General features: G+C 40.9%; 10 protein-coding genes across 17 annotated transcripts; 4 read left to right on the plus strand and 6 right to left on the minus strand.

The window, feature by feature from the left end:
- Positions 1-10,121: 10,121 nt before the first annotated feature.
- On the minus strand, positions 10,122-29,208 carry nudt14 (nudix (nucleoside diphosphate linked moiety X)-type motif 14). The gene is made up of 5 exons (XM_028397322.1): positions 29,072-29,208; positions 20,739-20,782; positions 14,931-14,995; positions 14,121-14,415; positions 10,122-12,729 (listed from the first exon to the last, which is right to left on the minus strand). The coding sequence occupies exons 1-5, from the start codon at positions 29,150-29,152 to the stop codon at positions 12,480-12,482; spliced, it is 735 nt and encodes a 244-aa protein (XP_028253123.1). The 5' UTR covers positions 29,153-29,208; the 3' UTR covers positions 10,122-12,479.
- A 4,434-nt stretch (positions 29,209-33,642) lies between these two features.
- Positions 33,643-47,014, minus strand: knl1 (kinetochore scaffold 1). 3 transcript variants are annotated; one of them, XM_028398012.1, is made up of 32 exons: positions 46,875-47,014; positions 46,419-46,453; positions 45,906-45,942; positions 45,755-45,814; positions 45,576-45,658; positions 45,440-45,495; positions 45,342-45,360; positions 45,222-45,262; positions 44,353-44,405; positions 43,525-44,245; positions 43,130-43,161; positions 42,637-43,027; positions 41,402-41,454; positions 40,852-41,293; positions 40,638-40,690; positions 37,940-39,478; positions 37,604-37,730; positions 37,154-37,212; positions 36,931-37,026; positions 36,738-36,853; positions 36,500-36,590; positions 36,290-36,406; positions 36,121-36,208; positions 35,981-36,043; positions 35,854-35,893; positions 35,496-35,600; positions 35,302-35,402; positions 34,933-34,998; positions 34,713-34,822; positions 34,263-34,384; positions 34,011-34,136; positions 33,643-33,930 (listed from the first exon to the last, which is right to left on the minus strand). In XM_028398012.1, the coding sequence occupies exons 2-32, from the start codon at positions 46,445-46,447 to the stop codon at positions 33,834-33,836; spliced, it is 5,133 nt and encodes a 1,710-aa protein (XP_028253813.1). In that variant the 5' UTR covers positions 46,448-46,453; positions 46,875-47,014; the 3' UTR covers positions 33,643-33,833. The 3 variants fall into 3 exon arrangements, with proteins under 3 accessions (XP_028253813.1, XP_028253811.1, XP_028253814.1); XM_028398010.1 differs by having other exon boundaries at positions 42,514-43,027; XM_028398013.1 differs by lacking the exons at positions 46,419-46,453; positions 46,875-47,014 and having other exon boundaries at positions 42,514-43,027; positions 45,744-45,814.
- Positions 47,015-47,242: 228 nt separating this feature from the next.
- Positions 47,243-48,982, plus strand: knstrn (kinetochore localized astrin (SPAG5) binding protein). 2 transcript variants are annotated; one of them, XM_028398134.1, is made up of 9 exons: positions 47,243-47,320; positions 47,510-47,567; positions 47,650-47,764; positions 47,883-47,912; positions 47,996-48,095; positions 48,201-48,315; positions 48,408-48,469; positions 48,645-48,719; positions 48,821-48,982. In XM_028398134.1, the coding sequence occupies exons 2-9, from the start codon at positions 47,546-47,548 to the stop codon at positions 48,947-48,949; spliced, it is 648 nt and encodes a 215-aa protein (XP_028253935.1). In that variant the 5' UTR covers positions 47,243-47,320; positions 47,510-47,545; the 3' UTR covers positions 48,950-48,982. The 2 variants fall into 2 exon arrangements, with proteins under 2 accessions (XP_028253935.1, XP_028253936.1); XM_028398135.1 differs by having other exon boundaries at positions 47,274-47,406.
- An 88-nt stretch (positions 48,983-49,070) lies between these two features.
- Positions 49,071-55,067, minus strand: LOC114429219 (adhesion G-protein coupled receptor G2-like). The gene is made up of 17 exons (XM_028398133.1): positions 54,863-55,067; positions 54,619-54,741; positions 54,400-54,444; positions 54,155-54,301; positions 54,033-54,056; positions 53,871-53,951; positions 53,415-53,571; positions 53,146-53,308; positions 52,580-52,714; positions 52,376-52,486; positions 52,245-52,281; positions 51,141-51,241; positions 50,938-51,059; positions 50,007-50,275; positions 49,826-49,919; positions 49,459-49,742; positions 49,071-49,363 (listed from the first exon to the last, which is right to left on the minus strand). The coding sequence occupies exons 1-17, from the start codon at positions 54,924-54,926 to the stop codon at positions 49,218-49,220; spliced, it is 2,103 nt and encodes a 700-aa protein (XP_028253934.1). The 5' UTR covers positions 54,927-55,067; the 3' UTR covers positions 49,071-49,217.
- A 1,625-nt stretch (positions 55,068-56,692) lies between these two features.
- mtif3 (mitochondrial translational initiation factor 3) lies at positions 56,693-58,525 on the plus strand. The gene is made up of 4 exons (XM_028397992.1): positions 56,693-56,789; positions 57,391-57,838; positions 57,929-58,080; positions 58,253-58,525. Exons 2-4 carry the CDS (start codon positions 57,394-57,396, stop codon positions 58,490-58,492), a joined length of 837 nt encoding a protein of 278 aa, XP_028253793.1. The 5' UTR covers positions 56,693-56,789; positions 57,391-57,393; the 3' UTR covers positions 58,493-58,525.
- A 388-nt stretch (positions 58,526-58,913) lies between these two features.
- On the minus strand, positions 58,914-64,902 carry heca (hdc homolog, cell cycle regulator). The gene is made up of 5 exons (XM_028397991.1): positions 64,581-64,902; positions 61,389-62,439; positions 60,970-61,136; positions 59,515-59,669; positions 58,914-59,376 (listed from the first exon to the last, which is right to left on the minus strand). The coding sequence occupies exons 1-5, from the start codon at positions 64,741-64,743 to the stop codon at positions 59,212-59,214; spliced, it is 1,701 nt and encodes a 566-aa protein (XP_028253792.1). The 5' UTR covers positions 64,744-64,902; the 3' UTR covers positions 58,914-59,211.
- A 1,092-nt stretch (positions 64,903-65,994) lies between these two features.
- abracl (ABRA C-terminal like) lies at positions 65,995-69,417 on the minus strand. Its single transcript, XM_028397990.1, has 3 exons — positions 69,325-69,417; positions 68,680-68,745; positions 65,995-68,046 (listed from the first exon to the last, which is right to left on the minus strand). Exons 2-3 carry the CDS (start codon positions 68,738-68,740, stop codon positions 67,862-67,864), a joined length of 246 nt encoding a protein of 81 aa, XP_028253791.1. The 5' UTR covers positions 68,741-68,745; positions 69,325-69,417; the 3' UTR covers positions 65,995-67,861.
- A 1,494-nt stretch (positions 69,418-70,911) lies between these two features.
- reps1 (RALBP1 associated Eps domain containing 1) lies at positions 70,912-85,801 on the plus strand. Of its 2 annotated transcripts, XM_028397412.1 has the most exons (19): positions 70,912-71,679; positions 72,973-73,096; positions 74,765-74,994; positions 75,562-75,724; positions 76,493-76,623; positions 76,986-77,148; positions 77,228-77,291; positions 77,389-77,543; positions 79,889-80,010; positions 80,391-80,471; positions 81,061-81,148; positions 81,565-81,666; positions 81,800-81,860; positions 81,990-82,188; positions 82,283-82,477; positions 82,718-82,807; positions 82,934-83,088; positions 83,165-83,270; positions 83,350-85,801. In XM_028397412.1, the coding sequence occupies exons 1-19, from the start codon at positions 71,527-71,529 to the stop codon at positions 83,416-83,418; spliced, it is 2,451 nt and encodes an 816-aa protein (XP_028253213.1). In that variant the 5' UTR covers positions 70,912-71,526; the 3' UTR covers positions 83,419-85,801. The 2 variants fall into 2 exon arrangements, with proteins under 2 accessions (XP_028253213.1, XP_028253214.1); XM_028397413.1 differs by lacking the exon at positions 80,391-80,471.
- A 1,848-nt stretch (positions 85,802-87,649) lies between these two features.
- clu (clusterin) lies at positions 87,650-94,485 on the minus strand. Of its 3 annotated transcripts, none has more exons than XM_028398034.1 (10): positions 94,350-94,485; positions 91,218-91,388; positions 90,978-91,126; positions 90,728-90,898; positions 90,467-90,637; positions 89,617-89,794; positions 89,347-89,484; positions 88,751-88,971; positions 88,468-88,655; positions 87,650-88,113 (listed from the first exon to the last, which is right to left on the minus strand). In XM_028398034.1, the coding sequence occupies exons 2-10, from the start codon at positions 91,333-91,335 to the stop codon at positions 88,101-88,103; spliced, it is 1,347 nt and encodes a 448-aa protein (XP_028253835.1). In that variant the 5' UTR covers positions 91,336-91,388; positions 94,350-94,485; the 3' UTR covers positions 87,650-88,100. The 3 variants fall into 3 exon arrangements, with proteins under 3 accessions (XP_028253835.1, XP_028253833.1, XP_028253834.1); XM_028398032.1 differs by having other exon boundaries at positions 89,347-89,487; XM_028398033.1 differs by lacking the exon at positions 94,350-94,485 and adding an exon at positions 91,680-91,780 and having other exon boundaries at positions 89,347-89,487.
- A 5,542-nt stretch (positions 94,486-100,027) lies between these two features.
- Positions 100,028-114,462, plus strand: scara3 (scavenger receptor class A, member 3). 2 transcript variants are annotated; one of them, XM_028397914.1, is made up of 12 exons: positions 100,028-100,303; positions 107,054-107,092; positions 107,331-107,375; positions 108,547-108,666; positions 110,085-110,165; positions 110,362-110,480; positions 110,563-110,807; positions 111,098-111,317; positions 111,408-111,496; positions 111,581-111,773; positions 111,866-112,043; positions 112,128-114,462. In XM_028397914.1, exons 1-12 carry the CDS (start codon positions 100,297-100,299, stop codon positions 112,607-112,609), a joined length of 1,818 nt encoding a protein of 605 aa, XP_028253715.1. In that variant the 5' UTR covers positions 100,028-100,296; the 3' UTR covers positions 112,610-114,462. The 2 variants fall into 2 exon arrangements, with proteins under 2 accessions (XP_028253715.1, XP_028253716.1); XM_028397915.1 differs by having other exon boundaries at positions 107,057-107,092.
- The last annotated feature ends 2,457 nt before the right edge of the window (positions 114,463-116,919 follow it).

The raw sequence follows: 116,919 nt of genomic DNA on the forward strand, positions 1-116,919 counted from the left end.
GGGGGATAAGCCTCCATATTAGTTTAATCAGTGGTTTTATGGCAGTTTTGGTCCAGAATTAAATATTAACTTCTTTCTTAAAAGAATAAATGAATAAATAAATCTGGCACCAACAAAATGTGTGGTTCTAAAATGTTTTGCTTACTTAAACAAGAACAACGTAACAAACTGGTTCATTAATTAACTGATGAATTTGTCGATGCCTTGCTTAAAGTTCCATCACTAAGGCATCTCCTCTTGTGCTACCTACAGCTAGGCTACTAGTGTTAGCTGTTAGCTGCTTATGTTCAGGTTCGCCATGTTGCCCTGTACCACCAACTACTACAAATAATACCAAAACCTAATTAGCCTTGCATCTTATTTTCATATTCACATATGGAGACAAGGATATTTGCATCAAAACTAATATTAGCTAATATTAGAGACCTGTGAAACTAACACCTGTGCCTGCTAAACGTTGTGTTAGCATGCTAGTGCTACAATGCTAGCATCTCTCCAGACTTAAATAATTTAGTCTAAGCAACATTTTCAGTGACAAAGGGGTTTTATATAGTAATACCAGTAATGCCAGTACTGATACGTGATAAGCTAATATTATCTCTCTAATATATCTTAAACAGAAATAACTTTCAGCAGTAAAGTCAAATTGCACCTGTTTAACACATTCAGGCTAGCATGCTGGTGTTTCATCATCTATGCTACTGCAATTAAAATATTGTAATGCCTACTTTATTATTCAACACTTCAGCACAAAAACCAGTGTTTCATGCTAAGGTGGAAATGTCTCTGAGCATTTAGCCCTTAATCATTCCCTAATATGAGACCCTCCATTGTGAGTGTGACTAATGACATTTGTTAGGCACCTCTGTGAGCCTAAGTGATCCACCAGAGGAAGCTGAATACATTTTACCTCATATGAACAACGAAATATGTCCAATGATTCTGGGCTGTGTGCTTTATTACATTGGTCACAGATAATATCAATAATGTCATAAAACACCAAACTGCATCCTAACACCTACCAGAGGGCCTCAGGCGGCGTGTGTGTCTGTCTTGTCTTTCTGTTTGCATACACCACCAGAGAGAGAAAGAGAGAGAGAGGAGTGTGTGTGCAGGAGGAGAAAGGATTATGAGTAGGAGCGCTGTGGGGGGTGTGCCAGCCTCCGGGGGGGTGGTGAAGTGGATTTCTTCTTCTCATCCATTTTTCATGGCTTTTCTCCTTTCAGATCTGCGGTCTCTGTACATACGGCTGACGGGTCGATTCTCTTTTATCTTTAAGCATCTTTTGGGGACACTGTGTGTGTGTGTGTGTGTCTGGTGGTGTCCGGGACGGAGTTTGATGGAGACGGCATGGGTCAAGGTTGAGACATGCTGTTTTTCATCAAGCTCTAATGACCGTCTCACCACACCGGCTGCTAAGAAACTCATCTGCTGATGTCGTTGGTTTTTTTTTTTAATTGAAGTGGGCAGCTTTAGTATCTTTCTCAGATGGAGACTGAAATCCAAATATAGGCGGGGTCTAATGATTACTATAGGTTTCATCTCAGAGAGTGGAGCATATGTAAACATTAATAGCAGTTTATGTCTCTTGTGTTTGGCCATTTAATAATAAACGAGCTCATGCATACAGTCAGATCTGTGCAAACTAAAAATCTTTGAAACAGCATTAAAATTTAGAACCAGACCATTGGTTAGCTTACTGGCTAATTTCAGGTAGCCTGGCAAACTAGCTTTAGCAATGTAACCCTGTTAAACCGCCCATAAAGACAATCAATAGCCAAGGAAGTTAGATGCTATAAACCCAAGATGCCGTGTTTCCATGACAACAGTCAGTAATACCTGCTCACCAGTGGTACATTGGGACAGTTCCAATGTACCACTGGCATATTATGCTGACCGGGGTATCAATGGCTGATCAACATAGCATCAATCAGTAACACAGTCCTCACCATTGTTTCCATGGAAACAATCAATGACATCTGCTCACTGTCGTTTCCATAGTAACGCCACATGACATCTGCTGACCAGTGTTTCTAGGACGACTATCACTGACACCTAGCAGTCCAGTGTGCCCTTGGTAACAATGTGTGACATCGGCTGACTCGTATTTCCATGGCAACCGTCAACACCAGAGGTTTAAGGAGGTGAAAAGAGAGGTTACTTGCTTCTATGTCTTTGTTCAGACTGGTATTTAAGTACAAATGAAATACTACAAAAATCCTCTGCCATCAAAATGGCTTAGAGCTTAGAGTCTGGTTCTTTGTGCCCTTAAGCAAGGCATTTAGCCCTCAGTGGCTAGCTGGAGCTGCTACTTTCTCAACAGCAGAAGATGTGAAAGAGTCAGCTAGCGCTGTTGCCTAGCAACATTTACATGACCTGACCAAGTTTCTTCAAGTTGCTTTTCAACAACATATATATATGAAGGCCACATTTTCATTCAGATTCTGATTTGAATTGAACATCCTTAGGTCAGAAGACTGACTAAAACCCCCCCCCGTGTGTGTGTGGAAAGGGCATTTCCTCTGTGATAAAAAGTGATACACAGCCCCCATTGACACCACGCTGCACCTCTCCACCCGTATGTTCTGCTCTGCTGACATCACAGCATGCGGGTCAGATTTCAGCATCAGACTTTTAACTGGAAATGTGGGATTCAGTACACACTGGGTTAAAGGGGAAACAATCCACCCCACCACACAAACACACACTTTATGTGAATGTTAACTAGTTGATCAAGTCTTGCTGTTCCTGTTCATGCCCGCCAGTCCTCATTTAACCTTTCGTTTGTTAAGATGTGGCTTTCATTCTGTCTGTTTTCTGTGATGTTCTGCCCACTTTAAGCCATGTTTATACCGAGCATGTTTCAGGAGGAAAAGCTGAGAGAGCTGGCGTGAACCTAAACGATCATCTCTTCTGCTTCCTCTCCTACTATCACCCATCTGTAATAAAGGAGATGTGACGCTCAGATTGTCTAAATACTTCTGTAAATCGCAGTTTAAAGAGAATATGTGGTATGTTGCTCAGATTTCTTTTCCTTGGAGATATGGAAAGCAGCAAGGTCTTGAAGCCTCCCATCCATCCCAGCATGCACCCCATAAATCCACCTCACTGATAAGGCCACAAGGACTCACGAGGTTGCAAAAAAAACAAAGCGGCAAACCTTTTATTGTCAGCTGGATGTAAGCCCTTTAAAAGAGAAACAGGTTGAGGGTTTCCTATCTAAGCCTGTTTATCAGTTTAGACCATGCCGTCCCTCCTCCGCTCCTTCTCAAAGGTCGTGACCTCACGCCTCGATAGCTGAGGGCAGAAGAGACACACAACTTGGAGTGGTTTTATGTGCATTTAATGGCAAGAAAAAGTAAATACTATGGATTACCGGATATGATTGGCTAATGTAATTTTAAAAGGTCAGATTCTTCGGCTTAATTTTTGCTCTAATCTTTGATTATTTATTATGAAGCATGAACATCACTCTTTGGTTGGACCTGTCAAGAATCATTACAACATGCAACATGTGACAAGGAACAGGGAGTAGTTAAACATGTGTGACATCAGTATAACTAGAGCCCAGATACTGGCAACAAGCAGCACTCTTTGCAACAGCAGTTCCTTAAATGACCACTTGAGGGCTGCTTCCGAAAGTGAGTCACTCCTCATTGACCTCCATGTTAAAATGTTCACCTTTACAGCTTCTTCCATCTTTATTTAACATCCACAGCTGTGTCTGAAATCACCCTCCCACTCCTACACATGACCATTTTCACTGTGGCATTAATTACACTACTAATAAATAAAGTAAATCTTAATCTTAATCTTAAATTAGGTGTGAATATAATATGGTATTTGTAAATATAAGCAATCTAAAGCGTATAATCTCCCACTCTGTTCTTTCTGTTTTGTTGTGAACACCACCAACCAACCAATGTGTTTTATTTTTATTTTTTTTATCACATTATCACATTTTTATGGACACACCAGTGGAAATGTTCTGAAAATGTTAAACAGTTCCACGCTTTAATTCAGTGTGGTAAAACTGCTGCAGATTCAGACCATATCATGAGGATTTAGATGATAACTTTGTTTGTCTGGTTCCTGTGTCAAAATAAAAAGTTCAAACAAAATTAAAGCTGCAAGCAGCGATGACGGGCCCTCGCACCTGTACTGGCACGAGCAGTGTTCTGCAGGGCAAAAGACTACAGCAAAACACACATACAAACGATAGGTCCTCCGGCCAGTAGGCGCAGTAACTGTAGCATATCAACATATGTGTGCAGAGTCAGATGTTCAGCATGACTGTAAAGTTTCATCCACATAGGATGAAGTATGAGGGAGGTAGAGCCACAAAAACATCCATTTCCCGTGCGTTGGTGAAGGGTCAAATTCGTGGTGGCGCCAAAGCCAGACCGTGTGTCGAAGTGCTGTGTTTTGGATAACTTTTGGTCTCTAATGCCTTAAGAGTAGCCAGACCAATTTTCAGCCCAATTGGACAAATCCCCTAGGAGGAGTTCGTAAATGTGTGGAGAAAAATGCAAAATGGCGCAGTTTTTTCAAAATGGCGCAGTTTTTTCAAAATGGCGGACTTTGCGTTTTAGAGGATGCCTCCAAGAGACTTTTTTTCCTCGTCTAGAGGTGATACATTTGCGTACTGATTTTCATATCTGTAGGTCAAACGGGGACTCAGATCTCATTCTAGGGGGCGCTGCTGAGCTATGTGGCCACGCCCACACTGTGTAACATCGAGCTGCATTTTTTAACTTTTGCTCAGCTATGTCTTCAGAACCATGTAACAAAATCTCAGGTCTATCAGAGTATTTCCCTAGGAGGAATTTGTTCAAATGCGAGGTGTGGACAACATGGAAAATCAGCCTGAACACAATTGATACTGGCAGTAGGTGGCACTATGAGAGTATCAGCTCATTAGCATATCAATCTGTTCCGAATGACAGGCTCAGCATGCCTGACTTTTGTCATCCAAATAGGATGAAGTATGTGGGAGATACAGCCACAAATACATCCATTTCCTGTGTGTTAGCGAAGGGTCAACTTTGTGGCGGCACCGCAACCTAACCTAACCCTAACCCGATGCCCTGTAGGGGGTGGAATCTTTTTCCAAAGGCATGATTCCTGGTATGAGGCGATATATCAGCGTACCAATTTTCATTGCTGTAGCAATCAGCACGCTGAATATTTTCAAATTCTAGGAGGTGCTGCAGAGCCATTTTGCAAGTCGCATTTGTCGCGACAGTTTCAGATCGCCATTTTTCGTGAACCTGGCCAGTCTGCCAAATCTGCCAATTTTGGTGAGTTTTTGAGCACGTTCAGGGGGTCAAAATTGCGCCCAATGATGCGGAAGAAAAAAAGAGAACAATAATAAGAAACGCTTGCATTTCAATAGGGCTCTCGCACATTTCATGCTCAAGCCCTAATTATGTGTGAAAGAAATTTGCCAGTGCTGACCTTTGTCACTCTTCATCTGACTTTATGATAATGTTTTTATACAGGGAACTAAAAACATGAAAGTCACATGTCAAACACACATGGTGGGATGACTGTCCACATACGTATGCCCACATCAGTTTATCCATTACAAGGAAGGAGGCTGACAAAGATGACAGAAAGTCATATATTTCAAAGCATTCGTCATCAATATACAGTGAGATAATGGACAGAATGAAGAATGAAGGTTAAAAAACAAACTTCCCTCCACATGTGTTAGATGTCGTTTGCATACAGATAGAGAGTCTGCTGGAATCATCCTGGCTGTGTGTGTGTCTCCTCTGACTGCAGAGCTACTTATTGGATCTCTACTTTTCCTTCAAAGGATAGCTTGTTCAGACCTGTGAATAGAGAGCTTTTAGAATGACAGTGGTGGCAATCCCTCTGCTGTGGAAACACACACACACATCCAGATGGCCTCTGGAGACCATCCCATGTGTCCAGTTACAACATGAAAGCAGAAGCCAGTCCACCCATCATCAGCTCACACGTGTCAGAAGTGTTAGATACATTAACTGTAGATGTAGATGTAGATACATTAACTGTAGATGCTTCCTCAGGTTACTTCCTGAATGTTATAATGGTTAAAAGCTTTCATCTACAGCAGCCTGCTATTTGTGTGCTTCTTTGCAAAAGTGAATTGACCAGAGAAGCAAGTTTTAAAGATAAACTGGAAGGGAGTGTACGGCACAGTGCTTTCTCATGAGCAAAACCTTTTTAAGAAAGTGAAACTGGATATGAAATGACTATTCTATCTACCACTATCTGTGGGGCTGACAATGATCTTCCTGTTCCTCCCTCAGATACATCTCACTTCATCTCCACACTACAATAGCTTTAACCCTCCATTTCTGGGAAGGCCCCTCTGCAGCAGTTACAGTGGCTTTGGCTTATCTACACTGAGGGGAACTTGCATAAATGTGTCCTCCAGTTTCCTGATCTACATATTTAATGTATAACTATAACAGGGCAGATAGCACCATGTATTCACTCATTCAATGTTAGAGCCCAAGTGGATGCCATTACCATGGTCACAGAGATATAAATATGTAATGTTCTTTCCTAACCTAACCAAATAGTCTTTATCCCTTAAAAAAGTGCTTGTAGAAAAAAAAGAAATTTAATTTTACAAAAAGAAAGAAAGGTTAACATGTTGTTATGATTCTTTATGAATGGAGTAAATAATCACAAAACACAATGAGACATTTTGGGCATCCAACCCATTTTATTTCAACTTAATGCAGTTTAATCCAACACAGTTAGTGCACATGCAAATGATCATATTTAAATATATATACTGTATGTTTGTACCAAGTGTCAATATTCTGAAAGTTAAATAGTTCAACATTTAGGTAATAAATTAACAAAACATTGCTAAAAACACTGCCCACGATGAGTATACACTTTGAATAAAGCAGAAAATACATGTTCAATTCAGAAATCAACGCAATGTTCATATTGTTTTTTTCTTCAGAAAATATTGATTTTTTAAAAACACAAATTTAGCATAAGACACACGAAAAGAAAAAATGGACACATTTCATGTTTGTCTTCACAGCTTTAAAGGTGTTATGTGTAGGATTTTCACAGATGTGCTACAATGTGTATTTACTGTATGTATAGTCACTATGAGCTGCTTCTAAATATTCAATATGAAACAAACGCATCTTTAAAAAAAATCAAACCGGGCCTTCGTCCAATTTAACAGTAACAATGAGAGAACGCTACACATAGCACCTTTAAAAAATTGTCTTCACGTTGGAGAAAACTGGTGCACGAAGCGTTAATGACAGAAAAGTCACAGTTGAAGAAGCAACAACAGTACAGTAGAACCATGGGGGGGGGGCATCTATAAAACACTGATGTGTTGGATGTAGTGTGTCGACGTTTTCCGATGTGTCGCTAAGAATTTGATATGTCAACGCTGGACACTAAGTATCTCTCGTGGGCCTGAGTGATGGAGGTAGAAATGCTGGGTTAATGGTGAAAAATCCAGCATAGGTAAGAATCAGTCGATCAACCATGTATTAACCTCAAATATTAGACTGTATGTTTTATAGAAGCAGCGTATGGCTTACCTGTGGCACAGTCTGCAACCTCGCTCTAAGCTGTCAAAAGTGCATTTTACTCTTGTTGCAGAGGGGAAGGTCAGGCTTGTTGCAATGGTACGTGGACCAAAAGGGACATTTTAGGAAATATGTTTGTTTGCCAAGAGTTAGATGAGATAGATTAGAAAGTTGAAGCAATCTGAAGCTAGCACTAAGCAGCTACCTAAAGCTAACAGAGGCAGCAAGGGCTCCCATCTCCAAATGAAACATTAAGGTACCGTCGTGAGAGCAGGTCATGTGAGCTTTCAAGGTAGCTATAGTAAAGTGGCTGCTTGCGGAATTGCAGTTTTTGGCATTTCTAAGTTTCTCAGTCTCAAAGGTTGTGGCTTGGAACAGAAAAACAGAAGCCCTGAATATTTCACGGGCCGTAGCACGTTTAGTACACATGGCACCTGAGCTGTGAAGATAGAAACAACTTGTCATGCACATTTTTACTCTCACAAAGACGATAAACAATGAGATCCTCAATGATTTGTTGCATTTCAGTTTTGTGGCTCTGAATGGTTGAAGTTACCTTATAGTGACTGACAGGTGGTTCATCCATTTACCTGCTAGGTACCGTGACAACGCTAATGCTTCTATTTAGCAAACCATCCAGTGCATCAGCTTGCTGACTAAAGAGCTGACTAAAGAGCTGCTGTTGGTGAGATTTTACATTTGAACACAGGAAAGCTAAGTCCTGTTTCCTGACTTTACGCTAAGCTAAGCGCTAAGGCTGCTGTAGCTTCTTACTTCACACATAAAATGTATATCTTCTCCTCTAACTCTTGGCAAAAAAACATAAATCTGCACATACCCCACAATGTCAGAGTTTTCCTTTAGGTTCCTTAAGAACAACAGCAGAGTTCCAGTGTTACTGACTTTTTTCTATTAAAAAGATTACACTCAGATTTAACACATAACATAACAAACAGACATTTGAATCTAATGAAAACAGAAACAGTCACAACTGATTAGCTTCTAAAACCAATATAAAATGACAGAGTATAAAATAAACAGGATTTCTGACAGTATGGATCAACATGTGAGTGTTCACACTATGGGCCTAAGATAACTTAAAAGTTTCCTTCCTAGGTTTAACTGCCGATGTATCCACTAGCTGGCTGAACAGGCTGAACCTGAAGTGCTGTCACGCTGCCTGAGTTTCTTTTGGCAACCTGATTCTCTGCAACAATCCAGTCATATCAGAGGACGTTCCACTCCTCTGCACCTTCTATTTACTCACATGGATGATGATGATGCTAACGTACAACGCATTTGAAGTTTACTAAATGCTGCTGACATCCGGACAATACTTGAAGGGAAAGCTGTGCTTGCTCAAGCACAATAAAAGACAAAGAAAAAGTCAGGCTGAAGTTCTTGATGTCTGACAGGCACATAAAGTTACAGACTGGCCTTAGACTTTAACATGGCTTTGTTAATTTGTTGTCACATTTTAGCCAAATCCGAGCTATAATGGAGAAAACACACAGATCGATTTTCTTCTTCTACCCTTTCTAAATAAATACAAATGACTTCGAGTATTTTCCACACTGCTCGATGAGAAGACAATGGAAAACTGTGAGCACCATTGGAAATCTTTCAGTGAGGTTCTCCAATAAACTACACCTACTCAGACCTTATTGAAATAAACATACAGTATATTCCTGTGTCATATGGCTTAAGGTGAAGAAAACAACAGGACGAGGGACTGAATACGAGGAGCTGATGTAGTGGCTATTCAACACGTCAGGGTTTTCCAAAGGTGCTTCCTACAATTTTTCCAAAGTGTCCAGATATGAACTATAAGATAAGCAAAAATTACAATCCTACATCAAGGGGATGATCTTTGATTGACAGGTGGACAGAGGAGCTGGATGATTGGGTGATGGAGTAGATAAATATGGCTTACGGGTTTTGCATATATTTCTAATATGCAGTTTGGGTTCAGTTTTTGTTGATTTGTGCAGACAAAAAATAACAAAACTAAGAGGCCTGAAAGTGATACAGCAAAGACAAAACTTACACCTAAAAGAGACCAATGAAAAAAAAAGGTTTTATGGGAAGCAACTAAAACGAATGTTGATTGTCTACTCAGAGAGCATACGACCAAACAAACCAAACAAACTGAATCCAGCTATAAACTCTTAGTAGAGGAATGCAGAATTTTATTAGTAGAGGAATAAAATTCATCCTGATCGCCACCACCACCAACTTTTCAATGCTAAAGGAGCAGCAGGTCGGAAATCTCCGTTCACACTGGAGAAAGGTAATCCAGCTAGAGTAGGATTGTATCCGGATAGCCATTTAGGCCCTGTTCACACTGGAGAAAGCCATTCCAGCTAGAGTAGGATTGAGCCCAGACAGCCTTTAAGCTGGATATGTTATATATGTATAATGTATATTTTCAAATCTGGCTATCACACATGTGTGTCCGTACTCAATCCAGCTTAATCCGGCTTGTTTGTTGTCCTCCAAACCGCTAGGTGGCGCCTCGTAATATACATATGTGTGTGTTTTTTGTTGTCCTGTGTCGCTCGTTCCTTCGTTTTTTTTTTTCAGTTTAAAAAGCAGTTTATTCCTTTGTAGTCCTGTCGAAAATAAACTCGGGGCATAGCTGTTGTAGTTCAACAATTGTTTACATGTGACCCGGACACTGTCCCTGTGAATGGGAAGTATCACATCGCTAGACCTGAGCCACATTTGAGCCAATCCGGCTAGTTCAATCTCCTAGGGGTTGATTGAAATCAAGCTGATATATCCGGATTAGCGTTGTTCAGACTCAAAAAAAAAACTACCCAGATATATCCAGATATGGCCCGAATCCCGCTCTAGTCGGATTGATTTCCCCAATGTGAACGGGGCCTAATTCAAGCCACTCAGAATTTGCGCTCAGAGCCACAGGGGAGGACTTATCCTCAGCCTAACCCAACAGGTAGACTCTACTGTTGTATAAGCCTGTATTACCTTCAGCCTAATGTCTCCTGTATTTTGTATTATGGGCAATTTGTTTAATTACACTGGTAGCTTAAGAGTTAAATTTGACATATTTTCCTAGCAGTTGTGCCAAAAGGACTTGAGAGCATGAAATCACTGGCCACTGCAGTAATGTTATTATAATGGTGAGCATTCTTTTTCTAAAAACAGTATAGGCTTGCATATCTTTTCACAAAACTACAAGGAGGGGGGGTTGTGTTTCTTTCTTCCTGTATTAAATAATAAATGAAAGACCAGCCCTTTTTTGGAATAAAGTAAAATATTATAATACATATAATAGGAATAGTAAGAAGGTTCATATCTTATAGATACTCAAAGAGGCAAGTGATTCTGCAAACATGCTGGTCATTGTCACATCCAGAGATCCACTCTGAATATGTCCAAAAAGTTTGACTGTTTGGACCTGAGATTGTGTGTTTAATGACTGATGCCAATATTTTAGATGGGTTATGTTATTTTGAAGAGTTGGATTTTAAAAACCAGCAGCTGAATAATCATAAAAATGAATGATTTTTCCTGTCTTCCCTCAGTTCCTGCAAAACGAACATCAGGCCACTCTTTTAATATGCCTGGCTAAACACAAAGATGCTATTAGATGTGTCTTTAAGTGTCTTCGACTACCTAAGTAGGCTGCTTTTGTGCTTTGAAACAGAAATGAGACCCTCGCTGCAGAGGTAGGCGTAGTGACTTTATGAGTGAGCTAATTTCAGTGAGAGTGAGTGATTGTTTAGCCCGGGGTTACGATACCATATGTATTGCTTAAAGGCTGTGGATCAGAGAACTTTAAATGAGGCATGCCTCATCAATCGATCAATACAAGGCCCCACAATTTACTAACAAAGTTTTTGCAATTCTGGATCATGGATTGAAGGAATGCTCCACTGTTTTTCTCTTCAATGCTGGGCTAATGATCGCAGATAGAAAATAACACTTAGCATGCTAATTATGCTGGAATGCTGTATTCATGTTTGGTAGGGTAAATGGGAAGCTGGGTCAACATAACACCACAGACTTTTTTTAAACAGGATTTAGTCACATTAAAGCCACAGTATAAAATGTTTGTCTCCCCCTTCAGGCAGTGAGAATAATTACACTGTAATTAAACACTGTCACACGTAATATGTATATTGTAATTCCAGGACCAAGAGACCTGTATGCACCACAGCAGATGATGATAATGAATGTTAGCTAGCTTGCTAACAGGGACCACCAAAGGTGTGGCTTTGGAGAGTGCTAAAAAAAGAAACAGAGGGCTGACTTTATATAATTATTATAATATTTGTCTGAAACTAAAGATGCTTCTCGTTGTATTTTTCTGAATGTGTAGGAACTACATTGACGGAAAATAAAGTCTTCGCAATTTGTCATGGTGGAAATTTCACCAAAAACAGTCTCAGTTTCACACTTTAAATGATGTTGGCTGACATGAAGACTCCATATTTGTTTGGTTTTTAAACATTTCCTCATAAACCACCCCAATATAATAATATCATAGTATTATTGGGTGTTAAGTTGGATATAGTGGCGCTTCATGATTGTCCTGCTGATTGACATTAAAAGCAGTGGAGCATTCCATTAATTAAGGGCAGGTAAATGAAATCAGTGATATGCAGCCATTTTAACAGATGGCACAGTAAATGAAATTTAAAAAAAAAAGTGTTTTAGGAAAAACATATTAAGACCACAAAAAAGTAAACAAACAATAAACAGGACAAAACTTAAAAAGATACCAGCTGGCAACAAGACAAGGGGCCCACCCTTCATCATGTACCAATAAGCAAAAAAAAGGCAATACAGGATGAAGAGCCATAAAAGAGGGAGGAGGTGGATGTGCTGGGCCGGTATTTGATTTAATTTTGGAATAGATAGTAAAAGGAGGCGTTGCTTTATTAATGCTAGTTACACGTTGGTGGAGATCTTGTACTTGGGAGACATGTTATTATGGAACCAGATGAAACTAAAAATGACGCCCATGGTTTTGGGTATACGCTCGTCATAGGCAAACGTCATGGCCTCGTGCAGCGGGACTTTGACCACCTCAATGAGCTCTCCCTCGCAGGGCTCTCCTCCACCCGTACTGACGCAGTTGTCGTCTGACACCTCGGCGTAGAACATGGTCTGCTTGGCGCCTGTTACTCCTACACCAGACCTAAAAAGTGGGAGCACAGAATAAATGGCAGCGGACTGTATAGTTGTAATCATTAATATGCTGTAAATCTGTGTCTTTGAGCAACATAACTTTCTTCACCATTTCAACTAAATGTAACCTCTGCTGCGGGTGCCCTCGGGCAGCCTGCTATTAGCGCTGCACTTGGCTACATTGAGTGCTTCTGTGGAAAAACACCCCCATACGTCTGATGAGGGTTAAGATGATACCCACCTATATAATGGATGCAGCCCACACATAACAATGGTCATAGACGAAACCAACAAAAGTGGAGGAGGCATCCGTCAAATCAAAAGCATGCTTATATGAGTGCCTTCACTCAGAGCTGTCCAGCTGCTGCTGTCTAATGTGGGACTGTGTGTCTTAAGGCTCTTCATCTGCTGTGTGGAGCTCCAGGCAGCTAATGATAATAATAACAATAATATGTCACTTAAGATACATGGGCTGTCTGATGCTTCTTTAGCTGACTTACATAACCTGTGACTGACCATGATAAAGTTTATTATGTACATAATTTTGTTTCTCTTTCTTTTCTTTCTCCTTCCAAGACAAATGTTTAGCTTAGCTTTAGCTATGCAGCTTCACCAGATCACGACTACAGCTGGCTCAATGCTCTGAATTCCTATTGAACACTACACAGATATTTAATGTTTTAGACAAGAAAACACACATATTATTTTAGTCTTGCAAATAGCAAGGAGGCTGATCTTTAGAAATCAGGATCAGATGGATGCTGATTGATCGGTTGATTGCAGCCGGTTAGAGCTTGAGATCCTTGCTCAATGGCACCTGGAGTCCTCAGGCTGCTCCAAGAGAATGTAATACAATCGACAACTGAAAGATTGTTCGGACCCCTTTTAACATTACTAATTTGGACTACTGCTCCATGACCCCATTCATTCTGATCTCATATGACCCTCCTAAGATAGAGGAAGTTCAGAGTGTGGGAGAGTTCTTCCCAGGAAAAAATGATAGCGTAAAATACTTTCTTTAATGTTACCTAGAAAAAACAAAGCTGCAAATGTGGGTTATTTCTGAGGGAACACAACTGGAGAAAGTTCAGAAATTATTATTAGATATAGTACAAAATAGGACAATAGGAAATTAATTGTTAAGGGACAAGTAGTCCAGTGGGAGTGACTATAGTGAGACCGCTCTTTGATAAGAGCTGACAGGTGGAAGCACCTTATGAAATGCACTCTGATAAGTCTGTGGCCTAAAATAGGAGGAGACAGTTTCAGAAAACCAGACATATAGCCCAAAGTGTATATTCTTAGTTCATGACTGCACGACAGCTGTCTATTTTTCATACAGCTGTATCTGCTTCTATTCTAGGTCACAAAGTCGCCTCTTTACAGGTGTGGAACACTAACCTGTAAGAAGTAATCCTCTTCAGCTTGGAAGCTGGCACATCGTAGCCGCACTCCTCCAGCACTTCCTGCCGGGCGATCTCCTCCAGGGAGAGATCGGGTTTGTCCACCAGGCCGGCGCAGAGCTCGTAGGTGATGCCCTCCGAGGCGGGGGGCCACTGAGAGGAGCTCTCCCCCTCCGAAGGCGACTGGCCCTCCTTAGATTCGGAAGACGCGGCTTCAGCGGCACCCTCTTCGGTTTTTTCAGTGGTCTGCTTCGGCTGCGTCTTCGCCTTTTCCCACTCACACATGTATACAGCTTGAGGTGGAAAAGAGAAAGAAGAAAACACTGATAAATCAGAATTTAATCATTTTTTGTACGCGGCCAAATGTTAAAAAAATAAATCTATAATCCTGAATACTATCGTGGGCACGTACGACAAACATATTTTTAAACATTTATTGTCTGATATTGTGTACACTGAATCTTATTCTAAGTTGAAGACAAACTGCTTTCTTTCAGATAAGGAACAAGAGCAATAAGAGAAGGGAGGGAAAAATATATCAATGCCCAGACTTCCTTGAATTTAGCACACTGCAGTGTGAAACAGTCCCTGGCGACTTGTAACAAAGGAGGTTAGGCTGCTTTGTAATGGGGCCTCTTGCAGTCTATTTATGAGTCTGCATTGTTGCTACGATCCAGTTGAATAAACAGGGTTTGCTTTTTCAGTGAAAGTGCCCACAGGATGTATAACAATCTAGATCTACTGTAGATTGGTCACAAGAAGAAAATGAATAAAATGTTTGTGGGAAAAAAAAAAAAAAAAAAGGTACCTGGACGGAACTGCTTGACGAGGACAAAACAGTGTGAGGTGGTGTTAAAGATCAGCACCGATACGCTGAGGAAAAGAACAAGAAAAGTCACAGTTAACTCAAACCCATATTAAAAAAAATGTATTTAGATGATACAGTAAATCCCCTGCCAAAATGATATATAACTGCTGAGAGATAATCTCCTTCAACATATCTGAGAGCAGTGAGTAACGGTCGGATCAGTTTGTAGATGTTGGAGTCACTGCTTATCAGAAAGGTGGGAGCGGGAGTGAAGGGTTTATGGCTCTTCCAGTGTATTCGCTGATGTAAAACTGAAAAACAAAAAAAAGGCCCCTGGCCTACAGTCAAGCAAGTTTTTGCCTCAAGTGCTTTGGCCCAACAGGTTCCAATTCTGGAAAACCAAAGGGCATCAACCCATTTTTTGAAAAAGTGGCACCTCTTTCTGTTTTTCCAGCTTTAGCTAAGGGAACTGAATGGCCTTTATTATCTTTCCTTTCCTTTTGAACCATTTGATTGATCACAAAATATAGATACTCAGCAGCGTCATGTGTCTGCATCAGCAAAGCTATAAGCTAAGAAATAAAGCCAGTGCACAAGCAGTTCTGAAATTGGCCACTTGAGGCTGGGTCCAAAGGTGAGTCAATTCCCATGGACCTCCATGTTAAAATGTCCAACTATGAATAGTGTATATACAGTATACACCTCTTGATATTGTATATTATGTTGCTAACAGCCTGCTAAGCAGACTATCCGCCAACCTATGTTACACTTACCCTCCTGAAAAAATAACATTTTAAACTATAACACAATACCATGGCACAACAAATTTATCTTTGTGTGTGATGTTTCCTGTTGCAAAGCGCTAAATATAAAATGCAACTATAATAAAGCATGCTTTCTCTAAAATAAGAGCACCACATCACTGCATGGCAACGTCTCAACGAGCAGGATATGGAGATAAGCTAACAAGGACGGTCAGTGTGATAGGCTGCACTGCTGGCACCCAGTGAACCCTTCACAAACACACGCACAGGTGGGTCACTGCTGTTTGAGTGTGTGTGGAGACTTGAGGTCTGTGTTGGGAAAGCGGATGCGTCTGAGGCGGCAGGAAGCCCTGCCCTGCCTTTCCCATGGAAGGAGTGAAGCAGGAGATTTCTGCTACAATGACTAGCTGCCTGCAGCCCCGGGGATGGCACTGCTTTAACAAGGATATGTAAAAATACTCCAGTTTCTATAGGTTTATATTTGCTGAAGGGTTACTTTTGTTTTTATCACAGTTAACACAGTTATTTTGTAACTAACTTTTTAAAAACATTTCTTTTTTAGAGTCAGAATTCTAACTTTTTGCTCTGCTATAACTCTCACATCATGCATCATGGTCTTTAGGTCAGAATTTTGCAATTACTTCTAGTTTCTTCTTTTTTTAACTTTGTATAAATTCTTAATTTAACCCTAGAGTTCTGCCATAATGTGCAATTAGATCCAAAAGTTTAACTTTTTTGTTGGGGTTTTAATCTTAGAATTTTGACCATTTTTTCTGAAATCATCATTTAATCTCATGTTCTAAGATAAAGTCAAAATTTTGGGACTAAAGTCAGAATGAATTCTCTTTAAGTCAATAGGTAAACAGCACTCCACTGTGAAATGTGACTCACTGGACTCAAATCTTATATATTAATATATTAATTAATATACACTGCTCAAAAAATAGGGGAACATTTAAAGAACACAATGTAACTACAAGTCAGTCACACTGTGAAATCAGCCTGTCCAGTTAGGATCAACATTAATTGTAAATCAGTTTCAGCTGCTGTTGTGCAAATGGAACAGACAACAGGTTGAAATGAGAGGCAATTATCAAGACAAGCCCTATAAAGGAGAGGTTCTGCAGGTGCTGACCACAGACCATTTCTCTGCTCTCATCCTTTCTGCCTGATGTTTGATCACTTTTGCATTTTGTCAGTGCTCTAAACCCTAGAGGTAGCATGAGGCGGTGTCTACAACCCACACAAGTTGCTCAGGTAGTGCAGCTCATCCAGGATGGCACATCAATGAGAGCTGTGGTGAGAAGGTTTGCTGTGTCTGTCAGCACAGTGTCCAGAGCATGGAGGAGATACCAGGAGACAGGCCAGTACACCAGGAGACGTGGAGGGGGCTGTAGGAGGGCAACAACCCAGCAGCAGGACCACTACCTGGAGGAGCACTGCCAGAGCCCTGCAACGCCAGCAGGCCACTAATATGCATGTTTCTGCTCAAACTGTCAGAAACAGACTCCATGACGGTGGTATCACCATTGGCGCCCTGTTCTCTTCATGGATGAAAGCAGGTTCACATTGAGCACATGTGACAGAGTCTGGAGACGCCGTGGGGAACGGTCGGCTGCCTGCAACATCCTCCAGCATGACCGGTTTGGTGGTGGGTCAGTAATGGTGTGGGCCGCACAGCCCTCCATGTGCCAGCCAGAGGTACCCTGACTGCCATTAGGTACCAGGATGAGATCCTCAGACCCATTGTGAGACGATATGCTGGTGCAGTGGGCCCTGGGTTCCTTCTGATGCATGACAATGGTAGACCTCATGTGGCTAAAGATTATATTGGAAAAAATATTGCTGTTTGGCCAGTGAACAGCTTCTCATATTGTGCAGGAGGATAAGGTCAACTGAGTCTGCTGCTAAGTGAAAAGCCTCTGATCTGTTTAAAGATACATACAGTATCTCAGTGTAGCCAGTTATAGAAACTGCTACTTCCCTTTTACATACTCTTTGAAATATTTTTACTTCCCTTTTGTTTGAAAACCTTAAATAAAATACACTTTTTACCCCCCACCATTCATCAGGAGAGCATCTGTAATAATTAGCATGCAACAATACATGCACATTACATGTGACATTCCAGCGAGGAAACCTCGCCACCGTTGAAGCCTAGTATGTATATATGATAATGTGGATGATTTAGTGTAAAAGTGGGACACACAGGTCTGAGGCGTGGGAACTGTCCCTTGTGGCAGGTCTGAGTCTTGTAGTGCTGTTACACAACATTACTGCTGTTCTACTGCTTCCCTCTGGAAAAAAAAAAAAACACTGATGGTTTAACCAAGAAGCGGGGTAAACGGACGCTCAGGACTTTTTTATGCACGGTTAAGCTTACTCTGCGGGGCTTCTGGCTGAACAGCAGGAAAACTGGGTTAAAGAGGACACAGGAGGATCAGGACTAAGGTGACAACTGGTAGAAAGCTTATGGTATCAAGTTATTACCATTGGGTCCTAGCTTTATGGTGAATAAAGAATCACTGACCTTGGATGCAACAAATAGCACTCAAACACTGTTTTATTCTCATTTTACTCAGATTTGTGTGAGCTGCTACCTACTACCTTGTTGCTATCTATTACATTTATTAAAATACACCTTTGGTTAGAAACAAAAACTTCCATAAACACATACAGTAGGTTAGGGTTAGGGTTAGCAACAACAGAGCAATGGGACTTCAGGCTACATGTGTTTTTGTAGTGTTTGACTGCACTGCAGAAATATTATTGCATCAAGACAAAGTCAGCCCTGACTTGTATAAACAGCATACAAGCTGTGTCCAGATAAGTGGTAGGTAATGGAGCATGTTCTCTGTCAGCATGTGAGGGGTCACAGCCTCCCAGTCAAAGGTTATAGTACATTAGGAAGTGGTTTGTCACAGTGGAGGGTGTCACTCAGGCCTGGATGCCCACACATTATTAAATAGTGTTATTCAGTGTGTTATCAATTCTTGATTGCAAGAACTGACACAATCACAATTAGAAAGTGAGGCCCTGACCAGATCTGGCATTACGGTGCATCTCAGTTAATGAGCACCATTTTAGCGATGCCTTCAAACACACTTTATTGTAATTAGGCCACAGCAAATATCCTGCTGTGAGACTGAAACTGAAATATCTCCAGAATAATAAAATCCTTAGCAGGACAGAGGGATATTTTCACTTTAGCAAACACATCAGACATTTACCAACAATATAATAAAACCGTGGTGAGAGCTGAGTTCCTAACTTATGAGGACTGCTGTGTAAAAACTTCAGCTGACAAACCGTGTCTGCGACAGCTCACCCGATAAAAGGGTTTGTCATTAGACCTGGATCCCTCCATGTCAGGGTTTATATATTAACCCTTACACAATGATGAAATAAGTGATGAACTTACTGATGAAAGTGGCAGCATCTGTAGATTCAACAATAAAAAAATCAAACTCCTACATCCCTATTGTTGCAAAAATGTGTATTCAATAACACTAGTGTTAACATGTGTTAATAATGTTAAGAATGTTCCTCACCCTACATCCATCATCAGAACTTTGGGCTGTGGGAAAGTAATTGTAATTGATGCATGACTATTCAGACAAAGTCAGACCAAAAAAAGATTTAACTGTCATGAGCCGATTTAGCCAATGTGTTCAGATGCTGTAATGGGTTAATGATGAGCAGGATGCTGCTATTAAGACTTCACACCAAATGAAATATTTCATACTAGTTTGTCTGCAGCCTCTTTGCTGCCTTTAATAAAATCTGTATTTCACATCTTTTGCCTGTTCTCCTGAAAAATAGTGCAAGGAAAATGTCATGCACACTTACACAAAAATGCAAAACAATCCCAGGTACATTCAATAAAACCACCTGGGAAAGAGCTTCCATGTTCCCATGGGCTCATCTTCTCATGGAAATACAGGTCTGAGCTTTAGTGCTCTTCTCTCAGTGGTCCTATTTTTCACAATGACCTCTCTTTGGGATCAGGAGTGGAGGAAAGAGGGTTGAAATGACCTGAGACCTACCTCAGGGCATTATGGTACACTGACAGTAGGAACCAAAGGCTTTGGCACAAATGTGTGATGTTTCTCTTACAGTGGATCCCCATGAAGCTCAGACATTTACAGCCATTCCCATGTAGCATAAAAGGGCGCCACTTCCCATAAAACAAGGTCTGTTTGGGCTGACCGTCCTCTGATTAGAGGGTGTTTTTCAACCCTTTTACACCACAATTAACACATATAAGAAGGTTATTTTAAAGTTACCTACTAAACAAGACAAGTGACTCAGTTCCCACTGGCCTTTCTGTTTATTTACCCTGCTGAAGCACATTCAGCATCATGGTTATTAAAATGGGTTAGTAAGCAGCAGAAAGCAGCATAAAGCTCAGTGACTATGTTATAACAGTTGCTAAATTATCTTTAGACTTTTTTTAGGAACTAATCTATGCATGATGCATTGAGGATAATCCACACAGCCCGATCTGTAACAAACTTCGCCGCCATTTTTTTTGGCTACCACCGCATGGACTCTGGTGGATTGTACATGCGCTGTTTGGCTACAGTAGAGGGGCCGATGCTTCCATCACTACCAATTAGACCTACAGTAAATACTTATGACTACTGCAGAGTCATTTGACCCAAGAATGAACAGCAATTTTCCCTTTGAGGAAGCTACAGATGCTAATAATTCTATCTAATAACACAAACAAAGCCAAATCTTATTGTCTACAGACATGTTAGCATGCTGCTGGAAAGATATCCTTCATGTAAAAAGGCAGAGGATGAAGATGCAGAGCAGATTGAGCAGTATGGATCTGGACTGACACCAAATTAAGACCACCAATTCCTCCTGATCCCTCAGAGCTACACAGGATTTAAGCCCTTCAGATTGCAAAATGTCTTCAACACGCATGTTTCAGAGATTTTTCATCTGTGGTGGGGGTGTGTTAGCCAAGGAGAGCACATAAACACAACTACACACACTCTTTGAATACGTGAAAATATAACAGCAGTGCATTTACCTGTCGTGGGTTCGCATGAAGTCCCAGGATTTCTTTGTGCCATTCTGTAAAGACATAACAAAATAAAGAGTGAATAAAAATATTACAACAAAAAGTACAGTTACAGTCTGAACCTTGTTTTGTTATATGTCGTTTCGATGTCAGTGAGCGGTTTCACCATGACTACAGTCACATGTACTACTTTGGTAAATTTCCAGCAGCATAATTATAATCTATAAACTGCCAAGGTGTGTTGTGTGACCTGCACAAAATGCTGTGACAAGAGAGTGACTTGTGGCACACTCATTGTCAGGTTCTTGGCTCATGTGTCTAACAGAAATCATAATGGAACCTTGAGGTATGCATCCTGACAGTCTGGTTTATTTTCATTCACAGGAACTAGAAAGAAAATGATTTTGCCAAAAGTACATATTTGTAAGCTACGCTTAAAGTCTCAGGTCGCAGTCATAGGAAGCAGTGTGATTAGAGCCGACTTCATCAGATGGAAGTCAGAGATGAAAATGCTGTTGACAGTAAGGAAAACAAAGGAGACCTTAAGACATATCCTTTAAATATTTGATTTGTGTAACTACAAACAAACCCCATGTGTTTATTAACCACACTAACTTGCTCTCTCCACATTACATGCTGTATAAATATGGTAAAGTTGGCCTACATTTTCTATGCCTGAGGAAACATGGCCTTGATTCAAATTTAGGCTACACCTCCTCTCCACCCACAAGACTCTTTGAGACACAGGCACGGCAGCTTTACAACTATAATAGATCTGCTGTGTGCAGCTTTAGTACCACCCAAGAAAAGGGAGGAGGTGAAATGGCAAGTTAATTGTACTGATTGAATCAAGAGATAACAAAGCTCCTGTTGTAGCAACAAGATTCAAGTTTGAGATGTGCCAACGATGCAGTCAAAGCTGCAATGTGGAAATTTTAAGATTTCTATCTAAGAGGGAACAATTCTCACACACAAGATTAATTACAACTGGCTGACGTTTGATTGTTTACATCCGGATGGAAGGTTAATCAAAAAATCTCACCATGTTCTCAAAAATGAAGGGAGAAGCAACCAGTGTGTTACTGTTAATATAACAACACAAACGCACAAAAACTGCAGTTCCTCAAGTGGCCTCTTGAAGCTGGCTATGAAAGTGAGTCAATACCTGCTCATATTAGCGAAAAATTCAAATTTAAAAAGCAATTATCATGTTGTCTTAAGTTTTTGTAAAATATCACTATTGTGTGAAGGTGGCTGTAATATAACAGGTCCAAGATGGGGATGGTTTGGTCTCTTGGCTGATTCCCGATACCAATACGACACCATGTTGCAGGTACTGTGCATGTAGCTGTTAAAGTTGTTGGTGCAGCAAGCTCGAAATACCCCATACAACTGAGTCACTCCATGTGTTTGTTGTGAGTCAGTTCTATCAGCATGCTGCAAACATGGAACTGAAGTCCATTTTCGCATACCTGAAGACGAGCTGCGGTCTGTGACTTCGGCCATTATGCACGTACCTCTCTGGTGCGCGCATAATGGAAGAGAGTGACAAACAGCCAATACTCTGTGCAGGGTCCACCTGGATGATTGGCTGATGTTTTTAGCGTTTTATAGCTTCCACAGATGATTAATATTCTTCGTTTTAATGCAAAACTGCCGAACTAATTGGTTGCTATTGAATTGTAAAGAGAAGTTACACTAATTTAACAAAAAGTACGTCAGAATTAGGGGTGGGAATTGATGTTTTTATCAATATCAATGGCATTGTCAATTCTGCTTATCAATCCAATTCCTTATCAATTCTCTTATCAATTCCTGAGTAGTTCCCTGAATGGCAAAAAAAAGGATCTACACCAGCGGGGCCCACACTTTTTGGCTCGGAGGTCAAAAAAAGTCAAAATGATCTACCTACTCTAATCCAAAGAAATATGTGTATTTTAATGATTTCCATTTTAGGATATATGAATAGGATATGTAAACAGGTTAAAATACAGTAATTTAAGAAAGAAATCTTAAAATTACACATCTTAAAATAAAAAATAACAATATGTACAATGATTGAAGGACAATATAAAAGCAGCGTGCAGCATCCAGTCTGAACTGGCATCAGTCTACAGTCCTGTCTGCCCGTAGCATTTAGCCATCGTGACGGTTTGTTGACAGGGCCCAAAAACTCGTCCCAAAGATCTTGTATTAAAGCTAAGAGCTCTGACTTCTTCGATCCTTCACGCTACTACATACACACACAAACATGCAACGACGCAGGTGATCAGGACAGAGTGAGACATCTGTGCTATAACAGATCTTTGAGGCACCATGAGGATAGATTGCAGACTAACATTAAAATATTTTCTAAATGATATGCGATCCACCCGCACAAGAAGAAGAAGAGCCAGTTAATCAGCCTGTGTGTGTGTGTGTCATCATCACTTTCATCTAAAATGCAGGGAAAACCGGGAGATGTTTATATGTAGCTTGGCTTTAAAGTAAAAAAAAACTGCGTATGCTGCTTGCAGTTGCAAGGTGACAGTATGCTAATGCAGGATATTATGTGAAGATCAGAGTGGAGATTTGACCAGCATGAATTGGGACACAGCTTGAGTTGGTGCAGAGAGTGTGACGCAAAGGAACTGTGGCGCAAAATTTCAGGAAAACTGGAAAACAGGGAAATGATAGAATCGTTAAAAAGAATAACGTTGCAGGTGCACAATTCTGATGGAATCGGTCAGTTGGAACCAGGTCTTGATTCCCACCCCTAATCAGAATGGAATCTCCTACCCTACCTTTATTATGTAAAACGGCTAAAGACAGTAGCTTTATTAATGGAGAGGGTCTAGTGGAGCCCTGAGTTTAGCTGTGTGCTCTAAGTCTCCATTGACTGCACCTGAATAGGTCACTCCCAAAGCAGTGCTAAAGAGGTTTCCTGGCATATAATGTGCATTCCTGTGCTACTGAACGACAGTAAAACCTAACCAGATATAAGTGACATCATGACATTATATGATCTGACAACAGACTGTGTAATCACTTTCATGAAATCCTCTCATGTCAACAAAGTGTCTGACATTAAAAACATGATGCCAAGCAAGCCACCCCTTTCACTTTCACTGTGTGAAGTAGAAACTAGTGTGTATGATAAATCATTTGTCGTGACAGGCAGGGATGCACTTCTCAGGGCTTACTGAATAATGTATGGGGCAGAGCATTTTATCTATCGCTGCAACTTGAACAGGTAAACTGCAGGATATTGAATATGGATAACTGGAAGCAGCACTGAAGGCTGGAGGTAAGCCCACACACACTCCAGTCTGACGGCAGGACAGTGTTGATGTCCTTGTCCACACGGGAACATGTGGCTGGCACTTGGTGATTTATCCTCTCTGTATATCATCTTTATTTTTTAGTGAAAGATAACAGATTTATTGGCTGCATTAGTAGGTGTACAGCACATATTAGACTCCAACAAGTTGCAGGATTTAAATCTCAATTCAATCTCAATTTTGTCTGCAATTCTGATACAAAGGCAGACCAGCAGCCATCTTAATTGTACTCTGAACTGTTTACAGTAACCATTTTAAAATATAACCATTCATTTGGTATGATTCATGTTAAATTCATGACAGGAAGGACACTTCTCTTTTCCAGAAAGCACATACTGTATGAGCTAAAACTACTCAGCATGTATGTGTCACCACACACAGTTTCTGTCTACTATCCTGTCACCACTCACAGATGGTGGGGTTCCCCTCATTACTCGGGCCACTTGCTGAGAAAGGGGGTGGGGACAGTTTGAATGGCCCAGGGGAGAGAGAGAATCATGGCTGTCATGGATTACGACAGAGAGATTAGCCCGTGGGGAGGGAGAGAGAAAGAGAGAGAGAGAAGGGCTACGGAGGACCTTGAAATTAATGTGGTCCCTCTGGCTTTTGGGCACCAGAGATGACGGACCCCTGTGTGACTGGCTATTGTAGGGAGGGATGTATGGTCTTGATCTTTTAGGTGCTTAAAGTCTAATAACCATTGCGCACGCACACACCTCCATAAAGCTGACAGCTGCAGCAGAAAGAAAAAAAAAATCAACTACCATCCTCAAATACAATAGCTCTCCAGTTTTTTTTAGCTTCAGTCTCTCTCTTCTCACCAGACTCAACAAAGGGCTATCACACACACATTACAATCATTGTCAAAAATGACAATGGCAAAAGCTTTTGCACCTGCATAAACTCCACTAACCATAAAAATACAGTATGTTGTGAAGCACTGAAAGGGCCTGAGTGGCTCCATTTTCAAGGACGCGCTGTTCAAGTACACACTGGGTGAGTGTGACCTCCAGTAAAATCCACAGAAAGCATATAAACCTCACAGCAAATCATGTCAGTGTCCCTCCCATTTTAAATCTACATACATCTTCAAGGTTATGGGCATTAGACAATGAATTGTGTAAGCATCTACACACATGCTATCATTAACATCTAAGTCTGTCATCGGGGATTATACGTTCACAGGAAAATGACAGCAGTGGTTGTATATTAAGGAAGCTGGAATGTAACTGTTTGAGTGGCTTTTTCTGACAACTGTATAGAGGGTACATTTTGATTTAACTATGTTTATGATAATTAAGGACGTGACTGCTTTGAGAGATGGGCAAGTGTCGACTCACGTCGCAGGCTTCCGTGCACCAACTCAACTTGTTTGCCTGTATTTGGATTAACTGTGACTTAAGGTGAACTGGATGATGTCAACATGGCAGCAGTCAGAACGTCTCGCAGAGACTAACAACAGCTCTTTATAAACATGTGATTCTTTCTAACAAACCATCCACCAGGATGCCTTTGTTTAAATATCTTAACTTTTCGTAAAGATCCTGTTCAAGTAATCAGTCATATATGGGGACTTGTCACCATGTTAACCTAAAAAAAAAGAAGTTTGTTCTTGTCATATCTGGACAGAAATGACAACAACAAAGACAAAAGGTCTACACTGGCCAACATTGCTGAGGAGTGATGTCACAATATCTGTGTCATAGAATGCCCTGTCCAGCAGAATTGGCAGTTTTTGAGAACTGAATTCTGATCCCTTCATCCTCGACTCAAAGTGATTGTTGTTCACAGTTGCACAGTTGCTCCCACTGAAATATTTGTCTTATATTGACCTATAACGTGGTAAACAATGTTGTAAAATTGATGTTTGATGTGGTTAAAGCCATAATGTTTTGCTTAAATTTGAAATAATTTTCTTTGATTAAGTCAAACATTTTCTGGTCTAATTAGATGAAGTTCCAATCAATCAATCTGCCCTAAAATACATCTATACAACCATTTTCTGACCTCTACAGAATACAAATCCTTGAAGTGCAAGCTTAAGCTTAACCACTGATGTGAGAAAATGTGTATCTGAAGATCTTAATAGATCTCATATTCATTGAAGGAGTAAGGCCATTAGCTGAAAGCAACACATGTTAAATAATTTCAGATGAATAATTCAGTCATTATAATGAATAAATTGAAGGTAATTATCCTGCTCTAAGTAGCAACTCGTGATTCAACATCAGGACGGGGAAACAGACATAAGAGGGGTTTCCCAGAGTCAATGAGGGAAAATCAACTGCTTTGTAGAGGGAGGCGAGGGAGGCCAGACAAAACACCAGCAAACACTAATGATGCAGAGAGCCTCTCACGCATGACATTATCCACTTTTAGAGAGTGTGAGTACGTTAGTGACCAGTGGCTGAGCTGCAGATGTACACATAAACACAAAAGGATTGAAGAAGAGATGCTCCCTCAGTGTGATTGAAAAGCCTTTGTGGGGAGTCCCTGCACAGACCCTCCTGAGCTGGAGAGATGACGAGGATGAAAGGCAGGACAGGACGGAGAGAGAGTCCACTATCGTCTCTTTTGTTGTCCATCTGCTGTCTTTAGCCGTTCCGCCATTGCCCTGACAAGCTTAGCCTTCCCCCCTCTGCTGTCACAGGTGTGAACCTGAATGGGACAAAATCCTGACTGGGCTCCCTTTAGCTTGGTACTTGTGTGTTTTCTGATTACATTGAAAGCATCACTACAAAAGAAAACCTTCCATTCAGATCAAAGCTAAACTAAAAGTTTAAAGCTTGATTTATTTTGTAATTTTTATTATTATTATTGTAAAAAGAAAGACCTACAACTCCTAGTTTCTGTATTCAAAACACACCTGACTGCATGCATTTCCACCACGAGCTGAGAAAGAATTGCCTATAAGATACAATTACTTCCGTTGATAGGGTAAACTCTGAGCTAAACAACAACAACAACAAAACAATAAGTTTATAATAAGTTAATATCAAGTCAGTAGCTCTTTCACTGCCATGGACACACACACATCAAACAGGCTAATTAATCTGACTTTATGTAAAGCATCCTTCTGCTATCAGCCACAGTGTGAGTAATGTAGCAGTGTCTGAGTCTGATCACAGCACTTCTTCTTCCGTACCTAAGTCGGCATCCAGATTTTTACACAACAGAAGCCATCTCTAAAAGCTCAGAACAGGGAATCTGCACAAATATTTGCAGACCTAAAAATAAATTCTTCCTGGACTTCAGCCCGTGTTTGGGTAAGGAAGCATTTCTCACTTTGCTGGAGACCATCAGGGCGCACACTCTTCACACTGTGCTCAATTTCAGTGGGATGACTATTAATATAGCATTCATAAAAAAATCAAATCGAATAAAAATCATACAAACCATTTGCATAAGGGTTATTATTTCAAATGTATATTCTGTATTTACCAATCAAATATTCCTGTATTAGGCTTTCACGTACCTTAATTCAGGGGCTACATTTAAAGGCCATTTTAAATGAGGAAGAAAGAGGCAGCCTTCCTCTTCCTAGCAATTTTAATCCATACATCTCAAGATTCAGTGTGAGTCAGTCACGGCGTGTCATTTAACAATGTTCGTTTCCACCTTTGCGGTCAACAAAGGTCACATCTTCGTAGGCCTTGTCCTTTGAAAGATGCAGCCTCCAAACTCAGACACAGACTAGATGCGCAATGATACTGACACGTCAACAGCATCAGGAAATATAAGATTCAAAATAAAACATCAGCATCTTCCTAAGACATGATGCTGTTGATGCTTGTCTGTATGCTCAGCTCAAGGCTGCATGTGCAACAAAAATGCCTTAATCACCCCGGTGAATGTAAAAGAGGCATATCTAAGGAGTGGACATGTCATTGAAGCATTAGCTATGGCAGAAGGAGTCAAACTATATTTCTTCAACACCACATATTAAGTCAAAATATGCATTTCAATATGTTAATAGCACTATAATCTTCTAAGATTGGTCTGTATGAGCAATTCACTGTTTTTTCTTAAGATTAACATCGTAAAGAGTGCATTAAATTAAAATTAAGAAACCTTTATTAGTCCCACAATGGGGAAATTGCTGAAGGCAGCCCAGTAAAGAGCACCATACAGCACACTGGAGGCTATGTGGGTAAAGTGCCTTGCCCAAGGACACACAACAGTGACTAGGGAGGAGTTGGGATCGAACCACCAACCTTCCGGTTATTGGACAACCCTGCTATACCACTGCTGAGCCACTGCTGCCCACATCAAATACTAAATAAATAACAACCCCGTTTGCTCCCAGCAAAGGTCGAAATCTGTGCAAAACTAATTCACAAATCTGTTTAGATTTGCTTGGCTGATGTTTAAAGCCGGAGCCTGATGTTCTGTAAAGATATTATAGCATAGAAAAGCTACAAATGGATGGTCCAAGTCAGTGAATAGAGCAGACTAGATGATGGACATGTTTACATAACTGATGTACAAACTAAAACTCTGTTTATGTTCAGGATCTGTATCTCTTTATACGCAGAAACATGTACAGGATTTGCTCATAATGAAATTTAATCCTGAACAGTAAAGACCTCTGCCCTCACCTCAGTAACCAGACTGAGTCAGTCTGACTGTTGAACTCAACAAGTCTCACCTGTCTCTACTATTCACACAACAAACATCCTCCTCAGTCACTGCTAAACCATGTCATGTACACCTCCTTACACTAATGTAAAGCATGTGCATCCGTTAACACAGAACCTCTGCAGCTACCGTTAGCATGTCAGCTCTTAGCTGCTTGTTAGCTTAGCGGTCTCAGGTTCACGTAATACAAACAGTGTTAAAAACACCGTGTGTGACAATAAATACAGTAGGTATTGTTTGTCAAAGCAGTGCCAATTGTTGCTATCTGTGTTTAAGGTCAGTCTAGCCTTCATGTTGTGCTAGCATGCTAGCTGCAAAAATGAATGGAGGGGGTTGGGCTAGCCTACAGCATCCAGTAGCGGTTATCACACAGAAACAACTCACCTGGTTATAATGCACCCTGAACGGTTTCAGGTAGTCGGACTCTGTGCACGGAACCACTTCAATATTATTAATCTCTTCCATAGTTTACACTTGGGGCTGGATTGGAGGATCACCGATGTTTGTCTGTCACCGCACACTGACAGTGAAGGAATGTCTACGGAAGCCGAGAGAGGACATGAGACTAAGCTGTGAGAATGCTGATGCGAGTTATTGTAGTAAAGTAAAACTTAAAAAAGGGGGGATGAGGTGTAATATCTTAATACCACTGACCACCACTGCAGCTGAAGACAAACTAAAAAAATATATAAAAATAAAAAAATGTAATAATATATAAATTTATACTTAGTACCACGGTTTTAGTGCAACAAATAAAACAGGAAGTGCATGCATACCACATGATTATACAACAATAAAAGAGAGCTATATGCTGACAAAACAAACAGAACACAGGGCAAATATGAAGTAATGAAAAGGAAAAGGAGTCTCGATAAAAACCTTTTAGTTAGTTTAGTTAAGTGTTGAAGTGACCTTTTTCTGGTGCACCTTCAAATCTCTAAATGAAACACTCGGTCTGGCCTCCTCCTCACCGTGCTGAGTAATGAATAAGAGAATATGGGTGTGGGACTACTTTCTCACCAACCCTGCCTTAAAGGGTGAGGCTGCATGATGTCACCCCCCCTTCACATCAATAGCAGCCTCATAATGGAAAACAATCTGCAGAGCTCCAATCTTGATGTGGCTGACTTCCTCCAACAAATGAGCCCCCCCACACCCCCAACCCAGAGTCCACCGCCCACTACACAAGGACAGGACGTAACACTTTCGTGAACTGATTTACATCTAAATAAATACAGGCCTAGACGAAACAATGTGCAGACCCAAAAGAGGAACCGGCGTCTCTCCGCTGGGCAAGTTCAATTTATATTGCCCCGATCCGTCCAAGCTGCAGGGCACGATAAGACGGGAGGGACTACTGAGTTACAGCATTGTGCAGGAGTCACCCTCTGCTCTGTGTTTGCTGCCATACAAAGCAGGGCAGCATTGCCAGTACTTCATTCCTGCTGGTTAACAAGTTGTCATCTGCTGCTGCAGCTTTGTGTGCATCAGAGGAAACCTCTTGCATGTTTTCCTCTGGGGCCTCACTCGAGCACATCACCTAAAAAGAGGCTTCCAAAATCCTTATCAGCTATAGGACCTGGAGGCACCCATAAAGTGTTAATCCCATTCTTCCAAGAACATGTGGGCACTGGGCCCTCACAGTCATGACCAATTATTGTCTGCAGGCAGCTGATGCAGGCCAGACTTCCCTGGACTTAGAGCCAAAACCTGGAGCCTCCTGAGGCCACCAAACCCGTTCTTCCTATCTATCCACAAGGTTTTCTTTATTTATTTCATAAAATCAGAGTTACACCCCAATGTAGCCACAACACAATGGACAAAACGACTACCAGAGAAGTCATTCATTTATTTGTAAAATGGCAGTTGGTTCTAAAAGAGGCCACAATATCTTGTAAAAGGTTTCCTTCATTTTGAAGGAAAAATCTCCCCTGTGGTCTATCCATAGCAGAGTTTATCAGCTGGGGTCAAGCAGGGATTTGGGCCGGGGCCTCGGAGAATGCACTTAGCAAAAGGTGGCTGCTGTGCTTCTGTTAGCAGGCTCGGGGTGTGGGGCAAGATGGCCGGTTCCCACCCGTCCAGGAGTCTGGACGCTCAGCCGCCATCGGCCTTGTTCAGGAGACGCTCCTAAATCCTCCCACGAGAGCCGGGATTTCAAAATAGCGCCATGTGTCAAAAGGGCAGTCGATAACATGGTAAAGAAATGTGGAATTTGCATAGCAGAGGTGGGTGAGAAACTGGTGGAGGAAAAGGGTGAAGACAGAAAGACGTGATGGTGACAGGTTCTCCACTGACTGATCATGGTTACTGTGTAATTGTTGTGGTAACTAGAGACCACACAGTTGCTTAAAAAGTAATCCACAATGTACAATCCACAGGCCTGAGACCCTTAAGTTGACAAAATATCAGACAAAATTCAGTTTTTAAATGGACATCGATCAGGATCAAAGATCAGTAAAGCACTGCAGCCCTGTGTGTATCATGTGGCTGGATAAAAATGGCTGCCATAGATGCAAAAGTTCTTCCAGACAGTGCTTTAAATAAGTAAATCTAAGTCAAAGACACCGCCCCCCGACCCCCCACCCAAGGCCATTGTAATGGAAAACCTCCTCTGCCAGGCCCTTATATTTTTAGGAAAAGCTATTATTGTTGTGTTCCCTTGTCACTTGCGTGCCCCAGGATGTGTTCCCTCAAACAAGGTCAGAATTCCTGTTTTGTCATCATTATTCTACCAGAGAATAGGCACCTCACCCACAATGCTCTGGGTTCGCCAGGGTTCCTGGTACTTGTTTGTCTTCCATGGATACAAATAGACCTAAAATGGCATTCGTCTGGAGCAGAGCGGAGCTATTGTGGCAGAGAATAGTTTGAAATTCAGTGGAATCCAGCTGGAAGTTTTACTGAAGTCTTTAGCTATGCACCAGGAGACAGAAAATGAATGGATGGATGAAAAATAATATTTTAACTAATATCAAATTTATCAGAAAACATTCTGAGATGGACTGGATGGTTTGTAAGGCTTGATACTACGGGACAGCTGCTGCAGCTCCTCCGTCCCCCTGCTGAGAGGCAGCCTATTTTAACAAGCCAGACCTATTGTCTTTTCCCCAAGAATGACCAGAGAATGTGGCAACTCCGTGGGTCACATGAGTCTTTATTTGTGTGTCTGTGATTAGACACACCCCCCCCCCCCCCATATGGTTGTGTATGTCAAACATATTCTTAACTGTGCATTGTGTGTGGTGTGTTACATGGTTTGACTCATCTGAAAGTGTATTTCTGGCATGAACAATGGAGGGAAATGAATCAAGTAGGTATTGTGGTATTGTAGTCCCTCCACATCTGTGTGATGATCTCACATGGTTGGAGCTCCACATAACCAGGTTCATCAATGTGTGACAAAACATAAAAAAAAAAAAAAATTCTGAGATCACAAATTTAGAAGAAAAATTCTTGATAAATTGAAACAGATGATTGTTATCATCCATAACATAGTTATAGGCGACATAGAATACATTTCATTTATATGTCTCTCTTTTTCAGGAGAAAAAAACTCCAGTGCGTATGACAGATGGGCGCATTTAAACCCAAATGAAATCGCAGTGCAGGCTTCCGTCATCCAAAGCCAATTGTATTTGCCCAAACCTTCCTTCTTTGTGATGTCAGTGGAGGACACTGATGAGGTTACTAAGGTGAAATACTGCTCCTGGATGTGAGGATAAACAGATTTTGGAGCAGGTCGCTGCAGGCTAAATGTTCCACTTTACAGAATTAAGCCCTTTGTTGTAGGGACAATGTGTTGCATCTAATTTCATCTAAATCACAATAATAATAATACAATACAAGACAAATGTACAATAATTGTACATTTGTCTCTCAGAAATCATTACATGTCTGTGATGATGCACTTTGTATCAAACAGAAATGTTTGTGTATGTTATTTGTTCCTATATTAATATTCTTCTGGATGTTTATAGTCATTTGTTGTAAACATATGTTTGAGTTTGTTTGGGTTCAGCCTTCCAATCCAGTGGTATAATTTCATGCACAGGGTTTGTAGGTTTCTAGTTGTATAGCCTGCTGAAAGATCTCACCTACTAATTCTCATTTAATCAAAATGGATTTTAGAAATGTGCCTATTTGAACTGTTGTGTGATAATCTAATGAATGAACCACTTTCACACTCGCATAATGAAAAATCCTTCAACTGATCGATTAAAATCCCATTGAGTGGAGGTCAGGACACCTCCCCAAAAAATACCACTGTCCTCTATTTGGTTTGACAGCAGCCGTTGTTCCTGGGGATGGGGGCGGGAGGAAATTGTCTCCCCTGACGACTCACTCGAGGGTGACGGTTTGGAAAGTGCACTTTGACCCTTGAAGTTTGGGGCTCGGGGAGTGGACTGTCATTGCTCCATCCCCTCCCCACCCATCCTTCATCCTCCAAGAGGCTCGTCTCAGGCTGTTTGACCTTTCAGATGAACTCTGGAAACTGTCCATGTCAATCAAATCTTGGTTGAGAACAGCAAGATCGAGGAAAGACTCGGTAGTATTTGCTTGATATATTGACCTTCTTCGGTCACCTCTTGTGTGCTGGATCAAACTTTAGTTAAGTGGCTGCTTAAGCATAGATTACTATGAGAAAAAACAGCCTTAAAACAGATCACTAAAAGCTAGTGGCCTTCAACCCAATGTGCTTGAAGGTAATTTGCTGAGATATTACTTAATCGACTACACATGTTCATAACTTAATAAAATCACAATTTAAAAATCTTGCATCTCAAGAAAAGATGTAACTGTTGGAAAATGTTGTTTTAAAAGGTCCAGAGCGCCCTCTGAAGCCTAAACAAGATATAGCAAGTGAAGCAGATGACACTAAAAGAATTCTGTTGCTTAATTTTGAGTTTAAGTACACAAAAACACACATTTATTAATTAGCTTTAATTAGTCTCCATAAACTTTTTGACTCATATGGTATTCCAACAAAAACAGAAACAGATGAAAAGTTTGTTTTCGTCGCTTGGAGTAATCAACAGAACCTGAACCAGAATTTTACAACCACTGAAAAGGGCAATAAACCATTAAATAACCATTACTGTTAAAGACAAATAAAACACACACCATTGATAGGGATAGATTCCTAGATTCAACTGAGTAATGTATCATGAATCTTTCTGACAATCTTTGTCAAGAGCTTCTTGCCTGGAGTGAACAACACCACGATCTCTTCGATCTGATGGCTCCTGCACATGAAAATGAAGACAATAAAAACATATGTTGCACTGCCACTTTATTATGTGACACATGTTGCAGTCATACTTACGTTGTGTTTCCGAACATGTTTTTAAAGCCCTCTAGTTGAAAGACGCAGAGACGGTCGGTCAAACGAACGCCAAAGATCACCTCAAACTTGGAAAGTTTCTCCAGGCTGCTGAAGACTATGTGCAGTCTGAAAGAAGATTACAAGACACTAGAAAATACAGCTTTGTTTTTGTTTGAATGTCACATTACTGTTGTTTATACCACAGCATCCACATGTGCATGATATTGTGATCAAGCAGAGAAGAGTTCTTACTGAGTGTCGACACAGCTGATATCCAGAACATCGAGCCGCAGGCCTCCCCACATTTTAAGTAGACGGATCTCCTCTCCCATGAGACGACAGCGACTCACCACCAGGCTAACATCTTGGAGCAGCTGAATACATCAGCAGACAAAAGAATGTAAATGAGTCAAAAAGTATTTCAGATGCATTTTTTTAGTCATCCGTCTCATTTATCTGCAACAGAACAGACACAATCCCATTTTAGTCTGACTGGCTACACTGGAATGTTTTTTTTTAGCCTTTCATCCACATGCAAACAGTTTCTGTGATGTTTGGGAATACAGTGTACCAGTGTATGGTGACTGTATTGGCTCTTAAAACACATTTTCTGCAGAAAACAACCTATAGGTGTATCATTTCCTTACAATATCTCTGTCTGACAAGACAGAGGTTGTTGCATTTGACTAAACACGCACGTACCTTTGGAACATATCTACTGGTTGGGTATTTCTCCACCCAAGCAGGTTCTCCTTCAACGTAATGGGAAAGCAGTTTGTGAACAAGGCGAGCATGACACCATGACTTCTCAGCTGGTTAGGGGGAAAAAAAGAAAAAAGAAACAAAACCCTTACTTACAGTGACAAGAAAGTACAGATTTAAAAGACTCAAAACAAAAGAATAACTGTCTGAATTTTCTTACCATCAAGTTCAAATTTGAAAGCGATGTTTGCAATTTTCTGCTCAGACACACCGTCACAACCATTTCCTTCAAAAACAGATTAAGGACAAGTTAATGTGCTGCTTAAAATGAGTGTCCACCTCTCCCTTAGAGTGACAAAGCACAATAATTTTTGTCAATATTTTTTAAACCTAAATCCAGAGGACATCAAGCCTTTCCTATAGTAAAATTAATTGTCTTGAACACAGAAGTAATTTTTGGGACTTCCACTGAGGACACAGTAAGATAATATGATGCCTTCTTTTAAAAGATTGTTAAATAATTTGGTCAGAGTACTGTCTGGATAAAGTGCCATACAACAGAACAGACGTATACTGTACAAAGCCTTACCATTGGAATTTTCATAGTCTAATTGCAGATAGATGGTCTCATTGAGAAAAGTGACAACTGTGCAGTTGTCATTTCTTTCTTTCAACGTCCATTCATTCAGCCTGAGGTAAAAGAATGCATGAAAAGGGTTTCACTTGAATGTCTTTGCGTAAAGAAATGGCCTTATACTGTGAAACACAGAAACAGGAACTGACGATTTGAGGATGTCAAGGTGAATCTCCAGGTCATTTGTCTCAGCTTTCAACCTCTTCAGTTCACTTGAATTCTGTTTCATCTGCATCTCCAGCTCAGTCGTTTGCCTGCACCACAAAGAAAACAAATTAAAAAAAAATATATGTAACATATCACCTATAGTACAAAATAAACATCTTCTGTAAAATGAGGACAGAATCGTCAGTCTTTCTAATGGTCCTTGAAGCCACCATGTGTGACGTTTGATTCAGTTCAGAAAGTGTAACTAAATCTACCGGTAAGCTTACAATTTGCTTTAAAACCATTTGTACTTTATGGTTTTATAACTGTATAACATTGGTAGTGTATATGTTAACTCACCTGTCACATTCAGCCTTGCTCTCAGTGACTTTATCCATTTCTGTTCAAAAAACATAAAACACAATGATTACTAGATTTAGCCAGATCTAAATACAGACTTAAATATTCAAGCAGAATCTCACATTACCTTCCTGCAGGGATTTCAGGCTTGGTTTGTCTTCAAACCCTTTCTCCTCAACTGCAGCAAGCTCTAAATAAAGGGACACATAGGTAAGGCTGGAGCAACATAAAAATGCAGAAAAAGGGACATCTCCACTGCAGTCATACCCGTTTCTAATTCATGAATACAGTCATCAAGACTGTTTATCATCTCGTCTGCTTGCTTAATCGTCCCTCTTAGTTTCTGCTGCTCCTCCTAAAAAAAGGGCCAGTTCACATCTCAGATTAAAAATCTCAAATCTGCACTGTATGAGTATTTTAGTGTGAATACTCTTACCAGATTAACTTGTACAAGGTTTGCATACAGGACCTCCTTCATTTCATGGGACTTAACTTTGCCCATTTTTCTAAAGAAGTTGTTTCTCTCTTTTAGTTTGGATCCAAAAGATTTGAGCTGTCAAGTTAAATAAATACAGTGCCGGTTAGGGGTCATAATGGAAAATTCATACCACATTCAACATGTAACAAATGAAAAATTTAACAATACCTCTTTCTCAGAAGAACACCTCATCTCTTCCCACAACGGTTTATTCACACTCTTAAGAGGTTTGTCAAGATCTTGCATTCGGACCTTCAACCTACAAAGGCAAAACACACATTTTCTGTTTTATTTTATTCTCAATTTCAAGTTTTGAAGACATCTTCAAGCCATGCCATGGTGGAAAGAATAACGCTATTTGTTAAACAACTAAATAAAGGGTTTTAATCAGAAGTCCTGTACGTACCCTTCCACCTTTTCTGTGAGCGCCTGCACATCTGCCTCGTAGACCATTTGTTTAGGATAGCCGATATGCTTATTCTTCAATAAATCCATTGGTGTCACATCTGTGTCTGACAAAACCTGCAAAAGGATCAATTAAGTGTCACAAATTGGCAGTTTCACTAAATCTGTGGAACATTAATAAAACACGAACGTACTCTTGGAAGGACACTTTGTCGAGGGTTGTGGATGACAAAGTCTATGTTGAAGAGTTTGAAGAACTCCAGAACTGTAATGGTGCCCTCCTCAAGCTTCTGTGATTAACGCAACAAAGGCGGGTCAATAGGCATAACATTATTAGTTTTAAACACATTTTAAAAAACTTTGATAAGACGTTTTGATCCACTTCAACTGTTGACTACTGTATATCAAACAACATACCTTCTGTACATCACTGGCATAGTCTTCAAGCTGAGATTCAAGAAGGCTGGGTTTAAAAGCTGAAATGATCAAGAAATAAATACAAACAATGTGTTGAAGAGTCATGACACCAAATCAATGGCCACTGGCTGCAGACCAATTGTTGGAATCAAATGTAGTAAATATGGCTCTTTTTGTGTCTGTGCTGCTGTTTTGAGTTTCTGTTTCTTTAATTTGCAACTAAAACGGATATAAATAAATTAATGTTTGTATTCTCTTATAAGCTACAAATACAACCTCCACTTACCCACTCACTCATTCGCTGTAGTGCAGCAAAGTGTGGTTAGAATTCTGAGGGATTCAGGCTACACCTTAAAACTAACAATACTGATTGGAAGCACAGCTATGTCAGTGAGCATAAAACATAAGTCAGTAACAATCCTAATGATATATATCCAAGAGATAACTTACATGACTCAAATGTAGCCTCACACCTGCTGCTGGTTGTGTGTATACTGCTGGAGGAATCCATGGTCTGTGAAGCTGAATGCGCCACAGTGATGTTGCTGTCATACGCTCTGACATCAAACTGCAATGCCTGGAAACACAGAGGGAAGACAAGATGTAATTTGAAATCAGTTCTCAAATAGAAGCCATATTATATACATTGTACTTTTCTCATTCACTGATATAATGCAAAGTCATACAGACAATTACTTTGAGGCTTTTTAGTGTGAAACATCAGATTAATTGGTGATGTGCTAAAATGACTCTAGTAATAGAAATTAGTAGTAAAATCAGACCTACACTTTCAACAATGTCAGTAGTTTTGTTCATTCTCTTCATATCCTCCATATTGTTTTCATTATCAGGCAGAGGTCTCTTCTGGACAGGACTAATAAAGTCTTCTTTAAATACATCGTTTGCTACAACCATGTTCAACTCAGTGGAAGGACCTTCTTTGTCTGAAATTTTCTGAAGATTAATGCGGTCCAGTGTCTCCGATACATCCTCATAGCTGTCCAGCTCTTCATCACAAATACCTCTCTCATCCGCGTCAAAGTTGTTTAGCTGGCTGGTGAAGTCGAGAGCAATTGTTTTTGTATGATCTGCACAATTCAGCTTCTTGGAATCATCAGGCTTTCTCTTCTGTGGGAGTTTGGGCTTGAAGCCTCCCATCGAGAGTCGTGACATAAGTTGGTTAGTCTTCATGTTGAAAGGAGTTGTAGCAGAGGGTGCTGCTGCTTGTGTATCTTCACGGATTTCAGGTTCTGGTTCCACTTCAGGTGCAGATGTGATTTTATCTTGTGAGTTCAGGTTATGGTCCATTTTAGGCAAAGGAGCTGTGCAGCTATCCATGGCAGTAGCATCGGGAGCTGTAGATACCATGTGGCTCAAACGCCTTATTTTAGTCTGGAGATCAGCCAAAGTCATTCGCCTAGACTTACGGGAATATATCCTGTCAGCATCTTGATCAACAGCGCTGGGTGAACTAGGCTCTTGCCTGGCCTCTCTTTCAGTGGAGTAAAGGGAAGGAGAGATTTCCACACTGTCAGGTTTGGATGATGTTTCTTCACTCCTCTGTGCTGATGTCACCTCCACTTTCTTCAAATTGGGGTTTTGAGCTAAAGAGTCACATGGAGGTGGTTCATCTGTGTGCATTTGTCCATAGATGTTGCCCGTTTGTGCTTCAGTCATGTCCATGCTTGCATTGAGATCCTCACTGTCTGTCATGACAGACTTTTCCATGGCAGCTGATACCAAACCAGGAGCTTTGTTTGCAGGGTTCATCTGGTCTGCAGTTTCTTGACTGAAAGGTGTATCAGTACCCTCTGGTTTTGGATTAGCCAATGTGCCATGTGTCTTAGAAGGCAAGTTTGTAAATAAACCACATGCTGATAGAGACCTGCTTCTACGTAGACCACAGATCTCATTGTCTCTCTTCTTAGGAAATTCCACGTTTTCGTGACCGGGTAAGACATTATGGTGAGGTAAATCTGAGTCTGGTATGGAACTTTTGGGGATATTTACAGTGTGGCTCTGGATCATGTCCATGGCAGCATCGCTTGCAGAGAACCTCACTGTTTTTTCTCCACTTGCAGGCAGGAAGTCCACACTCTGCTGTGTCTTCGGTTGGAATGCCATTGTGGTGTTAACAGTGTGAGTTTGTGTCGCATTCCTTGCAGTTCTCCCTACGCTGGCAAGTAAGAAGTCCACATTTCGGTGTGGCTGCTCTGAATGACTGGCAATCTGTACAGTGTGACTTTGGGTCACATTCATGCAGGCATCATCAGCAGTAAATCTCACAGTTCTCTCTCTACCATCATCCACAGCATCAGATTTGACCTGCAGAGGACAGCAGAAAGAGAGCTATAGTTATTGTTGTTAGGGTTTCCACACTGTCACAAATGTAAAACCTTTGCAAGGACATATAATACTACATTTCAAGATGTTTTCAACAATAACTTTTCCAGGAAACATCATCTTTTTTGCTAGCAGTTAGTTAATCCTGCATGCTAGCTTTAACAGCTTTCTTGCAGTTCTCAACATTGCCAGACTTGTTTTGGTTTACAGCCTTTTTAATACTCTTCACCCTCACTTCAGAATCTCCTAACCTCACTAAAGTCAAGGCATTGTAAATGCATAACTTAATATTAATGTTTCAAAGAATAAAGCAATTAAAATTATTTAGCACATTCAAACAATGCACAATACAAAATAAAAGCTTGACCCCACTCATGTGTACATTTTATTCCAGTGCATAAATAAACCTTTTGTCAAATTAAAGGAATGTTCAGCAGATAAATAAATCTGATGTCACATCTGAACAGAATAGCCTGTCTATGATTTTTTGAGGCACTCTACTGCAGGATCTGACTGAACATATCAGACAGCGAGGGTGTGCTGTGCGCTTCTTGCCTCTAAGCGGTTCTACGCATCCATGCGGCCCGGATAATTTCCTGCGTGTGCTGCTTTATTCCCAAAAGTATGATCTTTATAACGTGGATCAATACCGTTGCGATGAAGTGCAGAGAGTAGATCTCAGTGAAACACGTGCTGACGAATTAAGAGTGTACTTTTCAATGTGTTCACTCCGCGGCCCATCTCAACCTCTTTGCTTATAAGATGCTTTAGTGCTGTGTTTAAAGGAATAACGTCAGCTGCAGATGCATCAGAGGAGCTGATCTCTTTAGTTAGCTGCTCAAATGGAGCAAGAAAAGACACCGCAGACATGCTGGAAAGTCCAGACAAGTTTGTTCTGGCCGCGTCATCACCACTTCCTGGCCCGAGTTGTTTCGGTGAAAAAAGTGTTTCGGCCGAAAACCGAAAATGCATTTTTGGGCCATTTTTTGCCAAAAATTCGGTGCATCCCTACAAAAAATTTAGTTTTCCATGAACAACCAGTCATATTTTACCCAAAATCAACATTATTAACTGAAAAGGACAGGATATTACAAACATCTTTATAGTTATAGGAGTGATCAAAGTGAATATGTAAGCTTACCTGATGCCCTTGTATTTTTCCCTTTAAAGACATCTTCAACAAGGATTCCAATCCTAAATGTAGAGATAGAGAAATAAGACGCAGATCTGACAATTAGTCAGCAGTCAGGAAATTTAAGATTTTGACATCATAGTCATTTTATGGCTTGTCCCATAACATTTGTAGTTTTGTCTCCAGTGAATTAAAAAACTTGAAATGATTTGTGATTTCATACCTCTACAATCTGAAGGTCCTGCTGTGTCACAGCTCACTTGATATGAAGTCACCTGATTACACTGAAGAGGATCACCTGTAGCAGGCAAGTTTATAATACGGCCAGTCTGAGCTTCAGTCATATCCATGCTTGCATCATCTGCATTGAACCTCACTGTTTTCTCTCCGCAGGAGGGTAAAAAGTCTTGATTCTGGAGCGACTGCAGTTTTAGATTATCTGCGATGTTTACAGTGTGACACCGTGTCACATCCATACAGGCATCATCTGCAGAAAACCTCATGGTTTTCTCCCCGCAGGAGGATAAAAAGTCTAGATTCTGGAGCGACTGCAGCTTGAGGTTATCTGCGATGTTTACAGTGTAGCTCCGTGTTACATCCATACAGGCATCATCTGCGGAAAACCTCACTGTTTTGAAGTGATCATCCTCAGGGTCAGGTTTGTCCTGTGGAGGTTTAAAGATTAAGCACTATTAAAAAAGCCTTTACAATAGATTCTATTTTAACTACTGTGTGTTATGTTAGAAAGGAAAAAGGTGGATGTTTAAGCTCACCTGCTGTCTTTGCTTTGTTGTCCGTAAAGAGGTCTTTAATGAGGTTTCAAGTCCTGAAAGTGGAGAAGGGACAAGTAAAGGATTATTACAGGACAAATTTCAGCATTTAAAAATGATTGCACTGAGGCACAAGTCAATGTTTATATATCAATGTTTGTTGTGCATTTCCTTTTCTTATGTGAGGATTAATAGGGGTATTTCAAAAGTTTTTGAAGGCATAGCAAATTATATTATCAATAACAACTTTAAAGGTCGATTTTAAGGAAAAAAAAAAGGAATGATAACTCGTCCTATTCTCTGTATATACAATCTTTAGCTGGCTGGCCCAGCAAATATGACAGCTGTCAGAGGGGGTGTAATGCTGAAAAGTCTCTAGCAACACTGTTCACTAACCAGTAAGGACAAAGGAAAGACTGATGACTTTCACAGACCCAGCAAATTTCTGCCACACTGTGCTATGGCTGCAGCTGACAGTACTGTAAACAATGCATTTGGTGCAGAGTCTGATGGACAACAATGTGATTAACAATTTCTAGACTGAACCAATGGTGGTGAAGCACAAGAAGCACATTAAACACCGGGAGACGGGATGTATTATTCCAGACAGTCATCCACACGTTCACAGAATTAAACTCACACAGACCAGAGGCCTGCTCTACAGTCAGCTACACTAATCTTCTATCTATTGTCAGCTAAAGGAGAGACAGCGGTCTGACTGTCTGTGTGGCAGTTCACTCCGTATTGAACAAAGATCTTTAACAGTAAAAGGTCTCACTCCTGTGACCATGCACATTCCAACAAACAAACTCGCGATGAGTGGGACGTTGGCATTACAGAAGATCTTTGCAGCTCCAAAGCAGTCAAGCGGAGTAATTACTGAACGTGAGTTTTTAAGCACCTCTGCTTAAAAAAAATACCGAGGTCTGGACACTATGGCCTTGCCTTCGCTTCAACATCACCCCCCCCATTTTTTTTCTCATCGGATCTACACAATTCACGAAAGTCACCTATTTTGGTTTCAAAACAGCGAATTTCGCCACAAGGTGAGGGATTTTCATGTCTGAGATGGTTTTAATTAATAGGGACAGGAGTTTTCACATTGATCAACATACCTCTGCAGGTTGGCAGTGCAGTTGTTTCACTGCTCAGCTGATATGAAGTCACATCTGCTTGCTTCAGAATACCACTTTGGGGGAACATGTCTTGTGAGGGAAAAAGACACTGAAGAGCATCACCTGTCATAATACGGCCAGTCTGAGCTTCAGTCAGGTCCATGCCTACATCCTCGTCAGGAAAGACTGCGTCTCCACAAGGCGAATGGGCACTAGGTGATGTTACTCTTGTGATGGCAGGGTTAATGCTGGGCTCACTTGCTTTAGGCACAACTGAATCTGATGCTAAAGCACTGTCAATGTTCACAGTGATGCACTGGGTCATATCCATTGCTGCATCATCTGCATTGAACCTTACAGTTTTCTCCCCACAAAAGGGTAAAAAGTCTAGATTCTGGAGCGACTGCAGTTTAGTGGCTAAGTTTACAGTGTGACCAGTCCCATCCATACCGGCATCATCTGCTGAAAACCTCACTATTTTTTCCATGCGGTCATCCTCAGTGTCTGGTTTGTCCTGTGGACAAAAAAGAAACATCAGAGTAAGTGTGAAGCCACAGAAAAAACACATCCATATTAATCTATGAAACAATTTGAAAAGTGATTATTTAAATCTCACCTGATGTCTTTGCACCTTTGAGATTTCCATTCCTAAAAAGGAGATGGGGAATCACATAAAAATAGTTAATCTGCTTATTAGATGAATGACAATGAATAATCAGCATTTTCTAATCCATTATTAGGTCTAATAAAACACCAACAAAAAGTTCACTTCATGTGATGAGAACAAGCTTAAGGAAAATGTAACCTCCACTGTATGTATGCTCATGTTACTAAAACATGTTTTGTTGCCTTTCCAGTTGGCAGTGTAATTTTATTTACTCTCCATTCAATTCAGTTTAGTCCAATTCACCTGGAAGGTCTACCATATATTTAGCTGTCCTGAAATAACATCAGTTTTTCACACTGTCTGTATGGGGGCTAAATGTCTTGTGAAATAAAAAAAGATCATACCTTTTAGATCAGCTGACGCAGACGTTTTGCTGCCTGGCTGAAGCTTGGTCTTCATCTCCGTTGTCTGTGTTAATCTTTTGTCTGGGTGGGCGTACATTTCTTGAGTGGGAAAGAGACACCGAAAAGGATCATCGTCATCATTGACTCCGAGAATGCGGCCTGTCTGAGCTTCAGTCATGTCCATGCACACATCATCTTCTGGACACAGTGTACTTTCACAAAATAGTCCTCCAACCTTCCTGGTGTTGTTCAGTGACTTCTCCTTAACAGCGCGAGCAGATGGTGGAGCCTGATTTTCTTTATCTACATCAGCATTTTGAGCGTTAATCTGGGCAGGTCCAGCAGGAGGAGTCGTTCTGGTGACTGCAGTGTTAGTACTTGGGCCACTTGTGTTGAAGAGAGTTGCAAGAAAGTCATCAAATCCGAGACTGGATCTAGACAAGTTCCTTTTCTCTACACATACATCCATATTTCTGCCTGTGGATACTGACCCACTTGTTACGCGATGACTCAGGGTCAAATCTTTGGACACATCCTCCATCGTAAACATGGCTTTTTTCTCTCCAGGAGTAGGTACAATGTCGTAATTGTGAAGGGGTATATCCTCAAGTAATTTTGCATCCTTAGCGATGTTTATAGTGTGACTGTGTGTCATGTCCATGAATGCATCATCGGTGGAAAACATCACAGTTTTCTCCCCAAAGTCATCATCAAAGAAGACCTAGTAACATAAAACAAGTTCATGTGTGTAAATGGTCATTCGATGAAAAAAAGTGACACAACGAAGATTATGACATCAAAAAGACACTTTCACCACATGAAGCTCACCTTGTCTCTTGGTTGAGAAGCATGTAGTGGAGCACTCAAAAGGTTTTCCATACCTACATTTAGAGACCTGAATTTAGTAACAGTAACCTTATACTTTAACAGATAATGTGCTAACAGGTATTTAAAGGTAAATCAAGGATGCACCGAATTTTCGGTAATCGAATATATTCGGCCGAATATTGCAAAAAAAGCAAGGCCGAATAGTGGCGTGTGATGCAATTATGCAATGTACAGTGATGCTGTTACATGGCGCCAGACATATTTCATAGTGCAGGAGAGCGATAACAGAATTGCAGTTTGCAGTGAATGTTCATCCAAATTATCTAAAGGGGGTTCCTCCGCATGGAGCTTTAGCACTACTACGCGAACTTTGTCACTTTGTAAAAGCCAAACTTCCCGAACAGCATGCTGAGTATGAGAGAGAGACGAAGAGGAAAGCTGATTACAGGGCGCCCACTACGTCCGTGCCTGACATCTTTGATAAGAAGGAAAGTTTGCAAAGCACAGTGCCAAAGCAAACAAAATCACAAAGATAATAGAGTACATGGCTTTGGATGATCAACCGTTCAGTGCTGTGGAGAACATTGACTTTTGGAGGCTTGTGGAGCACATAGAGCCCTGTTACACAGCACCTAGCAGACGGTATTTCTTGGATGTGTGCTAACTGGAGATGTATGACCGTAATAACATAAAACTCTACTTTCTTTGAAAAACGTGGCTAAAAAAATTATTCTAGTCTATATACCAAGAAAACAGTGAAAAACTTTGATATTCGGTACTATTTGGTATTCGGCCAAGCTTTTAATTTTCCATCCGGTTTCGGCCACAAATTTTCATTTCGGTGCAAGTTAAATAAATAAAGATCATACCCATGATTTGACTCCCATCTTCAGCAACCATCATCTGGACCCTTATGTAAGAAACAGAGAAGAAATATGAAACTGAGAAAGTTAAACTTGGCAGAGTCTGAAAAAATACCCTCACCCTACCTGCTTTGTGCAGTTGTTGCTGTGAAGTAACAGAGAACAAAGATTACAAACATGTTTTAAAATTGTAAGAATGATACGTTATTACATATATTACATACTTGCTGTTTTTAACTCTTGTAAAGGATTTTGGGCAGGAGCAGTATTTTTGACATCCCTATAAATAAATACATATGTTAGGTTGAAATTTGCATTTTTGTGTAAAAATTGAGCATAAAGGCTTTTTTTGGAACTCACTTGGAGAACAGAAGAACATCATTGGCAGGAGCAAAACTGACTCTCCTTGAATTCCTCCTTTCCACTGGTTTAGGACATTCCACCTTACAATGACAATAATAAACATAAAAAGTTTCCATGAAAAGATTATTGCCACTTTACACACTTTAATTCTGGTAAGAATCTTACCACAATCTTACCACATTTTCCTGTTGTTCTGTGTCAGAGAATCTAGTTGACTTTCGTGGTGCTTTTAAAATCTGAAAAACACAAATTAAAACCAATTAAATTAATTATTTAATAAGAAGTAATGTATACTTAGGTCAGTTTAAGAATATTCAAAACACTTACAGAGGAAATGCGCCGCTTGGACATTACACTGCCCTCACTGTAACACAAAACATTAAATCAGTGTCCAGATGGTGCAAATGATTAGCAGTCACCTCATATCAGAACCAGAACTATGTTTATTGCCATGTAAGTATAAAACACAAAGGGTAATTGATAATTTAGTAGAAAGAGGTGGAGGTATACAGTCTTAGTAGACGTAGTGACCTTGGTATATAATCATTTTGTATTCCTTTTTTTTCCATTTGGACATCCCCAGCCAGATACTGGACTCTGTACGACTGATCTCCCTCTTATGCAAGATAATAAATTGTAAGTTAACTTTTCTCTTGAAAATGTATTAATCTTATCATTCATACATTGAATTAGAGAAACTTCTATAACACCTCTCAAAGGTTAAACTACATAATATGCATGTAATAAGAGCAGAATAACTAATTATGCCCTTTTATGCCATAAACAGCAAACTGGTCCTTTGATGTTTAGAATTAAAACAACATCACAACGGTCACTCACATATTCCTGAGTGGATCCAGAGGCTCCATCTTCAACTGTAATAAAGCAGATGAGATAAGCGTTTTATACAGAAATCAGATTTCGCAGCACAATCTATAACAAACATACTGTATGCTACACACACAAAGTGTGTATAGCTGCTAAGTAAGTGTGACACCTGCTGCTTTGCAGTACATTCAACTGTGTGTTCAACTATGTGTTGAATTCAAGTGTGTCATTCGGTTTCTGTAGCAGTGATACCGCGCCTTTGTAACATAAAGGAAATAAAGTAGCGGACTGTGAGCTTATGACTCTAATTCATTCAGCTACTCTACCTGAGCTGAAGGACCCGCTACTGAAACGGTAGCTCGACATGGACTCGCCAACATAGACCTTTCAATCCAAAGCAATCAACACTTCCCGAAAATGTAGACTATGTATTTTTCTTTTAGCCGTTTATACACACAGTTTACTTACCTTCTTATCGAGGACAGGAACCCAGATATTAGCGAACTCACTCAGCTAACGCCAACGTTAGCACGCAATGCACAAAATAAACAAGAAAACAACTAAGACGATGGTAACATGGCAGGAATTTACGGTGCAGTTATTGTGACTTATTGCCTCCCCGCGTTTTCACCGGATACGTTAAGGTTTGAATTTAGGTCGCATGCGCAGTAGAGGCCTGCGCAACCGTATTCTTGCACATTTTTCTTAAAAAAAATCATTTTGATAATTATATTAATATAGTATACATTAATTAAAGGAGATGCTAAATTCAAGATTTTTAACGTGTAGCTAAGGTTTATTTAGTCATGCAGGATATGACGTCAAGTGACCGGAAGAGCGGGACGTTTTAAAAATTCTTACGGTAGAGTTTGGGCTGTTGTCAAATCTCGTTTTCGACAAAACGTTTGTACAAGGTAGGGATTATTGTTGCAGTATTGATCCATTGTAGACATATCGCAACATTTAGGACGTGAGCTCGCACCTAAGCTAATATAGACGGGTTTGTCAAACGTCATTTCTGTCTCTGTCCCTCTAAAAGTCGATTGTTGTCATCGTAGTCACTAAATGTGCTGATGTATAATCAGACTGTTTTCTTTAATCAGGTTCCTTTAGTACAGTTGCTATTAAATTCCCAAGCAATGTCTACAAAAATTCCAAGAGGTGAGCCAAATCAGCATATTTGAACTGATGTAAGTTATATATACAATAGTGCTCATTAACATTCCAGGTTATTTTCTTCCAGGTACCCACTTACCAGCAGAAACAAAAAAAACAAGTCAAAAAACGGAACTGAAAGACACAGCAGCTGGACTCAAATCTGATGGTATTCTGAAATCCCAAAAAGAAAATGTCACAAGGTAAGAAATAAATAAATAAGTAAACCCAAATGTTACCTGTCTCACATGTTTGATATTTTCTCTAGTGAGGTAAGGAAGCAACAGGAGGCACAAAACTTTTTTCACTTCTGTCTTTCAGGAAACATGTCGCTCCTAAAGTTCACAAAGTGTAAGTCATACATTAGATAGCATGTTATCCTGTTTAAAACACATTGACATGTTAAACGTTTCCTTTATTGCATTATACTACAGGGTCAGCACCAGATACGGGCAACAAGCAGAGCTCAGGGAGCAAACACAGCATTTGATGTCTGCCAATGAGGAGCTGCAGAAAAACCTATCAGAAACACAGGTGCACAAACACACTGTGGACAAATCAGGAAGTCCTATAACCAATCAGAGCAACAACTCATGTCACCATATTTCACAAAAAAATAATGTTACTGTTTTCTTACAGCAAAGAGTAGCAGAGTTGGAACTGCAGTACAGTGAGCTGGAAAAGGAGAACGTAGAGGTTCAGAAACACCTGAGAGACTGCCATGTTCTCCTAGTTTCTGCCAAAATTGACCCAGGTGGATATAAAAAAAAAAAGATATATTTATTCACGCTGAGATTCTGTGCTTTTCTCATTAATGAAAAATAAATAATTTCTTCTCTTCTTTAGTTTTAGGAGAAAGGGTTGGGGATGCTGCACGTGAGAATGAGGAACAAAGGAAAGAAGTCATGGTAAAGTTATTTATTTGTATTTGATGTAATATGTACAATACAGGCAAACTTTATCAAACTCACACATATCTAGAAACTAGAATATAAGTGAAACTAAATATACTTGTAAATCTGTGAATAAAAATATAGTAAATACACATTGTATTTGTATTATATAAACTTCTTTTTTTTCCAGAGTGTTTCCACAGACTTGCTGAGTGAACTAAAAGCTTTTAATGATATTACATCAGAGCAGCGTGCTCAGCTAGAGGTGAGTCAAACTCTGCTCCCTGATTACTCTCTTTGGGCAATGGAAATGTGGGGTTCAGTTTGAGTTAATTTTAAACGGGTTTTCTTTATAAACTTCTGTAGGAAATCCAGACGACAATGGCGGACCTGCTGAAGGCTCGAGAGAAAATGTCACAGGAAAGGGAGACGTTTTCCCTGCAGGTGGCTGAAATGGAAAAAGCTCTAGAGGAAGCAGAGGCTGTCTTGCAGTAAAAAGTAAAACGGTGTTTGTGTTGATCCATTAAATACATTTTGTATGTGTATGATACTAAAAATGAATATATATCCTTTGTTGTATACTCACTGTGTAAAATTGTGCAAACCCAACACACAAAGACAAACTAAACCTTAAAGAAATGTTCCTATATATTGTCAATAAGTATGAATGGGAAAAAATCCCTGCTGTTGCAGCACTACGCCACGATATTATATATTAGTACTTAAAGTTGACAATGACTTCTCCAGCTATTTTCTTTATTTTTTAGTTTACGTAAGGATTCTCACAGGTGTCCAGAGCAGTTTTAAGAGTGCCGGTGCTGCTGGTGCTGCTCAGGTTGCCAGGTCCACTCTGACTGGTGGGCTCTGCTGAATGGCTGTTGTTGTAGTAGTAGATGAATAGGAACAGCCCTGGAAAACAGAGAGAGATATGGTCTCTGACACATCAGAAATATGTGTGCTAAAACCACTAGTGTCTGATCTGGGCTAACCACAGTTGTGTGTACCTTGGAAAGAATTAAGGATTGTGAAAATGTAGTAGGCCGGGATCTGGAGGACACCATAGGCGAAGAAAGCGAAACCCCACGTAATACCCAGCATGCAACACAGGCCCATTATGGTCATTATGTTTTTGCCATTGTGACTCATTTGTAAATTGGTTGCTTTGCTTCTCTTCAGACAAAAGAGCCAGGACAGTATGACGATGAAAGTGGTGAAGGTAAAGAGGAAGACCAGCACATAGTAGCCGATGTTGACCAAATAGTGGGTGTTATTGTCTGTAATCCAGCACCTTGGAACAGAAAAACAAGTCAGCTTATCTGCGTTTATATAGAAATGTAATGCTACAGAATGGAGAGTTGTTTGCCAGCTCACATAGCCACGTTGTTCTCAGGCTTATCAGCGTAGATAGTTTGTTGACCGTACTTTCCCACACTGAGCAGGACAATCCCAACTACACTCGGCAATACTGGAAAAACATAAACAGACAGTTGACCACAATTTGGAAATCAATAGTTTTCAGGTCAAACTATAAATAATAATAAGTTGAACTCACCCCAGCTGGTTACAGAGACTTTCAGCATGTAGTGATGGATGACGATTTTGCCCCTCATGTATAGCTGCAGGCAGAGGTGGAAGGCATGCACAGCAAACCACGTGAAAGTGGCCAGCATGAAGTAGTGCATGAGGGCTGCCATGATCTTACAGGCCACATCGCTGTTAACATTTGCCACGTAGGTGTTGATCAGGAAGGTGAAGTCGAGCAGGAACATGGCCATCACCAGGTGAATGAGAATCTGTGTCGCTCTGCTGGCTTTTTTCCTCCTGCGAAGACAGAGGACACCCTAAGATGTGTATGCGTTGTGACTGCTTATTGTGTGACCACATGATGAGATGTGGCTCTCAAATTATATTAGTAAATAAGCAGGTGATTATAGATTTGGGATTGTAAGTAGGAATCAACTGTTGAAACATACTGTAACCTACATATGTTTACATATAAATGGCTTATTTTATATTTAATCATTTAGCTCAAACAAACACAGCATTTGGAATACAGTTACTTTTTAAAGTTTTTTTGGCTTATGCAAAGTGGGGTGCTGCACAGCAGTGTCATTTGAACCTTACTGGAAACTACAGGCTTTATTTGCATTCGGTATTAACTATGTACACAATGCAGTTCTATTCACCCTGACAATGATGCTAGTATTCAACAATCTCCTTTCCTTAGCATACACATCAGCATGATCTCGAGCAGATGTGGAAACCGGACTTTACATGAATTTACATGAACATCAATAACATTCCTATGAAGCATTACAAATGTGTTGTTTCCTGTGTTATACTTCATACGGTTGCACTTACATACTTATATACTATATTTTGGAATATCATTCTGTTTTTTGCATACATTTTTAGTTTTCTACATGTTTTTTATTGGCGTTTCCATATGTACTGCCATATAAATAGAGTCCTGTTATAGCTACCTTAAAAGGAAGTGCATGAAGAGGGTGATACTGAGGAAGAACATGGACACCCCACAGCCGACTTGGGTGATGATGGTGAGGTTATGCAGATCTGAACTAGGGATAGTCTCATTTAGAGGAGTCTGCAAGGAATGCAAAGAGTGTGAATACTAGGGCTGAGATATCCAAACATTTCCAAATATGACAAAATAGGTAAAACACACCAGCAGGATGGCAAAGAATGTCAGATGTGAGCACCGGCATGTGATGTTTTCTCCTTCTTCGATGGTTGTGCATCCGTCATCGGTCCAGTTGGGTTTACTTCCTACAAGATAAGAACAAAGAGGAGAGTAGAGGACACACTCAGGGTTTTAAAGGTGGCCTATCCAGTGGAGGAACAAGGACAAACACACCACACAGGGTGACACATTAAGACAGCAGGTATAAGAGACAAAGCTAACTAAAACAAAGGCAAGGGGATATGGACTGTGCAATGGAATACAGACTGCAGAGAGGACGGCATTGTCCTGTACTAAGGGATTACAGGGGGCTGGATTATAAGGAAGTATGATATTTCATAATAGTGTACCAATATGAAACGAGATGCACAGAGGAGCCATATGATGGATGGGACTAGTCTCTGCTCACACAATCTCTGCTTTTGGTGGAATTTTGCAAATTACAAATATGGCAGATTCATGTGGGATTAAGATTATGAGGTCTTTAGTGTAAATGAATCCTGTACGAATAGGGCAATATTTAGGTAACCCCCTTATTTGCATAAATTTGTGCTTGTTTTGCATCTATTGGATAATTATGTAAAACATTTGTCTAGAATAGGAAAAGTGGTTTTTGTGGTTTCACCAACTGTCCACAAAATAATCCTCTGTAATCCTCTGAAAAAGAGACTGCAGGGATGTCTGTTGAAATTAATCAGAATCAGAAATACTTTATTGATCCCAGGGGGAAGTTGCTTTTTTTATTATATATATAATTAAAATATAATTAAAGACTTCCTTTGAAGTCTATTGGTCTAGCTGGTAAAATTTGATGCATAGAGGGCTTAAGAGCCTCTACGTGTGAGATTCTGGAGTTAGACCACCCTTAATCCCAATCTGCTCTGATTGGTCGGCTCAAATCGCAAGAGAAGGCACCACCCACCACTAAGCATTCAGTTGGACACAAAGTAAGTGCAAGATGACTCATCAGCTTTCAAGAAATGACTCTAAGAAAACAACTTTTTTGTCATTGCCGAGGCCAGACATACTCATAAAAACACTTCATTTTACATCAGCATGCATTTATAAAACTTATTAATGAAAAAATACCGTTTCCGTTCCATGAGTGACAAGATGGAATCCCTTTCTGTAAACAGAACAACACAGCTGCACTAAGTATGAGGTCTTAAATGGTAAACAACAAAAAGGAGCACACATAGTACTACACTTTATTAACTTACGAATTTAATCTTCTTAAAATTGATGTTTATTTTGTCTGTGAGATTGGCAATAGTGGTTCCCATCTCTACGGCTAAAACCTCATTACCTAACACAGTGCTGTTGTTCTCATCCTGGAATATAAGACAAAAATATCAACACAAACACCAGTCTGTATATATAAATTCATCATATCAGATTAAAAAATTATGTTTGTTTTCCCTTGCCTTAGCCAGGTTAGTGAATCGGAAAACAGCTGCAAATGGTTGGGTGGTGTTTGTAGCTTGCGATTTTTTAAAAGCTTCCTTTGAGACTGTGACACTTCTAGAGAATCCATCCAGACTGTTTCTGTCTTCTATAATCTGCAGGGAAGAAAACAATGAGCGTATCATCAGGACCGCTGGGTTCACAGTGCTGCTTAGATTACAGTAGATTCAGTTAAACATAGAATTCAAAAATTACACACAAATGACAAGCACAATGTCCTAATCCTAATCTGGCTGTGCGCAGTTTTTATTGTTATCACATTGGGGGTTACAGGTTAGTATAAAGGTCTCGATTCTCCTATCTGCAACAAGCTTCTCTGCCTTTTTCTTGGCTGCTGAGTAACCCCAACATGCAGCATACCAACACGACCAGATGAGGGTGTCTGAACATCAGACACGTAAGCACCAATCATTTCAGCTGCCTACAAAAACTTGGTCCCTGTGCCTCTAACGGTATCCCGACTGTCAATAAAGGGCTGTTATCTTAAGTCTGTTTTAAGTTAAAAATGTAAAAATACTACGCCTACATTTATACTCTGGTTGGGTTTCGTATAAGCAAAGGACACTTCAGACACGTCCTCAGGCTCTCTCTGCTTCACCAAGACTCCGGTGATTCCTGCTCCAACCTTCAGTTCAGCTGAGGATCCATTCATGTTCTTGACGAGGTTGCTCATATCTCTCACTAGCTCACTGTTTACAAACAAAAAATACAAAAAAATGTCAAGTTCGACACCTAAATCCAAAGATACTATGAGTATCTGTACATAAATGACACAATGACGTCAGTAAAACTTACGCAGCTTGTGAAGCATCAACGCTTCCTCCGTTGTCAGTTTTAATTGTTATGTTCAGAACCATTTCACCATCAGGTTTTTTCACTGGATTGTCACAGTTGATGCATTGGATGGTTGGTGTTGTTATGTTGATTAGATACCTGTCCATTATGTTGTTCTCTGAAAGGTAGAGACGATTGCTTTAGAACAATAAACATCTAACGGAATATCAATTCAAATTTTCCACTTTCATCAATGTGAGATGATGCAATCTGGGGCTAGCTGCTTAGCATTTCTCTGCAGCACAGAAGCCATATATGACATCATAGTTTTTTTTACACTTTTTGAATGTTTTATACTTGTATTCACAGCGTAGTGTCACTTTCGTGTGCTCTTGTTGTTATCAGCAGAAAATAGAAAACAACAAATGATATTAAGGTTTTACATTTTTTTTACTCCTCCAATTGGACTTGACTTACTGTTACCACAGCTCGCTGCATCGTAGGTGCTTTTGCTGCACACGCTGTTCAGAGGCACACATCTTATCTCGCACGGGTCATCTGTCAGAGAGCATCACAGTAAACAGGAAACACAACAGACCGTGACAATTGTATTAAAATAATACAAGACTCTGAACTTACTTGTGAAATTTCTGCACTTTGTATCTGGTAAAAAAAATAAAAAATAAACATATCGTCAGTGTTGTGTTTGTATTATCAGGAATGAAAAAAGGAAAACATAATTTGAAGTTCTTGGATATCACCTCTGTCTACAGATTGGTAGGCGCTGCAGTTTTTCCCATTGAGAATGTACATGTTTATATCCCGATTGGTATGCCATTTGGACAGGTACACCCTAAAATCATCTTTATCTTTTTCTATTTGAGGCCATGTTTCCAGTTTCAACATTGCTGTTAATTAAACAGAAACAGTTTTAACAGTTTTCATTTTTCAAAATGATGACGTCAAACCTAATGTTCTGTGAGTACAGAAGGAAAGCTGAACTCACATTTCGTTATATTTCTCTTAACAAATATTATGCAGGAGTCTCCATCTGACAAGGAAAGAATACAGATTTACAGTCAGTTTATATCAGTTCATCATCATTATATCACTATGTGATTAAACAGGTTCATCCAAAAAACAACTATTCAATGATCCATCTATCCATCATCCATTAACCCATCCTGCAGTGCAGGGTCGCGAGTACAATTCTATATGTACTCACTGTAGTTCCACTTTGATGCTGTGATGCATCCGTAGAAGTTATCAACAACAACAATGGTTGTTTCCGTTTTTTTGAAGCAGTTTTCGAAATTATCTGGTGTTTTGACAGGACTAGGACTGCTTGCTAAAAGATCAAATGAGAAGCAAAACAAAACATTCTGAATAGTTTCGCCTTCACATAATAATTACCATAAGATTATCAATATATGTTTACATGTTTTCACTTGTCACTTATTGTTACTTACAAAGGGAAACAAACCACAGGGAGCCCACCAGCAAAATCCAAATCATCCAGATGTGTGGCTTCATGTTGTATTGATGGCATTAAGACAGTATCAGGTGGTGTGATCCATTCACTGTTCCTGCAGGTCTGCTCCAAAGTACCTTTTCTGTAAGGACAGAATTCTTAATGGCTCAGGTGTGTCAGTTCCAGCCTTTCTCTCCAGGTGATGTCTGAGCAGCAGTAAACAAGCTGAAGCTTTCATCCTGATGAATATGCTGTCACACTTTGCATAGAGGCCCGGTGCAAATACTTTGTCTTGCAAATTGATCATCCCTGTATAATGCCAGTGTGCTTCTCCCCGATGCAAAATAGGAAATGGAATAACTTCATGCTTTGATAAAGGTCTTACATATATAAGTTTTGAAAAGAAAAAACATGAAAGGAAATAAATATCATAAAGCATTTAAAGGAACACTGTTCTCAAGACACAAGATTATATTAACTCTTTATAAATGTTGGAATTAATTCCTATTAATTCCAACATTTACTACACAGTTAAGTTTATTAAGCAATATAACTATATATTAATGTAAATAACTTAATGCAAATATGGCTATAAAGAAAGAAAAAACTATTATTATTATTAGGTTAGATGTCTCTACCGTTAAAAGACATATTTGTGTCTTTCAAATTAGCATTTAAGTCAAGATTTGAAACAGCTTGTCCATCAATGCAACACACTTCATCATATACAAGAAGGATGATGTGGATTATAACCATAGACAAAGCTTCCATGATGTCACCAGTTCTGTTCTAAAGCACCATTTTTAGTCTACAAATACAGGCAAAGAGGCGGACAGGTAGTTGGCAAGCTTGTTGTTAGAGCCACTGTTGGTGATCTCTGTATGTCTGGGAACCATAATGATGCATATTTTTTTAATTTTAATTTAATTAAAACAAGCAAATTACAAACTAAAACCACTCCATTATAACCACAAAAACGACATTTATAGAGTATTTAAGATAGATTATATCATATGCTTTGTTTATTAGTTATGATTATGTCTTGTGTAATGTATAACTGTGTGCACTGTTCTTATAGTGTCTGACTGTTGGAGCAAAAGTGAGAAACTGATATATATTCTGATAAAGTCTTCCACCCTGTTATGGGGTTTTCACATGGTTGCAGTTTCAGTCCGATGCATTGTATACACAATCATTTAAATGTCATTTTCACAAGATTCTTTTTTGACGTGGTATTTGCATGTACGCGTTTTCACAGTCTGTGGTTTTTCTTATGGGGGCCAATAATTTGCATTTTGGCCTGCACGTTCTGTCAGTGTTAGGGAATAACAGATTACATGTACCTATGTTACGTAATTAGAATACAAAATATGAGTAACTGTATTCTGTTACCGTTACAGTCTAATGAGATGGTAATTAGATTACAGTTACATTGTTGAAATCAGTGGATTACACAATGGTACTTTCACATTTTACTCTTTTTATTCACTCTACTGGATAACCAAGTCACATAAATTATTGTCTTCATTGCAACAAATGTCTTGTTTACCCACCTGTGGAACTAGTATATTGGATATTACAAAAACCTTATCATTAATATTTCATGAAGCCTAGTTTGACACAAAAACCTTTATAAATCCACTAAACAAAACAGTATAAACTGTGAAACTGTCTTTGTGCTAAGCTAAGCTAACAGGCTGCATGTTATGTAGATAGTCACCTCTGACTGGAAACAAGACTAATCAATAAGCCTGGATTGAAAACACACCGAGATCACATTTTAATAGCTGAAATAGATGTCGTGTTGCATGTTGTCCTCTAGAGGGCAGCACGCTGGGTTTGCTGCTTCTAAATAAAAGAAGAAGAACATGGCGGAAGTACATGGAGTCACCCTGCTGCAGTGAACTGGCCTATATTTATCTTCAGTGAGTAAATAAGAACAGTTTAACACATTTTGGGTTAAACTAACTATCAAGTTTGCGTTATTCTTAATATTTTACCTGCAGTTGTATTTGTTGTGTCATGTTTTCTGGGCAAAGAAAACACGTTTGTGTGTCTGTGTAGGGTAGCAACGTAATGACACTGTAAACCGCCAGACTCGCATTCAAAATCTATACAGGTTAATGTTTACGTGTTAATTTCACACTCAGTAAACTGCGCTTTATACGACTTAATGCGTTTTATAAAGCGGCAATGTATTACCATCGATTCGGCATAACGTTACTATGTAGTAATGGTGTAATATGTAGTAGTGCGTCTTGTATGAGACATGAAATATGTGTTTATTTTTGGCGTGTATTAGGTATCCAGTAGCACATGAGAAAAGCAAACTTAAATTTAGTATATTTATTATTATTTAGTATATTTAGTACAGCTGTAAAGCGAATATTGATGTGTTAATCAACAAGAGGCTCTACTACTGAAGTCTCACTTCAGTTGGATTTTTACCTATCAAGGTATTTTATGATACATGCCCTAAACCTAATAAGTTTCAGAAGAGTCTGTTATCTTTTGTTTTCCATCCAGGACATGTATCCAGGTTGTGTAAGGTGGGTGCTAAGCCACGCTGCAAGGACTGTGTGTGGTGTCAATTCTGTCTACAGAACACCAGCAAGACTCAAAAAATGTGGGGAAAGGTGCAATATCCTTGCTGCCTCATGGAGTTGGAGTCCCCTCTGTACAGCAGCAGACAATACAGTTCAGCCTCCAGCACCGAAGAAAAAGAAGCAGGGGTCTGAAGCAACCTCAGTCACCAGCGTTGGTCGCAAGGTCCCACAACGTCAGATACAAGTTATAAGCGAGAGTGGTGAGGACCTGGGCATCATGAGTCGTGCAGATGTGTTCAGAAAGATGGACCAGCAGGGTCTCAGACTCGTGCTACTCACTCAAAACAAAGACGCTCCGGTTTACAAGCTGATGAGTGGCAAACAGATCCACGAAGAGCAGCTGAAGCAGCGAACGCAGAAAAAAGCAGGTATGAGGTGTCCTCTCACATGACTTCCTGCCGAAGAGGGCGATTAACAGTTTGAATATAAAATACGTAAGAAGTGCATTGTCTCCACAGCGGCTGTGCAGGTGAAGGAGCTCACCTTATCATTGGGCATCGCAGCTCATGACCTCACCAACAAGCTGAAACAAGTGGAGAGCTGGTTGGAAAAGCAACATCACGTTAGGATCACTCTGCGATCAGGACGTGCCACACCGGATGTCAGCCTGGTACGACAGAGAGGATGCTAATTTGAGCAAAGTGATACGTTATTGTCTGATGTGTGATTTAGGACAAAAATATGTGTATAAATGCAGCAATCTTTCTTGTCCTTGTCTCTGGTAATTTCCCACTCTGCACTGATGACGTTTACATAGAAAAATTTGTCTTTCCGTTTTATAGGACACAACTCTAGAACAAATGTTGCAACAAATGGAGGTAATGGTGGGATTCGTATCCCAGCCAAAAGTCATACGTGATGGTAAGGCAGCCATGTGTGTTGTCCGACAGCCTTCAGCAAAGGAACTGGCAAAAAAACAGAAGAGCAAAGCTGTAGAGTCGAAGTCTGAAGACCAGACTCCCAGGAACACAGCCACCGATAACAACAGGGATTTAACAGAAGAGCCCAGGATACAGCAGTGATCTGATGGAAATAAAAGTTTTTCACATAAATGAGCTGATGTCATGTTGAGTCTGGTTACTCAAGTCAGACAGGATGGGTGGATTACTGCACGCAGGACCAGAAGACCAAGCAGTCTGGGGGTCTGATAGACCTTGGACCAGAAGTAACAGTTTTTTTTTCTGCAAAAAAAACCCAAACTACTTCAAATGGGTAACACAACTACAAAAAACACACCAAACAACTTTAGTATAATTTAACAAAAACTTTGAATTAATAAAGAAATAATGTACAATTAGGGACTGCATAAGTAAACATGTCCTTTAAAGTGACTGACCTTATCAATCAGTCAATTTAACCAAAAAATACATTTTATGGTAAAGACGTACTTTGCAGGTACGTAACATAAACCAAAGCCGCTTATTTTCTTTCTCAGCTTTATTCATTTTTGGTAAAAAATAAAAGCAAATTTGGCATACAGATACATTCACTTGTCACAGATAAATGTGTTTGTTTGACTTAAATGTCAGTTCCACACTTTTATCAACACTTTTCTCTAACTGTCGCAGAGATACTGTCTTTATTCATAGTCATACTCTTTTTCATACGTAAAAAAGTGAAGAGAACTTAAAAACATAAAACCACCTTAAGGCCCAAAAAAATAAAAATCTTTCCTAGATTGTGTTAGAAAAACAACCATTAGAACAAAAGCAGCTTAACTAGCATGCAAGAACAACATTTGTCAATAAGCCTCGAGTACTTTGTAGGAGGAGAAAGGTTTAACAAAGTGATAGTCCAGGTTGCCGCAGTGAGGGCACTGCTGGACGTTGCTGTACTCGGAGAAATACTGCATCCCAACTCGAACGTCCACTACAGGCTTCCCGCAGTGCTTGCAGTTGAGACGTGCCTGAGGACACACAGGACAGACAACAGGAGGCTCGGTTATAGGATGCACAAAACCAAGTGAGCAGTGGTGATGATGTCACATGACTCTGGAGGAGAGACAGGCTGGAAATAAGTGCACACACTCTGTCGGTGTTTGTACCTGACAGCATGGTGAGGCAGCCAGTATGTCATATGTGTACATGGTGCCCAGCTGGTGCCAGCTCCCGTCCCAGCGAGACTTGCACTTGATGCAAACGATCTTGTGGACACCTTCTAAACAGTCCACACAGATGGCGTACAGGTGCATTAACCTACCTGTTGAAAAACAAGGCAAACAATCAGCTTAGTGACATTTTAAAATGAATCTGTGGAAAATAATGCATGTTAATAATAAATGATGTAATTGTTGCAGCTCCAGATTCAAGCTGCTACGCTGTTAGCAACCAGAAGTTGTTCCTAGCTGGTCAGCATGATACCACACTTCCCCTCTTGATGTGTTTTCGTTTCCTCAAAGTGCAGCCAGCAAATAGCCCACGTGAAACTATCTCAGCTCTGCATGAGTCAAAGAAGCAAACAGTCTAAGGATGAAGAGTACAACCCCTCATCGACCCCCTCCCAAGGGCTAACATACTTTAAACTACAGCAGTAGCACTACGTATCACAGTTTTTGGTGCCAGATGTTTTCTAAAATAATTTATATAATAAATCATATGATAAACAGAGGCACCTCTTTTGTCTGGAAACTACGGTAGTGTAATTAAAGTATACTTCATATCTATGAGACATGGGTCTCCTTCACCTACATTTATATTCCACCAGATACAAAAACTGAATAATGCTCCTTTCACAGTGATGCATATGAAGGACATACATATCAAAGCTTGTAGTCCAGCACATCAAAGCAGCTTCATGCCAGCCACTGTGCTGATTCACATTCATGTTGGACAGTGCAGAAGCCAGCAGAAAACCTTTCATGTCTACATATACACAGTATGGACTGTGCTAACAGAATGAATGTATAATTGAGTGCTACAACATGTTATTATTATTTATTAATAGATACCCAATATGTACATTTTTTATGATTAGCAGCAATCCTGGTGCAGCAGACAGCAGCACCGAGGTCTCAACACAAGATTATGGCAAGATAAGAAAACAAACAGACCAAACAAAGGCCAACGGAAGAATTATACTGATCACAAATGTAACACGTGAAGCACTGATGGAGATACAACTCAGGTGCATGTGTACTACAGAAAGAAACAAAACAGCTGTTTATATCTATACTGTGATTCAGAAAGAAAAATAATACATGTATTCTTTTTTTCCTGTAGCCTGCAGAACTGTCTGTCCATCTAGACTACATGTATTCAAGGTATTTTCCATCAAAGCTGACTATTGATGGAGCACTGGGGGCCAAAAATAAATACATAATCCATACAAAGAAACAGGGTGTTTTTTTTTAAAGTGTGTTCTAACTACATTATGGGGATAAATGCCTCTTTAATGAGAAAGAAGTCCATAAACAAAGTGTCATAAATGTTGAATGTTCAGAGCTAAGTAACATCTGACACATTTGACCGCATACCATTTGTTGTTAAAAACCAGGTCTAACCTTGAAGGTGGCAGGGGACGTCGTACTCAATCTCATCATGGCGTGAGGGGCTAAGAAACAGCGTCCCGTCCACCAGAGGAAACTGCTCAAACACGGGCAGCGCCCGGTGGCACAGCGCACAGTTGACCATGTTTCTCTGGCTTGCACTGAGAGCTGACAGGATGAACCTACAGGACAACACGGACAAGCCATCATCACGTCAGTTACACTAACAATACTAACTAACACTTACACTACAAACAGTTGCACGTTTTTACATGATTGACATGTTACAGCTAAATTGGTTAGTTTCAGTAATTTAAGCTATTGCTGTCTCACTAGTGCCCCAATGTAAAGTCTTTTTGACCCCACTGTGCAGTCCAGACATGAACTGTAAGCTACATCAGGCCCAGCAGTCGTTTTCATTATAGAAGCCCTACCTGCGCAGCTCCTCCCCCTGGCCTGCCTGGGCATCGTCCTCCATGCGGACGTGGTAGGTGTTAAGCTTGTGGCGTGGGACGTGTGTGAGGAGCTCTGAGAGGTCCAGCCTCCTCAGGAACTGCACTGGGTGAGCGTGTGTTCCGTCTCCCAGACTGCCTGAGGTGAGCCGGTGGTGTAGCGGCAGGGCAAAGGACAGCTGCAAGGGAAGAACAGACCCGGGGTCCAGATGAGGACCACCAGCAGCACCACCAGAGGGTCCGAATGAGCACCCGCCTCCCCGTCCAAGAGCTCCCCCGACCAGCAGGTGTTTTCTCTGTGGGTCCATGTGGACGGCTGATTTGAGGAACTCTCCCAGCTGACGGGAACCCCGCAGACCTGTTCCTCCGCCTCCTGATCCCAGGACAGCAGTGGGGGAGAGGGTGGAGCTAGCAGGAGGAGATTGTCCGGGGGAGTCACATGGAGATTTCTGAGGAGGTCCCAGGGGAAAGGGCCCTGCGATGGCATATCCTCCTGCTGCAGCTGCTGCTCCTCTCTCTGTAGAGTTCTGTCGGTCCACTGATTGTCTACGAGGTAACTCTTGACTAGAGGCCCTGTGAGCTAGTTTGCCTGCTCCTGGTGGCTTGCTCTTCTTAGCCTCCTCAAAAGGGAAATCCCCTGAACCTGCAGCCCCTCCACTGGACCCAGTCCTACCTGTGCTCCTCTCTGATGGCTTCTTCTTGCGCTCATCCTGCATGCGTTTCACCTGATACCAGTCAGTGTCTTTCTTCAGGTGACCCTGACCGCAGCGGCAGGAGCAGAACCTGAAGGCCAGGTCATAGCCCTTTTTGGTCCACATGTTCTGCCGGCACTGCTTCTCGTTCCAGGACCGCGCTCGGCCGATACAGTTGAACTGCACGAGGATGGAGCTCTCCCATTCGTAGAAGCACTGCAGGTGCATCCAGTTGCCATATGGGCAGAGCTCATTGTTGCAGAGCACACGCTGGTAGTCGTCCTTCTCCAGGTCGATGGCACGGCCGAGGCTGCAGCTGAGAGGGGTCGCACACTGGACCTCTGAAACAGAGAGGAGACGGGACGACTCTAGTTTGTGTTCACAAGTAATAATGAACTGTTTCTTACTCCTGGCGTGTCAATAATTTATGAAAAGACATTTCACAAACAAGAGTCAAGAATGCTGCTAATTAAACGCTACAGGTTTTTTTCATCATTCTGATATTTTGCACTTTTATTGATACTTTATTTGCAGCTTAACGCTTAGCTGCTGCTATAAAATGAACAGCTGTGTCTTTAAAGCATCCATCATCCATTCATTACAGCAAACAACCCCAGGTGAAAATGTTAAAATAAAGAGCGATCTCGGCATCCTTGCAGCCTCAATGGTGCAATCTAATTATGAAAATTCAACTAGGCCATCCATCCAAGCCTGTGAGTGGCTCTATTCAAGCTCTGCCAATTGTCAAATCTGGATGTGAATCAAGCAAATGTAGGCACACAGTCTCTCATGATAATACACGGAGTGTGTCTGTGTGTGTGTGTTTTGGGGTTGGGGGGGTGTTAGGGTTTCCTCTTTCCTTTTCCGGTGTCAGCACTTTCTTCTCTTAGCCCTGTGCATGGTTTGATTTTAATGCTGCACTCAAACTTCTGCATGAATGAACCTCCCTCAAAACTATAGCTACATTAACTTTGACTGAAAAACACATTTAACTTATCTAAAAAGACATAAAATGTGGTGTAACAACATTTTCAATCTGAGTCACTCTTTAGTTACAATTAGACAGTTAATACAGGAAACTGGCTGGTAATTTGAATTTAAAGCGAATACTTAAATCTGTGTCATTTAGTCTGAACTGTGATAATGATTTACAATATAAATAAGTTTTTTATGAATGATTTATATCCTGCAACATGTATAGCTAAATGTCTGGTTAGCGGGATATGTGTGAGATCCATTAGAGTGAGTGTGAAAACCGCATTCATCTAAAACTTAACTCTAGACTTTTGTTTCAGAGTCCAGACCCAAAGATAAGTCATTTTAATTTAATTTAAGAAGTGTCACTTCTGAGAAGGTAGAACCATTAAATGTAACTTATACATGCTGTTTGTCGACTTTATATCATATTTATCCAGAAGACGTCCACAATAGATGTCTGTTGGACATACAAAAAAGACATCTTCTGCAGACTAATGCAGCCTCTGTGTCTCTATATATGACTGGCTCTGTAAAGAGGTGGAGACAGAGAGAAACTCTGAGTTAAGAGAAGAACATCTGCTCCTGAATTCTCCACTTAATTCAACAGTGAATTATAAGCTGTTGTCAGGAACCTAAAAAAATAAGTTTCATTGTCAAAAAGTAAGAGTGCATGCAGCCCCATCACGGTGATTGTTTGTAGCGGTTGTAAATCTGAGTGGGATGAAGTTGAACTTGAGTGCGCACACAAGCGGTGAGGTGTCAGTATTACCCTTGAGGAGGAAGGAGTGAAGGCCACAACCAACAGCTGTGTGTGAGGACATAAAGGTGCGCGTCGGCCGAGGCCTGCACAATCACAATAACAGCCATCGATTATCAATGCGAGAGTGAAGACACTCACATGGCGGCGTTAAAACACGCCGTGGACACTTCTGGCCGGCAGTGATTGTATCTTAGTGGGCGCTAATCTTTTTATTCCTGAAGGAGCTCGAAGCACCGAACTCCATTAGCAAAATTCACAATTTAACCATTTCTTTCTCACCTTTCCTTTAAGAAACACGCAAAAACAAAACTCAATCAAACTGATAAAACACCAGCGCCCGCTGTCAACCTCGGCTAACATCCGACCCAAAACAAACACTCGCCTTATTAATATTTTAACTGTTTTTCCTGCAGTTTCAGGATTCTCTGGTACTAAAACAAATCCTACTGGCCGCAGGTTTTAGTGCAGTTGAATAATAGCAACTTGTTCACTCCATTTATGTAAGGCCTTAAACCCTGCTTGGGTTAAATAGCCCATATTTGCTCATAATCGATCGCTCACTACATCTTTGAATCGAAGTTTGGCTCACGGTGCTCTCCCTCCGTGCAGGGAAAAGTAAAAACACTTGCCGCGTTGCATTGCATGTATGTCACAGCCACACACACGCACAGACAGACGGGCTCTCCTGGTCGGAAAAGCAGCATCACCAAACTTCACTACATCTGTGTCCGCTTCCTCTCTTACCACTCGAGTGCTCGGTTCTGGGTGCAGCAGCAGCCGCCGCCGCCGCCGCCGCGGCCGCGGCCGCGCCTCCTGTTGGGGCCGCGCAGGCTCCATTTTCCTGCTCATCTCCGCTACTGTTAGTGCGTTTGCTTTTCTTTCCCTTGTTGTTCTTCTGGTTGGGCATTTTACAGGATTCGGATGTCAGTGTATTTTCGACCTCTATGAACGGCTCCTGTCAGCTCTGGCTGACATTTCTGTGGACTCCATGTCTGCAGTGGACTCTGGTGTTGTTGTTGTTGTTTGCAGTGATTTTCTCTTTGTGTTGTTGCTTTAGGTCTCCTCGTGGGCGCCAGGCAGTGGTTTTAGTGCAGCAGGTATGAGGAATAAGCTGCTATAACCTTTAAGAGCGAAGGCGGGTCCCGTCTCTTGTTTTGATTCCTGCTCTGCTGTTTTCTTCCACCCCCTGACGTCACGGACCCCGCCCCCCAGCATTGGCTGTCAACGGTTTATGCTGCATTCAGGCTCCGTGGGAAAGCGCGGGAAAATGCCACTACACAGATTTTGGTTTGTGACCCATTTGTTTGTTTGTTTTTTTTTTTTTTAAATGAAATGAAATGAAATAAGTAAAATACCTTTCAAAGGTTTTCTGTTTGTGACATTTTATAGACTAAATGATAAATCTAGTTTAGTTACCGCCTACTTTGCTTGTTTGCATATTACTGGACAAAAAGTAAGTCTAAATGTAGTCTACCTAAAACGTTGTGAAATACTAATAATTATACTCTATCAAGTTTACTTTACAGTTTTAGTTACATTTTTGGAAGATCTGGCAATTTGGCTTTATTATTATATTAGGTTTATTAATATAATAAATATCGTTGTTATAGGCTACTACGTAAGAGATCCTTACCAAATAAACATTTTCTCTAAACTTAAGTTATTATTACACAAGGGTGACATTGTAGTGCAACAGTGGTATTATGACAGCTTTAAACGATATCTGTTTACCAATTTTAAGACCAGCTCTTCCTACAGTACATGAATGCAGCAGCTGACCTAGCTATTAGAATGGAGACTTGAGAAGAAGATGAGAAGTAATCAGCATCACATGTGCTGATTGTGGGGAGGCATTACTGCCTTATTTAGAAGTTATGACAGCGCATATTTCATCCATCGGGTTGGTGGTGATTCATAAAAATCCCTGTGAGGCAACTAAAGCTTCACAGCAAAACACTGTCAGTTAAAGTATCAATAATAATTCTATTAAACTTTAAGCAGAGATTACTGTCACAACTGAATCAGAATTCATGAAACACAAGGGCACCAAAATTAATTCATAATTTTGATAATTGAAAGATTTCTTTCTTCTCACTAAGACACTTTTTAAAAGTATACAATACGAAAGTTTTCATTAAAAAATACTTGTCAATGCATGTTCACAGCTTTAAGCATGAAGATTTAATTTCTTGCAGTCTATTGAACAGTAACAGAAATCTCTGTTCTTGTAAAGGAATGTTATTGCCAATACAAAAGACAGTAATGACGCACTTAAACATACAGGCATCCCACTCATTGACAGAAACAGCTCAAGGTATTGGCTCTTCTCTGATCATTATTATCTCCCATCAAATGTTTACATGCATTTTGCATTGGTGTCAAGACAGTCAGTCCAAAGCAGCAGCAGGATATTTATGACAGTGATGCAAGCAGCATGTTCCTTCCTCACTTTCTTTCTTTGACTTATCCGAGATACATAACAGTTTCACTCATAATCAGAAAATCTGAATTTCTTGATTTCACCAGAAAAAAACATGTTTCAAGTCAAATGAAAGATTTAGTGAGGTTTAAACAACAGCAGTGAAAAGGGTCTTACAAAACATGCCGACCAGACATGTTTCACAAGGCCGATAACTAGCTTCTCATGATGACAAAAAGGAAACAATGTGTAAACATCATCATGAACAAGGTCTGATGAGAAATATGTTTTTAAAAATATGATATGAGGCACATTAACACAGTAGTAGTTAGGTGAGATATGTTTTATTAAACCTTGCGTATTTTATGCCTGTGAATCAAGACGGAGGCTAACATGGCTAGTGAGCTAAGCAAGAAAATGTGTTTATTTAATTTTAATTATGTAATTTTGACTACTTTTGGCCTCCATATCACATAAAAAACTAACACATTAAACTGCCTACAGGTGATGGTCATGTCTGGTCTGCAGGTTTTGTCGAACCTACAGTACAAAATAAGGAGAGTGCTGAAACAGATAAAACAGGGTCATCTTGTGTCTCTAATTTATGCCACAGGACAATTACTAAAACATTTTGGTTGCATGGATTTTGGTCCTGAGAACACCCTGTAATTACATACGCTCATAAAAATTGCACAAGAAATACATTCGCCATTTGTTCATGGGATATATCGTATGAAAGGCAATTTTTCCGTTTGTTTAGCAGAGAAAATTCATTCATGACTACGTATAAAAAGATGGAATAAAAACGACTCGAGTACAAAAAGGTGCCTCTGGAACAGCACTTGAGCTGTCAGTGTAGTCGTAGTTCGTATGAAAGAATTGTTCTTAGATTTTCCCAAAAAAACACTGGTCAAATACGGCTTATTACAAAGTCCACAAGAGGTAGTAGGAGTAGCTTGTGAAAATATTAAATGGAACTGCCATTTGGTGGTCAGACACACACTACTCTTTGACTAATTAGATGCAGGGAAATAAATCTGCCCATCACAGCCCTTTATCTATTACATATTATTAACTTTAATTACTAATGTCAGGATCAGAATCAGAAAGTGTTGCTAAATCTACCCAGCATCTTGTCCTGTATGTCCTTTATCCTGGCAATGAAAATCTAAAAAGAGGCATCTGGTTGTCATTCACTATCATATAACCCAAAATAAAATAATAATAAAATACCTGAATAAATGCAAAATAATACATTCCTGATTTGTGCGTTTATAGTTCGTTATGTAGCAAAAGGACACCTGGTTAAATTACAGCGCCTGAGAACGAAAGGTTAACTATGGCTGTGGATGGTTCAGAGGGCTCAGCCGCTGAAAACCATGAAAGTTGGCAAAGTGAAATCAAACAAAATCATGTGCTGACATGCCAGTCAGATCCATAAATGTACTGTTAGGTCTAATCTAGATGGTTTTGCTGCTTTTCAGTTGAGCCTTGTAAATGAAGAAAGATGACTGAACACAGATGTTTGTCTGGTGCAAACTCAGTATCTGGAAGGATTCACTGAGACCCGCAGCTACAAGAAGGCCGTCCCATCCAAACACCGGCCTCAATTTTCGAGCAGGATGATGTCGACATTGTCGTGGACACCCTGCAGAAGCAGCTCACCCTGGAAGTTGACCACCTTTTGCTTTTTTGCAGCCTTTAAGGTGCCGACTAGTGCTTCGAAGATATTAGCACAACGATCGTCATGAAACAAGACCCCAAACTTTACGCTTGTTTGACCGTCAGCATCTAAAAATAAGAGATTAGTGTAGATTGGTTAACAGTTACACATTCAAAAACAGCTAACAAAATGGATTTCAGACAGGATAACAGAGTGTACAGGAAGTTGTTAACCAATATGTTTAGCAATTTATGTCAAACAATTTTAGGGGCGATCAATAGTAGTATTTGTGTAATTGTGCGACCTTGTGCAACATTTTATTTACTGCATTACAACTGGTACCACAAAGTGGGATTAGTTGGTCAGAAGCAGTTCCAGCATAAACAGGTCATAATAGGCAATATAATAAACACGGTCATTACAGCCAATCCACTGGACCTGAAGGTACACCGACTGAACCAGGTTAGGTTCAGACGAAGAGTTTGGAGTTTACAGAGATTCTTTTTTTTTAAATTAATGTATGATCATCACATGGAGCTTTTGTTTTTTTAAATCATACCCTTCAGGCCATGTTATGATTTTATATCCTCCACAACTCTCCACAACAACCGCTTGTTCCTACAGGATAAAGTCTGTGACACACACTGTTTTTCTTGTGGACAATGACGCATCAAACACCCACTATAATGTGAGTGTGCCTGAAGCAGAAAGCGTTGTTTGTAATAACATGTAATAACATAATAATCAAAGCCTTGACTTACTTTTATTGCCAAGCCGCTGAATCTCCTGCACCAGCAGAGTTATTTCATGTGAGACATTCATTATTTCTGTAGAGACAAACACAAACCCTTCAAAAAAAACTCCAAATATGTGGTTTTAGTGCACTGAGAGGAATTACAAATCTAATCCTAGTACTAAACCAAATTAGAATTTTGTGAAAATTGTGTTAATAATAATAAAAATGACCTTTTATTGTAACAAACGTTTATTAAAACATTACCATGACACTACACAGGAGAACTCTTGCACCACTGTGATAGCAAGCTACAGCCTGAACAGGGCGGACTCTCTTCAATGCGGAAATAAAGAATTAGCACACCCTGCTAGCCCATTCTAGCAACAAATGCGACTCTTAATTGATGTATTTGAAAGGTGTGCAGTTATTCTTAGGTGTGTAATAATATTCACAGTTCAGAAATATTTTACATGACTGCAGGTACAAAGGAAAGCGTTCCTATGAGCTGTAGACATGAGCTCGCCGGTAACATTAGCTTCTACTCTAAGACAAATAACCTGCGGAGGGAGGACAGGGGAGTTGTTCAGTCTGCTAGAAAAATGAGAAATATGGTGGAAAACAGTTTCATTAAAGTCAACACAACATCACTTTGCACACCACATTACATTACCTGATGATAGGTAGTTCTTTTTGCCGGCAATGAGGTGATATTCGGCTTTCTGATGATTCGGCACCGGAGAGGAAAATGTTGCTGCGTTCAAGGTCTGCTCGGAAACGAAACAAAGTGGCTCACAACACATCGAAAAATTAAGCCTGAGCGCAAGTAAAAAAAAACTGCAGTTCCCCCAGCCACCTCAGGGAGCGAACAAAAGCGAGTCAATCCCCCATAGACCTCTATGTTTAAATGTCCAACTTTATAATAAAGTCTAGCCTACACATATGTTTTTACAAATATATTTTATTTGTGTAGACTATGCTATTCAATTTCCATGGCAACTGCATGGGGACTTTAAAACAAAACAAAACATTTCTTTGTTTTAATCATATAAGTTCCTAAAATTTCGCATAATGAGCATTAACGTCCAGTCTGGTTGACGTTTTTTCTTTTATTTGTTTTCAAATTTCCCATAACACGTGAAAGCAACATAAAAGCTCATCTGACTTCATCGTGACACAATGCTCTGTTTTCACGGGTATTGACCCATATAAGGCGTTGTAGAGGTAAAGGATGTGTTGTCTGATTTTATTGCCTCTGTCTGAAGACCTCTTCCAGCTCTCCAAGAGGGACTCGGTACAAAGGCATGAAGAACCAGCCTGTCTAGCCATACCTGAAAAACATTAAGTGACTGCGTTTGTGAACATATAAAGGTGTTTTGGTTGTTTTACGCCAATATGTATTGACTCCTTTCATTCTTTTCCGTTAGTACTGATGTATATATTTGTATTTATTCCACCGTCCAATATATATGAGTTTCAACTAGCATAAATGTAATGTTTCATTTAAGAGATCATTTACTTTAATAAACTATTATTTATTACAATTTAAGACGACAGTGGTTCATCTAATTCGTAATATTTCTCTATCTCATAAAGTGTAACAATTGTCAATCAAAAATCACCAAACTGTCTTTTCTCTATCTGTTAAAAGTTATGGAATGAGAGCAGCTTTTATTTTGAAATCACTCATCCGGGCCCCTGCAGGCCAAGTAGGCTCGCGCTGACTCGGACCGTAAGCCCGGTGACGTCGCGAGGCGTCAAGCTAGCTCATGAGAGACCTGAAATTGGACCGGAAGTAAACCTAAATTGCCTTCAGAACAAAAGTGTGTTGTTTTTTTTAATAATCGCGGTTTAATTATGGTGTTCTCTATCTTCATCTTCATTTATTCACGTATGTGATCAATATGATTCGGAAATGATTTGTTTGGATGGGTCAGCATTTTATGTTATATAAAAACGTATTTAAAACTCTTGAAACCTAATACAATACCTATGCACTCTATAATTGATGTTGGACTATAGCTTGACTTCAGGGTTTGTGGCTATATACACAAATCAATTTAATAATATGCATGAAAGACATTGTACTTTTTACATTCAGTATTCAGATAAATAGATGTATAGATAGAAACGAGTGTTTAATTGGTCACTGTGAGTGGAATAAGACATCCTAAAAAATGATATACGGTATGTAAAACAAAAGTCTTCGGGGATTTTAATTTGAAGAGCTGTACCGGAAGTGTTAGGTTGAGGCTGAGTGGCTTGACACTGACGGCAGGAATGGCGGCTATGATTACTAGAGGAAGGAACCCAAAGACCCTGAAACTTTACTTCTAACGGCCCCGCAGAGGAATTCGTTTCTGGCGAATAACCGAGACGCCATCCTGCAGTGGATTAAAGGGAGAACAAGTGCTATAACGCGAGAATAACGCGGTAGATGTCCAGGTCGAGGAGGTGGACGCACTTTACGACTTGCTAGTTAGCCTAACGTTAGTGCCACTGACTTTGATTCAAGTTAGCTGTTAGCTCGCTGCACTACTAGCCAGCTGTTGGCTACTTGGCTTGGCTGACCCAACAAGTTAACTAAGTATTTAACTGTGTGAACGCATTCCTCATTTGATTCTTCGAGTTTGGGATCGGCGCTGTTTGTCAGCAGACTGTATTGGAGACATTTGCAGAGAGTGGGATCAGACGACAACAAGTCGACACAGCGCGTTGTGAACGTTATTACTGCTAAGCTCAACGTCAGCTAGGCACTAACGCTAGCTAAGTTGGGATCCTGAAGTCTCGCCCATTTTTGGATTCTGCCCCAGCCATTGGCTCAGGGCTAATCAACAGCCAACTTGTCTGGTTTTCAGGTTCAATTGATACTACGATGGAAAGTCTAACGCTGAGTGATGTCGAACAGAAATATTACTCGGATTTGTTCGTTTACTGCGACACGGACAACACCAAAAAAGTGGCTTCCAATGGGAGAGTTCTTGACCTTTTCCGGGCGGCCCAGCTACCCAGCGAAGTTGTCCTGCAGGTAAGCTAGCGTTAGCAATTGCTAGTTTTTAAACAGTTGTCACCAGACTGTGAGGGCTAACCACAAGTCGTAGCGCAGTCAACGGATTATTTATAAACTTGACTGGCTGTCAGAGCTGACCTGTCAGACAGTTTAGCTATGGTTAGCCTGTATGGTTAGCAACGCTGCGCAGCAATGGAGACACACCTTCTTCTGGCTAATGTTAGCTTTAGCCAAGATAGTGGGCAGCCAAGCCACATAGTTAACCATAGCTGAATATTTGTTTTCATTACTGACGTGTTAAACATAAAAGAGAGGGTGCTTCTCAGTTATCGATCTGTGGACATGTGTTCAACAACGTCCAGTCATCATAACGCCATAGACAATGTGCTCATCAGCCCTTTGCTTCACATTGCTGCCCACTATTTCCTGTCTTCTCCCTCCATTAACATCTGTCTTTTTCTTCATTGCTGGAATGAGCTGACATGGTGGGATCCAGTGTTTAGCTTGTCACTGTGATTTATAAAATTTGTCACTCCCACCCATGGCTGAAGAATCTACTTTATAGATGTGTATTAACTCTTGAATACCTTTGATTTTTACCACATTATATTATTGTTACACCACAATAATCACTCTCTGTCTGCTAACGCCTGAGTCATGAGTAGCCAGTTAAACTGCAGCAGCTCATTCTTGTGACTCTCAGGTCTCTCAGCAGGCCAATATTTGCAGTTTGTGAGTCAGCATCCTTTTCAAGGTCAACAAGGGGAGCTCTGTGGTAGAAGAATTAGGCAGCATTGTAATCCTCGCCCTTTCAAAAGCCACGCTGACCACTGTGTTGGGCTGTGGGACATGTTACAGCCATGGTGTCATGTTGAAACAGGCTGAGAAAAAGTGACTGGTGCTTTGTATCCGCACATACTATGATAAAGTCCTTTGTCAGCAAGAGAGGGATCAGTCAGCTGTAGAGGGAGTCGTCCTACTGTTATGACTCCATCAAGTGTACATTTCAAGTATCTTGCATTTTCTTCTGCTGCTGCCTAATCTTACAAAGCCTACACAGAATGACGCTAAGTAGCACAAAACAAATGTGATTATCAGGCTTATTAGTGGTGAGGCTTACTGAACATCTGCCAGTAAAAACAGCAAAATACAATCAAACTATTAAAGCAAAACTTAAATGCTTGTTATTTTTGGTTTTATTGTCTTTGGCATTCTGCTTTATTTCTTTGCTCAGTAATGGTTAATATCAGCCACCCCAATGAAAACAATGTTGGTAACTGTTCCTTCTTGTCCCTGTGTGTGTGGGTTCAGATCACGGAGCTATGTGGAGCCACTCGGCTGGGTCACTTTGGACGCAGCCAGTTCTACATTGCTTTGAAGCTCATTGCCATTGCCCAGTCCGGGCTGCCGCTGCGGGTAGAAAGCCTCAACTCAGGTAAGTCTGAGAATAAAATCGGTCACAGTTTGGCTCCTTCTTTTTCTCTTGATCAAAACATTACATAACACCATCAGTATCTGTTTTTTTTAGTTGTCTGTTTTACTTGACTCAGGTGTTTAGTGCCTTTTGGCTGCTGCAGGGTAGTTAAAGGTAGTTAAAGGTAGTAGTTAAAGAGAAGCAAGGGCCAGCAAGGGCCAGCTAATTCAGGAAAACAGATTGTTTTCCTGAATTAGCTGTTTAAACACCAGAATTAGACATCAGGATGAGATCTGTGTAAAACATCAATCTTTTCTCATGATGTGATGTATATGTATTTCTAGCAGGTGCTTGTTATATTCTTATGATGTCTTGACAACAGAAGTCTGTGTTGCTAAACCTGTTAAGATGAGCTGATGCCGTGTTTAAATCATTTGGTTATGAATAAGTTGTTACTGTAATCACTTTGTAGGGCAAGATGTTTAGAAAAAAATATAACATTCAGCACCATAGTGCTGATAGTGTGATATTTTTTAGTGATAGTGTACTGTTTGTGCTACGGAATGACTGGAACAGCATGGACTATTTTGTCTGTTAACAAGTTGGAGTGAGTTTTTTTTGTATTTATCTTAACTAAACAGAGGTTGTACTCTAAACCCTGGAGGGTTTGACTTTTCAGAAAAGACACATGTTGCAGTCTTTTGTGTGGTGTGAAATATTTCAACATGCTGGCATGATTTCATAATAAAAAAAAATATACAGAAGAACAAGGCAACTTCCTCCTGACTATGTTCGGAACTATTTTAGAGACTGTCATTAACATTTTCTCCATCATGGATTCATCTAGTTGTTTTCGAGGTACCGTGTACACAAAATGGATTGCAAAATGGCAATGTTGTTCAACTCCTCCTGGCTGATTGTGGATGCTGATCTGCTCACATATTTTTTTCCACCAATTGCAGAGAACGTTCAGTCTTTCTTGTATTAGTATTGCTTTATCAAATTATAAATAATTCAGCTTTGCAAGTGTGGAATGAAAGCTGAGCTAAGAGAAGAGTAGCAGTTTCTGACACCTTCGAAACCTCCACTGTAGAGGCATGTTGTGACTTTTAAATGTTCATGTTCTCTTTTTTAATGCATCTATAAGCCTTATTGTTAAGTTAATTTCCAGGCCATTATCATCAGATACCAATGCATTGCTGTTAATATTGTGCGTCACTATAATCTTCATTTTACATTTCTCATTTTTTAAGAGCTAACATCCCAGACTGACAATGTTTGAGTCTAAGACTAGCAGCTCGTGTCTGGTTTCCTTATTTCTGCTTTACTTGTATTCCTGTGTTGTATCATTAGTTTTGAGGGATAGTTATTTAGCTAGCTGTATGTATGCTGAATTTCAGGTATCTTCTCAGAACACAGTATGTTGAATGGATCAGCTTTCAGTGTGTGTTTCAAATTTGAGGAAGCAACTTACTTTGAAAGACATACTCATTCTGTTTGTTCCCTTTATACAGGTATTACTCTCTTTACCCATTATATGCGTGGACAGTATGTGTGTTCACATGGCATTCTGGGAAATGTAGGGAGTCAAGGTGGAAAAAGAGCGAGGGGAAAATAAAACATCAAGGACAAATAATAATTCATAACTGACTGAAACACCTGTTAAAAATGTGATTTCTGTCTCACCAGTCAAAGACCTGCCGCTGCCCAGGTTTGTGGTGGGGAAGAACGAGGCAGAAGCAAGACATGCTGCACTGTACCAGGATACAGACAGCCAGGGTTTGTACCCAGCCTCTGGTGCTGCGGTAATACCAAGACCACCAGGCAGGGGACACCAGAACAAGAAAGCTACCCCTGCAACCACTTCGCTTCCTGTCCACGAGGTTATCCAGCCCCTGGCGCCCAGTATAGAACCACAGGTTAATAACTTCCCTGTCTTTCTGTTCTTTATGTTTTCTAATACTGTATTCCACCAATGCACACAGTGCCAATATACATTATAATGATGAAAACACATGTATATGTGCACAGATAATAAACAACAATAATTGTTTGGGTTTAGTGTATATATCTTGCTGTTGTCTGTGTTTTGGTGAATGTCAGAAGTGCACTTAATAGTTCAGTCAACAGCTGAAGCCAGCAGTTAGTGGAGATAAGGTGCCTGCATACTGCTGTACTTCCTGTGTTATTGCTATGCATGTGTGATTACTCGTAGCTCAAATTACCATCTGCTAGTCCGTGAGTATTGACATGTCTGTCAGTGATGTAGAACTCTCTCGACTCCTATCTCTCTGTTGTGAAACGCTCATTCACTTGTTGTTTAAACATCCCATATCTACGATAATGCAGATAAAAACACGTTTTTAACTCTTGTAGTATGTGATGATGGGAATCTAAAAGTTGATACTTGAAGCCACGATAAGGCAGTAACAGCTACATACTCATCTGAAGTTAATGCTTCTGAATGGTTCGTCGTTTGTTACCAGCCCGAACCGACATCCCCGGTGGTGTCCCCTCACCAGTCGCCCCCCACCTCCCCCCACTCCTGGAGAAAACACAAGCGGCAACACAGCGGTGGAAACGTAGAAAGACAACCAGTGGTGGCTGCGACTGGAGCTACGTGGACGCACTTCAGAGAACCACAGACAGGTAACATCCACTAAACCACTGCTGACAAGTAATTGGGGAAAAAATGATCTTAATATTTTTCAACAAACTCAAATATACAAATTCACTCGCAAATCTCATCAAAACCACTTTACTCTGTGTATCTCAAACTATATGTAGTAAAAGTATTCTGTAAAAAAATATTTTGCACCTCTTTGGGTAACTAGGAAGCTGCATTTGGCTCACTTGTGACCAGCATGTGACAAAAATTTAGTCTTGCAGGCTTACAAATTTTGTATGTACTGCAAAACTGATAATCACAATTCATTATACCTTTATTCTGTTTTTATAAAGCTGTTACAACGAAAGGTATACATTGAAATAATTCTCTCTACTTTTAGTTATAACAGGAATTTGACAGCACGGGTAAAATATGCCAGAATATGCCTGCTTTAAGTAATGTGATCTTTTTAACCAGATTGGAGTGCTTGAGTGCTTTAAAAAATATCCAATGGTGACAGCTTCTTTATTGTGTCAGATACAAGCTGGGTGATAAATTAGCAGAATGGATACAGCAAAGAGATCCAGTCGGTCTTAAGTGATAAAGATCTGGCACATGAAGTATGATGAGTGTTTGCGTGACTTGCTGCTGTTTGCAGTAAGTACACACTGGTAAAGTTACAGCAGTTGCACATTAGAGGAACAAAGTGAGTGTCACGTGACCTGTACTCTGTGTGTCAGCACAAAATATGGTGAGGATATTGCAAAAGAGTATGAAAGTAATCATGTCCTCTTTCTCCCTACTTCCAGGTACAGTGACCGGCGATGGCATGTGGGTGTCCCACTCGCCTCCTCTTCCAGGTCAAGAAAGTTGGGTCAGTTTTACAGCAGACACCCCGCCATCCAGCACGCTCCCTGCAATGCACCCCTCGTCAGTCCAGGTAGGGGAAGACGGACATGTACACCCTCAGAAGAGCGGATATACAATTTAAACAAATAACAATTAAAGATTGCAAGACTGCGTGCAATATTGTGATGGCAAACGTCATCAGATGAAAAGGCACCACCAGACACAGCAAACAAAAAAAAGTGAGATATCATTCTAACCAGAGTCAAGTCTCAAACATCAGTCAGCATTTCATATCAGGCCTTTATCTCCCCACACTGCTACACTGAAACTCCAGCAGCTTGTGTACATTTCACTACGCACTTCCTGATTTCAGGGAGATACTGCATGGTTTCTTATCATGAGTATGTATTTTTTTAAACTAGTGTTTTTTTAAATGATATTTTTGCCCAATAGGAAAGCACAACGATACGAACGGTGGCCTCGGCTGCAACAACCAATGAGATCCAGCGACAGTCTAGTGGCTATGATGATCCGTGGAAAATCACAGACGAGCAGAGACAGTATTACATTAACCAGTTCAAAACCATCCAGCCAGACCTCACTGGCTTCATACCCGGTAGGGCAATGCACATAAACACACACACATCAGCTATAATGAAAATTTTTTTAACCCTCTTTTCTCCTCTGGGCTCAAGGTTCAGCAGCAAAAGAGTTTTTCACCAAATCAAAGCTACCGATTTTAGAGTTGTCACATATTTGGTGAGTCATTGCGCTTCTGTGATGAATTTGTAATAATAAGATCATCTGTCTACAGCAGCCTTGACCTCATTGTATGTGTGTGTGTGTTTGTGTGTAGGGAGCTGTCAGACTTTGATAAAGACGGAGCGCTGACCTTGGATGAGTTCTGTGCTGCCTTTCACCTGGTTGTCGCCCGGAAGAATGGGTATGACCTCCCTGAGAAGCTGCCTGAGAGTCTGATGCCAAAGCTGATTGACCTGGATGATTCAGCAGGTACTCAGGCACGCGCACATGCACACACAATCTCTTTGTTTCACCCTCTCCAAATTTTTTAGACCTCAGATCTCAACAAACCAATGAAGCAACCATGCTGCAGTATTCTGCAGTGTTGTAGTTTGTATCAGATAGTTGTAAAATATGGACAGAGCAGAGCTGTAGAGGTTTAATGCCATGGATCGATCACTATAGACTATAATATTTAATAAAACAACACTAAAAATGGTTGAAAGTGTGTATTTTATCAGCAGTTTGTTTGACCTGTAAGCTTTTTTTTTTTATAACCTTCATCAAGTTTCTATGTAAATGTGAACCAATTTTCAGAAGCCCTTTGCTTATTCTGCACCCTACCTGCCGTTGTTATTTGAATAAATAGTTTTGGGAAATAGACTGCACTGCACTGCACCTTTACAGCAGGTATTAACAGATTTATTTGGGCCAGATTTTTAAACCAAGAAATTTAGCTGTGCCGGCATTTCTAGAGGCAAGTGTGAAGCAGGTAATGAAAAAAATTACACTAATGACATAAATGAGCTTAGTGAATAGTTAATTCATTGTTTCCCTTCTAAAATTGGTCACAGTGGCGCATTAAAAAGTACATAAAATGGTGGCTAAAATTCAACCACATTAAAAAAGATGCAGTCAAACTCTGGACTTCTGAGATCCTTCAGGAACATTTGAGCTGAAAGTCTGGTGCTTTTCATTGCGGTGCCTTAAAGTACCAAGATTCATATATTGTTGGTGTTTGGATTTGATGGTAAAATGAACAGCGTTTATTACTCTTTTTAGTCTGTTTTAAACTCTGTAGTTGTATTTACTTTAGTACATGTTAATTAATCTTTCATAGCCAGGCCAGAGAAAAAGCAAAGTATGGTTGCTTGTGTACATATTAGGGGTGGGACGGTTCAGGAAAAAAAAATCTAAACCATTCGGTACACGTGTTTCGGTTCGGGGCACGTGTTCTGTTCGGTTCTGGACATGCGCATCAAGTAATACAGGTAGGCATTTTTACCACAGCATGGAGACGAGTGTTGCCAACTTGGCGTCTCTCTCGCTACGTTTCGCGGCTTTCCAAACTTTTTAATCTAAAGCAACTAGTGACTCTCTCTGATGACGTTTGAAAACTGACGTGAAAGCACGTATCATTCTGCAGTCAGGCTACTGTCCTCGACAAGCAGCAGCTGTGAGCTCCTCCCCCGCCTCAAAACACTCACAGCCGGTCAGTCTCTGTAGCTTCAAGTAGCAGGTTCAGCTGCAGGCAGAGCAGAGAGACCCACACCACTCTGCGTCCAAACGTGCTCAAAGCTGCCGCTGGTCCCATCAACGCTTACAGAGCGGGATGTAAATAGCATATTTCAATGGCAAAAATAAAATAAAAACACAAACATCAGTACTGTTAGCATTGCATAGCTTAGGGTAGTCATAGAGTTCATAGTGGGAGTATGTGCGCACACGTGTCTGTGTCTCTGTGTGTGTATGTGTGTGTCTGTGCGTGTGTCTCTGTGTGTGTCTGTGCATATGTGTGTGTACACGCATCATGCCTCTGAATTGTGCGGTGAATTGTAAATGCACAATCATGCAGAGACAGACATGCTGCCGTGCAAATGAGATAAATAACATGAGCTGTTTAGTTTGTTTAATAAAAGAACAAGGTGTAGACCTGTTCTATAGAAAAGGTTATCTTAAATGGCTTCTGTTATGATCTGGTGCTATATAGAAATTAAAATAAATAAATAATAAAATAAATAAAATAATAAATGAAATTGATTTAACCTGATATAATGATAGAGGAAACACTGAACTGATTCTTAAATATGGTAAATGTTGGATAATTAGGATATATATTTTGTGCTCATCTGGTATTTCCAGAGTGTTAAAGGTAGAAAAAAACCTCAGAACCGTGACCTCAGAACCGTGACACGAACCGAACCGTGGATTTAGTGAACCGTTCCACCCCTAGTACATATACATGCATAGTAACCTGTAGCTGGTGCAAGGAACAGTAACTTAGTCAGCCAGATCATTACCTGCATTTGACACTTGCAGCACACTGATGATGTCAGAAGGAACTTCTCTTGCAAGTGAGCACTGTCACTAGAATGCCATATTGCACAAAAACCCTATCAGGTGTATGGTGACATAATGATCTCATTAGGACCACAGTTTGCTATCCATGTATGTCTTATTATCAGCTTGTACATTGCTACCCCAGAGCTTGTTGTTTCCTATAGCATTGGGGCTACCCACAGATAGTTGTAGAGGAGCAGAATGTAAATATGAAGCAAGTGCTGTGAAACAAGAGTGAATGTGCATCTAACCTGTATCTAATTTCTTATATTCAGAAGTCCCAGAGCCTGCTGCTGACGTAGGGTACTCTGCTTCACCGGTGGAGGTCACCCCCAACAAGTCGCCCTCCATGCCTTCACTCAACCAAGCCTGGCCAGAGATGAACCCTAGCAACGAGGTTCCAACATGCACACAGCACATGATCTGTGTTTCACCCACACTTTAAGCTCTATGCCTGTTGCTTTTGCCATGTTTGAGTAATTCAGTTAATTCGATGACTTTATCCATCCATCATGATTTGATTGCCACTTCATTCTCTTTATCATCAAACAACAATTCTTCTCTCACTTCTTGGGACTGCGACGATGAGTCAGCAGTTCTGTATGAAAGTCAGCGATGACATGTTTTGTTTCCATGCCTGCTTGACGTTGTCGCTTCGCCATGCTGGCGGCATCACGTCGCAGCAGGCGGGCTTGGATGACTGATGATGTAAATGTGTGATGTCACTGCACTGGCTGACTGACATGTTTTCTCTCACTGTCTGTCTGTCTCCTGCAGCAGTGGGAGACGTTTAGCGAGCGCTCCTCCAGCTCACAAACTCTGACCCAATTTGACTCTAACATTGCACCAGCTGACCCTGTAAGTCAATCACTTAGTATGCATGGTTTCACCATTAATAGACAAGGCATTAACCCTCTCTTCTCCTCTCTCTACCTCTCTGTCACTCTGCATGGTATTCTTTTAAAGTGCCGTTTACTGCGTCAGCAGTGTCCAGTGTGTTTTGTGATTTGGCTGGCTTAGCTTCTATTGAACATCACGTTGTTTCACAGTGATACATCAGTCAGTAACACATTTACAGACTGTAATTTCACTGTATGTGATCAGTGCTGTAAACTCTTGAATATGTGTACAGTATTAAGTGCTCTGGAGCTGTTGATATCCTGAGTGGTTTTCTTTCATCAGTCTGGCTGATTTTCTTTACAGCAATAATTGTCAAGTAGAAACAATCTGCACTGTGAGTCTAGGGGGGAAAGTGCAGCAGTTTCATCTCCACAACCAAGATAACAAACCCCAGCTTGCACTGGCTGGCAGATAAAAATGATGAGTTTTATTAATAATAATAATTGTAACCACAAAATGTCCTGTAAACAGATAAAGAAAGTTACAGACTTGTCTAATCTCTTCTTGCGTATGTGTCCATCTGACTCTGTGTCTCTCTGTCCTACAGGACACCGCCATTGTCCACCCAGTTCCCATCCGGATGACACCCAGTAAGATCCACATGCAGGAGATGGAGCTAAAAAGAACTGGCAGTGGTGAGACACACAGTGCTGTTCAAATCCAGATTTACTGACATTAGTGTTCCCACCATCTGTTTGAAGTGACTAAATTCAGTAGAAACCATACCAGCACATTGTGTGGTTAAAAAAAAAAATTCAACATCCTGCATGTGACAGGCGAGAAAACGTCCAGATGTGCAGGCGCACTTTGGGCCTGCTGAGTTTGCAGTGTGGGAAAGTGATGACAACCCGAGAGGTCGCAGTTTGTGATCACTAAACACAAACTGACATGTCATTAAACATAATCACACAACACCTTTCACTCATAACATGCAGTGGGAATGTTTTGATGTCATCATTATTAGCCATTTCTGCTGCTGCTACAAAAATGCTTTGTCATCACCTAGTGTTGACTCGGCACTAAAAAGCCATGTTCTTTCTCACACCTTTAGACCACAACCACCCAACCAGTCCACTGTTAACTAAACCTCCAGACCTGCCTGAAGAAGCCAAATTACCTGCGTCCATGAAGTTTGTAGCTGCCAACACTGTAGGTGAGTAACAGATGGGCTATTTTACCATAAATGATGGGAAGTTTAAAAAAGGATATTTGCCATTGGTTACTCAGAATGTGGCAGCCAATCAGAAGTATTTTTACAGTTTGTTGATCTGCTGTTTTTCTTGAAGGTGATGGTTACAGCAGTTCAGACTCCTTTACCTCAGACCAGGAGCCAATCTCCAGGCAGAGGTAAGTAGGTGTTATTTTATATATATGAATTTGTTTTTATGATTTTTCTGACACTACTCTTACTTACAAAATGTAGTTGTGTCTTTGACTCTGTCCATTGCTCTGATAAATCACATTGAAAATGCCCAGGTCTCAGTCGGGTACCTCTCCAGAGGCTCTGAAGGTGGTAGCACCACCTCCACCTCCACCGCGACCCCACCCCTCCCACTCTCGCTCCTCATCTCTAGACATGAACCGCACCTTCGCCGCCACTGCAGCTCCTGGACAGCCTCAACCCTCCACGATAGCATACCCTCCTGCTGTGCCTCCTCGACCCCTACCCACACAGGTAAGAAACAAAAAAACAGTATTTCAGCTCCTGTGGACTTCAACTGTGCCGTGTAAAAAGCCTTCACTCCACTTCCACTTCCCTCTCTCCTTAGACATCAGCACCACACACTGGGCATCGTGTAGAGGCTGAGGCTGTGCCAGGAGGCGGGGCTGTCCTCACCACCACGTCCCCGCAGCAAATTCCTCAGCAGCCAAACTTCGCAGACTTCAGTCAATTTCAGGCTTTTGCTGCTTCTGAACAGCCGTCCAGCCTGCCTGAGGTGGACAAACACAGCGAAGCAGGACAGGTAGGCTGTTGTATGAAGATGGGGTTGGGTATTGGCAACCCCATGGCAATTTGAGAGATTTTTCAAAATGAGGCTGACGTGACTGTTACCAAGAGTTGACACACAGAGTAGTGTGTAAAAATGTGTGTCTTCCAAAATATTCAAATGTTTGTATCTGCTTTCTTTGTTATGGTTTTGCTCTGTGTAATTCATAAATATTTACACTAATGCAAGTGTTTTTTTGTTCTTTTGTGTCCACAGGTGGACAAAGCATCAGAGGGTGCCGGGCCTTTAAGAACAGTCAAGAGTGACGGCCAAGCGGATGAAAGGGTCTCAGCCACAGTCAACTCTGTACGTAAACATCTGACTCAAAGCTAGTCCATCCAGTGCAATTTGAAATAAAATAATCAAAAAAAAAATCAACTTAATGCTGGTTTTACTGCAACAGCTGCTGAGTTAAAAAATGTTTACCATCAGGCTAAAGGCTCTTCAGGCCCACTGGGACCTCCACCAAAGCCCGTACGTCGGAGGTTGAAGTCCGAAGATGAGCTCCGGCCAGAAGACGAGCAGCATGGTCCACAGAAATCCAACGTCATCGCTGCTGTCCTGGCCACACAACCTTCCATCCCCAGGTGGGAAACTCTGTCCAGGGAAACTTATAAGGGTGTTTAAATTACAAGGGTGAATTAAAAATGTGTGTGTTTTCAGGTCAGTCGGAAAGGACAAAAAGGCGATTCAAGCTTCTATCAGAAGAAACAAGGAGACCAACACAGTTTTGGCTCGACTTAACAGTGAACTACAGCAACAGCTGAAGGTAAGAAGGACATAACACATGTTTGCAGCTGTATCTCACTGTTACTCCTGCCGTCTTCATGCATTTTGTCGTCTACCAGGATCTGCTGGAAGAGAGGATATCCCTGGAAGTCCAGCTGGAGCAGCTCAGACCTTTCTCTCATCTTTAACCAATGTGTGGATGAAAACTCTGCTTTAGTACATTCAAAGGAAGGCCGTGGCCCTCAGTGTGACTTCCCGTGTCCTCCATCTATCCATCCATCCATCTGTCCCTTCCTTCCACCATCCCGGCTTCCGTTACAAACTGTCACACTCAACCACACACTGACTAATCATAAGCCAGACAGACATGAGTGCACAGTCTTACCGAGAGGGGATTTTACAAACTGGCACTTTTCCGTTTATTTTGTTTTTCTAAGTAGAGATGAATATGACAGTAAACTGAGAAACGGTGGTGATGCTCCAACTTCAAGTCCGGTCTGAAGATGAACTGCTGGTGTTTGATCACTTTACTCTGAACGACTGAAGAAGAACAGAGTGTATTTGTTGTGTATGTGTGTTCCTGAGGAGGGAATGGTATGTTTGGTGCCACACCAAACTCCGATTAAAAATAGGGTATGTTTTCTGAGATGACAAGATCCGGATCATGAAGTTCAGAATGATTAGCTTAGCTTAGCATTAAAACTGGAAGTGTAAAACCAACACTGTGCTCTTTCAATGCATTCCTTCTTACCACCATTGTATCATATTCAACCCTGGACGGCAGTCAGCTGCTCTGAAGGCATTTCCTCTTTAAATATCCTCAAATCGAGTGTGTACTGCTCGGCTGTCCAGCATTTTCTGAAGTCTTCGTGCCACATTGCACATGAGAGTCGTTTTAAAACAACAAGGTTCACGGCACAGGTCTCACTTGGTCAGTAAGCAAGGAATGTTGAATTTTTTTCGAATGGAGTTTGGTGTGGTTCGTCTTTATAAAACATCCCGGCCTACTTCTCAACAGGACTTTAGTGTGTTTGTGTGAGGCCTTTAACGGCTAAATCATCATGGTGAAGGCTTTTTTTTGACTCCTTCTGTGACATAAATTCACCTCACCTCTGTCTTTTTACTGCCCCACTAATTATAATAAGTGTGTGTGTGATGCAGTGCGTGAAAGTGCAGTTTTTCCCTTCAGTGTTCAAGTACAGATGTGACTGAATGGTTTAACTTTATGCCAAATGACTGAACTCTGCTCTCATGCCTCCATGCAGGCTACCAACAAACATCATTTCCCTTCACCTAAACATTTCAGCTTTTCTTTTTATCTTCCCCTGAGCGGGATGAGCATTTAAGCCAGCGACCACTTGAAGGGTTTGAAGATTTTTTTTTTCTCCAGCTGCTCGACTGCAGCTTATGAAGATTTGCGTGGTCGATCATGAGAAGCGGTTCTCTTTGGCAAAAACACGCACACAGATCCAAACAAATGTTCCTATCGGGCAGTCGGCACTATGCAAGTACGGGCGATACATCTTCACAGACCAACTCTACTTAGCTGTTTGTACTATGATAGTAGCAACTGTGTGAACAGTATACTCTGGTTTTTGTATCGTAGATCTTCCAGAACACCATCTACTGTATGCTTGTGATTCATTTTGCCTTTTTTTTGGTACTGACGTGTGGTCCGCTTCCTCCAGTGGGAAGCAAACTCCAGATCAGTGTTTTTATCAGGACACCTGCAGGATTGCTGGGTGTAGATGAAGCTTAACAGGAGAGCAGTCAACAGAATGGGAAACCTGAATGACCCAACTGCACTTTGTACTTTGAACTAAACCCACCCTCCATCTCCTCCTCCTCTTTGGTTACATTTAACCCTCAGTTTTGTTCTGTCATGTGTATTTAAAAAAAAAAAAAGATTAAGATGCTTTAAGAGAAAAATAATAATGAACCACTCAAGTTTTATGTTTTCAGTACAACCTAGAACTTTTGTTTTGTCCCTGTGTGTCTTCTTGTAAAGCCTTACACCCCTCCTTCCTCCCCCACTCTGACTGGCGTTCAGGTTTCCATGACGGCTGACTGGCCTCTCTTCCTTGTTGTATCAAGGCCCGCCTTCTCTTTTCTGCTGTTGAGGACTATGCTGTACTTGTTGTGTGTGTGTGCGTATGCGGGAGTGTGTGCTACGTCGAATCCAGACCTGGAACTAATACCATTTAAAACCCTATTAAACACCTTCACATGGGATTGATTTTATGTTTGCTAGCACAACTGCTCTCCCTTAATCCCCAAAAACAGGCAATCCAGGCAGGCAGAAGCAATCAAGTCGAAGTCTTTGATGGGATTTTGAATGCTATTCGCTCCCAGATCTGTGTTGTATATTGTATATGAATACACACTTTTGGACTCATATGTAAATTTGCATTAATTGCTGACTAACAGCAAAAGAAATATTCTATTTAATTCCTTCTCTCTTGGCTGTGGGATCCTAGATGTTTAACTGCATGGATGTACTGTATCTCTGCAGAGTCAACTAGCAGCTGTGTGATTTTTACACAAAAATAAAAAACAGCACAATATTTTAAACACCGTTCTTTAAAGCATTCTTTTATTCAGGTTAAAAGAAGCTTAAAATTAAGAAATGATCATACTTGTGAAAGAGCTATGACTGAAGTCTGTCACTAAAGGGGAACCGATTCAGACAGAATGGCATAATTTACCATTTTATTAGGAACACCTGCCTCTTGATTGCTGATTGGCTACAGAGTGGATAAGTGGAAAGGAAAGGAGCCTATGTTCAGCTAGGAACAATAGGGGGCAGTGCACAAGCCTACAGAGCAAGCTTGGAAGTTTATTAACAAGTGCATCTAACAAACTGAATAAAGATGGATGAGGCCAACATATCTGGATTGCCCCCTTGTGGCTGGCTGCAGTAATGGCCGTTAACCCCACCTCCATGTTAACAGATGGGACACAGACCAGCTAATTATTAAAAATATTAGCCTTATTATTCTTATACTGTGTAGGTACTGTGAGGTATTTTGTCCTCACTTTTGTTCAATTTATCTCACATCTACAATGTCATAAAATGTATGTTTTTATTTCAAGAAAGTAAAACATTTCTCATTAAGTTAAATGAGAAAAAAAGTTAATATTATAATAATTATGGCCTTCAGCTCAAAAGAAGGAATTTGAGTAATTATTCAAGCTGTATAAATAGTTGTTGATGAAGATTCTCAGTCATCCAGGTCATAATACGTAGAGAAGAATGAAGCAAGGCGTCTGGACTTGTAGAGTTTTCTTGAAAACGTTTCGTTCCTCCAAGCAGCTTCATCAGTTCTAACTGTTTGGGAAACATGGTTTATATGTGGTTGCAGACCTCAGTGGGTGGGTCTGGGTAAAACTTACTAACAATAGCACTAAAGTTCCATCCTAATTTCCATAATTTACTGTGATGTTCTGGCTGACTGGGCCAGGTGTGTCTAACGACTGGCTAACGACTATGAAACTGCCGGAGGGGGACTGGTTGACAGCCCTTTGTTCTTACTGTGAGTATGTGCAAACTTCCTGGGAATGGATGGAATCACTGCATTGTATGTGGTGGAAAGATGATGTCTGAGGCCACCACCTCTGTTAAGGGAAGGTTTTTCCAGCTTAACATAGATGGCTTCCTTGACTCCTCTTTCAAACCACCTTTCCTCCCTGTCTAAAATGTAAACATTGTTGTCCTCAAAGGAGTGTCCTTTGTCTTTAAGGTGGAGGTGAACAGCTGAGTCTTGTCCTGAGGAGGTGGCTCTCCTGTGCTTAACTATTCTTCTGTGGAGTGGTGTTTTAGTGTCTCCAATGTACAGATTTGAGCATTCCTTACTGCACTGGACTGCATTGCTGTGTTTCTCCCTTTGAGTCTTATCCTCATCCAGTCTCTGTCTCAGTGTTGTCATAGGTTTGAAATGGACCGGGATGTCGTGGTTGTTGAAGATCCTACGGAGTTTCTCTGATACTCCTGACACATATGGAATGGAGATGTTATTTCTCCATCGGTTATTGTCCTTGTTCTTGTTGTTAGTAAGTCTTGTTTTTGTGGCTTTGATGAGTGCCCACTTGGGGTAGCCACAAGTTTGCAGGGCCTTCCTGATGTGGTGTTGCTCCTTCTTCTTCCCCTCTGAGCTGGTGGGTACAGTTTGTGCTCTGTGCCGCAGGGTCCTGATGACTCCCAGTTTGTGTTCCAGTGGGTGGTGTGAATCAAACGGCAGGTACTGGTCCGTGTGTGTGGGTTTCCTGTACACTTCCACGTTGAGGCTCCTGTCCTCCTCAATGGGGCCCCTCCTCAATAAAACATCTTCAAGAAAACTCCAGACGCCTTGCTTAAATCTTCTCTATGTATAAATAGTTAATAACCAGTTGTATACTGTATGTAATGACAAAGAGACAGAGGAGGTTTGAGCAGGTTTTAATAAATCTCTATGTATTGCTTCATTGCTAGGCGGCAGCTCAAAGCAATGCTAAACTTCGAGTGTACAACTTTACTCTCTAGCACATAACTCAGATGATAACAATGATCTGAGCTCTGTATTGTAGAAATGTCACTTACATTTATTTTTTTTCCAAACACTCTAAATTTTCAGGAGTAAAACATTAGCATGAGTTTTTTTATGGCCCATCTCTCACTGGGTCTTATGATGAGCATGTCGTGTCTTACAGCAGGACTATGGAATGGTTTAAATGTCTGGGGTTAAACTGTGTAAAAGCATGACTTAGTGTGGGACTGCGAAGGGGGAGCATTCTTTTCTTCTTCTTTTATTTTTGTTTGGATTTCAGGTGTTTTCCAGAATGTTCTCAGGTCAGCAGACACTTTGCAGGTTCAGGTGGAAATCCAGCTGAGAGTTTATTTGACCACGCTGGAGAAGAAACAGAAAGATCAGAATTTACAAGCAAAGCTCCTCATTCCAACGCTTATACTAATATAATGTGCAAATAGTCCCAATCTAAAAGGAGCTACCTGTTTTCCTGCTGATGATGCCTAATGCTAAGCTAAGCTAACTGACTGCTGGAAATAACTTCATGTGTGGTGTCATTCTGCTTATGTAACTTCAAAGATTACGCTCCCTTTCAAACATTAGTCATTTATGCTACATATTAGCATTTCATACACACACAGTTGTACATTTGATTATATTACACCTTCTCTTGACGAAATATTTGTATTATTGATCCTAAAGGAGTCCTTGGTTTCTGTCCTGTTAGACACTCACACACTGGTTTCCTTGTAGCGGTCCAGAGCCTTCTGAGCTACCACCTCAGAGAACTTGGGGTCGGTCCAGGGGAGGTCACCTGACACAGTGAAGTTTATGGGTGGAGAGTCAAAGAGCTGCACGGACACACTGGTATCACCGCGTTGGTTTGTATCCTCTGAATCCTCCTTAGGCTCCCCACAGTTCACCTGCACAAAAGGCAAGTTTCAGTAATCTGGTTAATCTGGACCTAAAACTATGATGATTGATTAGTTGATCAAGAGAAAAATGAGTCCAATGGTACCGTGTGGATGTGGAAGAAATCGTCATTAGTGTTGTTTGCCAGAGATGACACCCAGCCAAACTGGCGGTTGAGCAGGTCCAGGATGGAAGAGGTGTTCATCATCTCCTCCTCAAACCTCTTCAGGAGGCTGTCGTAGTGCTGGGTGAAGCGCTCGGCCAGCTTCAGGGCCTCCTCCAGCTCCTTCTTCATCGGGCCCTCCAGAGGATTCTTCCCAGAGCAGTCTGTGAAGTAGACGCCAACGACATCAGGCAGGTCCGAAAACACCCTGCTACAGAGTGCTAAATATGCCTATATCAGTTAGCTACATGCTAGTGCTAATCCAAATGTGGGCAAAGAGGTGGAGCTGAGTTGGGCCACCTATGCATATGTTATCTCTTTATTTAGCAGGCTATTTATTTCTGCTCACGTTAGGAATCACCCTCTAGTGGTCATTGAAGGAAATGCAGGCTTTGAACACATTTAAAAGTAATATCTCAAATTTTCATTTAAGTGATATTTGGTGTAATAATGTTGGTAACATTCACCACACACGTAACCATAATAGCACCTTTTCTTTTTAGTTTATATTACCATTATTTTTTTACAGTATTTCTTACCAATGTGCTGAATTTCTTTGCACTTCTCACACTCCTCACGGAACCTCAAGCAGCCGGCTGAGTTACGGCGAATCTCCCTGCAGGTCATTCTGCCATTACCAAAAGGCTTGGTGATGACCACGTCCTCATTCTCACTGCCTTCTATGTCCCAGCAACAAACATGCCACACAGCAGGGTTTAATATGGTTTTACAGCCATGTTTTAAAAATCAACAGTGACATATTTTATTTATTTTGTGAGTCTAATCTATGAATGCATCAGAAAACATACCCTCATTAGCGGTGTCCATGGAACCAAAGAAATCACTGCCTGTTCCCATCATGGAGGAGAAATAAGTGTGGAAACGGTCACCAAATATAGAAGGGATGCTCCTGGTGAAGCGACTGAAGGGTGACAGGAATTTAGGCATGAAGAACATCAGAGGCTGGTGGTGAGAGTGATCGGCCACCTTTAAAACAAAGATGACGTCATGAAGTGTGTGTCCCTGCGGTTCTTTCATTTCTCCATCAATCAGAAAGAAGAGCTTAGTGCATTTTAAAACAACACTTAAACACCCTCTAGGATTAAAACCAGCCTGCAAATATGAATCCTCTGTCATGTCACCCAAAGGTTTCCTTAGGGGAGGATTTAAGGTCCCCAGGGCCAGTCTCTGTGCCCACCGCTGCTCCTTCACATCGAGAGGAGTCAGCTGAGGTGGCTCAGGCATCTGTTTCAGATGTCCCCTGGACGCCACCCTGGGGAGGTGTTCAGGGCATGTCCCACCGCGAGGAGAGCCAGGACGTGGTGAAGAGACTATGTCTCTCGTCCGGCCTTGGAGCACCTTGGCAGTCCCCGGAAGAGCTGGAAGAAGTGTCCGGTGAGAGGGAAGTCCGGGCATCTCTGCTTAGACTGCTGCCCCTGCCTCTAGTGGCCATTAGAGGAACTGCAGTTGATTTATTTTCAGGTCTAGAACTTTCTGTTTGCCACGTACAGTGAAACTAAGTAGAACTGACCCAACATTTTAATATTGGATCTCAAGCACAATAAAACTACCTGAACACATGAAGGCTTAATATACTACTGACCCAATCAGGGTTCAGTTTATATAGTCTTGTGCATAGGGAGCAGTGTTACATGTTACCTTCACGCTGTCTATGAAGATGCTGTCCACTCCATCAGATATCTGTTTATACTTCTGCTCCAGGTCCTTGAACTCTCTGTTCTGACGTTGGCCTTGTTGCATCAGGCTGTCAATATTCTCCCCATTGATCCAGATTGAGAAGGGTGATGTTTTGTTCAGCACATCCTCCAGCTACAAACAAAAAAACTAGTTTCAACACAAGCCTCGAATGTCATGTCATTAATGTCATGTAGACTGAAGAGAGAGCAACTGGTGTCTGACCTGGCGTCCCACCATTCCCGATCCACTGCTGCAGGTTCGGGAGAAGTATTTAATGCAGGTGTTCTTCAGACAGGGCTTGCACTCCTCCCACAGCTCCCTCATGGTATCATTGCATACCTCCTCTGCCTCCTCCATCTTGGCTTCCATCTCTTTGGCAGTACGCATTGATTCCTACGTAGAAAAAAACCATACCCTTCTCACTTTGGCTGGTTCTTTGTAGCAGTGCTAAACATAGTGTGTCATTATCTACCTCCTTCTGATTCTTGGTTTTCTCCAGGTCGTCCAAAAACTTCTTGTGGTCTGCTGAAGATTTCTCCATCACGGTCTTCATCTCCTTCACCCCATTAATGGCGTTTTCAATCTGCTTGTCTAGATACCTCTCTCCCTGAAGTGAGATCTCTGTAAAACACACAAATTTTCTCACCTTAAGAGTAAATACGTGGGTAAATTAAGTAAACTATCCTTTTAAATTTAGCCTGCACACACTTACGACTGAGTTCTTCTTTAGTTGGCGGCAGGATGCAGTTGACTGAGGCCAGAAGAAGAGCCGCCATGGCTAAGGACTCCTTTGACCCCTTCCTCTTCATCATCATCATCATCATTAGCATCCTCTCTGACTCTCACGGGGACAGCAGCAGGCAATTAAAAAGATGGGAAAAACCTGCAACACAAAGCAGACAGAACACTATTCATCTGACTGTAATGTTGTCGTAATGACTCTCTGTCTCCACTAGAGGGCGTCATCATCTGTGGGGAAACCAGGCGAGGAGCTACGCAGCAGAAAAATGGCTCAGCATTTTTTCTCTTACACAGCGAAACATAAAAATAACTAATCAATGCTAATAAATAATTCAAAATGGATCATTTTGAGCTCATTAAAATGGGGAGGTTGTGGCCATTATGTCCTTTCTCCACTGTTTCCTTTCCTGAAAAGAACAGCAGGCCTGTTTACCCATCTTCCCTCTGACGTGTCCTTGGTCAGCTGCCTGTTTGTTCAACAATGACAGATTCAGCAGAGGGTGGCTGTGGCTTCTGATCCTCCTCCTCACACATAAACACAACATGGGCAGAGAGAAAGAGAGAGAGAGAAATACACCAGACAGACGGACCGAATGCCTATCCTTCATTGTGGGCCTAATCTGTTGATTATTTCTACAGCCACAATCCTCCATTCCCCTCAAAACAGGCAGGTAAATACTGAAATCTGTCAAGAAGAGAAGAGAAGTTGCTGAATCGCTGTGATTTTTTTTTATCTTTCTCAGGCTGACGTTTGCTCAGAGACTGTTCAGTTATGACAAGCCTGCCATCACATAACATCACTGCTGTACATAAGGAAACCATAATTTGCTCATAAAGGTCACTAAATGTGGAAAAAAATCTCTTTTAAATGGAAGTAAATTTGGCAGAGTTTAAACTTTTAGTGTACACATGTGTACCACCAAAATCTTTACAGGCTGTCTGATACATCCCACCTACTGACAGGCACCATGGTAACCAGACAATTAGTGTTAGTAACCTCAGTCCTCAGAATGTTTTTCCAGGCACAGATGTGCAACTTTCTTTTAACACGGAGGAGCTGATGGATTTGAATGAACACACAGCAGATGTTAAGTAAAGTAAAAGTAGATCTGTGCCAGTTACAGAAGCTGGCAGCAGGGATGTGTTTCCACTCATCAAGATGTTGGCTCTGTGCACAGCAGTGAGGCTCTTCCATACCACTGACGCATTTGTGCATCTGTCATGTTCAATGGCCTCTTTCGGTTTGTTCATAATACATAAAACAGAACATGTTTTACCTTAAGTTGCATCATGAGATTTTTTTTCCTATTCAGGCTTAGATTGATGGCTACACTGTACAGAATGTTCTTGTTACCTAATCTGTACAAAAGAGGAAAAAGCAAGGAGACTGTCCAGTCTTCTGCACTTACTTGCTCTTCCCATCATCAGCTACTGTTTCTATGGAAACCAGCAAAGTACAGCGTGCACAAAGAGTTGTCTTTCTAAATCTGTCAACTCAACACCGAAATATGTGCAATTTTTTTTACATGAATTCTAATGAAAACAAATTTGTCATGAACTCAGGCATGTTTTTAAACTGTGTCCACATCACAAATAAAAACAGTGAGGGTGAAACTTCGTACATAAAAAAAATGTTCCAAATCCAGCCGGACTCATTGCCCACCTGGGAGCAGCAACACATCCCACTTTCTCCTCCTCCACATGTGAGCTCATGTGTTGATGAGTTAAACACACAAGCACAATGAGGTCATTGTTCACATCATAACAAACCTCTTGCCTAATTACAGCATGCCAGGAGGTGAAAGGTGTTTTTTATATATACGTGCAGGGAAGGAGAGAACCAGAGCAGAGTAAGTAAGCCAGGACGGGCAGACAGAGGGAGGAAGAATGAGGAGAGAAAAATGCAGACAAAGCCAGAGAGAGAGAAAGCTAAACAAATAAAAAGTCATTTACAATGCTGAGAGGTCTGAGCTGCGTTATTTGCCCACAATAGCAGCCACAGGGATCCTGGTTACACAACTGAAAAGCCAACAGGCCTCTATGTGCCAGATGTTGCCTGCAAAGGCCTTCCAAAAAGTGTTTTCACTCATCTGACACTTCAGAGCTCCATACAATATGCTACATGCTACAATCGGTTAGTTGAATATGATTTTGGTTTTTTTTCTGCTCTTTGAGGTAATATTTTATTTGTTATTTTATCAAAACTGTTTTTTTTACATTATTTTAGTTTTTATTTTTGAGCATTATTTTTGTTAAATTAAAAAATAAATATGAAAGAAATATTTTAAATTGTGTTTTTTTTATAAATAAATACATAAATGTGTTTATTTAAATGTGTTGCTTTTTATGGACTACATCGTGACTATCTTCATAATAAAACAATCTAATATTAAGTTGCAGCCCTAATGGACAGTTCGTCCATACTTCATCTGTTTACGTTGTGCACAGCTTGTGAGATGTCATTTGTTATCTTACATCTGAGCTCCATCAACATATGAAAATACACGTAATAATACAAAATATCACGGCACCATCCCTTCATAACCTGGAATGGTTAACCAATCAGGAAAGAGCTCCATTCCACAAATGGGACGGCAGCTCATGTGTGTGTGTGTGTGTGTGTGTCCTCATTTCAGCATTATTTTAAGTGCTGGGTGATTTCTGCACCCAGAGGCTCAACCTTGGTGGAGGAATCAAGGTCAGGACTGCACTCAAAAATGTCAAAAATGTCACATACGTATCAGGAAGTGACTTCCTCTGTGCTGCCAGTATGAAGACAGAAACATTAAAGTAGATGGTCTAGATGTTTGTATTGCGTTGCTGTACTAAAGCGCAGCAACCACAGCAAGACGTCATGTTCGTCCTATAATCCAGTTGTTTTGACGCACAGATGGAGGTCACGCCCATGAGTAAGCGTCACAAACAGTTTTGCACCATTAAAAAAATAAACACAATTTAAAAGGAAACTTTTAATAAATAATATAGATGTTAGTTTTTATCCCAAAATGTTGCACCATTCGGTTCCAACTTTTCTCATAGTAAAAAAACAAAGCATCATACGTACATCATACATCAACAAAATAAAAGCCTCTCTCTGACTCACCTCTGTTTGTCTCCCGAGCGTCTGATGCGGCTCCTCTCTCGGTGCAGCCCGTATTTATAGCAGCGGATAACGGGGACGGTGCAGACATGTGATTCACGGCCCAAGCATGCTGCCTGCCGCTGCTGCATCCACGCTGTCAACGCGAACACAACATAACAGCGCGTTTCCGGTAATATGTTTCAAAATAAAAGCGAGAATAGGTTCCTCTTGCGTATAGAAATTTAAGTTATCGCCCATTAAAAGGCTTTACAGCTATTAAAGCTTGATCATTTTGGAAAGTGTTACATACTATCGCCATTTAGCTTAGCGTTATGCTAACTATTCACCACTTCCCTTAGAAGCCAAATCCCACCACACATTATCACTAATTGTTTTCAGGCTGATCAGTTTTTTCCACTTTATATTATTAAAGCTATATTAACTATTCTTATGGAGGCAGCAAATATTTTTTAACTATTTAAATAAAGTTCAAACTCTTATTTTGAAATATACCTGCACTCTCCTGACATTGTGGTGTTTAGATCTGTCTGACTTCACACTCACAAAGCCTGAGGACTTTTCCAGAAGTTTTAGTATGATTTATTGGCAGAGAACAAACGTCTGATTCATCCTGCTATATGACCCAACATGTAAAGTAGCTTTTAATCTGTATTATAAAATACAATTGATCACTATGACTGTGCGGCATGTTACATCAGTGAGTGAGCTGCAGGTAATGTATTCAATAATAGTACTTACTGTGGACAGGTGAACAAACATGCACCTCGATCATAGTGTTTAAAGGGATCAAGTGACAGGTCAATTTCACTGTGACATGTAATAATTTTCTGCAAAACTACTTTTATTAAATTTCTTCAGCCTGTGTTGGAGTGCAAAAATGCTGGCATGGGAGGCCACAGCTCACCTGGGCCTAAATTATTTAAGCTGCCAGGTGTTTACTCTCTCTCTGTTTCTGCCACAGGCATCAACCGTATCCTTAAATAATGAATGTTATTGTATTTACATAAACATGGACTCCTCCTTGTCAAATTATCTAAGCCAGTTTGTGACAGTTGGTATGTCATGCATACAGTCTGCGGACATATGAAGATATAAAATGTGTAAAACCATCAGTAAAATTTGTACATGCACATATAGTGCCACCATATTTAAGTCAAATATAAAACAGGTAGGTTTAAGCTGAGCTTTATGGAGGAGCCAAGGGTCTGGAATCATTTACACAGTAATTATTAGGATTTACATTTTATCTTTAAACAAAAAATTACATGCCATATATAGGTCTATGTATAATTTGTTATTGTATGCCGGTATGTTTTTGCTTCATTTGTTATATGGACCTTTTCTTATCTTGCATTTGAGTATGTCAGTACCTTTTCTGTCACGGCTGACCGGATTGTTACTGACGCTTCTCACATGTTAATTATCTGATACACAAAGTGAAGTGTTTTTTAATATAATTCTTAAGGGGAATAAATTGTCTAAAAGAGTCCAGTCACACAGCTAAACAACAGAGGTGCTTTGGAGAGAGTCCAAACAGCTCAGAGGTCACGAGACTGGCAGAAATTCAGCCTGCAGCAGTTTACTGTAAGTGTGAGGGTGTGAGGAGGCCTGTGGGAATTAGAAGGAGACAGGAACAAAAAAGGACATACATTTTACCTGTGCAGTAAGTGAGGAGACAGGAATGCAAGATGAACAATATTATTGATGAACTTTATTATTGCTGAAATGACCTTTAAAAAACAACATACATTTATGAGGACTGTGTCATCGCAGGGGATGGACTTTCCAGTAAGTCTCTCTCTCTCTCTCTCACACACACAAACACACACAGATTCTTTTGTGCTGTGTCAGCACCCTGCAGAGCTGTTTGCACTGTTAAAACCTGCCCTTATGTGTTCTGTTCCTGCTCATGTTTTCTTAGAATGGTCACATAATGAGGAACCCGTGGCCCATGAACATGCTGATAACACTGAGGAACCAGTAAATCATCTCACTTCTTTACAGTATTAACATTTAACCATTAAAATATTGCATTTCATTTTCTGAAATGTTGTGTTATTTACCCAGAATTCATAGCGTGGACTATACTGGAGGATGCAATAGATTGTACGCCACTATATATGAAAAAAGCCATGGTGATGATGATGTCATTATTTTTTTTAACTTGATTATGGGTGAAAAGGTAAAATAAGCATTATACTGAAATTTAAATGTAATTCATAGGCTGCAAATCACTTCCTTTGTTTTCAAGATTAAGATCAAGAGAGGTTTACTTGTCATTCACAACTCTGGTCATGGTACTGCAGTATAGGCACAATAATAAGTACAAAAACAACTACTGCTTGCCTGGATGCTGCAGCCTTCCTTCTGGTGGGGTGCCCTGTTCCTGCACCACCTGCTGAAGTGCCTGCTTCTCTGCCACCGAGCAGCTGCAGTTCCACACAGTGTGCTCTCCAGCACAGCCCTGTAAAAGGAGCTGAGTTTCATGCAAGTGCCTGGCTGATCCATCCGTGTAAAAGCCAGACGTACCACTAGAGGGCAGGAACTCCCTTCTTAAAAACTTTTCTTCTTCAGTGTTCTAAACAAAGCCAAATTCTTGCCTGTTTAACTGTTTCATATTTGATTTTTTTTTATTTCTACTAGATCAAGAAACCGGTGCAGTGTGAAAAAAAATGTACCCCTGAAAATCTGACTTTTTTCTGTCTTACACACCCCTGATTAAATGTCCGATTGATGTTTACACACCAACTGAAACACTGAATGACATGCCTAAAACAAGACATGTAAACAAAGTGAAATCATTAATATTCTCCGTCTGGTCTCATTGGATCCATCAACAATAATAACCACATCTGTCTGTGTACTCTGTCCTTGTGACCTCCACATGTTCTGATTTATGGGCTCCATTCAAAACAATACACACACTGCATGTGACATGATTAAACCTCTGCACTGTCTGGAGTTCACTTCATGTCACTTCATTAAATCAGGATGGATGCTGCTGCAGCAGAATAACATGCTGGCTGCCAGATGTCCTGCAGAATGTAGAGCTCTCTGAGCACGGTGTGCTGTTTATTCTTTATGCTGAACTCTTATATAACTCACTAAACACACTAAAAGATTCTCTAATATCAGGACATCGGGAAACACAGGGCTTCAGATAAAATGCCTGGACAACAAATGCACCATTTTGGTCCAAGGAATGTAGATTAGGATTATGCAAGAGCTCCAGCTGAATAAACAAACCTTTGCTAGTTTCTTATGTGACTCTTTTTATGTTCTCTCTTTATTGCTTATGATGTATGCAGGCATAACTTCTATTGTGAATAAGAGGTACAAATGTCATCCTTTTTGTTTCTATGGTTACCACTGTACAGAGCTTATGTACGGCAGCACACATGTGGAGTTGAGACTTTCTGACCTGGAGGTTTGTTGGCTTTGTTTTGCTCGGTGATGAGAGTTTACCAGCAGCAGATCCACTGTGACTAAGCCAGTTGTCAGTTGCGTGACCACTTAAAAACTTGTTTTTTCCTCTTCTTCATCTTTTTTTCTTTCTTTTCCTTTTTTGAAGATATGCAGATGCTTGTGTGTGTGTGAAAACTCTGAACCGAGTCTCTGCACTTTGAAACTGAAGTGACGACTTTCAGCCCACAAAGTGGGGAGCTGGCTCTGCTAGCTTCTGACACAAAACACAATTATCAGCAGGCTCAATTGGTCCCATTGGCGGTGCTGACAGGCCCCGGCTGACAGACCGCAGTGAACTTCAAACACTCAGATGATTCTGGGATCAATTTATGGGGAAATTGTGTTTCTGTTTGGATGGATGTGAGAGTGTGCTGGAATGTGCGCTGATTAAGAAAGTTTGGTGGCTTTGTGATCAAAGACCAACTGAGTGACATCGGTCATTTAAATCCTGTTATCCTAATTTTAACAGTGAGTGTCCATGACTGAAATACCGTGACTGGAGGAAATGAGGGGGGAAAAGTTTAATCTGTGGTATGTACAAGTCACTCCCAAAAGGGCAAAGTTAAGCCCTTCATTACTGATTCCATAGGATTTAATTAGTTGAGCTGCAGCAGGTGCTGCTGACCATCAGTCCTTGATGAGTTGATCATCAGCAGGTGTACAGACCTCTATAAAAACATGCTTTGCAGCATTCAGCTGTGTGTTAACAAGAGGGAAAGACATAAAGAATGGTGTTATAGAAGCAACTGTTGCTGCACATCAATCTAGAAAGACTTGTAAAACCATTTCAAACTATTTGAGTTCAATGTTCTACAGTGAGAAAAATTATTCACAAGTGGAACACATTCAAGACAACTGTCAATCTTCACAGGAGTCGACATCCCAGAAGATTTACCCCAAGATCAATGCTCAGAGCCTACAGGCCTCACTGAGCATGCTCAATGTTAATGTGACAACACAATTAGAAGAAGTAGTTTGTTTGAAGGGTTACCAGGAGAAAAAGCTCATGGAAGCAGGACAGAGGTTCACTGAACTGTAGGCAAGGCAAGCTTTATTTATATAGCACCATTCATACACAAGTCAATTCAGAGTGCTTTACATAAGATCAAATCACAGAATAAAAACATTTTAAAACATAAATTAAGAAGGAAATTACAATCATAAAAAATAATAAAATAATAAAAAACATAAATGAGAAGAGTGCAGTTAGGACAGCAGTCAAGAATTTAGGAGAACGCTGCAGTAAACAAGTGTGTTTTCAGGCCTGACTTAAATAAAGTGACTGTTTGACCAGACCTCAGGTGTTCAGGAAGGGTGAGGGGCAAAATAACTGAATCCTGCTTCACTCTGGTCCAGACCCTGGGTACACACAGTAGGCCTGTCCCTGATGATCTCAGGCGTCTGGATGGATCATAGGGAGCCAATAAGTCCAGGATGTATTTTGGTCCTAGACCATTCTGTATCTGAACAATGAACAACACTTGTCCTATGGACCGATGAGACCAAAGTGGAGTTGTCTGGTCTCATCACAGCATTTAAGCAGAAACTAAGAAATGATGATTTGGGCTTGTTTGCAGCCACAGGACATGGACACCTTGCAGTCATCGAATGGACCATGAACTCCTCTGTATATTAGAGTGTTGTTGAGGCAAGTTTTTGGAATGGACCGGTCCAGACTGTGCATGCCCAAAGTGAATGCTTAAAAACGTCAGTGACCTGAAGCAATGTTGTGGAGAAGAATGGACCAAAATTCCTGCAGAACAATGTGAGAGACTGATAAAGTCAGGAGGTGCTAACTCCAGCTGAGCACAGGAGAAGAACTAAAGGAGTTGCACCGTCAGCTGGATGTCACAGTTACACCTGCTGTTAGTCAAAGTTGGTAGCTGAGGTGAGCTAAAGCGAGCCGAGGAGACTGCAAACTGGTGCCAGAGAGGGATAAAACTTACTGTAGCTCTGACGTATGTGTGGGTGTGTGTTCACAGAAACTATTTCCCGATCTCACAGTCCAAGGCCAAAGATATTCAAGGTACTCTCTCTACATTTGTTAGCAATTAGCTGCAGCCACAAAAACTGACAAAACACATGGACCCTCCCTGCCTCTCTCTCTCTCTTTCCCCACCTCCTCATCCTGTCCCTTTCCCAGCCCCTCCCTCTTGTTCCACTCTCTTTGTTCCCCTCCCATATCTCTCTTCATCCCTCCCTCTCCAAAAGTTGCACATGGTCTCTGTCTTGGAAAGTTTAGCATTCTCAGGCTCTGGATGGAGAGTGATGCTGGTGAACACACCAGTTCAACACTTATGAGGATTTCCTTCAGATAATGACATTGCAGAGGTGATCCATTGAAGGGACGTCCTTCTCTCTTTGCAGACACTTGGAACATGTTGCATAACTAAGCCAGCTGACAGCTGCTGTTTATTTGCGAGGAGTGAAAGACTGCAACATCACCTCCAGCCTCAGCAGCAGCAAAGACCAGACAGAAATCATGAAAGGTAAGTGTTATACGTTTCTGATTAAAAGCATTTCTTAGGGTAAAAACACAGGCAGGAGCATGCAGGCACCTGCACAGGGCACCATATGCTTCTCATCAGCTACAAGCATGGGCAGTGTGGATCCTGAGAAAGTGTGCGTTTGTTGTTGTTGGACGGGAGACTTTGATCAGTCACACAAATCTGTGTGTGTGCAGCAGCCCCGTTTCATAAAACATAAAGTGTTCTCAAGCCCTGCCAATCTGCCACAGGTTGACTTAATATCCCCTTTAAAGAAGGCGAGTGAAAACACAAGAGCTGAATTTGAACGTTTTCACAACATGGCATGAAAGCAGAGCTGCTGGCAGCTTTGAAGAGAGCAGGGGCTCTGAACATGGGTAACGGACTGCAAGTACAGTGTTACAGTCTGACAGAGATGGAATGTTACAGTGAAGGAGAGACAGAGAGAAGAAATCCCCACAAACAACAAACTAACAGAAGGGCTTTACATATTCATTACTGGCAAGAATCTGATGAATATATTCCTGTAGTTATGCTAACTTAAAGCAGCTCTGCTCTGTTTTTAATTAACCTCAGAGCCTCAGTGATTATTGTTGTTGTCTTTAGGTGCCCTGGCTCCCACAGATCATTCATCATCTGCTACATTCACGCACTGTTTACCCACTCTACAGTTAGCTTTCATGCTAACCTCATACATCATGTAATCGGCCAAAATAAATTAGCATCTGTTGCTGTGTTACATAACTGTAGTGACGAGAGTTTAGTACACATGCAAACATTAGCTGAACAGCAACAGGAGGAGTGTTTAGGTATGCTCATGCACCCTCTAGTGGTCATGTAAATAAAGTCATGTAAAAACTATAGGTCAGGGTAGGACCATAGTGTCACCATGGCGACTAAAAAAATGGCAGAGAGGTTTGTTTCAGATGGCAGAAGTTGGTTGCTTATGCTTAAAGGCTACTAAACTCGTATGTATCAACAGAAACACGACTGTTTGTCTTCAGGCTGTGTCTTGTTAAAAATCAGCATGAGCTGTCTCATCTAGGTGTGAGTTAAGAGCAGATTATGTGTTAAGGTTTTACTTCTGCTACATAGGGGAACGAATGAAGGATAAGGTTGTCTTGGAAGTAGAAACAGAAAGAAATCCAGCTCCAACCAGCAGGCTGAGCCTTGTGGTGAGAAGCTGCACATGAACCACCAGAGACGACACAGCAAATTAACTCCGCGAACATATACAGTGCTCCTCTCAGCCAAACAACACAGGAGGTCTGTTAATGTGGTTTCCAGCCCTGCCCGAGCAGAACAAAACATGCTGCCTCATACATTCCTAATAGAGCTGGAGAGGAGGGGAGGTGGAGGAGAGGACAGCAGACAGGTGTATGGCTGGCAAAGGGAGAAGGAAATAGTGAGAGAAGGGAAGGAGAGAGGCGGGGGGGAGAGAGAGATTTTCTTGTTTTTGGTGCCATTTTTGCTGTGACAGCTTTTTACATGTAAAGACAATGTATCTAAGATTTGGATTGAAAGTAGACTGAATGTCTGAGCATGTTCTTATTTTATTATCATTAGTTTATAATCTAAATGTTTCTGCTGGATTCTTTCTTGTTTTTATACCAACAATGAAAGTGATGAACCTGCAGCAACTCCATCTAAATAAGACATTTGAGATATTATTAGTTTAAATAGGAGAAGCTGCTTATTTTTTAGCCAGCTCTTCTTCACTTTTATGAAGAAGTAATCTTATTTATGTGACTTTGATGGTTAAAAGACAGAGCTGAATGATGTTAATAATAAGTATGTGAACACCACAGAATGTATTTTTATCTGCAGATAGATAAAAATACAGTAGAAAGCAGTTATAAAGTTTTATTTATTCATTTATGTATTTACTCACTTCAGGGGAGTATAATGTTAAAAAATCTATTAAACTTGTCTCTTTGTCCCTTGACTCACTTTTGAAGCCGGCCCCAAGTGGCCATTGGGGGTACTGCAGCACATCTTACATTATACATGATTTATTGATAGATTTTGTATTAATTTCTTTTGAAAAATCAACATGAAACAATATATATAATGATACCAGGATGTAAAAATGGAAAGTCTACATAACTATTTTGATACTTTAATTGCTTCTCTTTGGAAAGTACCTCTAAGATAGTGATGATCATGCAAAATTTAGGGGCGAGTAAATACCAGAAGAAAACAGCTTTAAAAAATATTGTACACGCCCTTTGGCCTTGCAGCCCTATAAACCCCAACCAGGATGTTTGGCCCTGAGAAGGCGTGATGCCTTTATGGGGTCATGACTGTGAATATCTCCCGTTTCACTGCTGAACCACAATAAAAGAACATTCTCTTGTAATGGATCGTTTATAACTTCAGTCTGCTGCAGCACATAGCAGGCATTTACAGTTTAGCGAGGAGACCACACATTCCAGTCAGAGGTCACCTAAATGGCTGAGATGTCAACAGAGTTTTGGAAAGGGACTCATTTTGGCTTTACGAGTTGTGGTCAAGACCTCCACTCTGATCTGGAACCGGGACCTTCTACTGGCTTGGATTTGGTTCTTTGGCAGATTTTCTTGTAAAATTAACAAAGAAAAAAAAGGAATAGAAAATAGTGCAGCAGCATTATGCTGTTTCCATGGTTATTCACATCATGGAGTGAGTGATGTGGTGAGGTCAGGGGTGGCATGTTTTGCACAGTCCCCTGGTGAAAGTAAAACCTGAAGAAGGGTTTAAAAAAAGGGGGTGGGGTTGAAGAAGGACTTTGGAAAGTCCAGAATCCCCCCCTCCATGAGAGAGACCACAGCAGAGGAACCACAAATATGGAGCGGCAACAATGGTTAGCTGACTGAAGCAGAGGCCTGGGGCTGCGTTCACAAACACCAAAGGTCCAATGGTAAAATTGGACAACACTCAGATGTTAAGATTTTTTGCACACACGCTGGTAGACTTTGTATTTGTTGCAGGGCATTAAACACCTTATGGGCCACATGCAGCGCACATGATATCCAAAAGCTTTATCAGATTTATTCAAGGAAAATGTTATCTACACAGAACACATTTGGAGGTGGTCTGATCTCTGCTCACATTCTCAAGAAAAACTCTTGTCTCGTCAGACGAGCTGCACAAAACACAGAGCCTCAGAGTTCAGCAGTAAAAGCAGTTTATGTGAATCTATGGTTCTCCCATGTCTTTTGTCATCCCCTGTATGTTGCCATACTCATAATTCATTATAACTATTATAACCTCCTTGTTTGGTGATAGGAATCTATTTTAAATACAATAACAATTCCCTTGGGGAGAGTAGGGCAGAGACACACAGGCCCTGTCTACAGGGATCCTGGGTTGGCCCTTGGGACTCGGCCCATTTTTTAGAGACCTGAGGGGAAAAAGAAAATGAACAAAGTAAATGAACAAGTAAATACAACCTTATTAGACAAGATTTCGTTTTTTCTTTTTTCTCATCCTGTCTTACCTCTCAGCAGTTATTTCCAACCTTGAAGCTGTTTTTCTCCATTAATGCAGTCTGTTTAGAGTCAATCTGAACCAGTTGGACCCTCGCTGTAGGAAAGTAAAGTTTGGTATCTAGATGCAGATGCTCGGTGTTAGTTTACTTTGGGTGGAGAAATGTTTCACTGCACTGCAAGTTTTAAACAAATTAGCTTTCTGGTTGGTAAAGCACGATCAAGCTTTGAAACAGTCTTCTTACTGAACCCAATCCTGTATAGGTGTGACCTGGCAGGGCGGTGCTGCACCGCTGTCGGATTAGCTCAGTTCTGCTCTGTGTGTGTTGGACAGGTCCACTTCCTCGCTAACGAGACAGACCTGAGGGTTTTTTTTTCCACAGAGAGCAGTGAAAACATCAGGAGGGAAACAGGGACCGAGGAGCTGGTGGATGTTTGAGGGTGGATACTGATTGTGATGTTTAGTGTTCCAATAAGAAATAATGTGCTGACATTTGAACCTTTTAGTTTTTGTACCACAAAGAATGAGAGGAATTTAGAGGCTGCTTCTGGAATGTATTTAAATAAGGGTGGGAAAGGGGATGGTATGTAATGTCCCTACTACCATATCGTTAGTCATTAATATGTTTGTCAAAACAGTGAATTATTTACACATAAGCATCTGATCACACCTTAAATTGTGTGTAAAACTGGACAACATGGCTCCACCTCAAACTGAGGCCAAATATCTCACTTATGGGTTCTGCCATCTTGGAAAAACCAGAGTCTGGGGCAGTAGAAGTCAAGAGGTAAAGCTCCCCCACCCAAACACACACCACCTATGCTGGGAACCTACTTTATGCAGCCTTGCTACTTAATTTTTTTGGCTCTTATTATTTCAATCACACACCGTTTGGCTTGCTATTTATATGCTTTCTGATGCAAACATCTGCTAAAAACATCTCCCTGCTACAGCTGGGAGGAGTGAACCCAAACAGTAAAGCTGTGGGTCATAAAAACAAAACAAAGAGCTGAAAGATGGTAAAATGTTCTCTGGGGCTTAAGAAAAGTTTGAATGGCAGCCTTCACATTTAAGGTCCAACTTTAAGCATTTGTCATCAGGAAAATATTTTAAATACTAAAAAAAAATAGTTAAACTTTTACCTGCATATATTTGCATGCATGTGGAATTGTTGCGTAACCTTTGGCACTACAGATAATTTTAATGGTCCTGTATGGACCTGCAGTTCTCTCACTTCCTCCGTCATTATGCCAGTGTTCAGTGACTTGTGCACCCAGACCTGACCTCAGCCGTTCCACCACTGACTCACATAAACATACACCTCATCATTTGCAAATCCAAACTTTACTTCACTAACATTATTTCTTATGATTTTACCTCTTTGTTTGGTTTAACCTAAACTAGCATTTACATCCTCTGATTTCAGACCCATGCAGTCCAGGCTCTGTTTGTTTTCCCACCTGTCCAATTATACTCCTACATCACTATTATTGTACGTTGACCTGAAGCATTCGTGTAACATGTGCAGGCTGTAAAAAGATTTGCATTAAAAACAGTTTATGTCTGTCAATAAATGTACAACAAATGATGTTAGTTTCCCATCAGACATGGTGGGGAACTTTAATTCTTCTCCCAGTCATGTTCTTCTTGTTTTCTCACTGCCCTGAGGCCAGACCTCTCCTCATGTTGGGCTGATTAAAACCACAGAGACTGACCCAGAACAGATATTTTTGTTGCAGAAACTCTGCAACATTTGGTACTGACTCAATACTGAAAAACACAGAGATCCAGGTTAAATTTCTACTGTCTGATTAAACAGCTCTCTAAGACTCTGCTCAGTGTCGGTATTTAGCCGTCCTTCCAGCAGGCAATTTAACTCCCGTCTACACCACTCTATTGCTCAAAGGACACTCAAAGGTCAGAACACTCAATAATGTTGTGTTGCCACAGACATGTCTCTGGACAGATAGAACACCTGTCATGTATGATAACACCATCCATCCATCATAGGAACCCGCTTTGTCACAGGGGGCTGGAGCCTATCCGAGCTATCTACGGGTGAGAGGCGGGGTACACCCTGGACAGGTCACCAGTCCATCACAGGGCAACATACAGACAAACAACTGTAACCCAGGTCCCATGTAGATAACAGCTTAACACTATGGGACAGGGCCTGGGCTCATGTTATAGTGAAATTAAATGATGACCACCACAACTGTATTTTAAAATGTAAAAAATCCCTTTACAGGTGTTTATTTATAAACTTAAATAAAATGTTTTATATGAAAGTAAGAAAATAATAAGATATGACCAGCGTAAATAAGGACCTTCAAAATAAAATGCACAGGTCACATTAAATGACAAACTAGACCTGTTGAGGTAGAAAATCAAACTCTTGATCCCCTTTTACCATTTTCTGGCATCATACAAATCAAAACAAAAACGGCTGAAAAAAAGGATAATGTAGTTCCTCAAATCACCACTTGAGGCTGGCTTCAAAAACAAATCAGCCCTCATAGATGAAATTTTACAGTAGGAACAATTTTCTGCTATAAAGCTATAACATAGAGGACCATTTGAGGAACTGCAGTTTTTGTTACCCGGTCTTTTGCGTTCAGTAAGGAGAAACATTACAAACCTGTGGGGCAAATATTTAACACTCATAACAGTGCACATTCCTTTAACACACACCACATTTTAGGTGCTGAGAGAAGAACGTTTTCACCATGACTACATGCATTAGTTTGACAACCAGTGTTTGCTTAAAGGCCAGCTCCTTTGGCAGAGCAATTCAAAACCAAGTCCAAGTGTCCCTGCAGCTAGTCAGCAGCCCGTCGCACACACTGCTGTGACTGAGTGTTTTCCAGCTCTAACCCCTCACACTCCCCTGTTTTGTTGAAGTGTTTCCTTTCGACAAAGACCCTCAGCGCCTCAGGTGTGGAGCTGCACGGCATACAGTAAATGACGTGCTGTATAAAATCCATAGCTGTTACGTGCAGCTATGAAAACAGGTCAGATGTATTATGTAACTTAGGGGTAAACATTTTTTATTTGGTTTATTAGGTTTTTTTTTTTAAAGTCTATCATGACTTACAACCCACACACACAATATTCCCACAATAATAGAGAAACAAACCAACAGGCTGCTTTCTCCTGACTTATTGTGAAGCAGCTGGTCTCTTTCTGATTTATGACAGGAGTAATAAAAGTCACTGGTGGCTCCAGAAGAATTAAATTTCACTCTGCTTGATTCTTTTAACGTCTGCTTTGTGTCCCTCTATTTGGCAGACAGCTATGGTGGATATGAGAACCAGCTTTTCAAAGGTAATGATCACACACACTGCTGCTCTGAGTGTTTGTATGCAGATCAAATAATGCAGACTAATATTCATCATGAGATCTTCTTCTTCTAAACTTCACATTACCTGTGCCACGTCGGAAAACCAAAGCAGACATGGAGAAATGACACAGTACCTCCACCCCTATGACATGTATTTGGCTTTGTTTTGAAAGATAGACCTTGATATGATGAGATTGTTTGCATTATTTTCACATTCTTCAGAGGAGGACTTCACAGGAGAGGAAGAGGAAGTGCCTTCATTTAGAGGTGAGAGCCACATACAGTCAAAGTTTTTGATTACTATGGCTCTTATGTATGAAGTGTGAAGCTGACCCTTCTTACCCTGGACATGGACTCTTTGAGACACTCCCTTCAGGCAGGAGGTTACGGTCCATTCGGTCCAGAACATCACGCCACAAGAACAGCTTTTTCCCCTCTGCTGTTGGACTGTTGAACTGTAATTAATACACTGCTCTGCACTGTCACTTCACAAGGACAGTACATTCACTGCACAATGATGATTATCTGCACTGTTTACTTCCATCTTGCACTACTTGCACACTAGTACCACCTCACCGATCCATGTGGTACCTATTACACTGTTACACTCTTTCATATCAGGGTCTATGTTTGCAATTACAACCACCACTCATATTCTGTTCTGTTCATTGTATGTCTGTAATGTCATGTCAATGTATAGCTTTACTCTTAGATTATATTATTTACCTTGTTTACTTGACCTTATTTTATCTTATTTTTATATCTTTCATTATTATACATTTTTTGTATGCACCAATCATAATATATATAATATATATAATCAATAAACACGATTCTGATTCTAATTCTTACATCAAGGGTGTAGTTTTACCATGGACAGAGGTGACGCGTCCCCACCAATGTCCAGTGATGACTAAATTGTCCCCACCAATAATTTAATCCCTTCCAGATTCTCAGTGGGTGCAGGAAGGGTTAAATTCCGGTCTTTTCTGACATCCTACGGCCTACCAATAGATATCCTCCTGTCCCAAAGCCCTTGATATTCTGATTTTGATTGGGATTGATTGTTATATCAAGGGCTCTGGTCCTATTGTAACACATGTGGCCATGTGATTGGCTGTGGTTTCCCCTGCCATTTAGTTTAGTCATTTAAATTTGATTTTAGAAAAACTTAAACTTAAATATTTATTCATAGCAGCTATAATTTATACTTGTGTATCAGGGATTTCAACAGACCTGCAATTGGAAAGTGGCAAAATTCTTTGCTTCTCATAATAATAAATAAAATGGTAAATATGTCATCATGGTGTTCACACTACGTTTGAGTTGTCTTATGTGCCAATGGGCCTACCAGACCTTTGAACCCCCTCAGCTGCCTAGTGCTGAGATGTGGAATTTCTACGTCTTGTAGGTTATAAGCCTGTGTGTTTGTCTCCAGGTCGTACCAGAGGAGGCTGCGTGAGGTGTCAGCAGAGCCATTCGCTCCAGCTTGCCGTCAAAGTCCTCTACGGATTTGTGGCGTTCCTCATCATTATCGTGGCAGTGTTGGCGTCACTTGGTGAGCTCACCCTCTGATTTGTTTGGTTATTCACCTGATTGATGCTGCATCAAGAAGAGCAACAGGCTGGCTGGTCCTGGATATAGGTCGGCCTTCTCTACTTTTATTTGCTCTAATAATACACAGCCCATTTAACTCCCATAGATCAAATGAAAGCGCTCCTGAGTTCTACGTACAATGTTTTACCTGACAAATGCTCAGCTCCGACACATGCTTTTTACATTAACGGAACATTTATTGGGGCTGAAAACTGTAAATCTTCTTCTTTTACTGGAGGAAATCCCAGAAACCTTATAGAGTGATGCCAAAATCCCACAACACACACATATGTGTAGTCAGGTACATGACACACTAAAGTCCTGTAGTATGTGGTATAGTGCTGGCGATCAAGCTAGCCTAAGCGACGTAGCTCAGTGCTAGCAACATAGCCATTGAGTTTGTATAAGAAAAGAACTGCATAACCAAAAGGTCAAAGGTCAACCACACTTATTTTTTTTTTTTTAATATTTTTTATTTTATTCAGCTTACAGCATACATGGCACAGTTAGGGTAGGAAGTTGCAATAATGTTTAACAGCAAGGTCAAAGGTCAAATGTCATAATTATCTTGAAAATTTACTGAAAAATATATCTTGTGAAAAAAAAAACATCTTAGCTTGGGTTAGTGTCAACATGTAATCCAGCTGTATAAATCACTAAAAAAAAATCAAGTATCAACAGAAAGATTATTGCACTTGGCTGCAACTCTCAGCTGTGCATGTGCACGAGGAAAAACAATCACCATTTGATTTTTCCATTCCCCGCTGAGCATCTGTTTTATAACAAATACATTCTCATGAAAAAGGGTCGTGGTATGAAGTTAGACATTTATACCTTACACCGAAAAGCATTTAAAAACACATGCAGTATGCATACAGGTAAAGGATGCACTGGCCTTCACTAAATATTTAAGCCTTTGGCCACATCACTGTCACAGCACCTAATACAGTGGAGCAGGTGGAATGTGCAGAACACATGTGGAAGCATTTATATATGCAATCCCTGAGTCAGAGCCAGGGCTTGAATTTTTTTTTTTGGGGGGGGGGGGGTGTAAACAGCACACAATCTCCAAACTGTTGTTGCTCTCTTGGGAAATATGTTACATAATGAAAAATCTTTATGTGTTTTGTTGCCAGGTCATTAGAGTACAACTTCTTTTTAAAATACGTTCCATTTCCTGTTAACACCATTGGACTTCTGACGTTAGTTGTTTCTGCATCCACTCTGCAGGTTTCAGCACAGTGTTTAAATGTAATTGTTTAACTTTCCTCAAAAACAAAGCTGTGACAGCGTACATTTAAAGTATTTAAAGACAAATTAAGGAATCATTTTCTGCAATTTCATGACCCTGGCACATTTTTGTCGTTTTTGTCTCTTCAGTGTTCAGGAAGGTGGACAACCTGTCCGAGGAGGAGTCCGTTTACCACAAGAAGATCAGCAAGGCCCAGCAAGAAATTGACGGTAATAAGTCAACAGGCTGATCGTAGATCATCATAAAACTGTGGGAAACAGTTAATAAAAGAAATCAGAACAATTAATTGATTTTTTTTTTACAGTAAAAACTCAAAAAAATGCTGCCTGTGGCTGTGTTTTTAAAGGCTATTGTTAGGAACGATGCTGTTCTGTCTTTGTTTATTCACCCTCGGCTTCTCTTTAGATCTGAGGTCCACGTCTAACTACTCAGGCTGTCTAGATGTGACTCTGTACAGCGAAGAGATCAACAAACTGAAGAGAGAGTTTGAAGACATCCAGAGAATGATCCTGGGACAAGAGCAGGTACGGCAGACCTTCAAACCAATCAGTAAATCATCATATTAAACAAGAGAAAACCTGCAAATTCTCCATGTTCACACTCCAGGTCCTGGACCAGACCACCCAGACCCAGGCAACCCTAAAGGCCACCAGCAGCCAGCTGACACGTGACATCCAAAACCACCTCATGTCGATCAGACTACTTAACCAGTCACTGGAGAGATACCTTGATCGAGTGGAGGGCTGGAAGGATGTGATCCACGAAACTGAAGAGAAGATGAAATCGTTGACTGAGGATCAGTACAACATCAAAGGCACAGCCCAGCAAGTTAACACTACAGTGGCACTCAGGTGAATGAAAAAGATCAGTCACGGCATGTTTGTACATAGCTATATCAGTTGACTTTATTGATCAGCATTATCTCTACAGCTATATGTGGCTAAATGCTGGTGTTTAGGTGTTAGCATGTTGTCTTAAACCTTTATCCTTCTAAATGACCCTAACCCTGACCTCTGGTCCATTGTTGACCTAATCATGATCTGTTTGGTTTAAGTCTGGGCCTAGTATTCCCCATACAACTATGCGGTATGAACACAGTAATGTTTTGTACTTCTCACTTACTGTCTTTGCCACCTTCCAGCACTATGTGGATAGATGCCCTGCAGAGAAAAGCAGATGAGGAGACTCTGGTCCTCCAGAAGCTGACGAGCGACTGGCAGAACTACAGCCGAGTTCTGAGTGTTATCAAGTCTAACACGAGCAACACCATGCAAACCATGCGTTTCCTCCAGAACAACATTGTAGCAGATCACCAGAGAATCGCCATGTCCACTGAGGTGTACTATGACCTCACTCAGCAGGTTAGTACTAATGTAGGTGGTGTATGGACTGGATCAAAGAACAGGCAATGAATTGATTCAGTATAGAATTGTAACATGTGTTTTCTACAGGTGATGAATTTGCAGATGCAGCTCGACAACGTGACGACTTTTATGGACGAACACGAAGAGAACATGCATGACCTTCGCTACCATTCCAGGTAACAAAAAATATAAATATATAATACACACATAGGATTATCAGATGATCATTTCTCTATGTAACAAAACACATAAAACTTCAGCTACTACGAGAACCGGACAGGGGAGCGTTTCTCAGCCTTGGACGGCCGTCTTAACTCCATCAATATGGAGATAGATACGATCTCCTCCAGCATCAATGCCACTGTTAGCCATGTCCAAAGCATGTACAAGTACATCAACATCGAGAGCTCTTCATGCCAGAGTCGCCTTGGCAGACACACAGAAGATCTTCAGGTTTTACAAAACAAACACCTGATTTCTTCTCATTCTTCATCATCTCCTCTGTCGTCTTTATCTCAATGTTCGCTTCCTTCTCTTTTACGCAGAACTTGAACAACTCAATCTTGCTGCTCCTCCACTTAGCTGACACGCTAAGGCAGCAGAACATGTTGCTGAATGTCAAACTGGATGTGGATGTCAGGAACTTGTCCATGGTGATGGAGGAGATGAAGCTGGTGGATGTCTTACATACTCAGCTCATAAAGAACTTCACTATTGTAAAAGGTTTGGCAGGTGTACCAATAAAAACAGAAAAGACCATGTGGCCACTGTATGTTTCAAACTAATTTTACGATCTTTTATATACAGGTGCTCCTGGACCACCTGGACCCAAAGGGAACAGAGGTGAGTCTGGTCCAAAAGGTCCCATGGGACTCACTGGCAGCAAAGGGGACCGTGGCCCTGTAGGAGGCCGTGGACCCATTGGGGAGAAGGGTCTTTCTGGCTCCAAAGGTGCACCGGGTGAGTCAGGTCCCAGCGGCAATAGAGGGTCAATGGGCATCAAAGGAGCCAAGGGTTCCATTGGTCCACCAGGCCCCAAAGGTGAAAGGGGCCAGAAAGGTGACATAGGCCCCTCTGGTAGAAATGGTATACAGGGACCTGCAGGGCCTCCAGGGATCCAGGGCCAATCAGGACTACCAGGCATCATTGGACCTCCAGGACCAAAGGGGAAACCAGGTCCACCAGGGCCACCTGGACCACCAGGGACTCCTGGACCTCCCGGGTTGCCATACACACATGACCAAACCAACAGCCCCCAGCAGCGGGGTGCTGGATCCAAGAGACAATAGAGAGAAAGGATGAAGCTGAAGAATTTTGGTCACAAAGGAGCTCAGTTATTGTGACTGGAGACACAATAATCCATCAATATGGGATTAAGCTAGAAGTTGATAACAAATTAAATACAACATGGGGTTTTAAAGGAGACATTCCCTGGATACACAAAAGCCGAAAATAGGAACAGGAGGTACCAGCAACCTGATTTTTGAAACACAATTTCTGCACAGACCAGGATAGAAGATGAGATTAATAGCAACAAAATGACTCATATCCTATACTGAATTCAAAGTCTTGCCTAGTTGAATGTACTGAAAGCAGAGAATGTGTTTAAGGTTGTTGTCAAGCCAAAGGCTCTGGAGGAATTATAAATGGAAGGCCTGTTAACCACAGATTTGGACTGAAGTAGTGCTGCTTTCCATCCAGACTGCTTTTCTTTCCCACGCACAACTTTATGGACACAAAAAAATACCCACTTGTTTTTGCATTACGTACACATTAATGATACATCCGTTTGTAATGGATGGCACTTTATTGTTTCTTTAAAAAGTCTCTTCTCTTTTCAGAGCAGGTACTCTGAAGCTTTTTATCTGAACTGGGACTGTGATTGATGAAGATGCAGGATTTACTTTCGTTCTGATTGATTGATGCTAATACTGTTGACCTGTGAAGACATATTGACAAATCATTTACTGTCTCACTGAGAGTCAGATAGAACATGCATGTTTGTGGGCTGAGCATGGAGTTGGTTATTAGCCTAGAAGCACAAAGATTGAAATCAGGAGGATGGGCTAGCTTGAATATTTACACAGCTAATTATGTTAGTTATGAATAGAAATGGAAAACAATGTATGTACTCTGATGGACCAGGCTAGGGTTGGGGTAAAGAACCTAAAGGATCTATCTCATTGATTTCTCCTACTTTACTCATGGACTAAGAAGTTGAAATAGAAAAAAACAAAAGCAAAGCAACCCCAAATTAACTCAGAGTATTTTTCGGTGTTTATGATTAAAGTTAATTTCTAGGTCCATTTCTCCATTCTTGTTGGGTTAGGGTCAAGCAGCAACATCCGGGGCTCAGACTTGAAGCCTATGGAGAAATGTCAAAACTTGTAGTTCACGCTGAAACCACTGGGGGCTGGCTCCAGAAGCGAGTCATTTCCCATAGACTCCCATGTTAAAATGGCCAACTTCACAGCAGAAATGAACATGTTTACATGTTTACAGGTACCTGGTACAAAAACCATTCTGGTCTCAAAGGACAAGTTCTCTTCTAGTGTCAATTGTATTATATATTCGCAATTAAAATTATACATAAATTTTGGGCGTTGCCACTTTCAGTGACAAGCTGTTGTCGTATCATAGCGCGAGTTTCCTGCTTCCACAATCGCACAACAACGCAGCTCGTGCTCCCTCGCTTTATCTGTATTTGGTCATGGTTAGGGTTAGGAACCTTTGGGCTTCTAGCAATCCCATTATAGTTAGCATGAAATCCCCTCAGTTAGGGTTTGAATTGACAGCGTTAGGTGCTGCTCTGGGTTGTTTTGGGAGGCATTTCCAGAGTGTCTGGAAACCCTACTGCTGTAATAAATTGAAGAGGGCAGCCTAGCTGTTTCCCTGCATCTCTAGACTTTATGCTATGCTAAGCTAATTGCCTCCAGCTCCACCTTATCTTTAGACACTGAGTGCCTTCAATTTCTTTCATTTAACTCCTATAAAGAAGCATATTTCACAAAACAATAACATGAAGGTCTAAAACACATAACCATCTATATTTCAGAGTCTTTTTGCATAGAATTAATGATGAATCTGGGTTTTGTAATGAAATGCGACTGGCTTGCATCGAACTTCAATAAATACTTTTTTGTTTTTTAGGCCTCTACTTAAGCCTCTACTGTGTGCGTGTCTTACTGTACTGTATGTCACAGTGCTATTGTTGCACTGTGGGAGAAAGGGAGTGGTTCTGTCATTAATTCAGAACACATGTCAGCCCTAACCATTAGATACCTGCGGCTGAGAAGAGTGCCTGTTTTTTACTCTTGTTTTACAGTACCAAAAATGTGGCTTATAATTCACATAATCCAGTTTTTAGCAGGATGATTGATACTATGACCCCAAATATTCTTTATGCTGCTATTCAGTGTCTGAGACAGGCTCACAGAGAGCTGCACATAACTCTGGATCCACTGGTGTATGATATTTTCATAACATCCCCCCCCCCCTCTGGAACATGACAAACCTTGTGGGATGTTAAAGGAACATGATCTCCAACAAAAACTTCCTTCATGAATCCACTGAAATCCCTCATTCACTGTGACTTTTTCATTGTGAGCATGCAACATTCACTCTAAATCACATTCTGTTTTCACCTCAGAGACTTGAAATCTGCTCCGATCCAAGAAGCAGGGAATTGATAAAATCCAGGATCCTTGCTTCAATCTGACTTTAACCATGCTCTCTTTGTTTAAATACGGCAAGGGAAGAGATCCAGCAGATCAACTATTCACACATGTTGAGCCATAAATCAGTGGCACTGTCAGTAAGGCGATGTGAAGTGTTGCAGATGTCACCGTCTGCAACCAGACACTACAGAGGAAGCCACAGGCAATAGGAACAAGGAGGACAGGAGTGTACTTATATTCATTACTGTGTATTACTACAGTTTTAACTAATGTTGACATGAGGAGCAGTGACTGAATAAAGATGGACAGATCTTCCAAGACATCCTATGGTCATGAGCTTTGGGTAGTGACCGAAAAAATGAGATCGCGAATAGTGGCCGAAATGAGTTTCTTTGGAAGGGTGGCTGGGCACCCCTTAGAGATAGGGTGAGGAGCTCAGTCACCTGAGAGGAGCTTGGAGTAGAGCTGCTGCTCCTCCACAACGAGAGGAGCCAGCTGAGGTGGCTCGGGCATCTGTTCGGATGCCTCCTGGTGAGGTGTTCCGGGCATGTCCCACTGGGAGGAGACCCCGGGTAAGAACCAGTACGTGGTGGAGAGACGTGGTGGAACACCTCAGGATCCCCCCAGATGAGCTGGAGGAAGTGTCCGGTGAGAGGGCGTCTGGACATGTAGAGTTTTCTTGAAGACGTTTCGCTGCTCATCCAAGCAGCTTCATCAGTTCTAACTGTTTGGTGGGGAAACATGGTTTATATGTGGTTACAGACCTCAGTGGGTGGGTCTGGGTCAAACTTAAAAACAATAGCACTAAATGTTTCCATACTTACCTGTGATGATCTGGCTGCCTGTGCCATGTGTGTCTAACGACTGGCTAACAACTACGAGACTGCCGGAGGGGGACTGGTTGACAGCCCTTTGTTCTTGCTGTGAGTATGTGCAAACTTCCTGGGAATGGATGGAATCACTGCATTGTATGTGGTAGAAAGATGATGTCTGAGGCCACCACCTCTGTTAAGGGAAGGTTTTTCCAGCTTAACATAGATGGCTTCCTTGACTACTCTTTCAAACCACCTTTCCTCCCTGTCTAAAATGTGGACATTGTTGTCCTCAAAAGGGTGTCCTTTGTCTTTGAGGTGGAGGTGAACAGCTGAGTCTTGTCCTGAGGAGGTGGCTCTCCTGTGCTGAGCCATTCTTCTGTGGAGTGGTTGTTTAGTTTCTCCAATGTACAGATCAGAGCATTCCTCACTGCACTGGACTGCATATATCACATTGCTGTTTCTCCCTGGGAATCTTGTCCTTCGGGTGAACCAATCTCTGTCTCAGTGTTGTCATAGGTTTGACGCCTTGCTTCAATCTTCTCTACGTATGATGACCTGGATGACTGAGAATCTTCATCAACAACTACAGTCTTTCTTTTTGCATACTGTTCTGATTGTTCATTAGCAACACTTTACCATTTTTGGAGCATCCTTTTCCAACCCAGGATCTCCTGTTTCCATCTGTCACAGTGAGTTCATTCATATGAGTGATGTTGAAGAAGTGGAGCAGAGGTCTCTTTATACTGGCAGAAATGACTTGTTGAATTTGGGTTCACCTCTTGCACCACATACTTAAATGCAAGGTATATTTGTTATCTTTAAAACTAGCAGAGAGCTGAATGATTGTTTTTCTACATATTATAGTGGCTCAGCGTCTCTAATCCTAGACTCCTGTAAACACACTGTGATAACAAAAACACCACAAATGTTCACCGTCATACAGAACTCTCCTTTTTTGGTCTAAGGTAAGAAAAAGTAGCTTTATTTTGCTTTCTGTGGCTTCAAGAGGACTTTGTGAAAGCACAACACAGCAGCGCTTTGCATTGTTAGTGTGAGAGGTGGTGAGCTAAAGCCGAGCCAGCATAAATCCTGCAGCCACATGTGCTC

Source organism: Parambassis ranga, chromosome 24 (assembly GCF_900634625.1).
Source record: "Parambassis ranga chromosome 24, fParRan2.1, whole genome shotgun sequence".
Classification (NCBI taxonomy): Eukaryota; Metazoa; Chordata; class Actinopteri; family Ambassidae; genus Parambassis; species Parambassis ranga.

Excerpts from the sequence above, each read along its gene's own strand:
- nudt14 (XM_028397322.1), bottom strand. The coding sequence starts at position 29,152 with ATGGAAGAGATTAATAATATTGAAGTGGTTCCGTGCACAGAGTCCGAC. Across the intron at positions 14,416-14,930 it reads CGTCAAGCAGTTCCGTCCAG|CTGTATACATGTGTGAGTGG; the intron begins GTACCTTTTTTT and ends TTCCACCTCAAG. Across the intron at positions 12,730-14,120 it reads AAGAGGATTACTTCTTACAG|GTCTGGTGTAGGAGTAACAG; the intron begins GTTAGTGTTCCA and ends CCCACTTTTTAG.
- knl1 (XM_028398010.1), bottom strand. The coding sequence starts at position 46,447 with ATGGAGCCTCTGGATCCACTCAGGAATAT. Across the intron at positions 36,407-36,499 it reads GGTGTTCTTCTGAGAAAGAG|CTCAAATCTTTTGGATCCAA; the intron begins GTATTGTTAAAT and ends TTAACTTGACAG. Across the intron at positions 36,044-36,120 it reads TATTCATGAATTAGAAACGG|AGCTTGCTGCAGTTGAGGAG; the intron begins GTATGACTGCAG and ends CCCTTTATTTAG.
- knstrn (XM_028398134.1), top strand. The coding sequence starts at position 47,546 with ATGTCTACAAAAATTCCAAGAG. Across the intron at positions 47,568-47,649 it reads GTCTACAAAAATTCCAAGAG|GTACCCACTTACCAGCAGAA; the intron begins GTGAGCCAAATC and ends ATTTTCTTCCAG. Across the intron at positions 48,096-48,200 it reads AAAACCTATCAGAAACACAG|CAAAGAGTAGCAGAGTTGGA; the intron begins GTGCACAAACAC and ends GTTTTCTTACAG.
- LOC114429219 (XM_028398133.1), bottom strand. The coding sequence starts at position 54,926 with ATGAAGCCACACATCTGGATGATTTGGATTTTGCTGGTGGGCTCCCTG. Across the intron at positions 52,715-53,145 it reads AACCCAACCAGAGTATAAAT|ATTATAGAAGACAGAAACAG; the intron begins GTAGGCGTAGTA and ends TCTTCCCTGCAG. Across the intron at positions 49,364-49,458 it reads AATCCTTAATTCTTTCCAAG|GGCTGTTCCTATTCATCTAC; the intron begins GTACACACAACT and ends TCTGTTTTCCAG.
- mtif3 (XM_028397992.1), top strand. The coding sequence starts at position 57,394 with ATGTATCCAGGTTGTGTAAGGTGGGTGCTAAGCCACGCTGCAAGGACT. Across the intron at positions 57,839-57,928 it reads GCGAACGCAGAAAAAAGCAG|CGGCTGTGCAGGTGAAGGAG; the intron begins GTATGAGGTGTC and ends TTGTCTCCACAG. Across the intron at positions 58,081-58,252 it reads CCACACCGGATGTCAGCCTG|GACACAACTCTAGAACAAAT; the intron begins GTACGACAGAGA and ends TCCGTTTTATAG.
- heca (XM_028397991.1), bottom strand. The coding sequence starts at position 64,743 with ATGCCCAACCAGAAGAACAACAAGGGAAAGAAAAGCAAACGCACTAAC. Across the intron at positions 59,670-60,969 it reads CGTCCCCTGCCACCTTCAAG|GTAGGTTAATGCACCTGTAC; the intron begins GTTAGACCTGGT and ends GTTTTTCAACAG. Across the intron at positions 59,377-59,514 it reads CTGCCTCACCATGCTGTCAG|GCACGTCTCAACTGCAAGCA; the intron begins GTACAAACACCG and ends GTGTGTCCTCAG.
- abracl (XM_028397990.1), bottom strand. The coding sequence starts at position 68,740 with ATGAATGTCTCACATGAAATAACTCTGCTGGTGCAGGAGATTCAGCGG. Across the intron at positions 68,047-68,679 it reads TCAGCGGCTTGGCAATAAAA|ATGCTGACGGTCAAACAAGC; the intron begins GTAAGTCAAGGC and ends TCTTATTTTTAG.
- reps1 (XM_028397412.1), top strand. The coding sequence starts at position 71,527 with ATGGAAAGTCTAACGCTGAGTGATGTCGAACAGAAATATTACTCGGAT. Across the intron at positions 77,292-77,388 it reads TTAGAGTTGTCACATATTTG|GGAGCTGTCAGACTTTGATA; the intron begins GTGAGTCATTGC and ends GTTTGTGTGTAG. Across the intron at positions 83,089-83,164 it reads ACACAACCTTCCATCCCCAG|GTCAGTCGGAAAGGACAAAA; the intron begins GTGGGAAACTCT and ends GTGTGTTTTCAG.
- clu (XM_028398032.1), bottom strand. The coding sequence starts at position 91,335 with ATGCTAATGATGATGATGATGATGAAGAGGAAGGGGTCAAAGGAGTCC. Across the intron at positions 91,127-91,217 it reads AACTAAAGAAGAACTCAGTC|AGATCTCACTTCAGGGAGAG; the intron begins GTAAGTGTGTGC and ends TGTGTTTTACAG. Across the intron at positions 89,488-89,616 it reads CATGGACACCGCTAATGAGG|AAGGCAGTGAGAATGAGGAC; the intron begins GTATGTTTTCTG and ends GCTGGGACATAG.
- scara3 (XM_028397914.1), top strand. Across the intron at positions 107,093-107,330 it reads TGAGAACCAGCTTTTCAAAG|AGGAGGACTTCACAGGAGAG; the intron begins GTAATGATCACA and ends CACATTCTTCAG. Across the intron at positions 112,044-112,127 it reads GAACTTCACTATTGTAAAAG|GTGCTCCTGGACCACCTGGA; the intron begins GTTTGGCAGGTG and ends TTTTATATACAG.